The following is a 131,973-nucleotide window of genomic DNA, read 5'->3' as shown; positions in this document are numbered from 1 at the left end:
TAATCTACTGGCACACAGCTCCGACACCCATGCATACCACAAGAGGCCTCTTAATAGTCCCCAAGTCCAGAACAGACTATGGGAGGCACACAGTACTACATAGAGCCATGACTACATGGAACTCTATTCCACATCAATTTTTTATTTACTTTTTATTTAACTAGGCAAGTCAGTTTAGAACAAATTCTTATTTTCAATGACGGCCGAGGAACAGTGGGTTAACTGCCTTGTTCAGGGGCAGAACGACAGATTTCTACCTTGTCAGCTCGGGATTCGATCTTGCAACCTTTCGGTTACAAGCCCAACTACTAGGCTACCTGCCACCCCAAGTAACTGACACCCCAAGTAACTGACACAAGCAGTACAATTAGATTTTAAAAACATATAAAAATACACCTTATGGAACAGCGTGAACTGTGAAGCAATACAAACATTGGCACAGACACATGCACATACACATACACACACACGATAACATACGCACTATACATACACGTGGATTTATTACTGTAGATATGTGGTAGTGGTGGAGTAGGGGCCTGAGGGCACACAGTGTGTTGTGAAATCTGTGAATGTATTGTAATGTTTTTAAAATTGTATAAACTGCCTTAATTTTTCTGGACCCCAGCAAGAGTAGTTGTTGCTTTGGCAGACATTGGCAGACATGGAAGATATAGATGCATGAGGGTTGTTTTTTCCGTAGGGAATCACTTTTTCTCACATCTTCAGTAATAATATCTCCCCAATTTCCATGTTATTTGTATTAGGTGGGTTACGTCGACCTCAACCTGTCTGAGTATGCAGGCTCTGGGTATGTGACCCGATACTGCCTCCTAGAGGGATATATGAACAAGGACAACAAGCTGGACAACTCCCTTCTCAAGATCAGCCACAATTATTTAGGTCCAAACTGGGACCCTACTCCCTTTATAGTGCACTCCTTTTGACCAGATCCCTTAGGCCCTGACCAAAAGGAGTGCACTATAAAGGAGAAAAGGAAAAGTAGATAGTCCTCAGACAGCAGTACTTAAGTCATAGTGAAATAACAAAAAGTGGGTGCTCTTAGAGTAATGGAAGTTTGCAGTTGATAAGTACATTTTGTGAAAACAGTCTTGTAAAAAAAACAATCCTGTATAACATGTTTGATTTATTGGTTAGTGTCACGAGAATCTTCAATTCCAATGATAATAACAATCAATCAATAACTCTGACCAATCCCCTAGATCTGTAAGACCACGGGTTTTAATAATAATAAGTCAAAGACTCAGCTTATGCAAAAAGAGAGTACCGTTTATTCAGAGAACGTTCTGAAGTCCATTATACAAAGACATCCATTTTATAGCTGCGCACATACTTCCACACAAACAGTAGATATCCTAAGCACATACATACACACAAACAGTATGTGAGTTTTATCCTTCTTCATGGTTCTCATCACTGTGTATCCCTACCCAGCCGACAGTTCCATTCCCCCCGAGATTAGAGAAACCTTGAGAAGTTCTCCCTGTCCTCTCCCAAGTCTCGCAGAGGCCTAGCCAGGTTGGTCCAAACACAGTCTAACTGTTCTCGGTATCTTTCTTCGGCACCCCCCATACAAGTTCAAATCCTGAGCTACGCCTTGCACAGACAGTCTGTGTTTTTCCACTATACAGATACAGTGTTTAACCTAATTCTGACTAAAACTACACACATCATCAGATTATAATTTTATGATTCTAATCAATTTCATACAGTTATAAGGTTTCAGAGTGGAATTATTTAATCATTATCTTTCAACCATATAAATTATTTTATCAGTTAGACTTAGACTTGTGTGGTTAACCTAACGGCCGCTGTTTAATATGCTTGTACTTATCAGGCAAACACACCAACTCACAGAGATGCACCAATTAACCATCCTCATCAAACTGCAACCACCAAAGATCATTTGGCATTTGAAGTGAACCCCACAATGTATTTCAGATTCATCAGATGACACCCTGAGAAGGCAGCTGGCGATGAAGCGGGGGCTGCTGCTGGATGCAATGCCAGTCAGAACCCGAAGGCAAAGGAGAGAGCCAGAGTTACCGGTCAGTTGACTCGGGTCGGGAACACACGGCTGGATGGCCAGGATGTGGTTGAAAATCTCTGTGTGGAGAGCTTGGGCTCAGTATTTGAGCTCCCTCCTCCCATGGAAGGTGCTTTGAACTTGATGCTGGTTTCAAGAACACAGATTAATCCTAGCCTACGTAGGATGTAAAGCATGACACATTACTCAATAGAGAATGCTAATGCTTAGTATCTATATCTATTACAGAAGCTGGACTTACACTCTTTGTTGGTCAGGATGGCAGCACAACCCTTGGTGTCACTCACATACAGAACAGGTAGCCTATTGGAGATGGATCTCAACTGATCCTTTAATTGTCATATTGATTCTAATGTAATGAGATTCCGATTCTAAATTGGATTTCTAGTGATGCTCAACAGGGACTCCTATGCTGAAAGTTAAGAGAATGTCATCATAATGAAATAAATATATTGAAATAAAGATGTTTCGCACCCAAAGCACAAGAAAATCTTATTTTCTTTGCTCCTACCCTATATCAGAGACCTACTGTAAATTACTATTGTTTTAATGCTAATGTACTCATGAAGAACATTAATAACACTTTAGTCAAATTGGAAACTCTTCTTTGCTTATTAATTTTGAGTGCATTTGAACACGTTTCTTGCTTTGATAAACGAAGCGGACACGACGTAGATGTTATGATGATTATGTCAGCCAGTTAAAAAGTTGCATGAGAAAAAGAATCGACAACACGGAAGTGTCAAGATGGCTCCAAGCGGACTGAAGGCGGTAGTCGGAGAGAGTAAGTCAAGAAATGTGTTCATTTTTATAACTATCAAATCTCTATTGTTCGGCGGTAGAAATATTGAATGTTGTATACCATCAAGCTTTTAGCTTGTTGTCAATAAAATTAAGAACAGAAAACATCCAAACAAACTGCCTGGTTTAGTTAGCGATACATAGCCTTCGTCGCTCAAGCAAGTTGCTTCCTAGTAATACCTGGTTATGATAGTTAGCTGTCATTAGGCTATTTAAAATTGAAATATAAAATGTGACTGGGAAGGGTATGCGTTATCACTAGTAGTAGTATTTCAAGTAGGCTCTAAAATGTGAGTGTTTTGCTGACTTAAGAAAAGTTTGTGGCCATACGTACATCCTTAAAAACATAGGTGCTGGGCTAATGAAGAATACTAAAGAACAAGGAGTCCCGCACACTGTTAAAGCTCCCAATTCACTGCTTTATTGACAAAGTTTCGATTCGAAACGGATCCTCAACATGTCGAACAAACTGAGTGCTCACATCCCAAAATATACATATTTCACCTCGCATGACCATTGCGGACATGACGCATGGTGGATGCAAAACAATTTATCTCTAATAATTTAATAACAATGAGATGGGTACATGTAGTAGTTCCAGAAAATAATATATATTTACAAAATTACCAAGTAGATGACCTGGAAGGCAAGACAAATGAAAATGGCATTCATGTAAGAAATGGTCTGATATCAAACTCCTGGTTCAGACATGGTACACAAACGGTGACTCAATACAATTCTCTTCTCAATAATAGATTATCAGTATCTGCCCTCCATCCTAGGAGTCTCAACATGTTCGATGCCAATGTATCTCAAAGAGCTAATGTTGTGACGAGTCACCATGAAATGTGCAGCCAAAGGCTTTCTCTGGTCAAGGGTCCTGATATTACTGCTGTGTTCTGTTATCCTTGTTTTCAAAGCTCGTTTTGTTTTTCCTACATTACATAGACCACACATACACTTGATCAGGTATATCACATTTTTTCGAATGTGATGATGCCCTTAATCTTAATGGCCTTCACAGTAATTGGATAATTTTGCATTTGTTTGTAAAGTTACACTGGGTACATCCGCCACATCTATAGTTACTGTCCGGCACATTGTCTAGAAAGATACTACGTGGCACTGGTGGAAGATCAGACCCCACCACCATTTGACTGATGTTGGGGGCGCGTCTGAAGACCTACCCTTGGGTTCCTTTAAATGTATTTTCCAGTTGTGGATCAGTGCTCAAGATGTGCCAGTGTTTAAAAAATATATATATATATTTTATTTTTAATGATGTGGTCAAACTGTTTACTCAGTGGGGGGTATTGAAGGAAGCATTGAATGCGTTGGTCAGGAGGGTGGGAAGTTTTGGGCGTGAGGCTGTCATCCTGGGTCATATTTTTACAACGTTCCCTTGCATTTTGCTGACTTTATTAAGGAAGCAGTGATTGGAACAGTAGGTCAAGTTGGGTGTAGCGAGTTGATTGTGGGTTGCCTTGTGATCAACTATGCATGTGAAGGAAGACAATGTGTACCTACTACCTGTGTAAGGTCCTTTGCCTTTTAATACCCAATTAGTTACTGTTTGACACTGGCTAACAAATGCCATCTGAAAAAACATAGATCAATTGGGTCAACTTTAAGAGATCTCTGTATGGAACCAGGAAAAAAACTGATTCCAGACCCTAGACTACTGTTGTCTATGACGGTCTATGACCGCCCCCAGGTAAAATAAACACCACTACGCATTCTAACTCTAAAATGCAACTGAGTTGTTGGACACATTTCAGTTTTGGTACTGTAATATTTCATACTTCCTCTGTCTGTCTTTCCTCATCTCTTAAGAAATCCTGAATGGAGTTATCAAAAGTGTGAAGAAGGATGGAGAATGGAAGGTATTGTAAAAAGTATTTAGCGTTGCTCTGAAAAGATCCAGGTCAAAATACATCATGTCTGACTCTGTCAAATTGTCTATCATGATAGCCTAATGATCAATTTAATATTAATTGATAACGGCCATCTCTGTTTGTCCAGGTGCTCATTGTGGACCACATCAGCATGCGAATCCTGTCCTCCTGCTGCAAGATGTCAGATATCATGGCAGAGGGGGTGACTAGTAAGTGTTGGGATTGGATGGCCAGTGGGCTAGACTTGTATTTGTCAACAACTATTTATTATATCAAGGGACACCCCAGGCATCATTCTAAACTAGGGCCAGAGTAGACCTGGGTTCAAACAGTGTTGTTTTTTTTTCAAATACTTAAGCTGTGCTTGACTGAGCTTGTCTGGTGCAATGGAATAAATAACCCCAAAAGTATAAACCCAACCCCTCCCATCTGGCACTCGAGACAGGCTCAATTAAACAGTATTTGAAAGAAAAACTATTTGAACGCCCGGTATGGGTCATAGTGTGAGGAAGTGAGTGTCTGTGGAGGTGTTCTTCAGTTAGGATGTACAGTGACTAACTTATCATCTTTTTCCTCCCACAGTTGTGGAGGACATCAACAAGCGCAGGGAACCCATCTCCAGCCTGGAGGCCATTTATCTGATCTCTCCTTCAAAGAAGGTGAGAAGTGTTTCCCCTGTCATTCCCACTTTACTGTCATCAACTGCCATATCCTGTATTGCTGTAAAGCCATCTCACGCTCTTCATCTTCCTCTTTTTCTCACCTGTGTGTGTGTGCGGATGTTCTCAGTCGGTTCATGCTCTTATCAATGACTTCAAAGAGATTGCTTTCACCTACAAAGCGGCGCACATCTTCTTTACAGACAGTAAGACCGTTTGTTTTAAAGTGTTATACAACTTCATCAAAACTACTCTTCCCTCGTCTGATACAAAACATTTAGTGTTTTGTCATGTCTCGAAAGGAGATTCGAAATCTTAATGAGATGAACCTTGTAAATTGACTAAAAGCATGAATGTTTTAAAATAATTCTAAGTAACTGTTGGTTTTGTGCCAATCACGTATCCTGCAGATTGCCCAGATGCTCTGTTTGCTGACATTGGGAGGTCCAGAGTTGCCAGAGTCATCAAGACTCTGAAGGAGATCAACGTGGCTTTCCTGCCGTACGAATCCCAGGTGGGTACCTACCTACAGCACCTTCTTCTTTGAACTTCACTCAATTCTGGTCGCATGGCCAAATTGGCAAAAGTCTCATATTGCCACCTCCCATTGAAAACGACACATTTTATGGTAGTTTGATCGCTCTAAGGAGTATCCTGTGAAAATGACCAGTAATTGTAAGCTCTCGGTCTCACTCCCTCATGCCTTTCCCCTCCCTTCACTATTCTAGGTATTTTCCCTGGACGATCCCAGCTCCCTGCACTTGTTCTACAGTCCAGTTGGAGATGGGAATAAAGACAGAATGATGGAGACTCTGGCAGAGCAGATCGCCACCCTCTGTGACACCCTGAAGGAGTACCCTGCCATCCGCTACCGCAGGTACCTATACACACCATACCTTAACTTAGACATGTCGGATAAATACAGGCATGCAAGTGCTACCAGAGGTTTCAGTGGCAATTGGGTGCTCATCTGAGATACTTTTGGTCCTCCAATAGTGGAAAAAGATAGCAATACCCCAAATGGATTGCGAATTGTCACTTTTTCAAAGCTCATCACACAGGTCTTACATAAAGAGCCTGTCTTCAATGGTCTTTTTGCACGTCTTTTTCTCTTGGGCACAGTGCCTTGCAAAAGTATTCATCCCTCTTGGCGTTTTTCCTATTTTGTTGCATTACAACCTGTAATTTAAATGGATTGTTCTTTGGATTTCATGTAATGGACATACACAAAATAGTCCAAATTGGTGAAATCAAAAAAATAATCAAATTCAAACAAATAAAAAACAGAAAAGTGGTGCATGCATATGTATTCACCCCCTTTGTTATGAAGCCCCTAAATAAGATATGGTACAACCAATTACCTTCAGTAGTCACACAATTAGTTAGATTGCACGCAGGTGGACTTTAAGTGTCACATGATCTTTTACATGATCTCAGTGTATATATACACCTGTTCTGAAAGGCCCCAGAATTCGCAAGGGGCACCACCAAGCAAGCGGCACCATGAAGACCAAGGAGCTCTCCAAACAGGTCAGGGACAAAGTTGTGGAGAAGTACAGATCAGGGTTGGGTTATAAAAAAAGATCTGAAACCTTGAACATCCCACGGAGCATTATTAAAAATGGATAGAATATGGCACCACAGCAAACCTGCCAAGAGGGGGCCGCCCACCAAAACTCACGGACCAGGCAAGGAGGGCATTAATCAGAGGCAACAAAGAGACCAAAGCTAACCCTGAAGGAGCTGCAAAGCTCCACAGCAGAGATTGGAGTATCTGTCCATAGGAACACTTTAAGCCGTACACTCCACAGAGCTGGGCTTTATGGAAGAGTGTCAGGAAAAAGCCATTGCTTAATGAAAAATAAGCAAACACGTTTGGTGTTCGCCAAAAGGCAGGTGGGAGACTCCCTAAACATATGGAAGAAGGTACTCTGGTCAGATGAGACTAAAATTTAGGAAAACACAATGTCTGGCGCAAACCCAACACCTCAAATCACCCTGAGAATACCACCCCCATAGTGAAACATGGTGGTGGCAGCATCATGCTGTGGGGATGTTTTTCATCGGCAGGGACTGGGAAACGGGTAGGAATTGAAGGAATGATGGATGGCGCAAAATACAGGGACATTCTTGAGGGAAACCTGTTTCAGTCTTCCAGAGATTTGAGACTGGGATGGAGGTTCACCTTCCAGCAGGAAAATTACCCTAAGCATACTGTTAATAAACACTCAAGTGGTTTAAGGGGAAACATTTAAATGTCTTGGAATGGCCTAGTCAAAGCCCAGACCTCAATCCAATTGAGAATCTGTGGTATGACTTAAAGATTGCTGTACACCAGCGGAACTCATCCAACTTGAAGGAGCTGGAGCAGTTTTGCCTTGAAGAATGGGCAAAAATCCCAGTGGCTAGATGTGCCAAGCTTATAGAGACATACCCCAAGATACTTGTAGCTGTAATTGCTGCAAAAGGTGGCTCTACCAAGTATTGACTTTGGGGGGTGAATAGTTTTGCACGCTCAATTTTTCTTAATTTTTTTGTCTTGTCTTTGTCTTGTTTTATTTCTTGTTTGTTTAACAATGAGTATTTTGCATCTTCAAAGTCGTAGGCGTGTTGTGTAAATCAAATGATACAAACCCCCCCAAAAATCTATTTTAATTCCAGGTTGTAAGGCAACAAAATAGGAAAAATGCCAAGGGGGATGAATACTTTCGCAAGACACTGTACTTGAGTGTCTCTGCTAGTTCAGTTGCAAGTTACCCTCTCTTTCTCTCCCTCCCTCTACCATAGTGGTCCTGAGGAGAATGCTAGACTGGCTGAGGAGGTGTATCAGCGTCTGAACGCCCATAAAGCAGACAACCCCAGCATGGGAGAGGTGAGGAGACACCAACGCCTCACCACCTCTCGCAATACACAACACTTCTTTACAGTACTAATAGTACCATGTCTGCTTGGCTCAAAATGACCATTCACTCCCTGAAAATACACTGCATTGAATGACTTCTATCAGAAACCATCAAATGATTTGTCTTTATGATACTAGGCTTATGATATGATTATTGAAACATTTTGAAAGTCTTACATCTATGGGAGTTTCTCATAGCTACTTCTACTTTCTCACTTGATTTCCTGTTAATTATCTTTTACACTCTGCTCGGCTGCATTTTCTCTCCTTTTCTGTCTTTCCTAGCTGGCATTTCCTTAAGCCTGTGTTGGACTTCTGAAGGCATGTATTCATTTGATATCATTTCTGCTCTTATCTTCTCCATGGTCTCTCTGCCTCAGTACCCAGCACAGTAATACCAATTTCACACTATTGTGCAGAACCGTACTGTGCTGGTTTGGATATGTTTTTTTCACAACAAAATATCCACTGTGGTTGGTGCATAATCGGCGCAGTACAGTGTGAAAAGGGTATTAGAATACACAAGGAATAGATATTTTCTTGTTATTGTGGTTGTACTTTAGGGGGCGAACTATTCTGAATGTGGTAAAGTCTGATAGTGGCACTAACTGGGTGACTTGTTGGTTAAACCTGTTACCCAAAAGCATTCCTGACATTCTATTGTGGAGCTAGAGGCAATAGATTTGATCTAAAACAATATGTCCTTTCTGCCAAAGCATTGAAGTGGTTAACTGGTAATTAATAAGTTACATTTCTAGATATAATTTCTTGCCCTGACATGACATGTCTGATGTGTTTTCAGGGTCCTGACAAGGCCAGGTCACAGCTATTAATTGTGGATCGTGGCTTTGACCCCATCTCTCCCATTCTGCACGAGCTGACTTTTCAGGCCATGGTCTATGACCTTCTGGACATCAAACAGGACATCTATAAGTAGGCTTAGTTTGGCAACCTATTCCCAATATAGTGCACTACTTTTGACCAGGGCCTATGATGAACATATGGAAAATGCTATACAGACACTCCTGACCTGCAAAACGATTCTTAATTTCAGAATTGGTTAAGGGTTAGTTTTACATTTCGGTTAGTTATTTTACAGGTTATTTTACAGGTTAGGAGTATAACCTTTCTCCGACATTATTATTGTTAATGTAGCTATACATAGTACGAATGTATACCCTGTATAATACGATCCCTGTGTGTTGTAGATATCAGACGACTGGGATCGGGGACTCCAAGGAGAAGGAGGTTCTCTTGGACGAAGACGATGAGCTGTGGATCCAGCTGAGACACATGCACATAGCTGACGTCACCAAGTAAGACACACTATCATTAAGATTGCATACAACTAGTGTTTTTAACTAATCTAACCTCAACCAATAAGAGATGATATGATCCAGAGTTGGTTGAGGTAAGTTTAGTGTTCTATTCAGGAAGTGAATTATAAAAATGTATATTGTGAACTCTTTCTTAATTGAACACTGAATTGAACCCAACCCTGGTATAGTCTTTGTCAGATGTTGATGCTCATTGTTCGTGTTCCAGGAAAGTGACGGAGCTGCTGCGTGTTTTCTGTGAGAGCAAGAGGATGTCCACTGATAAGGCCAATATCAAAGACCTGTCTCAGATGCTGAAGAAGATGCCACAGTACCAGAAGGAACTCAGCTTGGTGGGTATTCCTCATCTTTCCATCTATAATCAGTTGATTGGTTGAGACTGGCTTTCATGTCTCTTCAGTGATCACATACTGTCAGTCTAAATGTCAACACGTGTTCTATTCCCATTAATAGCATATAGAAAAGCACCTGGGTGTTTTGGCAAAGACATGGGCCATGTTCCAATGTCCATACTAGCAAACAGTATGTTCTTTACCTGCTACGCTGAAAGCTTAGTGCAAGCTACTGTCGTGTCTCGACTATCATTAATGTGTTTGGCTGTTATTTTATAAAATGATTACGTACCACGTTCAATTATTACGCAATTAAATTAATCATATAACAATTAAGTAGTAGTCTGGGGCACCACGGAAAGTTATTTAACGCGTTACTATCTCCTGACTAAACTCTAAAGATATAAATATCTCTTACATCAGTTAGTCAAACCATTCATTCTTATTTACCGTCAGTCTCTTTCTGAATGTCGCCTATGATCCTCACCCAAAAGGGGAAGTCATTGTTCTCGGGCGTGAGCTGCACGTAAAAAAAGCTGCGAATTTTACACTCAAGGGGTGCGAGCCTGATTTTTTAAATATAAATTAATAGGAGCGTATTACCCTCTGCAAACGTTGCGCATCTGGTGTAGCAGGCCACTTTTTTTTTTATAATGCATGCCCAGTAGCATTTCTTCATTCTACAGTGCCTTCAGAAAGTATTCACACTCCTTGACTTTTTCCACGTTTTGTTACAGCCTGAATTTGAAATTGATTAAATTAAAATGTTGTCACTGGCCTACACACAATACTCCATAATGTCAAATTGTGTTGAATCAATAAGTATTCAACCTCTTGGTTATGGCAAGCCTAAATATGTTCAGGAGTAAACATTTGCTAAAGTTACACAAGTTGCATGGATTCACTCTGTGTGCAATAATAGTGTTTATGATTTTTGAATGATTACCTCATCTCTGTACCCCACACATACAATTATCTGTAAGGTCCCTCAGTTCAGCAGTGAATTTCAAACACAGATTCAACCACAAAGACCAGGGATGTTTTCTAATGCCTCGCAAAGAAGGGCCACCTATTGGTAGATGGGTATCCCTTTAAACATGGTGGTTATTAACTACACTTTGTATGGTGTATCAATACACCCAGTCACTACACACATACAGGAGTCCTTCCTAACTCAGTTGCCGGAGAGGAAGGAAACCGCTCAGGGATTTCACCATGTTACAGAAATTATTGGCTGTTTATAGAAGAAAATTAGGGATGGATCAACAACATTGTAGTTACTCCACAATACTAACCTAATTGGCAGAGTGAAATGAAGGAAGCCTGTTCAGTTATCTTTAAGGACTGGGTAATTTTTCAGGATTCAACAATAAATGGAATGGAGCTAAGCACAGGCAAAATCCTAGAGGAAAAGCTAGTTCAGTCTGCTTTCCACTAGACACTGGGAGGTTAATTCACTTTTCAGCTGAACAAGAACCTAAAACACAAGGCCAAATCTACACTGGAGTTGCTTACCAAGAAGACAGTGAATGTTCCTGAGTTGCCGAGTTAGTTTTGACTTAAATCTACTTAAATCTGTCAAGACCTGAAAAATGGTTGTCTAGCAATGATCAACAACCAATTTGACAGATCTTGAAGAATTTTGAAAATAATAATTGGGAAATGTTGCACAATCCAGATTTGGAAAGCTCTTAGAGACTTACCCAGAAAGACTCACAGCTGTATAATCAAAGGTGCTTCTACAAAGTATTGACTCAGGGGTGTGAAAACTTGTGTAAATGCAACTCCAGTGTAGATTTGGCCTTGTGTTGCATGGATTCACTCTGTGTGCAATAATAGTGTTTATGATTTTTGAATGACTACTTCATTGCTGTACCCCATATCAAAGGGATATTCCTCCTACTGTATTTCACCCCCCACACACAATTAAATATTTCTTAAAACATGTTTTGATTGTGTCATTATGGGGTAGTGTGTGTGTAGATGGGTGAGAAACTAGAATTTAATCCATTTGGATTTCAGGCTGTAACAACAAAGTGGAGTATTATTATAGTGTGGAGTGATGACATCAACTTTTTATTAGTTAATAATTAATGTTTGATTGCAGTACTCCACTCACCTGCACCTGGCTGAGGCCTGCATGAAGAAATTCAAAGCCTCGGTGGACAAGCTGTGTGAGGTGGAACAGGTCAGTGTTACTACAAAAGTCCCAAATGGCACCCTATTCTCTATATAGTGCACTACTTTTGACCAAGACCCACAAGGATCTGATCAAAAGTAGTACACTATATAGGGTGCTGTCAAGTTCCCTCCCTCTCTCTCTTATGAAACCATATGCAAATGACCTGGCAGGTACTCCCAGGAGCATGTTTTTGATTCTCGGAAGTGTAAAACACAGCCTGTTTTTATTCAACCTTTTAACCAGCAAGATCCTTGAGATGAATCATCTCTTTTTCAAGAGCGACCTATAGCATTTGAATTATGTATGTTCTGTGATTTTTCCATCTTTCCTTACATCCGTTCTACACTGAAATGTTTATTTTCCCAAACCGATATCCTCCTCTTCCTTGTTTTCTATATAATATTTAAAAATATATATTTCTTGAATAATCACATCCCTGGTTGTTAGCCTTAGGTGGTTAAACCATGAATGACCAGGTCACCATGATGTTGTGTAATATATTTTAATATTTAGAACTATCGTATCATATAATAATGCTCGCCCACTCACCCCATCTAGCCTCCACTGGGGTGCTGACCTCCCCACGTTCCTATCTCTATTTTTACCTCTGAGTCTCATAAAAGCTTCATAGGCTGCTTCTTCCCAAATGGCACGCTATTCACTAGTGCACTACTTTTGACCAGCGCTTACTTTTGACCAGAGCCCTATGTGTCCTGGTCAAAAGTAGTGCACTATATAGGGAATAGGGTGCCATTTGAGACTCGGACATTGTCTGCCGCTTTCTGGCGGCCTAGTGGGCATCCACTTCACTAATGTTGTGTAACGGGCTTGAGACAAGACGTGTCGCACACCTGGATCAACTGTCCCTCTCTGAACCTACAGTAATGCACAGGAAGCTGTTATGTCATGCCTAGTCTTTTAAAGATCATTCATGTTGCCAGGCTGTTATTACTACATCCATCCGTCCACGTCTTCCAGAAATCTTACACCATAAGGCATCAAACATCTGACTGTAACCCCGTTCCCTTCCTAGTTCCTAGAACAGCTCCTACTTTCTCCCTCAACACAATTACTACATCCCAAATGGCACCCTAGTCTTTATTTAGTGCATTATTAATAGCGTGCCATTTGGGATGCAAGCATTGTTTTGGTCTTAATGGTTCTAATAGCTCTGCACAGGTTTGTTTTTGATAGTTTGTAATATAGTAGGTTTAGTGGTCGATCATTTGAGACATTCCTAGCATGTCCAGGAGTGATCTAATCTGGGTCTGGTTGTGGGATTATGATCTGAAGTGTTAATGCACTGATGTAGATGGAGAGGACCTAAAAGCATCATTCTCTGTTGTTTTTCCCCCATATGTTTCCCAGGACCTGGCCATGGGGACTGATGTAGATGGGGAACCCCTGAAGGATGCCATGAAGAGCATCGTCCCTGTACTCCTCAACACCGACATCGACCCCTACGACAAGATCCGCATCATACTGCTCTATATCTTCCACAAGAAGAAGGGTAGGTCAACAGAATGGCACTGGCTGCATGATCCCAATGTGTCTGCTTTCTGTCAGTGCATTGTCAAGATACACACACACACACACACACACACACACACACACACACAGCAGGTACAGCAATATGAGTGTTTCTAATATGATACGACGCAGCTACTACTCTCCACATGACTGCTATTGAAATTAAAGAGGAGCAGATGGTGATCTTTAGGTTGAGCACTTGGCTCTACTCTGTATATAATGTTGGTCTCTGTAAGGATGTATGTGGTTACTGTTGATCCTCGTGGAATGACAACAGGCTAGCTAATGAAGCAGTTTTGATTAGGCTAATTTGGTGATGAGTCGTCATTACATTCTCCAGCTCTACTCTGTATAATGGTGGCCTCCTCACACACAGGCATTGGAGAGGAGAACCTGACCAAGTTAATCCAGCATGCCAACGTGCAGGCAAACAGCAACATCATCACCAACTTACAGCACCTGGGCTGCCCCATCATCGCTGGGGTCAGTAGGGCTCTGTCTGTACATCGCTCTCTCCAACTGTCTCTCTGTTGCTCTCTCTCACACATTGAACAATTGCATCTCTTTACAGTGAAGCCTTTTTCCCCCTTGTTTATATTTGAATGATGTGAAATGTTGTTTCAGGCTCCCAATGCTGGGATAACACTGCCTGAGAAGAAAGAGCGCAAGGAGAGCACGTACCAGCTCTCCCGATGGACACCCACCATCAAAGATGTGATGGAGGTATGGACGAGGAGGATAAAGATAGACAGACAGTGTGGTAGAGGACTTCACGTGTCCAAAATGTTGGACCTGTTCCGAAATGGGCCTGTGGCTTTCCCACCCGGACCCGATATGTTTGCATACATTGCTTTTTAAATATAGAGACACTTTCCGAACGGACCCGGGACAAGTAGACCCGTTCCATATAGACCTGGTCGGTTTCAGACCCGATCCGAATGAGGGAAGCAGCAGAAAAGTACATTTAAGATACTTTATTAACCAGAGCTGATAAAATGTGAGGAAGAGGTGGCTCTCTAGCAGGTGCCGTGCTGTGTGTCTGAACTGTGAGAGTGAGGGAAGGAGAGACTCCAAGAAAGACTTGTGCTATAGTAGACTAATAGCTGCCATAGTTAAGTTATTTATTATTCAATATGATTACATAGTACCTGTCTTGACTGCATCAAACATGAAGCTAGTCTAATTGAGGCTGCATGCACTTTCTCGTCCTACACAGTTACAAATAACTCCATTCAGATTATTACGTAGCAGCCTACCTCTTGGTTGTTGTAGCCTTTCGTTCTCCTTTAACAATTAATTCCATTGATTAGATATCTCCTCTAACTTTTGCCAGACACGGAGGCTCTGACTGTAGCCTATTGCCGCTTTGATTACTTATGCTTGGCCAACAACAAGCACCAGGCGCCGCTTTCGTGAAAAGCAACATAAATTATACAATTTCTCTCCCTCCCTCCTGCAGCAGTCGCATTCGGACCTGTATGCGTCCTTCTGGACAAGTCTGTTAAAAGTACATATACTGTGACAATAATATAAGACCGTGACATTATTTAGAATTCTGGATCCAGATCGGGTATTTTGGTACAGGTGGATCCGTGAACAGCTGACTGAAGACGGGATGGCCGGGCAGTCGTGCAGTTGAGTCCGTTTTGGTGGTAACATAGACTCTAAACAAAGTGATTCATCTTTGTTGCTCCTTGCTGAAACATGCAACAAAAACACCCCCCACAATGCAGCAGCACACAGAATTAGAATGAATAGAAGTGGCTTGGAACCTATAACTCTGGCAATTTGACTGGTAAACTCATGGGTACACTCGCAATAGCTTCCTGATATACAGTGGGGCAAAAAAGTATGTAGTCAGCCACCAATTGTGCAAGTTCTCCCACTTAAAAAGATGAGGCCTGTAATTTTCATCATATGTACACTTCAACTATGACAGACAAAATGAGAAAAAAATCCAGGAAATCACATTGTAGGATTTTTAATGAATTTATTTGCAAATTATGGTGGAAAATAAGTATTTGGTCACCTACAAACAAGCAAGATTTCTGGCTCTCACAGACCTGTAACAACTTCTTTAAGAGGCTCCTCTGTCCTCCACTCGTTACCTGTATTAATGGCACCCGTTTGAACTTGTTATCAGTATAAAAGACACCTGTCCACAACCTCAAACAGTCACACTCCAAACTCCACTATGGCCAAGACCAAAGAGCTGTCAAAGGACACCAGAAACAAAATTGTAGACCTGCACCAGGCTGGGAAGACTGAATCTGCAATAGGTAAGCAGCTTGGTTTGAAGAAATCAACTGTGGGAGCAATTATTAGGAAATGGAAGACATACAAGACCACTGATAATCTCCCTCGATCTGGGGCTCCACGCAAGATCTCACCCCGTGGGGTCAAAATGATCACAAGAACCACACCTTGTCACCTTGTGAATGACCTGCAGAGAGCTGGGACCAAAGTAACAAAGCCTACCATCAGTAACACACTACGCCGCCAGGGACTCAAATCCTGCAGTGCCAGACGTGTCCCCCTGCTTAAGCCAGTACATGTCCAGGCCCGTCTGAAGTTTGCTAGAGAGTATTTGGATGATCCAGAAGAAGATTGGGAGAATGTCATATGGTCAGATGAAACCAAAATATAACTTTTTGGTAAAAACTCAACTCGTCGTGTTTGGAGGACAAAGAATGCTGAGTTGCATCCAAAGAACACCATACCTACTGTGCATGGGGGTGGGGGTGGAAAGCATGGGGGTGGAAACATCATGCTTTGGGGCTGTTTTTCTGCAAAGAGACCAGGACGAATGATCCGTGTAAAGGAAAGAATGAATGGGGCCATGTATTGTGAGATTTTGAGTAAAAACCTCCTTCCATCAGCAAGGGCATTGAAGATGAAACGTGGCTGGGTCTTTCAGCATGACAATGATCCCAAACACACCGCCCGGGCAACGAAGGAGTGGCTTCGTAAGAAGCATTTCAAGGTCCTGGAGTGGCCTAGCCAGTCTCCAGATCTCAACCACATAGAAAATCTTTGGAGGGAGTTGAAAGTCCGTGTTGCCCAGCAACAGCCCCAAAACATCACTGCTCTAGAGGAGATCTGCATGGAGGAATGGGCCAAAATACCAGCAACAGTGTGTGAAAACCTTGTGAAGACTTACAGAAAACGTTTGACCTCTGTCATTGCCAACAAAGGGTATATAACAAAGTATTGAGATAAACTTTTGTTATTGACCAAATACTTATTTTCCACCATAATTTGCAAATAAATTCATTAAAAATCCTACAATGTGATTTTCTGTTTTTTTTTTTTCTCATTTTGTCTGTCATAGTTGAAGTGTACCTATGATGAAAATTACAGGCCTCTCTCATCTTTTTAAGTGGGAGAACTTGCACAATTGGTGGCTGACTAAATACTTTTTTGCCCCACTGTAGACCCAGTCGGTATTAGATAGAACGTCGCGACCCTGCCCGTCTGTGGGGAAGACAACCTGTGGTTACCCCAGTGGCTCACAGCAAAAACATTTTTCAACCACAATTTCCTTGTTTTAGTCCATTACAAAAATACATTGAAGAAAAGTACATGTCTAAAGATTACGTTTCAACATTGCCTACTCTCTTGCATTCTCACTACTTAGAAAAAACCGCAAGGCTTCCCACATCCCCCTTTTCTGTCTTGACGATGCTAGCAAGCCAACAGCGACTTGAGTGAGAGTGCTAGCTACCGACTGGAACATCAAGCTAACCAAGATCAACAACACAAACAGACTATACAAGTAGTGAGTGTAGTTACAAACGGACTGTACTAAAAAAGTTAAATGTCTTGTGATGAAATGTTTTCCACACACACAGCTACGTGTAGCCTACTTTTTGACCTGGCTACATGTACATTGAACAACACAGCAGCTTTTCTGCATGTTTTGTTGTTTCTGTATAACAAAAACAAATCTATGACAGTTTACTCTACAATGGGGAATAATAGGAAAGAAGGTTGGTTTTCCCCAATTTGTGGGCATGGTCGAATTCCTTATTACATGAAAACTGTTGTGACTATTGTGAGGCAATATTTCCATGATGATAAAGAATGTTCATTCAAAAAAACATAATTGATGTGGCTCATGCAATGGAATGTGTTTTTTGTAAGGTCAGTTGAGTTGAATCAACAAATCACAGCACATATTGATGGGTACACTTCCTGCTTTGCTTCTATGGGTACATTCGCAATGGCCGCCAGTCCACCCATTATGCCATCATTGACTTGAATAGGGACGCCTGTTCTATTCATTCTATTTGGCAGCACATGCAGTCAGAAGGAGACTATTGAAAGTATTTTATTATATGTTTTGCTATTTGAAAGGTTATTACGAAGACTGCGGTCATTTGATTGGCAATTACTGTCATCCAAATTCCATGACTGTCACAGCCCAAGTCTGACCAACCCTGTCTATCTATTTTCCCAGAATGCCATAACAGACAAGCTGGACAGGAAGCAGTGGCCGTTCATCTCTGACCCTGCCCCCGTTAACACCTCGCAGACGACTGTCAGGTGTGTATACTGTATACACCACGGGGGGGAGCAACAACATGGAAGGGGTGGGGCTGGGGCCACAACATGGAAGGGGTGGGGCTGAACCAGGGACATAGACAGAAGGGTCACACATTAACACTTTAACCTCACTTGTTATCTTAAAAATAGAGCTTTCATTGATCATCCTTGATGTTTCAACAACAAATGCTGATGCTCCAGATACTCAACTAGTCTAAAGAACGGCAGTTTTATTGCTTCTTTAATCAGAACAACAGTTTTCAGCTGTGCTAACATACAGTTGAAGTCGGAAGTTTACATACACTTAGGTTGGAGTCATTAAAACTCGGTTTTCAACCACTCCACAAATTTCTTGTTAACGAACTATAATTTTGGCAAGTCGGTTAGGACATCTACTTTGTGCATGACACAAGTAATTTTTCCAACAATTGTTTACAGACAGATTATTTCACTTATAATTCACTGCATCACAATTCCAGTGGGTCAGACGTTTACATACACTAAGTTGACTGCCTTTTCAACAGCTTGGAAAATTTCAGAAAATTATGTCATGGTTTAGAAGCTTCTGATAGGCTAATTGACATCAGTTGAGTCAATTGGAGGTGTACCTGTGGATGTATTTCAAGGCCTACCTTCCTACTTTCGAACTCAGTGCCTCTTTGCTTGACATCATGGGAAAATCAAAAGAAATCAGCCAAGACCTCAGGAAAATTAATTGTAGACCTCCACAAGTCTGGTTCATCCTTGGGAGCATTTTCCAAACACCTGAAGGTACCACGTTCAGCTGTACTAACAATAGTACGCAAGTATAAACACCATGGGACCACGCAGCGGTCATACCGCTGAGGAAGGAGACACGTTCTGTCTTCTAGAGATGAACGTACTTTGGTGCGAAAAGTGCAAATCAATCCCAGAACAACAGCAAAGGACCTTGTGAAGATGCTGGAGGAAACAGGTACAAAAGTATAACCTGAAAGGCCGCTCAGCAAGGAAGAAGCCACTGCTCAAAAACCGCCATTTAAAAAAAGCCAGACTGCGGTTTGCAACTGCACACGGGGAAAAAATAGTACTTTTTAGAGAAATGTCCTCTGGTCTGATGAAACAGAAGTAGTGTTTGGCCATAGTGACCATTGTTATGGTTGGAGGATAAAGAGGGATGCTTGCAAGCCGAAGAACACCATCCCAATAGTGAAGCACGGGGGTGGCAGCATCATGTTGTGGGGGTGCTTTGCTGCAGGAGGGACTGGTGCACATCACAAAATAGATGGCTTCATGAGGAAGGAAAATTATGTGGATATATTGAAGCAACATCTCAAGACATCAGTCAGGAAGTTAAAGCTTGGTCGCAAATGGGTCTTCCAAATGGACAATGACCCCAAGCATTCTTCAAAAGTTGTGGCAAAATGGCTTAAGGACGACAAAGTCAAGGTATTGGAGTGGCCATCACAAAGCCCTGACCTCAATCCTATAGAAAATGTAATGGCAGAACTGAAAAAGCGTGTGCGAGCAAGGAGGACTACAAACCTGACTCGGTTACACAAGCTCTGTCAGGAGGAATGGGCCAAAATTCACCCAACTTATTGTGGGAAGCTTGTGGAAGGCTACCCGAAACGTTTGACCCAAGTTAAACAATTTAAAGGCAACGCTAACAAATACTAATTGAGTGCATTCTTCTGACCCACTGGGAATGTGATGAAAGGAATAAAAGCTGAAAGAAATAATTCTCTCTACTATTATTATGACATTTCACATTCTTAAAATAAAGTGGTGATCCTAACTGACCTAAGACAGGGAATTTTTACTCTAATTAAATGTCATGAAAAACTGAGTTTATTTGGCTAAGGTATATGTAAACTTCTGACTACAACTGTAATTGCAATTGCAAAAGGGTTTTCTAATGATCAATTAGCCTTTTAAAATGATACACTTGGATTAGCTAACACAACGTGCCATTGGAACACAGGAGTGATGGTTGCTGATAATGGGCCTCTGTATGCCTTTGTAGATATTCCATTAAAAATCTGCCGTTTCCAGCTACAATAGTCATTTGAAACATTAACAATATCTACTCTGTATTTCTGATAAGTTTTGTTATTTTAATGGACAAAAATGCTTAAGTGACCCCAAACTTTTGAACGGTAGTGTACATGTTTTTATTTTGCTGCAGGAGATAATTTGTACATAATTAGGAATCTATATGTTTTTTTATGTTTACATTTATATCATACTGCAGCAGTGCTCGGTTTGGACAATGGCACAAGAACAAGTCTCCAACGGAGTATCGTTCCGGCCCTCGGCTCATCATCTTCGTGATCGGAGGCGTGTCCCACTCCGAGATGCGCTCCGCCTACGAGGTCACTCGAGCCACCGACGGAAAATGGGAGGTCCTGATTGGTAAGGAACACAATAGTTGGACTGAACCTTAATAGTGTACACTTTATATTTTATTTAACATTTTCTTTAACCAGGCAAGGCAGTATAATTTTATTATTTATTTACAATGATGACACACCACACCTGTGCTGCCATCCTGTTAGAAGGTAACAATGGTTAAGATGGATTTTCATTGTGTTCCATGGTGTTATTTGCCCCCTAGTGGAGCTTTCTGGTACTTAGACTGTACGCAAACAGGAAGTAGAGAATTCGTTCTGCACGCATAGAAGCAGCTAAAAACAACGCTACGGTGCAGGTCTTTCAGCGTAGTTATTTCTTGTCACGCTTCAGCCTTGGAAAATATTTGTTTGTAAGTTCGATTCAAGCATTTAGCTAATGATGATAATCTTGTTATTGATAGAGTTTCTTACATATCAATGTTGGTTGGTTGCATTTACTCACACAAATTGCAATGCCTTTCATGTATGATGTTAGCTGTATTACTTTGCTCGTGCGTCATGCAAACGAATTGTAAAATATACAATACTGTAGTTTTGTTACCGATTCTAGTGTAATATGCTTTGTTATTCTACATAGATGGTTGTACATTATTAGAGTAATGAAAGGAGTTAGGCAATTAGCTATATGGTTTGGCATCATGCCAGATGCATGGTACCTTAGCACGTGCTTTCTATTCATGCAACTTCAAATGTATAATGTATAGCTACAGTATGTCGGTCTGAATTGAATACTAAAGTATATTCTTTTCTGTATTTTGCAGTTTTACAACATAAACGTTTTCAATATATTCATTCAAGAAAAGTCACGCCTTGGGAGTTTTATTGAAGACTTAGTTGTTAGCTATCTGTCTAGTTTTGCATGGGAATGCAACTCAAGGGCAGAATAGTAAAAAAACATCATCACGGCGGGCTCAAGCTCAAGAATAACCACACACGGTGGTTTGTTTCTACATTCATCAGCCAACAAAGCCTCTGTTCCTATGGAAGACCAGCAGTCTACGGTACAACAACCAGAGCCAAGAGTTCGACAGAGAGAGATGGAGGAGCCTCTTCAGCACACTGGGACCAAGTCTCAATCTACAAGATCAAGGTCATCAAAACAGTCATGCAGATCTTCAACGGCGAGTTCTGCAGCCATCAAAGCACGAGCCAAGGCAGACGCAGCGCGTGCACAAGTCTCCTATGCTGAGAAGGAAGCTTCTGTGATGAAGCAAAAAGCTGACCTCGAGGCAAGTTTATATGTTCTCCAATTTGAGAGAACAGCTGCTGCTGCATTGGCTGAAGCTGCAGCCTTTGAAGAAGCTGTAGAATCAGAACACAGAGAACTTCGCAAAGAACTAGACACAGGGACACAGCCCTTAAGTCCAGTCCAGCGTACTTGTGAGTATGTGCAACAACATGCTAGGCCCTACTTTGCTGAACTTCCATTTGAAGTGGAGAAACAAGAGCTTAGTGTTGACCCAGCTACATGCCATAATCCAGAAAGTAGCAAACAGAGCATGAGCAGAGACTCTCCGTTCAAAAGAAATGAACAGCAGCATGGTGTAAATGGGAAACAAGCCCACTTCCAGTCACACACACAAAGCGTCCCTGAGTCACAAGTGGCACCAGACCTCATCAAGTACCTCCTACGCCGTGAGATGGTGAGTTCCGGACTCCTGAAGTTTGATGATCGCCCTGAAAATTATTGGGCATGGAAAGCATCCTTTCTCAATGCGATCAGAGACTTGAATTTATCAGCCAGGGAAGAGTTAGATCTAATTACCAAGTGGCTAGGGGCAGAGTCGTCTGAGCAAGCAAACAGAATTAGATCTGTCCATATTTTCAACGCAATAGCAGGACTTAACATGGTCTGGCAACGACTAGAAGAGTGCTATGGTACTCCCGAAGTGATCGAGAATGCACTGTTGAAGAAAATTGATGATTTTCCAAAACTGGCTAACAAAGACAATCACAAACTAAGAGAACTAGGTGACATTCTTCTCGAACTGGAGTGTGCTAAAGTAGAAGGGTACCTTCCAGGCCTCGCTTATCTGGACACATCTCGGGGGGTAAACCCTATAGTAGAGAAACTTCCATTCAGTTTACAAGAAAAATGGATTGCACAGGGATCCAAATACAAGGAGGACTATCGGGTAGCATTCCCACCATTCTCGTTCTTCTCGAGATTCATCAGGAACCAGGCGAAAACTAGAAACGACCCCAGTTTCACCCTCTACACCTCAACTAACCAGGTGTCTATGAAAAGTGAGAAACCTGCCAGGTACAGCAGCAAGACACCTGTGACTGTATACAAAACCGATGTGTCATCTGAGCCCTCAGACCACCAAACCAAACCCAGTAAGACAAAGATTGAAAACCCTGACCATCACTGCCCGATACATAACAAACCTCATCCTCTTAAAGTGTCGTGGGTTTAGATACAAAACTCTAGATGAGCGCAAATCATATCTCAAAGAGAATGGAATTTGTTTCCGATGTTGTGGGTCAACTCAGCACAGAGCTAAAGACTGTAAGGTGTCAATCAAGTGCTCTGAGTGCGACAGCGACAGACATCTTGCTGCTCTGCATCCAGGCCCAGCCCCTTCAAATACAAACACTGCTACAGCAGAGAAAGAGCATGGCGGGGAGCAAGGTGACGATGCTCTTCTATCTGTCACCTCAAAGTGTACGGAGATCTGTGGTGAGGCAGTTAATCCAAGATCATGTTCAAAAATATGCCTAGTTAAAGCTTATCCGGCTGGGAAAAGAGAGAAAGCTGTCAAAATGTATGTAGTGCTTGATGAACAGAGTAACAAATCTCTGGCCAAGACAGAGTTTTTCAATCTCTTCAACATCAATGACAACTCTGCTCCATACACCATGAAGACCTGTTCTGGGGTAACAGAGACTTCAGGCAGGAGAGCCGTCAACTTCATGGTGGAGTCTATAGACGGACACATGCAGCTATCTCTCCCTACTCTGATAGAGTGTGATATGATGCCAGACGATAGGACGGAGATTCCCTCCCCCGACATTGCGTATCATCATCCCCATCTGCAACCAGTTATGGACAAAATTCCAGCTGTGGACCCAGACGCTCCCATCCTCCTGCTCTTAGGACGAGGCATCTTAAGGGTACACAAGGTACGAGAGCAAATCAATGGGCCCCACGACACTCCTTATGCACAGCGACTCGACCTCGGGTGGGTCATCGTGGGTGAGGTCTGTCTGGGAACAGCTCACCGACCAGCCAATGTTAACGTGTTCAGGACAAACATACTTCAAAATGGTCGCACATCCTATCTGAGCCCTTGCCCTGACATCATCCAGGTAAAAGAACTACAACAGCGTAGCTCAGAAACACATCTCTCCCTCTACAGTGCACTCGAGAGATCCGAGCACAACTGTGAACACAGACAGCCTGGGATGTTCCGTGTTCGACAAAACACAAGACGATGATAAACCAGCACCATCAGTGGAGGACAAAGCCTTTTTGGACATTATGGACAAACAGGTTTTCCAGGATGATGGAAACAACTGGGTGGCTCCACTACCCTTTCGCCCTACTCGACGTCGCCTTCCTAATAACAGGGAGCAGGCCATAAACCGTCTCACATCACTTCGCAGGACTTTAGACAAAAAGCCTGACATGAAGCGTCATTTTATTGACTTCATGCAAAAGATGCTGGATAACGACCAAGCCGAACCTTCACCGCCACTAGAGGGAGACAAAGAATGTTGGTATCTACCCATATTTGGTGTTTACCATCCACAAAAGCCTGATCAAATAAGAGTAGTATTTGACTCCAGTGCTAAGTGTCAAGGTGTGTCACTTAACGATGTTCTGCTCAGTGGTCCAGACTTAAACAACACACTCTTGGGTGTCCTAATGCGCTTCCGCAAGGATTGCATTGCACTAACAGCAGATGTGCAACAAATGTTTTACTGTTTTGGTGTACGTGAGGATCACAGAGATTACTTAAGGTTTCTCTGGTATGAAGACAACAATCCAGATAGAAACATAACTGAGTACAGGATGAAAGTCCATGTATTTGGGAACAGCCCTTCACCAGCCGTAGCCATCTACTGCATGAGACGAGCAGCGCTACAGGGTGAGAAGGAACACGGATCAGAACCCAAGCAATATGTAGTGAGGAACTTCTACGTTGATGATGGGCTGACATCAGTAGCTACTACAGAAGAAGCTATCAACATTCTAAGAAAAACACAAGCAATGTTGGCGGAGTCCAACATGAAACTACACAAGATTGCATCCAATAGCAAAACAGTTATGGAAGCCTTCCCTATGGAGGACCGTGCAAAAGACTTAAAAGATCTGGACCTAGGAGTGGATCCTCTCCCCTTTCAACGGAGTCTGGGACTTTCCTGGAACCTGGAAACAGACAGCTTCTCATTCCAGGTGTCCCACAATGAGAAGCCTTTTACGCGGAGAGGCATCCTGTCCACAGTGAATAGTCTTTATGACCCCCTTGGGTTCGTGGCTCCAATAACAATGCAAGGTAAAGCCTTAATCAGAGAACTCTCTTCTGATCAGAGTGAGTGGGATGCCCCTCTTCCCCCAGAAAAAGAAGAGAAATGGAACATGTGGAAGGAATCTTTGATGGAGTTGGAACATGTATATTCAGCGGACCTACATCCCAGTCTCCTTGTCTACCACTCAAAGAAGAGAGCTACACATCTTCTCGGATGCCTCTACAGTAGCCATAGGAGCGGTAGCCTACCTGAGAGTTATTGACTCGGAAGGTCAATGCCATGTTGGATTTGTCATGGGGAAATCAAAATTGGCCCCTCGTCCGGCCCACACTATCCCACGCCTAGAACTGTGTGCGGCTTTGCTAGCTGTTGAGATGTATGAACTGATCAGAGACGAAATGGACATTGATGTAAATGCGGCCAAGTTCTACACAGACAGTAAGATAGTTCTCGGTTACATCCACAATGTCACCAAAAGATTCTATGTGTATGTTGCCAATAGGGTAACTCGCATCAGGAAGTCTACCCATCCAGATCAGTGGTGTTATGTAAACACTGACAGCAATCCAGCAGACCATGCAACCAGGCCTATACTTGCTGCGCTCTTAAAGTACACCAGTTGGTTCTCAGGTCCACCTTTCCTGACCCAAACAAACTCAAGTGAGCCTGAGAACATAAATTTTGACCTTGTAGAGCCTCACGCAGACGCAGAGATTCGACCAGACGTCACTGTCTTCGCCTCTAAGGTTTCTGGAGCTCAACTCGGCTCTCATCGCTTTGAGAGGTTCTCAAGCTGGAAAGCTCTCAATCGAGCCACAGCACGACTCATTCATGTTGCCAGATCCTTCCATGAAGGTGCGGACAACACCAGCTGCAGAGGCTGGCATGACTGTAATAAACCATGCGGTACAAGTGAGTTGTCACAAGCCAAAACAGCAATCATTCACTGTGTGCAACATGAAGCCTTCAGAGAGGAATTCAAATGCCTTAAAAAAGGAAAAGAGTTCCTTTAACAAAGTACACTCAAAAAGCTGAACCCAGTGATTGATGAGGATGGGTTGCTGAGGGTGGGAGGCCGCTTATCCTCCGCCGACATGTCACAAGACGAAAAACATCCTCTCATCATCCCACGGACACATCATGTCGCCACCCTGCTGGTAAGACATTATCACGAGCAAGTGGCTCACCAGGGCCGTCATTTTTCAGATGGAGCTATTCGAGCAGCAGGCTTCTGGATTATTGGGAGCAAACGTCTGGTCTCTGGTATCATTCACAAGTGTGTCACCTGCCGCAAGGTTAGAGGAAGGTTAGTTGACCAAAAGATGGCTGACTTGCCTGCAGACAGACTCATCTGAACCACCATTCACCAGCGTTGGACTTGATGTGTTTGGACCATGGAATGTCATAACTCGTCGCACTAGAGGTGGTAGTGCAGACTCCAAGCGCTGGGCGGTGCTCTTTACATGTATGTCTACTAGAGCAGTCCATATCGAGCTCATCGAATCCATGTCCACATCCAGCTTCATCAACGCGCTGAGGCGTTTTTTCTCTATCCGTGGTCCAGCAAAAGTGCTACGCTCTGATCGAGGTACTAACTTTATAGGTGCCTGCAGGGAACTGGGTATCGACACAAATGACTCAGAACTGACTAAATACCTCTCAGATAAGGGATGTACTTGGATATTTAATCCTCCACACTCGTCTCATATGGGTGGTTCTTGGGAGAGACTCATTGGGGTTGCCAGACGTATCCTTGATGCTATGCTGTTTCAGACGGGCTCCACTCGTCTCACACATGAGGTCTTGAGCACTCTTATGTCTGAAGTTATGGCAATAATCAATGCGAGACCCCTAGTGTCAGTGTCAACCGACCCTGACATGCCTGCCATTCTCACACCCTCAATGTTACTGACACAAAAGACCAGTGCTACCTCAGCCCCTTCTGGATACTTCAGCATGAACGACCTTCATGGAAAACAGTGGAAGCAAGTCCAGTGTCTCGCTGACACCCTTTGGAAAAGGTGGAGACAGGAGTACCTGACAACGCTGCAGAGACGCAGAAAATGGACAGCAGAAAAGCCAAATGTAAAAGTGGGAGACGTTGTCTTATTGAAAGACAGTCAGGCACACAGAAATGTCTGGCCAGTCGGGCTTGTGGTCAAAACCTTTCCCAGTACTGACAAAAAGGTTAGGAAAGTAGAACTAAAAATTGTCAAGCAAGGAGCTGCTAAGGTGTTTCTGAGACCAATCTCAGAGATTGTTGTTCTTCTTTCTGAAGCATCCTAGAGACAAAAGATAAAAATAGAAAGGACATAATTTGTTTCTTGATATGTTTTATTTCATAGTGGCACAATTTCATTATACCAGGCGGGGAGTGTGCTGCCATCCTGTTAGAAGGTAACAATGGTTAAGATGGATTTTCATTGTGTTCCATGGTGTTATTTGCCCCCTAGTGGAGCTTTCTGGTACTTAGACTGTACGCAAACAGGAAGTAGAGAATTCGTTCCGCAGCTAAAGAAGCAGCTATAAACAACGCTACGGTGCAGGTCTTTCAGCGTAATTATTTCTTGTCACGCTTCAGCCTTGGAAAATATTTGTTTGTAAGTTCGATTCAAGCATTTAGCTAATGATGATAATCTTGTTATTGATAGAGTTTCTTACATATCAATGTTGGTTGGTTGCATTTACTCACACAAATTGCAATGCCTTTCATGTATGATGTTAGCTGTATTACTTTGCTCGTGCGTCATGCAAACGAATTGTAAAATATACAATACTGTAGTTTTGTTACCGATTCTAGTGTAATATGCTTTGTTATTCTACATAGATGGTTGTACATTATTAGAGTAATGAAAGGAGTTAAGCAATTAGCTATATGGTTTGGCATCATGCCAGATGCATGGTACCTTAGCACGTGCTTTCTATTCATGCAACTTCAAATGTATAATGTACAGCTACAGTATGTCGGTCTGAATTGAATACTAAAGTATATTCTTTTCTGTATTTTGCAGTTTTACAACATAAACGTTTTCAATATATTCATTCAAGAAAAGTCACGCCTTGGGAGTTTTATTGAAGACTTAGTTGTTAGCTATCTGTCTAGTTTTGCATGGGAACGCAACTCAAGGGCAGAATAACACCACTGGTGGCGCTAAAAGATCCTACAGTGCCTTCAGAAAGTATTCATACCCCTTGACTTATTCCACATTTTGTTGTGTTACATGTAATCCATTTTGAATTCAGGCTGGTTTTTTTTCTTCTTCTCTAGACACAATACCCCATAATGACAAGGTGAAAACATGTTTTCAGACATTTTTGCAAATGTATTGAAAATGAAATGTGTGTGTGTATATATATATATATATATTCACACCCCTGAGTCAATACTAAGAGCTTTCCACACCTGGATTGTGCATTTTGTATGTTTTATTATTTTCAAAATTCTTCAAGCTCTGTCAAATTCGTTGTTGATCATGGCTAGACAACCATTTTTCAGGTCTTGCTGTAGATTTAAGTCAAAACTGTAACTCGGCCACTAAGGAACATTCACTGTCTTCTTGGTAAGCAACTCCAGTGTAGATTTGGCCTTGTGTTTTAGGTTATTTTCCTGCTGTCAAGTTGAAGCAGACTGAACCAGGTCGGGCACAAAAAGCTTATTTCGCTTAAATTTTGTTTACATCCCTGTTAGTGAGCATTTCTCCTTTGCCAAGATAATCAATCCATCTGACAGGTGTGGCGTATCAAGAAGCTGATTAAACATGATCATTACACAGGTGCACCTTGTGCTTGGGACAGTAAAATGCCACTAAAATGTGCAGTTTTGTCACGTAACACAATGCCACAGATGTCTAACGTTTTGAAGGCGCGTGCAGTTGGCATGCTGACTGCAGGAATGTCCACCAGAGCTGTTGCCAGCTCTGTTAATTTCTCTTCCATAAGCCACCTACAACGTCGTTTTAGAGGATTTGTCAGTACGTCCAATCGGCCTCACAACTGTAGACCATGTGTAACCACGCTAGGACTTCCACATCTGGCTTCTTTACCTGCGGGGTAGTCTCTGACCAGCCACCCGGACAGCTTGAAAATGAGGAGTATTTCTGTCTCTAATAAAGCCATTTTGTGGGGAAAAACTAATTCTGATTGGCTGGTCCTGGCTCCCAAGTGGGTGGGTCTATGCCCACCCATGGCTGTGCCCAAACCCATTCATGTGAAATCCATAGATTAGAGCCTAATTTATTTATTTCAATTGACTGATTTCCTTATATGAACTGTATCTCAGTAAAATCTTTGAAATTGTTGCATGTTGCGTTTATTTTTAATCAGCACACAATGTTGTTGATCCATCCTCAATTTTATCCTATCACAGCCATTAAACTCTTAACTGTTTTAATGTCACCATTGGCCTCATGGTGAAATCCCTGAGCGGTTTTCTTCCTCTTCGGCAACTGAGTTAGGAATGACGCCTGTATCTTTGTAGTGACCAGGTGTATTGATACGCCATCCAAAGTGTAATAACTTCACCACGCTCAAAGGGATGTCTGCTTTAAACATTTTTTGACCCATCTCCCAATAGGTGCCTTTCTTTGCGAGGCATTGGAGAACCTCTGGTCATTGTGGTTGAATCTGTGTTTGAAATTCACTGCTCAACTGCGGTACCTTACAGATAATTGTATGTGTGGGGTACAGAGATGAGGTAGTCCTGCAAAAATCATGAACACTATTATTGCACACACAGTGAGTCCATGCATATTATTGTGACTTGTTAAGCACATTTTTACTCCTGAACCTATTTAGGCTTGCCATAACAAAGGGGTTGAATACTTATTTACTCAAGACATTTCAGCTGAAATATTTTTAATTTGTAAACATAAAAAAATCCACTTTGACATGGGGTATTGTGTGTAGGCTAGTAACAAAACATCTCTAAATTCAGGCTAACACAACAAAATGTGGGAAAAGTCAATACTTGCTGGGGGATATACAGTGCCTTCAGAAAGTATGTTTTTTTTATTTTTATGTCTGGTAAATGCACTGCTAAGTCTCTCTCTCCATACATTTTCGTTGTGAATCTTTGGGTTTCAGAAAAGCACTACTATAGTGTTAATAATGTTTCTGTGTTGTCTGTTTCTCTTCTCTCTATAGGTTCGTCTCACATTGTCACACCCACCAGCTTCCTAAATGACCTGAAGACTCTGGACCTGGATCCAACTCCTGAAAGCTAGATATAACCCTCCTTTCTCTCCTCGGCCTGGAAGGGGAGCTGGTCTGAGCCTGCAGGGAGAATGGCTCTGAACACAAACCTGGATTCAAATTGTGCTTGTTTTCTTTCAAATATGTTGAGTGTTTTGATTAAGCCTGCTGGGAGTGCCAGATCAGTGGGGTTTGCACTTTTAGGACTGTTCCAGTGGTTCTTTTGGGTTAGACAAGTTCAATTAAGTACAGTTAAAGTATTTGAAAGAGAACAAATACTATTTGAACCCAGGTCTGCTCATTATGAGACGCTTGTGTAGCTCGTCTAACTGTAAAACAAAGTGCCGTTTTAAGATGTAGTCATCATTAAAGGATAGTATCTTTTGATTCTCAATATTTTATTTAATTTCTCTTTAATTACGGTTGAAGTAAAATAAATTATGTACATCCGTATTAATGTAATGCTGTGATGGACATTTTTTGCTCTGAATATTAAATTTAAAAAGTCCTTATATTATGAGGATCATTTTAATCTGTCTCTGTCTTTAACTGTAATTGAGTTACAAATATGGGCTGCATCTCAAGTCTAAAGTGGCTTCCTCTCCTTTTGTCCTGTTAGTGCAGATGAACTAAAGGACATAAGGAGCAGTGGCCTCTTTAGACTGTTGAGATGCAACTTTTGTGTTGGGACCATTAAATACTTGTGCCTTTCCCAAGTTACATTTGTTTTCATATGTCTGAATGTCTTTACTACTGTAGTGTGCCTCTGAAATCATGCACTTTCATGTTTGGGTCTTTGTATTTTAGTCAATTATGAATAAACTATATGCATACATTTTACTCTTTGTACATTGTGTCTTATATTGAAATGTCATATGTTCTAGCTGCCATGAGAATGCCTAGAATCCCTGGTGTTGAAGCAAGGAGAAAACATAGTACTAGTCTGGGTACTGGGTGCAGATTAAGCCTGGAAAAACACTTTCGGTTGATTTATTTTTAGTCCAGGACTAGGCATAATGTGTCCAGGAAACTGTCCCTATATTTATTGCATACATGAATTCTAATGTCCATTTCTATGGCAATCAAGCATGCTTTATTTATTGTAGCATGAATTCTAATTTCCATTTCTATTGCTTTCACAATCGATGCTGAAGGTCTTTGTTTAATGTAATTGACATTGACCATAAGCCTGTTTTAGAATTAGAGACCTTATGGCACTGAGCTTAATGACTTATGCATGCTTAACCTCACCTCTTAATACTTACTGCATTATGTCTCAGTCTGAATAGCAAATATTTGTCCCACTTGTTTTAATGTGTAAAGGCTTTGAGCATTCATGAGGTCTTCATAAACACCACATGCTTCTCAAGTCATTTATAGCATTTCTAATTAGATAAAGGGGATATAACAGGCCTTTACATCTGGTGTTACATCTGGCATTTGCTATGATCGACTGTAGCGCAGCTGGTAGAGCATGGAGCTTGCAATGCCAGGATTGGGGGTTCGGGTCCCGGGACCAACTCTTTGTTACTATCCAACAGGGAGCACCAGCTGAGCAGGACAAGTTCCTGCTCAGCTGGTGCTCCCTGTTGGACAGTAACAAAGAGTTGGTGAGTCAAGATGAGTCACGCCCAATGTGGTCGTATGGAAGAGCAGCACTGTCTTGAACCCTACCAGGACCACTCCCTCTACCCCCAAACACACCATTACTATACCCTCAGGTCAGTACTGTACTAACCTAACGTAGCAGGCGTTAAAGAAATACGCTTGCAGGATCCTCACATCAGATTTCCAAGGGGAAATGAAGATAGGTTGAAGATAATGTATCCCTGACAAATGTATTTTTTTTTTTTAAATTTTATGACGCCGCTAAGGATGGTACTGTACTGAAAATGCAGATATACAGACAAACAGCTGCCAGTCTCTCTATTCATCTTGGAAAAGTTGGTACTGTCTTCTTTCTCTCTCCTTCCCCTCTTTCTTTCTTTCTCTCTCTCTCCTCCCCCTTTTCACTCCCTCAGTCTTCCCCCTCCAACCCCCCCCTCTCTCACTTCTCCATCTCTCTCTTTCTGATAGCACAAGATGCTGACCGGTTCTTTAACCTGTTGGCCAACACCCAGGGGCATCGGCTTGACGACCAGCAAGGGACCCATCCCTTGTTGCCAGGGTTACTGCTGGTCATCAGGATGGGGTGAAGGCAAAGGCTGGACCCGGTCCAGCTGTCACACCCCAGGTAGGCCCTATTCTGACTTCCAAATCAACCCCTAGCCCAATGTTTTTCTTCCCAAAGGGGTGCACATTTTAGCCCCTACTTCCAAGGGACAAGGGGAGCAGGTAGCTGACTATTGGTGGCTACTTAGCAGCCTGATGGTCTGGGGGTAGAAGGTATTGGCCAGTCTGGAGGGGATATAACAGGCCCCTTGCTGGTTCGTTTTAACCATGATAATCCTGTACTGCCCGCGTCTGAGTGATGGAAGGGGGGAGAACAGGCCGTGGCTCGGCTGAGGAACCTAATGATTTTCTTGGCCTTCCTGCGACACCTGGTGTTGTAGGTGTCATGGAGGCCAGGCAGTGTGCACCCAATGGTGCATTCGGCTGAGCATACCACCCTCTGTAGTGCCTTACGGTCAGCTGCAGTGGAATTGCCGTACCAGGCTGTGATGCAGGGCGACAGTGCTGCTGCCCTCGATGGTGCTCCTGTAGAACACTATGAGGGCCCTCAGGGACAGGCTACATTTCTTCAGCCTTCTGAGGTTAAAGAATTGCTGTTGTGCCTTCTTCAACACAGTATGGTTTGACCATTTCAGCTCCTTGGAGATGTGTACGCTGAGGAACTTGAAGTTTTTGACCGTCTCCATGGCGGTCCCGTTGATGAGGATGGGGGCGTTCCTGAATTCCACAATCAGCTCCTTTGTTTTGCTGACGTTGAGGGAGAGGTTTTTTGCCTGGGTGAACAGGCAGTGGCTCGGGTGGTTGTTGTCCTTGATGATCTTTATGGCCTTCCTGTGACATCGGGTGGTGTAGGTGTCCTGGAGGGCAGATAGTTTGCCCCCAGTGATGCGTTGTGGAGACCTCACTACCCTCTGGAGAGCCTTACGGTTGTGGGCGGAGCAGTTGTCGTACCAGGCGGTGATACAGCCCGACAGGATGCTCTCGATTGTGCATCTGTAAAAGTTTGTGAGTGCTTTTGGTGACAAGCCGAATTTCTTCAGCCTCCTGAGGTTGAAGAGGTGCTGCTGCACCTTCTTCACCACGCTGTCTGTGTGGGTGGACCAATTCAGTTTGTCCGTGATGTGTACGCCGAAGAACTTAAAACTTACTACCCTCTCCACTACTGTCCCATCGTATACAGGCAGTACAGGAGGGGACTGAGGATGCACCCTTGTGGGGCCCCCGTGTTGAGGATCAGTGTGGAGGAGGTAATCTTGTCTAACTTCACCACCTGGGGTCGGCCCGTCAAGAAGTCCAGGACCCAGTTGCTTCGGGAGTTCAGTACCGGAGCTGTGAGCATTGTGACGAGCTTAGACACGATGGTATGTATTCCTCTTGTCCAGGTGGGTGAGGGCAGTGTGCACTGCAATGGTGATTGCGTCGTCCATGGATCTGTCGGGTGGTAGGCGAATTGGAGAGGGTCGAGTGTGTCGGGGAGAGAGGAGGTGATGCAGTCATTCAGTTCAGTTACTTTCCCTTTCTTGGGCACTGGGAGGATAGTGGAGTCTTGAAGCAATTGGGGATAACGGCCTGGGCTAGAGAGAGATTGAAAATGTCTGAAAACACAACAGCTGCACATGCTCTGAGGGCGCGCCCTTCCTGAACCAGCAGACTCCCAGAGAGACACATCAAGATCAGCCTCCTTTTGCCCTGGCTCTGAATAGACCATACAGGATCCCCCAGCTCAAGTAAATATATTCACTTGAAATGTTTATTGCTTTTGTGGAATAACATCACATGCACATTTAAAACAAAAAGGGAAACAAATTCAGAGGTATTCATATGTGTGGTAGACAGGCAAGTCACTACGCAACAGGGAAGATCAAGTAAATATATTAATGTTTTCATGTTTTCTTATATTTCATTTTCATTATATATTTTCATTCTCATTTTGATAAACAGATGTCTATTGATTATGGATGCATGTTGATTTATTCACTTGGCTTCTTATACATCCCAACATCAGACGCTTGTATTTCGAAAGCATGATTAAATCAGTTTATTCTATGCTTGCTTTACTCAACATCTGAACTCTGAAATGATAGTTTTATTGTTGTCTGTATTGTTTTTTAATTACAATAACTGTGATATTTTCTCCCTGATGGTAACATTGAGGTTGCGCATGTGCTTCACTCCACAACAAGTAAGCTTATGCATGATGTTGGTGACAGTCTGCTTGTTTGAAGAGTGTGGTCATACAGTATGTCAGTATTGTGGTCAACAAGTAAAACGTCAACCTACAACACTGTGTTGATTACTCATTTGGGAACTCATAAAGGCAGTTACAGAATGCAGTTATATAAGACTAAGAATGCAATAGAATTCACATTACAATTAGTCTTCCGTTTCTTTCACTCAGGGACGCAATGTCGACAACAAATGCCATGCTCCTTACCAGAAATGTTCCTCGATTTGGGACCCCCAGGAGAGGCTCTGGTGGTCACTCTGAGCTTAACCCCAGGAGACCCCTATCCCTCAACATGGATCCAGAGAGTGGGCATTGCACAGCTCCAGAAGGGTCTGGGACTAGCAGGGGAGAGGAGATCTGGAGAAGGGAAAGGTCAAAGAGGATCAAGGAAGGGGGATGGGAGAAAAGACAGGAAGGAGGGAGGCAGGAAAAGATAGTTGGCGATCAAATGTGGAATATCTGGAGATGCGATAGGTTGAGCTGCAGTACAGAGATGACAAATTGCAAGTTGTTTTTGCAGGGGTTGATATAAATACAATCTTTGTTTATTGTTTTTTTATTTATCATTGTCTGTTATTGTTGTTTCTGTTTGTCTTTGCTTGAAAGTGAAATGAGCCAAGCAATTCCTGACTTTGTCATGCTCAGGGAGGTAAAGTTAGGGTGGAAAATGGGTCTGTTCCAGGTCGTGTTTTTTGCAATAATGTTGCAGATGATCAGATCTCACAAAGCCTGGTGAAGTGTTCCTATGTGTTTTAATCTTCCAAGATGTGTATCCCCATTGAAAAAAAATGATTGTCTGGAACACCACCACCATATCAGAATCTCAAATGTCTTGCAAATGTTTTATATATAGTCATATTTTTCAGCCATGTTATGCATTTTATGATGAGCTGCAGGCGAGAATGCAGCATTACGTGAAACTTCTTGTTTTGAACAGCAAGTTGTCAGTCAGTGTAATTCTTGTTAATAGCTATCCAATAAAAAAAATACATGATTGGTTGAAATTATATTGCTTCTCATTGAATTTTGAATCCATGTCGAGTCCTTTTTGAAGAATGTCCTACTGTGTATTCAGTCGTGAAATGTTCAGAACATTGCAGATAATAGCTTTGGTTCAGTCTGCAGCATCACAGTCAAAGACCAAACGTGCCATGGAAGTCTCTCACTCACCAATGGGAATGGAGAAAAGCACACAATTGAATCACTAGTTGAAATTGAGACCAAAAATACAAACTTTATTCAGAATGTTGAGAAGATAATTTTCATTCCCATCATAACAGGTCAACATTAGATCACTTCTGTGGTTGGGTTTACGTAGGCCTGGATTTGGGTTAGGCCGGATCCAGCATCCCAGCCAATTAAATGCGTCCCACTGTGGATTTATAAAAAATAAATGCGCTTGGCTGTCAACAAGATACAGAATGCGACCCTTTATAGAAACACATGCACATAAACAACCTCTGTCTGCTATTTGCGGTTGGTAAACTAAGTAATGGGTAATGGATACTACTGTGCTGATTCCATAATGCAATGCATTTGTCTTGTAGGGCTGTTCTCCTGTCCAATGTTGGTTAGAATGCGCCTCAATCTTCTATCTGATACCATAACCCATACAAGGCATTGTCATGTTGTATTCTCCTTCATGTGCCTTCTTTGGGATTCAAGTGTGTACTGCAATCAGTGCACACATACGGTCGTTCCTCATTGTGCATTGTCTGGTGCTTATTCAGCGAAGCTAACGTGGCAAAACATTTATAGCATTCAGAACACATATACGGTCTCTCCCCTGTGTGAACTCTCATATGCACTTTCAGGTTATCTCGTCTGTTAAAACCACGATGGCAAACCGGGCAAGGAAACGGTTTGTCCTCTGTGTGAATCCTCCTATGCTTTGTCAGACAATCACTCGACCTGAAGCCTTTGCCACAGTCACTGCAACAATGGGGTCTTTCCCCTGTGTGAATCATCATATGTCTTTTCAGATTACTAGTCCAGTTGAAACATTGACCACATAAGTGACAAAAAAATATTTTTCATGTGAGTTTGGAGATGGTCTAGAAGAATTTCTTTGGACTCAAAGTGTTTTCCACAGACACCACAAAGGCAATCTAGGTCTATACCATGTGTGTTCTCGTGTATGTTACAGAGTAACATTTATTTCCACACACACCACACCAACAGGGAGTAAGGCTTTGACTGTGTGGGCTCAAATGGGATATGACTGTGGATTTCCTTCCTTTTTTCCAGATACCGTAGCTTTGGCTTGTTATTTTCTGTGCTTTCTTTGATTTGAGTGGCTTAAACCTAATCCAATGTTCTGTTTCCTCTTCTTTGACACCTTCCCTGTATTCACTTGGGATTGGAGAACAGTCTGGATTTACTGCAGAGAGGGGCTGAGAGTCACTCGTTAGTTCTAATACTCTGTAGCCCTCTCCATCAGGTTCAGCTTTGATCTGTTCCGATGAGGTGGTAGGTAGAGAGGCTCCCTGTCCATATTCCTCACTTTGGGTTTGGTAAAGATGTGAGGGCTGACATAAGTCCACTTCCTGATCATAGTCACTTTTCACACAGTCAGAGCTAATTATGAAACTTTTCCTCCTGACTGGTCCTGTGTTGCGCCTGTTGTTCCTCTTTAATCTGTGTGGGCTCTGGGTCTTCTTGCCCCAGACTGGGGCTCCACTCCTGCTCACAGTGTTGCTGCTCAGGGCGAACCTCCTCTTCGAAGACAGTGAGAGAGAGCTGCTGAAGGTCTGGAGAGGAGAAAGGATTGAACAAAAAAGTAAAAGCTGACATGAGACCATAATTACAGTTCCATGTATGCAACATAATACAAAATGTGTCTTTCAGCAAGACATGATGTGTATCGTGCTCAAATGTAATAAAAAAAAGATGGCCAATGTCGCATAATATTGATGTCAACAGGAAAAAATGTAATAGCTAATGACAAACCTGTCCCATGTAATTGTATCTCTGGTGGTTTGAGAACGATATCAAGCTGCCTCTGTAGACGGCCGTTCTCCTCTTTTGAACGATACACTTACATTTAAGTCATTTAGCAGACGCTCTTATCCAGCGCGACTTACAAGTACATACATTCCAATTTTTTTTTTTTGTACACTTCTTCCAGGTACTCTGCTATCGTTTTCTCAACAGCCCCAAATATCTCATCAGCAGCTGCTGTTAAACGCTGGTTGAGAAACATTCTCAACAACTGTACTTTAGCCATTTTAAATAATCCAAGTAGCCTACGCGCCTGGCTAGGGGGTTTATGTTTGTCGACATTTTGATAACCTTTCACCTTTAGTTTTGGCCATGCACGAGCATATCAGATTTTCCACTGTCGCCACCTGCTGGGCTGGAGTGCTAATAATATGCTGTTTTCTTCGTGACTAATGATTGGATAGTCTGTTGAGTGACCGTTGTACTACCCAATAATATTTCCACATGGGGCGGGATATATTCTACGTTCTGAACACGTTGGAGAAGTCAGGAAGTTTAGTAACAATACATAGATTTTTGGGAACTTTAGACACTACGGGCGTTTATTTTGGTCTTAAAATAAAAAATGCCGTCTCTAAATGGGAAACCGGACGTCATATTTGTAAGTTATTTCATGAATATTGATATTTTCTTGTGGAATTCTCTCAGCATGCTGTAATATTTATGCGGCCTCCTCGACCTCGACTGTGTCGATTTGAATGCCCCGGCAAACTGTTCAGTCTACTGTGTGTGAATTTACAGCATATTTTAGCCCTTTCTATTCTTCGAGCAACGTTGCACTAGTTTTGAGAATAGTGCAGCGTTTTTCGAAGGAGAAAAAAGTGTCCAACGTTCGAAGGAGAGAAGGCTTCCTGATGACCGTTTTGCTGGGTTGGTGATGGTATTTTTCAGGAGGAAGATGACTTGCCTTATGAGGAGGAGATCATCAGGAATCCGTACTCGGTCAAGTGCTGGATGCGTTACATCGAGTTCAAACAAAATGGCACAATGTCCATCCTCAACATGATATATGAACGAGCTCTGAAAGAGCTACCTGGCAGGTAGAGGCAACCTTTCTGCATCTAAAATAAGAATTTGTTCTTAACTGACTTGCCTAGTTAAATAAAGGTAAAAATAAAAAAAATCTAGATGGATGCAGTGTTTCCCAATCCTGGTCCTTGGACCCAAAGGGGTGCCATGCATAGTTTTGTTTTTGCCCCAAAATACACCCCCCTTGGCCCCCAGGGCCAGAATAGGAATACACTGCTAAAGGTTCATGGAAAATACTGTATGTAGTGTCCCAGACTAATGTTTGTAGTAACATTTTCACAGACAGTTACTGTTGCACATATACACTTGGAAGTCAGAAGTTTACATACACCTTAGCCAAATACATTTAAACTAAGTTTTTCACAATTCCTGACACTTAATTATAGTAAAAATTCCCTGTCTTAGGTCAGTTAGATCACTTTATTTTAAGAATGTGAAATGTCATAACAAATAGTAGAGAGAATGATTTATTTAAGCTTTTATTTCTTTCATCACATTCCCAGTGGGTCAGAAGTTTACATGCACTCAATTAGTATTTGGTAGCATTGCTTTTTAAATGATTTAACTTGGGTCAAATGTTTCGGGTAGCCTTCCACAAGCTTCCCACAATAAGTTAGGTGAATTTTGGTCCATTCCTCCTGACAGAGCTGGTGTAACTGAGTCAGGTTTGTAGGCCTCCTTGCTCGCACACGCTGTTTCAGTTCTGCCATTACATTTTCTATAGGATTGAGGTCAGGGCTTTGTGATGGCCACTCCAATACCTTGACTTTGTTGTCCTTGAGCCATTTTGCCACAACTTTGGAAGTATGCTTGGGGTCAAAGTCCATTTGGAAGACCCATTTGCGACCAAACTTTAACTTCCTGACTGATGTCTTGAGATGTTGCTTCAATATATCCACAATTTTCCATCCTCATGAAGCCATCTATTTTATGAAGTGCACCAGTCCCGTCTGCAGCAAAGCACCCCCACATTATGATGCTGCCACCCCCGTGCTTCATTATTGGGATGGTGTTCTTCGGCTTGCAAGCCTTCCGCTTTTTCCTTCCGCCTTCCGCTTGCACCAAGTACGTTCATCTCTAGGAGACACAACACGTCTCCATCCTGTGCGGTATGACGGCTGCGTGGTTCTATGGTGTTTATACTTGCGTACTATTGTTTGTACAGATGAACGTGGTACCTTCAGGCATTTGGAAATTGCTCCCAAGGATGAACCAGGCTTGTGGAGGTCTACAATTTTTCCCTGAGGTCTTGGCTGATTTCTTTTGATTTTCCCATGATGTCAAGCAAAGAGGCACTGAGTTCGAAAGTAGGCCTTGAAATACATCCACAGGTACACCTCCAATTGACTCAACTGATGTCAATTAGCCTATCAGAAGCTTCTAAAGCCATGACATTTTTTTCAGAACTTTCCTAGCTGTTTAAAGGCACAGTCAACTTAGTGTATGTAACTTCTGACCCACAGAAATTGTGATACAGTGAATTATAAGTGAAATAATCTGTCTGTAAACAATTGTTGGAAAAATGACTTGTGTCATGCACAAAGTAGATGTCCGACTTGCCAAAACTTTAGTTTGTTAACAAGAAATTTGTGGAGTGGTTGAAAAACGAGTTTTAATGACTCCAACCTAAGTGTATGTAAACTTCCGACTTCAACTGTAGGGCCGATTTCCAGGACACATCTTAAACTAGCCTTTCAACGAATCCGAGAGTGGAAGACTCCTCTTTCTCGTCACTAACATGTAGGCTCACTTTTTGTGACCAGTCCCATCACAAGTCAGACTGTTGAATAAACTTAATTTGAACCTGCTTGACCTGTTGTCTGATAATTTTGTCTTAAAGTAGGAGTTACTCTGAGACAAAATATTCACAGAGTAGTGTTATTAACCCGACTTTCAGTACGCTGGTCTGTATGTCGGTTTGTAATTCTGTTTTGTATTTTCAATGCTGACACAATTTGCACGCAACTTACACAATATGTCAACAATGGCCGAGTTTAACCGAAGCACAGACCAAATGTTGTTCCACGCAAAGAGCTGGCAAATTTCACAAGCACTTCCAGCTGACTGCGAGGGAACGCGCTTTGGTCGACAACATTCGGTTACATTCGGCTATTGTTTATATATTGTGCATCGCGTGAAATGCGTCAGGAGATGGCAAATGCAAGCGACAGAACCTTCTGGCCCTGCAAAAAGTGAGGTAAACATCACTTTCCTGTGGTTACCCTATCTCCACTTCCTACCACCAAAATAACCAACAGCATGGACAACCGGTAAAGTATGTTAAAATATCATTGTATTCAACATTCTGGTTTGTGTCTTTACAGCAACTTCTTTCAGACTGACTGTGTCTTTACAGCAACTTCTTTCAGACTGACATCCATGGAGTAACCATGGTAACAGTCTGATGTTTAGACAAATCTTAGACCTAGTCCTGGACTAAAAACATTTGTCAATCAGTCTCTGGAAAATCGGCCCAAAATCTAGGCTTATTTGAAAATCATAGAATGGTTGTTATTGAATACCATACCGGTGTCTGGGCTAGGGTTTTAGGCATTGCTAAATGTCATGACTGTGTGTTCATGGATTGTTCATACGTGACCTTGCAGTTACAAGTTATGGTACAACTACCTGAGAGAGAGACGGAAACAGGTCAAAGGGAAGTGCATCATGGAGCCAGCCTACGAGGAGATCAACAACTGCCATGAAAGAGCACTGGTTTTCATGCACAAGGTAGGCATATGCTTATGTCCCGTTGTCCGTCCATCCCCTGTTAAGAGAAAATACTCACACAAACTCTAAGGAATATCATTGTCCATTCATTGGTACAGACTATCACAGAGTACATTTATGTGTGAGAGTATTTTTTTTACTTGGAAGTAGATTTTGTCGTCTGAGATTGTAGGAATAGTATCCCACATAACTTGTTCTTCCCGTGGCTGTCCTAGATGCCGAGGATATGGCTGGACTACTGCCAGTTCCTGGTGTCTCAGTGTAAGATCACCAGGAGCAGACGTACATTTGACCGAGCGCTCCGAGCCCTTCCCGTCACTCAGCACCCTCGCATCTGGCCCCTGTACCTCCGCTTTGCCCGGAACCTGCCACTGCCTGAGACCGCCATCCGTGTCTACCGCAGGTACCTCAAGGTAAGAGGACATTTCTAGAAGATTTGCTCCTCTGTGATTGAACTACAACCAAAGCTGAAGCCTCACCTTATGGAAGATAGTCACAGGATTAAAAAATAAATAAAAACAAATCAGAATTCACATTAATACACTATTTATTTTCAACAATGGTGATAAGATTTTGTCTTGGTTATGAGATTATAACAACACTAACCACACGTCACACCAGAAACCTACAAGATATCACTTAACATAGAAGGTAGGCCTGGAATAGATGACAGTGCTACCAATAAATGTGTGAGCAGAAAACGATTAAAGGAAGTGTGAGAAGCCCACACGTGTGCATTGGCCCTTAGGCGTATGTAGACCTGATCTCCCACCTCCAGCTGTAGAGTGACTGCATTACCCCCGTTATCTGCTGTATCAGTACTAGACTTGTGATCAGATGTAATAGGCATACACCCTTCATTCTTGAACAGGGATGTGTGGGAGTCTTCAGATCCGCCAGCATGAAAGAAAGAAGCTGAAGTAGTAAACCCCGCTTACAGGGGCTGTTAACTCTCCTGTGTCAGGGTGGTAGGCATTGTCAATGTTAGGGATGACCTTGCTGTAGGTCAGGTTAGTTCCTGGCTGAAGGGCCCTATTTCTCCAGTCTCTCTCAGGACAGCGGAGAAGAGCACCTTTGGCTCCTAGATTTTCCATCGTGGTTTGCAGTTTTTCCACTGTGGTTTGCGGTTTCTCCTCCATGACTCCGAATTCTGTAATCAGGGTCAACATGTAGTATGAGTTCTATAGTTCTGCAGCGCATTCCACCTCATGTTCAGTCATTGGGGTGTCGCCCTGTGCCACAGACAGACCGCAGCTCAGAGACACCATCAGACATGCAGTAGTTTTCATCCTTCACCTGGGTTCTGATACCTCTCTGAGTAACCTGTATTGGTCGGCCTAACCTTTTTTTGATTCCAGAGTTCTCAGCTTCTTTTCATACAGCCAGGTTTGATGCAATCCAGTTCACTAGAAGTTAGTCCTTGTTGGTTTTATAGTTAACTATTCAACCTTATAGTCCATAAGTCAGACCCCCAAATTTGATCTGTCGGTACCATCTGGGGCTGTGATTTTTTGTTGTTGTTGATTTTTCTGTGATTTTGTACCTAGAGTGTGCTGTTCTGGCTTGGACAAAGCTTACTTACTGGCCCTGTCCCTAGAGTTGCCTAACGTGTGATAACATTGCAGCAATGGTAGCTTTGTGTGTGTTATCTCCAAATCATATATCAATTAGAAATCTGAAACATTTTCTGAATATTTGGGTCAAGACACCTCTGATTTCCTAGGGTTCATATTGGAATTACCTGTATGCATTACCCTGATAACCCTAGATATTTATTTAGCTCTTGTAATTATTTGAAGGAATGGACAGGACAATGTACATGCGTTCAAAAGATTTTCTCTGCTTAATATGTTTTCTAGTCTTCCACACAAGCAGCAGTGTGGTATTCCAGAATTATATATTTTTTTATATATATTCTTTTTACCCCTTTTTTCTACCAAATTTCATGGTATTCAATTGGTAGTAGTTAGTCTTGTCTCATCACTGCAACTCCCGTACGGACTCGGGAGAGGCGAAGGTCGAGAGCCATGCGTCCTCCGAAACACAACCCAACCAAGCCGCACTGCTTCTTGACACAATGCCCATCCAACCCAGAAGCCAGCCGCACCATTGTGTCGGAGGAAACACCGTACACCTGGCGACCTGGTCAGCGTGCACTGTGCCCGGCCCGACACATGAGTCGCTAGTGCGCGATGAAACAAGGATATCCCTGCCGGCCAAACCCTCCCTAACCCGGACGACGCTGGGCCAATTGTGCGCCGCTCCATGGGCCTCCCGGTTGCGGACGGCTGCGACAGAGCCTGGACTTGAACCCAGAATCTCTGGTGGCACAGCTAGCACTGCGTTGCAGTGCCTTAGACCACTGCGCCACCCGGGAGGCCCGTATTCCAGAATTATTAGATACATGGTTGATAAAGAAAGCTACATTTATATATTGGTTGTCAAGTGCCAAAAGTCTATATTTCTCAAAATGACAAAGTTATTTCTGCAACAGCCCCCTGGATTTGACTCTCTCCCCCTCTTTCTCTGCAGCTGTCCCCAGAGAATGCAGAGGAGTACATAGATTACCTGCGTTCCTGCGGCAAGCTGGATGAAGCAGCGGTGCGTCTGGCAGCCGTTGTCAACGATGAGAGCTTTGTGTCCAAGGAGGGAAAGTCTAACTACCAGGTAAGACCACGTCTGGCTCATCCTCCTTATCCCCATGTTGTTGTGTGGTTGATATCTAACGTTATCCCCATGTTGTTTGGTTAATATCTAACAGCTATGGCATGAGCTGTGTGACCTGATCTCTCAGAACCCAGACAAGGTGAACTCTCTGAATGTTGGGGCCATCATCCGTGGAGGCCTCACTCGCTTCACAGACCAGCTAGGCAAACTCTGGTGCTCCCTGGCTGACTACTACATCCGCAGTGGACATTTTGAAAAGGTCTGGGTAGATGCATCCCAAATGGCACCCTATTCCCTTTGTAGTGCACTACTTTTGACCAGAGCCCTATAGACAATGTCATCTTTATAGTCCACTTTTGACTTTGTCGTCATGCATCAGGGTCATTAGATATGATGTAGGATTATAGGGTAACTCACCACCATAACATTGTCATAATATATATTTGACACGTTTTGATTAGCTATCATGCATGTTATGAAGCTTTACAACATTGTTATGTAGTGCAAGTAAAGTGTTAATAAATATTATCACAGACTAATTTGAATTCTTGTGTGTTGTGGCCCACCAGGCTCGTGATGTGTATGAGGAGGCCATCTTGACGGTGGTGACGGTGAGAGATTTCACCCAGGTGTTCGACAGCTATGCCCAGTTTGAGGAGAGCATGATCGCTGCCAAGATGGAGACTACCTCCGAGTTGGGGAAAGATGAAGAAGGTGGGTGCATCTCAATAGTCTAAAGTGTCTTACTCTCCTTGTCTCCTGCTCAGATCTCAAATAGCTCTATTAAGGGAAATCGATTCCTGACCTAGGTATCAATGTTACTGTTTTCCCAATCCTGGTTGCAACTTTGAGTAAAAAAAATCCAATTAAATCAAATGTTATTTGTCACGTACAAAGTTTACAGAAATGCTTGTGCGCTAGTTCCTTCAACATAAATGTAACTGAAGAGAGTAGTCTTGGGAAGCCAGCCATTTTAGAGTATTGAGATGCACCCAGTGTGTCTGGATTGTAGAGTATCACGATCTCGCACAAATATAGATTTGATCTCAACGAGAATAACCTGTGTAAATAAATATTATAAGGGGGGGGAAATCACAGCCGCAAGTGAATGGTTTGCCGTTGTCGTTATGCTCAACTCGTGTTCCCTTTCCCTCTCAGAGGACATAGACCTGGAGCTGCGTCTGGCTCGCTTTGAGCAGCTGATCGCTCGCAGGCCCCTACTGCTGAACAGTGTGCTGCTGAGACAGAATCCCCACAACGTCCACGAGTGGCATAAGAGGGTCAAACTGTACGAGGGGAAACCACGACAGGTAGCAGAAACCAGAAGTGGGCACGTAGTAGAAGTGCTGATCCAGGATCAGTTTAGCCTGAATATGATTATATGAACAGATGGGACCAGATCCTAGATCAGCACTCCTACTCTGAGACCCTTTGTGGATACAGGCCCTGAGTTCTTAGCCCTAGTCTTACTGTGCCATCTCTTTGGCACTGTCTCTAATACCCATTTTATTCTACTGAACTGAGGTGTACTGCCCTGGCCTGGTTCCGCATCCACTGTTGTAGCGGGAACTGTGATGTGAAATGAAAATATCCGAGCCAGCGCAGTACTGTTCAGGTTGGAATTATAATGTGAAAAGGGTTTGAGAAAAATCCGAGCTAGTTTACATCTGTGTTATTGGTAGAGAGTAGCAATTAATACATGTTTAGAGATTTAACATGGTTTCTTAGTCTTTCTAGCTGGCAATAGGTACCTTGCATGCTCTTCCTCACATACATGTACAGTGTATAGAATGTGTGTCTTAACCCATTTTTCAGATCATCAACACCTACACAGAGGCAGTTCAGACTGTGGACCCTATGAAGGCTACAGGGAAACCCAGCTCTCTCTGGGTCTCCTTCGCCAAGTTCTACGAGGAGAACGAGCAGCTAGACGACGTGAGTCTCAAACTAAGGTTTCCCCATCACACGTGGGTTGAAATCGTATTTTAAATCTTTCAAATCCTTCAAGTGTTCATTTGAGCCTGCCTGGAGTGCCATATGGGTAGAATTGGCACATTTGGGACTATTCCATTGGTTCCACTGCAAGCTCAATCAAGTCTTCTCCCTACTTAGGGTAAAAACAACATAGATTTACTCCTTCAACCCAAGAGGAAGTTAAGTTTTAATTATTATTTTAAATGTTATTTTTCCACTTTTCCCCACCATCAGGCGCGGACCATCTTTGAGAAAGCCACCAAGGTGAACTACAAGCAGGTTGATGACCTGGCTGGCGTGTGGTGTGAATACGGAGAGATGGAGCTACGCCATGAGAACTACGAACAGGCGCTACGTATACTGAGGGTGAGACGGAGACACAGGCACAACAAATACTGACCCACTATCTGTCACACACTCCAAAGACACGTACATTTTGTTTTTACTTTTCTGTCATCCTGAATTATTTCTTATGCGTTTAACCTTTCTAGGCCACACGTTCCGCTAGCGGAACCCCTGACAACATTCCGCTGAAAAGGCAGCGCGGGAAATTCAAAAATATTTTTTTGAAATATGTAACTTTCACACATTAACAAGTCCAATACAGCAAATGAAAGATAAACATCTTGTTAATCTACCCACCGTGTCCGATTTTAAAAAATGTTTTACAGCGAAAACACAACATTTGAGGCAAAAAACACACAGCCATTTTCCCAGCCAAAGATAGGAGTCACAAAAAGCAGAAATGGAGATAAAATTAATCACTATCCTTTGATGATCTTCATGAGATGACACTCATAGGACATGTTACACAATACATGTATGTTTTGTTCGATAATGTGCATATTTATATCCAAAAATCTCAGTTTACATGTTCGGAAATGCCTCCAAAATATCCGGAGAAATTGCAGAGAGCCACATCAAATAACGGGAAATACTCATCATAAACTTTGATGAAAGATACATGTTTTACATAGAATTAAAGATACACTTGTTCTTAATGCAACCGCTGTGTCAGATTTCAAAAAAACTTTACGGAAAAAGCACACCATGCAATAATCTGAGACGGCGCTCAGATATAAACAACATTTCTCCGCCATGTTGGAGTCAACAGAAATACGAAATTACATCATAAATATTCCCTTACCTTTTGATGATCTTCATCAGAATGCACTCCCAGGAATCCTAGTTCCACAATAAATTGTTATGTTCGATAATGTCCGGTATTTATGTCCAAGTAGCTACTTTTGCTAGCACGTTTAGTAAACATATCCAAACGCTCGCGCAGGTCCAGGCGAACTCGGACAAAAACTTCAAAAAGTTATATAACAGGTCGAATAAACTGGTCAAACTAAGTAGAGAATCAATCTTCAGGATGTTATCATATATATCCAATAACGTTCCAACCGGAGAATTTCTTTGTGTCTAGAAGTAATGGAAAGCAAGACGATATCATTTGGAATGCGCGTGACCAGGAACTGGCAATCTGCCAGACCACTGACTCATTCCCCTCTCATCCGGCCCCACAACACAGTATAAGCTTCATTCAACATTCTACAGACTGTTGACATCTAGTGGAAGGCGTAGGAAGTGCAAACAGATCCATATCTTACTGGGATTTCAATAGGCGATGAGTTGAATATCGACCAGCCTCAGAATTTCCACTTCCTGTTTGGAAGTTTGCCTGCCATATGAGTTCTGTTACAGACATAATTCAAACAGTTTTAGAAACTTCAGAGTGTTTTCTATCCAATAGTAATAATAATATCCATATATTAGCATCTGGGACAGAGTAGGAGGCAGTTCAATTTGGGCACGCTATTCATCCAAAGTGAAAATGCTGCCCCCTATCCCTAAAAAGTTAAACTGCTACACATTGCTGTGTGGGCGGCTGACCTGTACTTGTTTTTTTAATGTATCTATTTAATAACTTCAATAAATGAATACCCTCATCTAATCTCAAATTCTATGATGCAGACTGCTCTTCTCATAGTTTCAAATATTCTTTCTATAGATGTAATTTTTTTATTTTACCAGGTAAGTTGACTGAGAACACATTCTCATTTACAGCAACGACCTGGGGAATAGTTACAGGGGGGATGAATAAATACTGGATGCATGTCTGTGCAAATATCCCTTGTCTTTCTCTCTTTCCAAATGTGTAGAAAGCAACTGCCATCCCGTCCAAGAAGGCGGAGTACTTTGACGTGTCAGAGCCCGTGCAGAACAGAGTGTATAAGTCTCTGAAGGTCTGGTCCATGCTGGCTGACCTGGAGGAGAGTATGGGAACCTTCCAGGTACTTTCTTCATGTTTCCCTCTACGGTGTCTGTCTTCGTTGTATTTCAATTGCACTGATTTAGAAAGGAAAAGAAGGTAGCTTTGATGCAACACATCTAAGGCTGCGTTTACACAGGCAGCCAAATCGGATCTTTTGCCCCATTATTGGCAAAATATCTGATCTTATGGGTCAAAAGATCAGAATTGAGCTGCCTGTGTATACGCAGCCTAACAATAGTCAACTAACGTTTTGGCTGCAAGAAGCTTTCATTTAAAAACAAAATATGTAACATTTATTTAACTTGGCAGGTCAGTTAAGAACAAATTCTTATTTACAATGACGGCCTACCCTGGCCAAACCCGGACGACGTTGGGCCAATTGTGCGCCGCCCAATCATGGCCAGATGTGATACAGCCTGGATCCGAACCAGGGACTATAGGGACGCCTCTTGCACTGAGATGCAGTGCCTTAGAACGCTGCGCCACTCGGGAGCCCAAAAATCCTTCATTAGGGTTTCTGGATTGGATTGATTAACATTGTTTAGGTTTATACGGTTTATGTATTCCGTGAGCTCTTCTTCTCTCAGATGAAATCTTGTTAGAATAGGAGAAACTGAAAATTGCATCTTGTGCATAGTGATGACCCAGTTTTAGGGACCAAACATGTAACAACAATGCATGTAACGACCATACGATGTAACTAACAACCCTACCTTTTGTCTTGGTCGTTTCTCCCCGTCAGTCCACCAAAGCGGTGTACGACCGCATCATTGACCTGCGCATAGCCACGCCCCAGATAATCATCAACTACGCCATGTTCCTGGAGGAGCACAACTACTTTGAGGAGAGCTTCAAGGTGACACCAACCACCTGCCCTAGGCACACATCTCACTAGCCTGGTCCCAGTTCTGTTGTGCTGTCTTGACAACTCTTATGGTCATTGTCACGATGCCTGAACTGGGACCAGTCTAACATTTCACAGCCTAGCATATAAACTCTAACTCATACTGCATTCAAACTGTTACTTTACAACTGGGTCATGTTCAGGGCCGAGTTCCCTACTGAACACGACCCTAACCATGCCTTCACCCTTAAAACTACAGCATTTTGATCAGTTGTAAATCCCTGTTGCTGATGGTCTCCATGCGCTCTCTGCAGGCGTATGAGCGCGGCATCGCCCTCTTCAGGTGGCCCAACGTCTATGACATCTGGAACACCTACCTCACCAAGTTCATCGACCGCTACGGGGGCAAGAAGCTGGAGAGGGCCCGGGACCTGTTTGAGCAGGCGCTGGATGGCTGTCCAGCCAAGTTCGCCAAGAGTAAGGGACATTGTTGTCTACGTGACTTCTGTATGTCTTTATGTCTAATGCATGTTTGTGACGTATGGCATGTCTGTCTAAGCTGACATGCTGTACGATGATTTTTTTTTTTCCTGACTGATTCAATGAAGTCATCATCATCACAGTTGCTTTTTAGGTACTGAGAAGCACCAAGGAAAATACAATCCGTTTCACACTACGAAGCCAAGCTGTACTGTGCTGGCTGGCCTGGTTACGCATCCACTACAGTTGCAGGAACCGTGCTGGGAATGACAGATGTTAAAAGACCATGACCGAGCCAGCTCAGTACGGTTCCGGTTGGCATGAAAAGGGTGTTCAAGTATCTTTCAGCCTCAGTCAGTTTTTATAATCAGTTTGCTGCTGGGTTCTATTTGTAATAATGGCCTTATATATGTGGTACTATCCCCCCAGCTACAGGAATGACGAGTGAAACGTTAACTATTTTCTGTTGTGATTGACAGCCATCTACCTGCTGTACGCCAAACTGGAGGAGGAGTTTGGGTTGGCGCGTCACGCCATGGCAGTGTATGAGAGAGCCACGCAGGCGGTGGACAACACGGAGAGGCATCACATGTTCAACATCTACATCAAGAGGGCTGCAGAGATCTACGGCGTCACCTACACCAGAGCGATCTACCAGAAAGCCATCGAGGTAAAAGTGTAGTGGCTCATTTTGTTATGCACACAGACACAGGTGCATCTCAATAAGCTAAATCAGTGGCCCGCAAGGGGCGTCCAATCCGGCCCGTGGGTGGTTTGAGTAAAAAAAATATATATATAAATATGTATGTGTGTATATATATATATATATATATATATATATATATATATATACTGTGTATGCATACACACACATGCATACACAGTTGAAGTCGGAAGATTACATACACTTAGGTTGGAGTCATTAAAACTCGTTTTTCAACCACTCCACAAAATTCTTGTTAAAACAAACTATAGTTTTGGCAAGTCGGACATCTACTTTGTGCATGACACAAGTAATTTTTCCAACAATTGTTTACAGACAGATTATTTCACTTATAATTCACTGTATCACAATTCCAGTGGGTCAGAACTTTACATACATTAAGTTGACTGTGCCTTTAAACAGCTAGGAAAATTCCAGAAAATTATGTCACGGCTTTAGAAGCTTCTGATAGGCTAATTGACATCATTTGAGTCAATTGGAGGTGTACCTGTGGATGTATTTCAAGGCTTACCTTCAAACTCAGTGCCTCTTTGCTTGACATAATGGAAAAATCAAAAGAAATCAGCCAAGACCTCAGAAAAAAAATTGTAGACCTCCACAAGTCTGGTTCATCCTTGGGAGCAATTTCCAAACGCCTGACGGTACCATGTTCATCTGTACAAACAATAGTACGCAAGTATAAACACCATGGGACCACGCAGCCATCATACCGCTGAGGAAGGAGACACGTTCTGTCTCCTACTTTGGTGCGAAAAGTGAAAATCAATCCCAGAACAACAGCAAAGGACCTTGTGAAAATGCTGGAGGAAACGGGTACAAAAGTATCTACAGTGGGGAGAACAAGTATTTGATACACTGCCGATTTTGCAGGTTTTCCTACTTACAAAGCATGTAGAGGTCTGTAACTTTTATCATAAGCACACTTCAACTGTGAGAGACTGAATCTAAAACAAAAATCCAGAAAATCACATTGTATGATTTTTAAGTAATTAATTTGCATTTTATTGCATGACATAAGTATTTGATCACCTACCAACCAGTAAGAATTCCGGCTCTCACAGACCTGTTAGTTTTTCTTTAAGAAGCCCTCCTGTTCTCCACTCATTACCTGTATTAACTGCACCTGTTTGAACTCGTTATCTGTATAAAAGACACCTGTCCACACACTCAATCAAACAGACTCCAACCTCTCCACAATGGCCAAGACCAGAGAGCTGTGTAAGGACATCAGGGATAAAATTGTAGACCTGCACAAGGCTGGGATGGGCTACAGGACAATAGGCAAGCAGCTTGGTGAGAAGGCAATAACTGTTGGCGCAATTATTAGTAAATGGAAGAAGTTCAAGATGACGGTCAATCACCCTCGGTCTGGGGCTCCATGCAAGATCTCACCTTGTGGGGCATCAATGATCATGAGGAAGGTGAGGGATCAGCCCAGAACTACACGGCAGGACCTGGTCAATGACCTGAAGAGAGCTGGGACCACAGTCTCAAAGAAAACCATTAGTAACACACTACGCCGTCATGGATTAAAATCCTGCAGCGCACGCAAGGTCCCCCTGCTCAAGCCAGCGCATGTCCAGGCCCGTCTGAAGTTTGCCAATGACCATCTGCATGATCCCTTGGAGGAATGGGAGAAGGTCATGTGGTCTGATGAGACAAAAATAGAGCTTTTTGGTCTAAACTCCACTCGCCGTGTTTGGAGGAAGAAGAAGGATGAGTACAACCCCAAGAACACCATCCCAACCGTGAAGCATGGAGGTGGAAACATCATTCTTTGGGGATGCTTTTCTGCAAAGGGGACAGGACGACTGCACCGTATTGAGGGGAGGATGGATGGGGCCATGTATCGCGAGATCTTGGCCAACAACCTCCTTCCCTCAGTAAGAGCATTGAAGATGGGTCGTGGCTGGGTCTTCCAGCATGACAACGACCCGAAACACACAGCCAGGGCAACTAAGGAGTGGCTCCGTAAGAAGCATCTCAAGGTCCTGGAGTGGCCTAGCCAGTCTCCAGACCTGAACCCAATAGAAAATCTTTGGAGGGAGCTGAAAGTCCATATTGCCCGGCGACAGCCCCGAAACCTGAAGGATCTGGAGAAGGTCTGTATGGAGGAGTGGGCCAAAATCCCTGCTGCAGTGTGTGCAAACCTGGTCAAGAACTACAGGAAACGTATGATCTCTGTAATTGCAAACCAAAGGTTTCTGTACCAAATATTAAGTTCTGCTTTTCTGATGTATCAAATACTTATGTCATGCAATAAAATGCAAATGAATTACTTAAAAATCATACAATGTGATTTTCTGGATTTTTGTTTTAGATTCCGTCTCTCGCAGTTGAAGTGTACCTATGATACAAATTACAGACCTCTACATGCTTTGTAAGTAGGAAACACTGCCGATTTTGCAGGTTATCCAATACTTGTTCTCCCCACTGTATATCCACAGTAAAACGAGTCCTATATCGACATAACCTGAAAGGCCGCTCAGCAAGGAGGAAGCCACTGCTCCAAACCGCCATAAATAAGCCAGACTACGGTTTGCAACTGCAGATGGGGACAAAGATTGTACTTTTTAGAGAAATGTCCTCTGGTCTGATGAAACAAAAATAGAACTGTTTGGCCATAATGACCATCGTTATGTTTGGAGGAAAAAGGGGATGCTTGCAAGCCGAAGAACACCATCCCAACCGTGAAGGACGGGGTGGCAGCATCATGTTGTGGGGGTGCTTTGCTGCAGAAGGGACTGGTGCACTTCACAAAATAGATGGCATCATGAGGGAGGACAATTATGTGGATATATTGAAGCAACATCTCACGACATCAGTCAGGAAGTTAAAGCTTGATCGCAAATGGGTCTTCCAAATGATGAACAATGACCCCAAGCATACTTCCAAAGTTGTGACTTAATGGCTTAAGGACAAATAAGTCAAGGTATTGGAGTGGCTAGCACAAAGCCCTGACCTCAATCCTATAGAAGATTTGTGGGCAGAACTGAAAAAGCGTGTGCGAGCAAGGAGGCCTACAAACCTGACTCAGTTACACCAGCTCTGTCAGGAGGAATGGGCCGAAATTCACCTAACTTATTGTGGAAGGCTACCTTAAACGCTTGACCCAAGTTAAATCATTTAAAGGCAATGCTACCAAATACGTAAACTTCTGGCCCACTGGGAATGTGATGAAAGAAATAAAAGCTGAAATAAATCATTCTCTCTACTATTATTCTGACATTTCACATTATTAAAATAAAGTGGTGATCCTAACTGACCTAAGACAGGGAATTTTTACTAGGATTAAATGTCAGGAATTGTGAAAAACTGAGTTTAAATGTATTTGGCTAAGGTGTATGTAAACTTCCGACTGTATACATACATACATACATACATTACATACATACATACATACATACATACATACATACATACATACATATAGTACAAGTCCAAAGTTTGGACACGCCTGCTCATTCCAGGATCTTTATTTGTACTATTTTCTACATTGTAGAATAATAGTGAAGACATCAAAACTATGAAATAACACATGGAATCATGTAGTAACCAAAAGTGTTAAATAAATCAACATAAATCAACATATATATAAAAGATGGATATTGGAAAATGTTTTGCTAATTCTGACGGCGAAGAAAGATAACACATTTTCTGTTTCGGCCCTCCGGACCTCGTTGAAGAACGAATGCAGCCCCCATGGCAAAATGAGTTAGACACCCCTAAATTAATCATGTGATTTTTATTTATTGTGATGGTGTATATGGTTATGCAACTAATATATTCCAATATATAATATCATATGTTGTTTTCTTCCAGGTGCTTCCAGACGAACACTCCAGGGACATGTGCCTGCGCTTCGCTGACATGGAGAGCAAACTGGGCGAGATCGACCGGGGCAGAGCCATATACTCCTACTGCTCTCAGATCTGTGACCCAAGGGTGAGCTCTCACACTCTGACCCAGGGTCCTCTTCATTAGTGCACACTAGAGCTGAGCAATATGAACGAAAATCTGTATTGCGATAAATTCCCTCAATTGATGTGATAACAATAAATAGAGTGATACGTTTATAACATTAATGTGCCACCACTACTACTAGTTTGATGGTTGTAGCCACAAATTGTGACATTAACAATCACTCGGCAAGCGTATTTAATTTCAGTCCTTTCCTCAATTTGTGGAAACACAGGTTTGTGCACAGTAGCGATAAAAAGTTTTACTTCCTGTGTTTGCTTCAGATGACGGCCACGTTCTGGCAGACGTGGAAGGAGTTTGAGATCCGCCACGGGAACGAAGACACTATCCGGGAGATGCTGAGGATCAAGCGCAGCGTCCAGGCCACGTACAACACACAGGTCAACTTCATGTCCTCACAGATGATGAAGGCCACCACCAACGCCACCAGTAAGAATGCACACACACACGCATACAAACATATACGCACCCACACCTTCGGTCTCTAATGATGACACAATCTTGTAATCAAGCATGACATGTTTTTCCTATAAGAGGTTGATTAATTGATTCATCTTCCATGTTGATTTTTTAACATGATTTTGAAGTGTCATGCTTACAGCTGTAAATGTTTTTCATGAAAAACATAGGCCAGATGGGGCTTGGTTAGTGTTGGGGCTAAATCAGGGTTAGGGTGTACCTCTGTATCTAACTTTGTTATTCTATGTCTGTGCAGTCTCAGACCTTGCCCCGGGCCAGCTGGGGCTGGATGATATGAAGCTGTTGGAGCAGCAGGCCCAACAGCTGGCCGCCGAGGCTGAACAGGACAAACCCAAACTCAAAGAGAAGATCCTCTTCGTCAGGTCTGTCATCCACCCACCCATTTAGCATCCTTTCCATTGACCTCTGAAAACCCAACTGCAGACCAGGGCCCGTATCCACAAAGCGTCTCAGAATATTAGTGCTGATCTAAGATTTTAAATTATAATGAATAAGATAATATGGACAGATTCTAGATCAGCACTCCTATTTTGAGATGCTGTGTGGATACGGGCCCAGTAAGTGGCCAGTCATTTAATATAAATACAACAATGCAGAAATGGTTCAATACTGGTCTTAACCACTCTGTGTCATTGTGAATCTGTTTGTTTAGGAGTGACACATCTCGCAGTGAGCTGGCTGAACTGGCTAAACAAGCCAACCCTGATGAGATTGATATTGATGATGAGGATGGTGATGATGAAGACCAGGGCCCAGAGGGTGAGTTACAACATCACCAGGGGGCGCTGTTCAAGAGGGAGCAATGCTACAGTGGACTGTGTAGATTACAGAAAATTATTGTCATATAATATAGAAGCATGACAACTCTATACATTACATTTCTATCTACAATGTTTTGAGAGTTTCACTTGATTGAATATGTTCCAGCTGTTTTTCTTGACACCCCTAATAATAAAAAATATTAATAAATATATAAACACCCCTTCAAATTAGTGTATTCGGCTATTTCAGCCACACCTGTTGCTGATAGGTGTAAAAAATGGAGGATACAGCCATGCAATCTCAAATATTGGCAGTAGAATGGCCTTGCTGAAAAGCTCAGTGACTTTCAACGTGGCACCGTCATAGGATGCCACCTTTCCAACAAGTCAGTTTGTAAAATTTCTGGCCTGCTAGAGCTGCCCCGGTCAACTAAGTGCTGTTATTGTGAAGTGAAATCATCTAGGAGCAAAACGCCTCAGCCGTGAAGAGGTAGGCCACACATCTGTCCTCGGTTGCAACACTCACTACTGAGTTCTAAACTGCCTCTGGATCAAAGTCAGCACAAGAACTGTTGTTGGGAGCGTCATGAAATGGGTTTCCATGGCCAAGCAGGCGCACACAAGCCTAAGATCCCCATGCGCAATGCCAAACATCGGCTGGAGTGGTATAAAGCTCGCCGACATTGAACTCCGGAGCAGTGTTCTTTGGAGTGATGAATCACGCTTCACAATCTGGGTTTGGCGGATGCCAGGAGAACGCTACCTGCTCGAATGCATAGTGCTAACTGTAAAGTTTTGTGGTGGAGGAGGATTAATGGTCTGGGGCTGTTTTTTATGGTTTGGGCAAGGCCTCTTAGTTCCAATGAAGGGAAATCTTAACGCTCCAGCATGCAATGACATTCTAAACGATTCTGTGCTTCCAACTTTGTGGCAACAGTTTGGGGAAGGCTCTTTCCTGTTTCAGCATGACAATGCCCCCGTGCACAAAGCGAGGTCCATACAGAAATGGTTTGTCGAGATCAGGATGGAGCCCTGACCTCAACCCCATCAAACACCTTTGGGTGAATTGGAACCTAATCGCCCAACATCAGTGCCCGCAGCAATGTTCCAACATCTAGTGGGGCGCCTTCCCAGAAGAGTGGAGGCTGTAATAGCGACGAAGCCCCCCTTTGTCGCTATTACAGCCTCCACTCTTCTGGGAAGGCGCCCCACTAGATGTTGGAACATTGCTGCGGGTATGGATGTTGGCTGATTAGGTTCCAATTCATCCCAAATGTTTTTGATTTTGGAATGACATTTTGGAATGAGATGTTTGATGAGCAGGTGTCCACATACTTTGAGAGAGCAAGAGCGAGAGATGCCTTGCAGCACAGCGTGATGGCTGCAACAAGCATGTGACCTGTTTACTTTGAGAGTGGTGTCAATGTTCCAAATGGCACCCTATCCCCTATATAGTCCACTACTTTTGAACTGGTCAAAGGTAGTGCACTATATAGAGGATAGGGTGCCATTTGAGACACTGCCATGGTATTTATGTAAATGTGTGCTTTGATTATGTTTGTCTCCAGAGGTGCAGCTGGAACAGAAGAGTGTCCCCACTGCTGTCTTTGGAGGGCTGAAAGAAGGAGACGATTGAATACAGAATGTTGGGATGGTATCTGTCCCACAGACATGGCATCACAGACGAGCTCCATGGTCTACGAATGGAGCCTTTTCAACCCCTGTAAAATGTATGATGAAATTAGATTGTATGGAATGTGAACTTTGTCGTTGATCTTTTCTACAGTAGCAAGAAAAAGTATGTGAACCCTTTGGAAATACCTGGGTTTCTGCATAAATTGGTCATCTAGGTCAGAACAACAGACAAACACAGTCTGCTTAAACTAATAACACACAAACAATTATACGTTTTCATGTCTATTGAACACACCACATAAACATTCACAGTGCAGGGTGGAAAAAGTATGTGAACCCTTGGATTTAATAACTGGTTGACCCTCCTTTGGCAGCAATAACCTCAACCAAATGTTTTGTAGTTGCGGATCAGACCTGCACAACGGTCAGGAGGAATTTTGGACCATTCCTCTTTACAAAACTGTTTCAGTTAAGCAATATACTTCCGGGTGTGAACTGCTCTCTTGAGGTCATGCCACAGCATCTCAATCGGGTTGAGGTCAGGACTCTGACTGGGCCACTCCAGAAGGCATATTTTCTTCTGTTGAAGTCATTTACTTCTGTGTTTTGGGTCGTTGTCCTGTTTCATCACCCAACTTCTGTTGAGCTTCAATTGGCGGACAGATAGCCCAACATTCTTCTGCAAAATGTCTTGATAAACTTGGGAATTCATTTTTCTGTCTGATAGCAAGCTGTGCATTCCCTGAGGCAGCAAAGCAGCCCAAACCATGATACTCCCTCCACCATATTTTACAGTTAGGATGAGGTTTTGATGTTGGAGTGCTGTGCCTTTTTTCTCCGCACATAGTGTTTTGTGTTCCTTCCAAACAACTCAACTGTAGTTTCATCTGTCCACAAAATATTTTGCCAGTAGCGCTGTGGACCGTCCTGGTGCACTTTTGTAAACTTCAGACGTGCATGAATGTTTTTTTTTGGACAGCTGTGGCTGCTTCCGTGATTCCTTCCATGAACACCATTCTTGTTTAGTGTTTTATGTATCGTTGACTCGTCAGATGTTAGCATGTTCCAGAGATTTTTGTTAGTCTTTAGCTGACATTAGGATTCTTCTTAACCTCATTGAGCATTCTGCGCTGTGCTATTGCAGTCATCTTTGCAGGACGGCCACCCCTAAGGAGAGTAGCAACAGTGCTGAACTTTCACCATTTATAGACAATTTGTCTTGCCGTGGACTGATGAACGTCAAGGCTTTTAGAGATACTTTTGTAACCCTTTCCAGCTTTATACAAGTCAACAATTCTTAATCTTAGGTCTTCTGAGATCTCTTTTGTTCGAGGCATGGTTCACATCAGGCAATGCTTCTTGTGAATAGTAAACTTTGAGTTTTTTATAGGGCAAGGCAGCTCTAACCAACATCTCCAATCTCGTCTCATTGATTGGGCTCCAGGTTAGCTGACCCTTGACTGCAATAGCTTTTTGAGAAGTCATTAGCCTAGGGGTTCATACTTTTTCCAACCTACACTGTGAATGTTTTAAATGATGTATTCAATATAGACAACAAAAATACAATAATTTGTGTGTTATTAGTTTAAGCACACTGTTTGTCTATTATTGTGACTTAGATGAAGATCAGATCAAATTTGATGACCAATTTATGCCGAAATCCAAGTAATTCCAAAGGGTTCACATACTTTTTGTTGCCACTTTATGTTGTCGACTGTAAGTGTTTTGCTCTACATTCATAAATTGTCAAGTCTGCACTAGATCAGTGAATAAAAATGAGATTTGTGAATAAAATTTAAATGCTCCTTATTCTAAAAACAATGTAAATGCTCCATTTCCTTCTAAACATGAGGACCAAGGCACGCTTCATAAAGTTAAAATGTTTAAATTACGATGGCATGTTCAATAGAACAAAATCGTAAAAACTTTGTGTTTTGCACAAGGCACGCTTCATAAAGTTAAAATGTTTAAATTACGATGGCATGTTCAATAGAACAAAATTGTAAAAAAATGTGTTTTGGCACTAGTTTTGTCAGGTAGTTTTTAAGATTTTCTATTGAACATGCTCTGTATGAGGGCCTTGGTCCTCCTTGTTCTTTATGTCAAATTAACCTCTTAACCAAAGAGCGCCTTCGACGTACAAAGATCTACTAGTAGTGTATCCTAGCAGTGCTGCCTATTCTTTTTTTTCAACAAATGCTCCTTCTTGATGTAGTGATGCATTAAAGCAAAACTAGCATTGGCAACACGGTGGCACTCTTTCTACTGTTGAAATCACTGTTTGCTACAGTATTGTATTTTTATGGATCCCCATTAGCGCAGCTACTCTTCCTGGGCTCCAGCAAAATTAAGGCAGTTCATACAATTTTAAAAGCAAAACAATACATTCACAGATTTCACAACACACTGTGTGCCCTTATGCCCCTACTCCACCACTACCACCCCACACTTGTGCATATTTTTGAGTATGTCTTGGCATTGCGATTATTTCAACCCGCATGACATTTGAGTCTGTTCACAATGGTTCTATGAAATTGATGTGTAAACTGCTGACATAACTCTTACTGTAAGTCCAACACCATGACTGACAGGGTCTGTGCAGTAGTGCTTTTCTGCAGAAAGAGAGAGGAGTTTACTGCCCTAGAAAAACAGAGGGAGTAATTACGCTGGGTGAATAGGGAATATTTAATTGATGCTGGGAGTTGTAAGCAACAAGAGCCATATTTTACAGCCTTGTCATGCTCCCTGGCTTATTGTTTTTGATTAAAAACTGTTTAGCACTTACGCTAGCTGGCATTCAAAAATTCTTAGGAATTAGGAAAACACGTTGCATCCAAGACTGGATCTGAGCAGTATGTTGTGTATTGTAGCCCAAAGTTATATAATTTAAACTTCCACCTAAACTAACCCTTAAACCAGTTTTTTACTGATTAGTTTGTATTGTTATGGAGGGAAATGAATAACCCTAGAACGGAAAAAGAAATAGACCTAGCATTCTCTTCCATCTTCTGTTTTTAGTGATCGATTAGTTATTCAGAGAAGGGAATAACCCTGGAATGGAAAATAAATAGGCCTTAGCATTCTTCTCTTCCATAATTAGATTAAAATAGTTGAGGTGATCCTCTCACAAGCTACGTCCCAAATGACACCCTTTTCCATACATAGTGTTTTACTTTTGATCAGAGCCTTATGGGCCCTGGTTGGAAGTAGTGCACTATATAAGGAATAGAGTACAATTTGGGACGCAGACAATGTTACTGCTGAGGGATGCTGAAAGAGCTCTTGGAACTTTCAAGGCCTTGATGTGATTGGGAGATCTGTGTGCCTGCTGAGAATTCAGTGTTTTCTGTGTGGGAAAAAAAATCAAGGCTTAGTCTCCTATTTCAAATGTTTATTTCTGTACAATTTGGGGGTTTGTGGCAGTCCATGTGTTTTATTTTGATAAAAGTTGCTTATAATTTGATGGGCTACTTTTTGTTCAACACCCCACAGAGTAGGCCTACTTGCATTATAATTTATCGCACCTAGGCCATTTATGCACCTGTTTAATTAAAACGTAAAAGCCTTACATGGCATATAATTCTCAAAATACATCGTTGTTGGCGTTTTCTTTTACCTGTATGGTATGTTTCATGGTCATAGAACAATATTTGGAGACAAGTGTATGAAAACCTCCTGTAGGCTACTTGCTCAACTCAACACGGCAAGTTTCACCAACCTAATGCACCTGTCTCGAGAGCTGTCATCATTCTTCTACCTGCTGGTCGCGTTCACACGACTAAGATCCCGCCCCTTCACTCTTCCTCAAACACGATTGGCCAGTCGGCTGAGTGAGTGATGCCGTTGTGGAGCACCTGGAAATCAGTCATCGGCCGGGCTCTGTAGCCTGCTGTAGAGCGCTAACCAAACGTTAGCAATGCGGACGGGGAAACGGGAAATAATACGCTTTAAAAAAAAATAATACATTTTATAACCCGATGTGTTGGGGGCTTCTGTAGGGCTTTAAGACCGCGCGCGCCTTCATTTTATGACTTTTTTTTGGGTCTGGAATCAGGAGAGAAACGGGATATATCCTGAGCTGGGGCCCATAGTGTCAGGATAGTTCCTGAGAAAACGCTTACCCACATCCGTGTGCCTCAGCCCCAGTGTTATGAAATAGGAGAAATAAAATAATGAATGCTTGATTTGAAGCTTATTTCGCCACCAACTATTTTTCTAGGTCTCTATCCCCCTCCCATTATCGCGGACTTGCTATGGTGGACTCCAACGCGACGAGGAAGACTTTTGTAGTCCCGGACATAAAACCTTTGGATCTGTATGATTGTACCAGGGCAAAAATATGCGCAAGTGTGGGATGGCTCTTGGCTAAATCTTACGGCAATGCAGGTATGTGGCCTAGGCTATTGTAGCCAAACGTTTATAATGTGTTGTTCTATGTTTTTCCTACATCCCCTTCCTCCTATGTAATCCAGCATTGTTCCCTGACTGTCAGTGTAATGAAAAGCGTGTGCGTGAAGGTGAACTGACTGCGCGCTGTGTAAACTCAGCGATTTTGGGGACACAAAGAGTAATAACCTACAGTACATGAGGTGGGACAGAGAGCGTGTGTGGTATGTAAGTCCTACTGAGCACCCCATTTAACCCGAATAGCGGTCCTTCCTCAGATTCCCAGGTGTTATACCTGAATATTGTATAACTTCGAAAATATATCCTTACAACATCCTAAAAACAGACGCACTGTTTTGTTTGGATCACAGCAGCCAATTTGATCTACAGTAGTTGACTTAAGCCGATTTAAGATCCAGCTCGCTGCTTGCCAAATTCGACTGGTGCATTGAGGCGAATGGTGATGAGGCATCGGTTTTGACAGCTTGCCTAATTTCAATCACAAATAATGTATCGAACCAATTTAATTTTGGCTGGCGAGCAACTCCGGGACTATAAAATATCCTGACCTGAACCGAGTGTTCACCACTGACAAACGCATAGGTTATTGTCAGGTCAACCGCTGAACAAATAACGTGAGATTTTAATAATGTATCCAAATATAATATAACAGGAGGGTCTATTTCTCTATAATAATGGTAGTAGACTGGGCGCGTGGAGGCTACTGAAACCACCCGTGCGCTTTCGATGACGCGCATACACACCCACTTAAAGACAATCCTTTTTTTGGATATACGCCTACTACACAATTTAAACGAAACCCGTTTTAGTTTCATTATGTTTTATATAGGCCACCTACCCTCCCGGAACAAAAATATAAACGCAACAATTTCAACGATTACAGTTACAGTTCATATAAGGAAATCAGTCAATTGAAATAAATTCAATTGGGCCCTAATATATGGATTTCACATGACTGGGCAGGGGCGTGGGCCTGGGAGGGCATATGGAGTACTCTTACCAAGTGCTCTCTTACTATACATAAGCTCTCTTATTGGTCAACCCTAGCCACAGCCCAGGACACTTGATTAATGCATAAGGCATAGTCCTACTACACAAGACATTTTACTACACATAGTAAACAGTGAAGAACCAGGCCCATCTTGGTCAAAAGGGGCTTCATTTGGAAACCATGTAACGATGACCTTCCTTCACATTCCTTAAATGTAAACGAAGGTCCCCGATTCCCCGGCTAGCCAGGGATAATGAAATGAGCTTGGGAGTACACACACAGGGCTTACATTTGGTTATGGAATGACACACACAAGCTTGATTGTACTTTAGCAACATGGCTTATGTGTCATGTGTTCTGCAATCTGTGGCCATGGGTACAGGTTGAGGCTCCTGCTGTACTGTTCTGTTTGTCTTTGTGCCTCCTCTTCATGCATCAATAGCCAGCCTGCTCAACCAACCAGCCACACCCTCTGGTCAAAGTCACACACACTCCCAAGCCAGGCTGAAGGAATATGAGCAGTAAAAACTGACAGCAGATGTGTATGTGTGTCTGCTCGCATGCATTTTTGTGTGTGTGTGTGTGGGGGGGTTGTTCCCCAATGCTGGAAGGGGAGTCTGAGTGAAACAGTTTGGGAACCCCTGATTTAACCTGCTGATTGGTAGAAGGGCTCCTCTGACTCACTATTCATGCAATGGCTGCTCAAGTTTGTGTTCATAATCCCCAACGTACCCTGCCTGAATTAATGCCAATAAGCACACACACACACACACACACACACACACACACACACACACACACACACACACACACACACACACACACACACACACACACACACACACACACACACACATACACACACACACACACACACACTGATGTCTCTAGTATTGTCAGACATCAAGCAAACTATTGATATCTGTTCTCTCTGTAAAAATCGAATAATAACTAAATTAGTTTTGTGTACAGAGGGGTCATATCATACAAGAGAGAGAGAGCAACTCACTGGAATGGCTAAACAGATAGAGCATGGGGTTTTGTCTTTCAAATCTATGTCAAACTCAATGTGACTTCCCTAGTTAAATATGGAATGAATGAAAAATATTGATTAGCCTACTTCTGCTTTCCTCTCTCTCTCTCTCTCTCTCAGAATTCCTGAGATAAAACAGAGTTCCCAGTGAACAAACATTATAAAAACATCTCTTGTTTGTTCAGTGCGCCTGAAACCTGTCGCTGCTTTGTAGCTCTGTAATTCTGCCTTACTAGAGCTGGGCCTGTTCATAATTATGACTCATGTTCTTCTCCTCAGTGTGTCTTGGGTTGGGTGTGAGACTGAGTCAATTGGTGTGGAGGATCTAGCGCTGCATCCCGACTCTCTACCCATCTGCCCTAAGTGTGCACTTGCCTCTAGCTAGCACATGCTTACACCATGTAAATGCAGGGTTGAGTTCAGTAAGGTTGAAAATGTTTTCAAACACAATAAAACAAAGTGCTACTACCTGAACTTGGCCAAACAGACTGATTTTAATTTTCCGTTGCAAAACATTTTGCTACGGTGTGCCCTACTGAACCTAACCTTGGTCTATGATGGGAAGGGTATTCATGTTGAAGCTTAGGATGTCATTATGCTGTGGCTTTGTGGGCATTTATAGGTCAGTAGGGGATCCCTGCTGTGCTCTGTTCTGGGATGGCCCCTGGTCCACCATAGTCCCTCTCTCTTTCTGTCTCTGTCTGCGGTAACTGTTGCACACAGATGGTAGAATCAGGACCACCTACCTCCCGTTTTATAGATCCTTCATGAGCTATACAAAATCAGGTCATAGCTTTTATCCAAAGCGACTTACTGAACTGCTGACATTCACACTATACAGTGCATTTGGAAAGTATTCAGACCCTTTGACTTTTTCCACACTTTGTTAGCCTTATTCAAAATGGCCATTTTTTTTTATTTTTCTCATCAATCTACACACAATACGCAATATGGACAAAGCAAAGAACGTTTTAAAAAAATGTGCAAATTTATAAAATTAAAAAAACGTAATATCACATTTCCATAAGTATTCAGACCCTTTACTCAGTACTTTGTTGAAGCACCCTTGGCAGCGATTACAGCCTCGAGTTTTCTTTGGTATGACCCTACAGGCTTGGCACACCTGTATTTGGGGAGTTTCTCCATTCTTCTCTGCAGATCCTCCCAAGCTCTGTCAGGTTGGAAGGGGAGAATCACTGCACAGCTATTTTCAAGTCTCTCCAGAGATGTTCGATTGGGTTCAAGTCCGGGCTCTGGCTGGGCTACTCAAGGACATTGAGACTTGTCCAGAAGCCATTCCTGCATTGTCTTGGCTGAGTGTTTAGGGTCGTTGTCCTGTTGGAAGGTGAACCTTTGCCCCAGTCTGAGGTCCGGAGCACTCTGGAGCAGGTTTTCATCAAAGATCTCTCTGTACTTTGCTCCGTTCATCTTTGCCTCCGTCCTCACTAGTCTCTCAGTCCCTGCCGTTGAAAAACATCCCCACAGCATGATGCTGCCACCACCATGCTCCACCGTAGGGTGAAAAAGCAGACTGTCATGTGCCTTTTACTGAGGAGTGGCTTCCGTCTGGCCACTCTACCATAAAGGCCTGATTGGTGGAGTGCTGCAGACATGGTTGTCCTTCTGGAAGGATCTCCAATCTCCACAGAGGAACTCTGGCGCTCTGTTAGAGTGACCATCGGGTTCTTGGTCAACTCCCTGATCAATGCCCTTCTCCCCCGCTTGCTCAGTTTGGCCGGGCGGCCAGCTCTAGGAAGAGTCTTGGTGGTTCCAAACTTCTTCCATTTTAAGAGTGATGGAAGCCACTGTGTTCTTGGGGACCTTCAATCCTGAATATTTTTTTGGGGTACCTTTCCCCAGATCTGTGCCTCGACACAATCCTGTCTCGGACCTCATGGCTTGGTTATTGCTCTGACATGCACTGTCAACTGTGGAACCTTATAGACAGGTGTGTGCCTTTCCAAATCATGTCCAATCAATTGAAAAAACACAGGTGGACGCCAGTTGTAGAAACATCCCAAGGATGATCAATGGAAACAGGATGCACCTGAGCTCAATTTTGAGTCTCATAGCAAAAGGTCTGAATACTTATGTAAGTAAGGTATTTCTGAATGCACTGTATGTGTGTCTCATAACTGATGCTTTCAAAGCTTGGTGGATGTATATCACAATTATGTTATACTCAAACCCCAAATGTAAAATTTCCTTCCCAGTGATAGTTTTTGAATGTAACATTTTTATTTAAATGTATTCCTTATTTAACCAAGGATGTCACATTGAGTTTGACGTAGAGCATAGCGCCTGCAATGCCAGGATAGTGGGTTTGATTCCCGGGACCACTTGTGCGTAAAATAGCTAAACTCATGACTGTAAGTCCCTTTGGATAAAAGCATCTGTTAAATGGCATATGATTATCTTTTTCAGTACGCCGTAGTTTTAACAATAGACAAGAATGCTGTTAACCCATGATGTCTGAAGTGTGTTTAGTTAACCACAACCTGTAGTTATTTCGAAGGGTGTTTCAGGCGATCAGCATATCAACCTGAACCAGAGAGGGGTCATGTGGAACATTAGCCTAGGCCACAGGATAACAACATGTTCACTATTAGTCTTAAAACAAGGCTTGTCTTTGTCCTAAAAACAGAGCATTTAATCAGCCTGCTAGGTCTCTCCCACTGTATGATGAAGGTTTTGATACCCCTACATAGCATGTTCACAGGAATATCACCACAACAATGGATCAACAAATGATATGTTCAAGGATAATCGTTGTAAGTACATCTTACGAATTTGGAAGTTGTCACTTAAAGCAGACGTTTTACCCTGTGCTTCCTCCCTCCCTCCTTCCATCCCTCTCAGTGCTTACCTTGCACAGTTGAGCATATGTCACTAGAATTATGTTCTCAATGTTCATAACCCAATTCAATTAACTACTCAGTCTGCAACCCAGTTTTTGTAAGATACTGGTTGAAATGAAACAGACGGAGGCCCCAGCTATGATAGTCAAAATGTTTATTCACGGGCGCGCTAGTTAGTTGTACAAAACCATTCATTTTATACTGGCTTCTTACGCACATACTTTCACACACAACAATTAGGTATCCTATGCACACGCTGTCCCACTACCCAGCCGACAAAGATTAGGGACCGTGATAAGCACTCCCTGTCCTTTCCCAAATCTCTGTGGCCCCTAGCCAAGGTCGGCACTGAATCTTGCTCAGACAGTCTGTGTTTAAGACACTTTAGAGACATATTGTGTTACCCTAATTCTGACTAAAACTACACACATCATTAATAATAATTTGATAAAATGTTTTTCATTGATGATTCTAATCAATTACATACAATTACATAGTTTCAGGGTGGAATATTCTAATCATTCATTTAAACATATAAATTACATCCACAGCATATAAGAGTTCTTTCTGAAACACGTGTTCCTGAGGGGTCTTCGCAGGCCAGCCTGAGTACACCGGGCCCCGACCCTAATCAGGAAATGTATTGGCCTGTCTGTTTCTTGCAGCTGCTTCCCTCGCCCTTTAATTAATATAAAGTGGTCTTAATGTGTAACGCTGGTCAGTCAGTCAGCTTGTCAGCTAGCCAGCCAGTACTCTACCTGGTGTACAGTAAACTGGAATGGAGAGGGACGGAATTTATCCTTACAGAATCTTACCCACAATGATGGTTCGATTGATACATTGCCCAGCCTCTGTGTGTCTTTGTGTAGTCCTATTTCAGCTTTTCGTTTGTGTCTGTCCATTTGTGACGGCCACATATCTGATGTTTATGACAAGACTGACCGAGGCGGTGCTAACTCAACCGATCAACTATTACATGGCCTTGGCTCTGGTGCATCCCCATGCCACTTCCAGTCAGTAGGGGGGATGGTGGCAGAGCTGGAGTGGACTTTGACCCCTCACCTAGACCAATAGATATGCCCTGTCCTGTTAATTTTTTATTTAACTAGGAAAGTCAGTTAAGAACAAATTCTTATTTACAATGACGGCCTAGGAACAGTGGGTTAACTGCCTTGTTCAGGGGCAGAACTACATAGTTTTACCTTGTCAGCTCGGGGATTCGATCTAGCAACCTTTCGGTTACTGGCCCAACGCTCAAACCACTAGGCTACCCGCCGTCCCAAATACACTCACTCAGTTTACACAAAGTCGGACAGGTTAGTGTTTGCTATCAAAATACTATCCTCTTGAGGGGGTGTGGATATCAATGTCCTGGTGACATTGATATCCTCCATTTACTACTGACTCACTACCCTATTCCTGCTTTCCACTCTCGCTCTTTTTTTCTCTCTCATATTCAATTTCCTTTCTGTGTCCTAAGCATTTTTTTTCTAACAAAGTGTGAATGGTTGTGTTGTGTTACTTGAAAGAGAGCAGGTGTGCTGCAGGCCTTTTTTAAAACTGCGGTTCCCAATACCTGAAATCTCATTTGCAAAATGTCTTTCTAGCCATTGCTGCTCCCCTGTCTGTCTGTTTCAACCTGGTGATGTGTGTGACACAGACTGGTCATTCATCTTTCTGGAGCGTCCCACAGGGAAATTATGCTTGTATCGACGGCATCCATCTTGCTTTGCATCCTACTTTGCATTATGCTTTTTCTTTTCTTCTCCATGTCCTATAGTGACATCCTGGTGGTGCGTGGTGGAACTGCACGGAAAAGCCTCAACATTATCATTCCTTGTGCGGTGTCTGAAAATGCCTCGTGTGTTCCGTGCGGTATCTTATGTTGCATTTCAATAGTCTAGCAACTTGGCGGGTCAATGTGCTTCCTTCCATCAGTCCAGTTCTTTTGAATCAGTGTGGATGAGAGAAAGGAGATGAGAAGGTCAACTGCTTTAGACTATTGAGATGCACCCGTAGTTTAACCTCTCTCACTTGGTCAGTCAGTTTGCCTGAAACGTTTATATGGCTAACAATGCCCTGTGGTTTAAACACAATGGAACATTCACACACCCCAATGTAATCTTTCTCTGTTTGACACACTAGTATTCTACACCAGGGTTGTGTTCAGTTGGGAGAAAACCTTTTGAGAAACTGAGTGGTACTTCATGACTTGTCCCATAAGACCACAGATGGTTTTGTTTTCTGTTTCAAAACATTGTAGTTGTGAAGTCAGTGAAAGTACAGAAAGCCGGAGAGGTATATGGAATGTTGTTTTTGGGAAAAGTATCCCATGCTATTGTGTGCCCTAAATATAACCATTGACTTAATTCAAGGACGACAACATGGTCGGGTGACTCCCTTTATCCTTCAATCTTCTCTGATCTTCTCATGAGTTGGAGTTCACCACTGAGAGAGCCATGTGATGTCCCTTTAAGTCTCCTTTCAGATACTAACCTAACTGTTCCTTTTTAATTGGTTTCAGCCGTCCAACTGTTTACCGTGGTGTTTGAAAACGGGTCTGTGTGTAGGCTACGTTTACTGTCCACGAATAGGCCTAATGGGCCATGTGGGTCTCATCTAGGGCTGTGGCAGTCATGAAATTTTGTCAGCCGATGATTGTCAAGGAAATAACTGCCGGTCTCACGGTAATTGACCGTTAATTAACATAAACACATTTTTGAATTTCCTGGCTTCCACGCATAGCCTACAAGCCACTAATGCACACATTCGGAACATCTACATTTAAACAGTTTAATAAATCCATATAATATAGCCTACACCATCACAATAAATCCATTAATTTTAGACCGGTCTAAAGAAACATGATATGAAGAAAATGTAGTTTATTTCAGAAGAACAGAATAGCATACGCTCAGTTGTCCTTATGTTAGGCCTTGATCTTGCTATGCCATATGGCTGTGGGCTACACTAGTTCATTTAGCAGTCAAGATTTTCTTTGAATTCCGTGACATTCTTTTATATAATGTATTTTATATAAGAATATATGAAGAATACAATTGAACATAGCTGAATAAAATAGAAAGGATATTTTCTCAATGATTTGAGGGACTGCGCACATGCGACTATTCTGTTTTGAGCAGTTAACAAAGAAACAGGTCCTCCTATATGCTTAATTTAGAGTTATTTATGTTACTTTAGTTGTGATACAAAGGTTGAGCTATATGTTTTGATTTTTAATACATTCTAAGGCTGCATGATGCGACTCTAATGATGATTTGCATGAAAAAGTTGCATGAAAGTCATGAGCTCTATTTTATTTGCGCAGGCTGTACACACTTCATCAGTCTCTCATTCACAATTTCAGAAGCACTTGATTAAGCCTCCAATTTCCCAGCTGCATCCCCTTTGTGTGGCTGTAATACCCCCTAAAAAAATCCTGCATATGTCCTTATCCAATTCCGAGGCGTACATTTAAGATGTTGGAAGAACTGTCCACATGTACTTTTCGTCAGCCAACAAGATGAGTAGGCCTGACAAACAGCAAAATCACTAGCCTATCAACTTTTGTACTATGGGGGATAGTAGATTGGCATACGCTGCCTATATCAATCTACTATCCACCATAGTACAAAAGTTGACCTATTCTGTGCGAGAAAGTAATATTCCAAACATATTCAGGGACAATGGTGGGATGCGATAGATCCCAAATTAATACTACCACTAGCATCCCTAAAACTTTTTTTAAGCAATGAGGCTGATGCAACAGATTAGAATGTTTAGCTTAAAATGTTGATAAACTATTAGGCTATTTCTTCACATAAGCGCAGCAATGCGCACACAGCAGTAGGCTATAAGGGCGAATGTTCCATAATGCAATCAATTAGCAGGAAAACACAATTTTCAAAAGGGACCGCAAATGTGATTATGCATGTTATGCTTTTATTATAATGGTGCATTTTTATGGTGACAATTATTTTCCCCAAACTTGAAATCATGCCAGTTAAGCTGTGTGAATGATGTAAAGCAGATGAATGTGCTAAATTTTAAGAAGTTATTTGGCCACTTTTTAGTTGTGATACAAACCTTAATAAAACATATAGGCCAATGGGCTAGGCTACATGAGGTGTGCGACCATGATTTGAAAAATGTGCAAAATAATAGGCGTGCTGTTTCTTGCCTTACTGCACACAAGCTGGGCATCATTCATAAGTGATAATATATCATTCACAAGTGATAGGCTAATGTTGTCACCCATCAGACTGTTCTTGATTTCATCTTGTCTTTACATATACTAAATAATATATGTGAAATTTGTTTTGATTTAGAATGGACCATTATCACACACCTGTCTGGAAGCAAGGGGGAAAAAATTCATTACATCTATGCACTTAAATAGCGAATGGAGGACGCTTTTCCCGTGATTCATTTTCATGCCTGCCAGGCTATACTCCTGTTGTAAAGAGAAGTAATGTGCTTAATATTAGGAAAGATGAGAAATAAATATAGTAGACCTAGCCTATAGAAACCTGATGGGATCCTCCTGTTTTTAATAGAGGCCATCACTCTATTTTCTCTCGCAATTGCATAGCCTATAGAAATGTTGCGCAACATGAGCTCATGGGCTCTCATGAAGTGTTTGATTAGCTTTTCAATTACATTTGCATTAATGTCAGAGTGATTAGAGGGACAAGAGTGCTGAGTACCAGGCAGTTAGCAAGTTTAGTAGGCTACCTATGACCATCAGCAGCATCAGACCTTGGAGAAGCCTTATTATCTTGATTAAACGGTCTCGTGGAATTTGACTACAGTCAAGACACCCTGGACCCAAACTGTTACAGACCTATATCCATCCTGCCCTGCCTATCTAAGGTCTTCGAAAGCCAAGTCAACAAACAGATCACTGACCATCTCGAATCCCACCGTACCTTCTCCGCTGTGCAATCCGGTTTCCAAGCCGGTCACGGGTGTACCTCAGCCACGCTCAAGGTACTAAACGATATCATAACCGCCATCGATAAAAGACAGTACTGTGCAGCCGTCTTCATCGACCTGGCCAAGGCTTTCGACTCTGTCAATCACCATATTCTTATCGGCAGACTCAGTAGCCTCGGTTTTTCTAATGACTGCCTTGCCTGGTTCACCAACTACTTTTTAGACAGAGTTCAGTGTGTCAAATCGGAGGGCATGTTGTCCGGTCCTCTGGCAGTCTCTATGGGGGTACCACAGGGTTCAATTCTCGGGCCGACTCTTTTCTCTGTATATATCAATGATGTTGCTCTTGCTGCGGGCGATTCCCTGATCCACCTCTACGCAGACGACACCATTCTGTATACTTCTGGCCCTTCCTTGGACACTGTGCTATCTAACCTCCAAACGAGCTTCAATGCCATACAACACTCCTTCCGTGGCCTCCAACTGCTCTTAAACGCTAGTAAAACCAAATGCATGCTTTTCAACCGGTCGCTGCCTGCACCCGCACGCCCGACTAGCATCACCACCCTGGATGGTTCCGACCTAGAATATGTGGACATCTATAAGTACCTAGGTGTCTGGCTAGACTGTAAACTCTCCTTCCAGTCTCATATCAAACATCTCCAATCCAAAATCAAATCGAGAGTCGGCTTTCTATTTCGCAACAAAGCCTCCTTCACTCACGCCGCCAAACTTACCCTAGTAAAATTGACTATCCTACCGATCCTCGACTTCGGCGATGTCATCTACAAAATAGCTTCCAATACTCTACTCAGCAAACTGGATGCAGTTTATCACAGTGCCATCCGTTTTGTTACTAAAGCACCTTATACCACCCACCACTGCGACCTGTATGCTCTAGTCGGCTGGCCCTCGCTGCATGTTCGTCGTCAGACCCACTGGCTCCAGGTCATCTACAAGGCTATGCTAGGTAAAGCGCCGCCTTATCTCAGTTCACTGGTCACGATGGCAACACCCACTCGTAGTACGCGCTCCAGCAGGTGTATCTCACTGATCATCCCTAAAGCCAAAACCTCATTTGGCCGCCTTTCCTTCCAGTTCTCTGCTGCCTGCGACTGGAACGAATTGCAAAAATCTCTGAAGTTGGAGACTTTTATCTCCCTCAACAACTTTAAACATCTGCTATCTGAGCAGCTAACCGATCGCTGCAGCTGTACATAGTCCATCGGTATATAGCCCACCCAATTTACCTACCCCATCCCCATACTGTTTTCATTTATTTACTTTTCTGCTCTTTTGCACACCAGTATCTCTATTTGCACATGATCATCTGATGATTTATCACCCCAGTGTTAATCTGCTAAATTGTAATTATTCGCTCCTATGGCCTATTTATTGCCTACCTCCCCATGCCTTTTGCACACATTGTATATAGATTCTCTTTTTTTTCTTTTTTTTCCCTACTATGTTATTGACTTGTTTATTGTTTACTCCATGTGTAACTCTGTGTTGTTGTCTGTTCACACTGCTATGCTTTATCTTGGCCAGGTCGCAGTTGCAAATGAGAACTTGTTCTCAACTAGCCTACCTGTTTAAATAAAGATAAAAAAATAAATTAAAAAAATGACTCGCGACCGCCGGTGTGGCGGTAAGGGGGTCACCGTAACAGCCCTAGTCTTTAAAAAAAAAAGTTTTTTTTTTTTTTTTTTTTTTTACATTTCGTGGTATCCAATTGGTAGTTACAGTCTTGTCCTATGGCTGCAAATCCCATATGGACTCAGGAGAGGCAAAGGTCGAGAGCCGTGCGTCCTCTGAAACACAACCCAACCAAGCCGCTCTGCTTCTTGACACAATGCCCACTTAACTCGGAAGCCAGCCGAGTGTGTCGGAGGAAACACCGTACACCTGCCGCTCATGTCAGCGTGCATTGCGCCCGGCCCCTAACCCGGACGACGCTGGGCCAATTGTACGCCGCCCCATGGGTCTCCCGGTCGCGGCCGGCTGCGACAGAGCCTGGACTCGAACCAGGATCTCTAGTGGCACAGCTAGCACTGCGGTGCAGTGCCTTAGACCACTGCGCCCCTCGGGAGGCAGCCCTAGTCTCATCCACTCTGAATACCACTAAACCAGTTTGTTAAGAGGGTGTGTCGGACGTGGGTTTTCAGATTCATGTTTGTATGGGTTTGTGTGTGTGGTGCGTGTCCGGTCGTGTTTACTGAAAACCAGTCCAAGGACTTTCTCTCCAAGTAGTGTTTACTTTGTGCTCTTCAACATCTTCCTGGACTGTGCTTCACATTGTGTGCTCTGCTAAAAGGACTTGTTTCCTACATGGTGCTGTGTGCTCCATTGAGGTGGAAACCGTGTGTCTGCCCCAAATGGCACCCTATTCCCCTTATAATGCACTACTTTTGACCAGAGCTAGTCAAAAGTAGTGCACTATATAGGGAATATGGTGCCATTTGGGATGCAGACAGTGTTTTTTTTTTTGCCCTTTCACAAGGTTCAGGTTACTTTCTTGTCCTAGCTGCTCTGGAAGAAATGTGCCACAAAGCATAGGTTTCTGTCAACTCTGTCCAGAAGTCGCCTTAAAGATAATTTCCTACAGAGACTGCCTTCAGCTAAAAATAAAACACCGGGGTCGTGTTCATCGGTGCACACAATGGAAAATGAAATTGAGCTTTTCTTAATTGATAGGTCAAGGTAGTCTGTTTTCTGCCGTTGATGCCTAATGAACAGAACCCTATTTATCTATCAATACCACAGGGCTCTGTCTGGTAATTCTCATATGCTAACCGTTAACTCTAACCTCTAGGCCTGGATGTTGTGTAATTTCACTCCTCTTGACACAGACTGATAATGTGGTTCCATACTGTCCGCATCCAAAATGGCCCAGGTAGTGCATTTTATATAGAGAATAGTATGCCATTTGGGACGGAACCACGGACTGACTGACATGTGTGGCGTGGGGTTGGAAATGGAATGCACCACAGTATCGTTCCCGTGGCGGGAGAATGACACTGTCACCATGAGACCTGAACTGCTGAATGAACATTTAGACAGGGAAATGGAGGGAGGAGTTGATACTAGCCTCCAGAAAATATCAAATTGTAACCTGTGTATCGTGCCTATATCTGTAACCTTATGACTCCTGCAGGCCCTATGATTGGCTGGCTGGATTTGCTGTGAAAAACACAACACCGAGACGCACGCCACACGCGCACACAAATGCACGACAAGCGCACATACATGTACCCTGCTCAGCTCATTCACTCAGATGATTGTAGTTGCTTAGGCAGATGCCTAGCATTGCCTATCCATATCGAACTATGCCCATAGTACTGTCAAGGTAATCAAACGCTATACCTTCACTATACACTGCGTGTACAAAACATTAGGAACACCTTCCTAAAATAGAGTTGCACCTCCTTTTGCCCTCAGAACAGCCTCAATTTGTCAGGGCGTGGACTCAACAAGGTGTCGAAAGCATTCCACAGGGATGATGGCCCATGTTGACCTCAGTGCTTTCCAAAGTTGTGTCAAGTTGGCTGGATGTCCTTTGGGTGTGGACCATTCTTGATACGCACAGGAAACTGTTGGGCATGAAAATCCCAGCAGCGTCGGAGTTCTAGACACACTCAAACTGGTGCGCTTGGCACCTACTAACATACCTCGTTCAAAGGCACTTAATGGCACACACACAATCCATGTCTCAATTGTCTCAAGGCTTTAAAAATGCTTCTTTAACCGGTCTTTTCCTCTTCATCTGCACTGATTTTTGAAGTGGATTTAACAAGTGACATCAACAAAGGATCATAGACTGACCAGGATGGAATCCAGGTGACAGCTATGTCATAGAAAGAGCTAGTGTTCCTAATGTTTTTTTATACTCGGTGTATAATTGATGAGGAAACACGCTGTTCACTTTCTGCATTTACAAAAACATTAACAATTATACGTTCTATTAGATACTAAGAGATAAACAGAATGTGTGTGTATCTGACAATAGGACTTTAAACTGTGTTTTGTCAATGATATTGTGCGGACTTTGAACGGCGTGTTTTGTTGATGTTCTGTGTAACCTATATCCACAACACACTGCTGAGAGATTGTGGCTGCCTCTGAAATAGCACACTATTCCTTTTAAAGTCCTCTGGTATTAAGGGTGTGACATTTTTTATGTTAAAACGAAATTGGGATCCTTAATGTTAAGAAAAATCTAACCTAATTATAATTGTTAATGTTTTTGTAAATGCAGAAAGTGAACAGCGTTGGTGCCCTTGCTACCGCCCTGTGAACAGCTTGAAAGCGAACCTGTGCACATGCGCAGATACTTTTGTATTGCATCTTGCTCATCTCAATATCCTAGCCTATTCATTGATGATAGGCCCTGATTTACTGAAGTTACGAGACATGGCAAGCCAAGAAATCTGCGAGATACAGTATGCCATTGTGAGATACAGCTTTTGATTGCAGATAGTCCACGGTTCTGACTCTGTCTGGCTGGTAGCCGACATGCCCATTAGGGCCGGGATGATACCAATATTTTTTTCCATATCAAAAATGTCAACATGAAGCAGATTAAACTGAGTGGAGGCTGTTATAGCAGCAAAGGAGGGACCAACTCCATATTAATGCCCATGATTTTGGAATGAGATATTCGACAAGCAGGTGTCCACATACTTTTGGTTATGTAGTGTATCACGATAATAGTATCGTTCTCGGCCCTACTGCCTATACTGTGCCCCTCCCTTCATTCTCCATCCCTCGCTAGCATGATATGAAAGATGCTAGTGTTTGATTAGTTGCCGTACTTCGAAGAACTTCGTTCCAAAAATACTGAATACCACCGGAATCGAATCTTGACACTCAGAAATGGGAGTCAACGTATAAGGAGCCGTGCAAGGAGTCGCCACGACTAAGTCATTGTCGTTAAAATGGCAGCTGTGGAGTCCTGTATGGCAATACTTTGAGAAGTTAAATGAGAATGAAATACAAACTTTCCGAGGTGGAATTGAGGTACAGTAATGGTGGTACAGGTGCGATGCTTAACCACTTGAAAGCGACGCACCGTGAAACCCAAAACGTTGCATGCAGCAGCACAGCTGCATTGTGAATTCACATGTCTTTTGGATGCAGTCTGGGTATCTTTTTAGTATTTTCTCCCTCAGTGGAAACACGCTCCATTGATGCGCTTGTTTTACCTATTAATAGTGTACTCGTCTCCCACAACATGATTATTTCACTCACTGTTTTTGTCCCTCTTCTCCGTCCGTAGAGCATGTTCCAGTGGAGTTGCGGGAGCTCTTCTACTGTGACCAGTATGAGCAGGAGCACCTGAAGCCCCCCGTCACACGCCTCCTGCTCTCCTCTGAACTCTACTGCCGCACCTACGGTCTGCTGCAGGGGGACCAGGGGGGACCAGGGGCCCCAAAAGACAACGCCACCCTGCTGCAGCTCCTCGCCAACAGGGGCGTGGCCCCCAAAGATCAAGACGTCCCCGTGTCTGACGTGGACCTCCGGCATAAACCAATCAAAATGGTAAGAGGTGGGAGTGGGTGTGGCATATGGTGCATATGGTGTGTTGACATGGTTTAGTCCATTGTGATTTTGGGTAATCTTGGCACCCAGAACCAAGTCTCGTGTTATGTTTCGTCTGACATGTGAGACTATGGTTCGAGTTATGGAAATATGTAAACGGAGGAGGATTTCTGTTTTACTGTTGGCCACCAGTCTCCCAGTATTAGTAATGCCCCTGGGATGGTATTGGGGTGACTGGGGACGACTGCCACAACACACAGGTTCAATTGAGGGAAGATCGAAGCTGCACTGGAAACTGCCACTGGACCAGTCCTGCTGTCACAATAATCCCTCCAGCAGTGATCGATCTGGTCGTCTGGGCATACGGTCTGCCTCATAGGGACACACACAGGCATTGTCTGGTCACCCTCAGCCATGACTGCTGGCCATGGGGGAGTGGGGATGTTAAAGCTGTGGAGAGGATTGGGGTGTGGGACTACCCCCTTTGTGGACCCATTCCCTGGTACAGATGCCATACAGAGCCTTCAGAAAGTGTTCACACCCCATGATTTTTTCCCCCACATTTTGTTCTGTTACAGCCTGAATTTAAAATGGATTAATATGAGATTTTGTGTCGCTGGCCTACACACAGTACTCCATAATGTCAAATTGGAATTATGTTTTTAGATATTAAATGTTTTTTACAAGTTAATTACTAAAGCTGAAATGTCTTGAGTCAATAACGGGGCGGCAAGTAGCCTAGTGGTTAGAGCGTTGGACTAGTAACTGGAAGGTTGTAAGATCGAGTCCCCCGAGCTGACAAGGTAAAAATCTGTTGTTCTGCCCCTGATCAAGGCAGTTAACCCACTGTTCTTAGGCTGTCATCGAAAATAAGAATTTGTTCTTAAAACTGACTTGCCTAGTTAAAGATAATTTTTTTTATAAGTATTCTGCCCCTTTTGTTATGGCAAGCCTAAATAAGTTTAGTAAAAATTTGCTTCACAAGTTGCATGGACTCACTCTGTGTACAGTCGTGGCCAAAAGTTTAGAGAATGACATAAATATAAATTTTCACAGTCTGCTGCCTCAGTTTGTATGATGACAATTTGCATATACTCCAGAATGTTATGAAGAGTAATCAGATTAATTGCTAAGTCCCTCTTTGCCATGCAAATGAACTGGACTGGGGTAAAGTCATTTTCTCTGAATCCCCTTTCCGATTGTTTGGGGCATCCGGAAAAAAGCTTGTCCGGAGAAGACAAGGTGAGCGCTACCATCTGTCCTGTGTCATGCCAACAGTAAAGCATCCTGAGACCATTCATGTGTGGGGTTGCTACTCAGCCAAGGGAGTGGGCTCACTCACAATTTTGCCTAAGAACACAGCCATGAATAAAGAATGGTACCAACACATTCTCCGAGAGCAACTTCTCCCAACCATCCAGGAACAGTTTGGTGACGAACAATGCCTTTTCCAGCATGATGGAGCACCTTGCCATAAGGCAAAAGTGATAACTAAGTGGCTTGGGGAACAAAACATCAATATTTTGGGTCCATGGCCAGGAAATAATCCCATTGAGAACTTGTGGTCAATCCTCAAGAGGCGGGTGGACAAACAAAAACCCACATTCTGACAAACTCCAAGCATTGATTATGCAAGAATGGGCTGCCATCAGCCAGGATGTGGCCCAGAAGTTAATTGACAGCATGCCAGGGCGGATTGCAGAGGTCTTGAAAAAGAAGGGTCAACACTGCAAATATTGACTCTTTGCATCAACTTCATGTAATTGTCAATAAAAGCCTTTGACACTTATGAAATGCTTGTAATTATAACTTCAGTATTCCATAGTAACATCTGACAAAAATATCTAAAGACACTGAAGCAGCAAACTTTGTGAAAATTAATATTTGTCATTCTCAAAACTTTTGGCCACGACTGTACATTAATAGTGTTTAACATTATTTTTGAATGAGTACTACCTCTCTGTACCCCACACATACAATTATCTGTAAGGTCCAACTGAGCAGTGAATTTCAAACACAGATTCAACCACAAAGACCGGGGAGGTTTTTCAATGCCTTGCAAAGAAGGGCACCTATTGGTAGAAGGGTATAAAAAAATAGCAGCCATTGAATATCCCTTTTGAGCATGGTGAAGTTATTAATTACACTTTGGATGGTGAATCAATACACCCAGTCACTACAAAGATACAGGCGTCCTTCCTAACTCAGTTGCCGGAGAGGAACAAAACCGCTCAGGGATTTCACCATGAAGCCAATGGTGACATTAAAACATTTTTTAATGGCTGTGATAGGATAACATTGAGGATGGATCAACATTGTAGTTACTCCACAATACTAACCTAAATGACAAAGTGAAAAGATCGAAGCCTGTACATGCATCCTGTTTGCAAAAAGGCACATAAATTGCCAAAGAAATGTACTTCATGTCCTGAATACAAAGCCTTATGTTTGGGGAAAATCCAACACAACACTGAGTACCACTCTTAATATTTTCAAGCATGGTCGTGGCTTCATCGTGTTATGGGTATGCTTGTCATCGGCAAGGACTACAGAGTTATTAGGATAAAAATAAACCGAATAGAGCTACACACAGGCAAAATCCTAAAGGGAAACTTGTTCAGTCTGCTTTCCAACAGACACTGGGAGACAAATTCACCTTTCAGCAGGACAATAACCTAAAACACAAGGCCAAATATTTGGGTTACTTACCAAGATGACATTGAGTGTTCCTGAGTGGCCTAGTTACAGTTTTGACTTAAATCGTCTTGAAAATCTATGACGAGGCTTGAAAATGTCGATCTACAACCAACTTAACAGTGCTTGAAGAATTTTTAAAAGAAGAATGTGCAAATATTGTACAATCCAGGTGTGCAAAGCTCGTAGACTTACCCAGAAATACTCACAGCTGTAATCGATGCCAAAGGGGATTCTAACAGGTATTTACTCAGGGGTGTGAATATTTATGTAAATTAGCTACTTGTGTGTAGATGGGGGGGAAATGTCATCCATTTTTAATTAAGGCTGTAACTTTCTGAAGGCACTGTAAGTTATGATGAACTTCACAGGGTGGTGAAAGTGCAAGGTGATGAGCTTGATGATTGATGCTTGACTGCTGTTTGACATACAAATATTCTGACTCTTATCCATAATAATCTCATCATATAGACTAGCCTACCCTCACTTGAACTACGAGCTGTTGGCTGGAGTGCACGTGCCAAGACCCGATTGGGCACATTTGCTATTTAACGCAACAGTTTTTGTTAAAAAATATAATATATAAAAACTTAAGTGAAAAATAAAAATGTTGTGTGCACTACGTCATCATGCACTGATTTTTATGCGCAACAAGTCTTTATGCAGGTTTTAGAATATTTGCAAGAAAATCTGTCGCCAATTGGATGGAAATCTAGCTATTGCCTGTTTCTGTTTCTCTTTCTCGCTCTTGCATTGTTATGTGGTCATTGAAGCTTGATCATGTCTGCTCCGTCTGAGAACCATATTCCCATTCAATTGGCCAAATGATCTCTCTCAGCAGCCAATTAGAAGAAAGGGAACCCGCATGGTTCCGGAGGCCTGAGCCTGTTCAAATAGGAACAGATGTATTACAGCTTAATTTCTCTGAATTCACTGTGACCCAATTTGACGAGTATGTAATCTTACAGTCTTTAACTAATTAAATATTATACCTTCTCGATTAAAAAAAATATATCTTAATGAGATGTAGAAGATTTTGTAAACAATTAATGGAATTCCAACTTGCTTTGAACCTCAGCTCTTGAGCACTAGACATCATTGACGTATTATTATACATCATGGAAGTGCTGTTGTCAAAGGCTACATTTTGGCTGCATGAGCATACTTCGACACTCTGCAAATGTTTACAGTGTGGCTTTAACAATATTACCCCCCCCCCCCCCTATACTGTATATAATCTTCACTACAACATCTATGTTCTCACCCCCAGCCAGCCCAGCTCCTCTTGCAGACACCAGCCCAACAGACACTGGCGCTGTGATTTGAATGCCCTGAAGTCTGTTTCAGGAGAACCTGTGTAGCTGTAGTCAGGCGTGTTTCCCTCGTAGTCAGTCAGGTGAAAAGTAGAACGCTCCGTTACCCCTGCCTCCGCCTCTCTCTAACTCCACCTCTAACTCTTTCTCTGCTTCTCTGCCTGGTGCCTTTGCCTCTCTGCTTCTACCTCTGCCTGTGCCCCTGTTTCTGCTACTAACTCTGCCTGGTGCCTCTACACTGGGCTGTCGAGTCACTTTATCAAGTGTTCTCGTCTGTGAGCAATTCTTGAAAATAGAACCAGAGTGTAATGTTATGCTGAGCAGCACACGCCTCTCGCGAAACTGCCTGGAGCTCTCTACCTGTTGGCCAGGGCACCTGGTGGTGTCGCTGTCTGCAGGTCCTTGTACTAATTGGACCAGTGGTGTGTGAGGGGAGAAGTGTGCTGTCTCATCCAGACCTAGGTTCAAATAGTATTGACTTTCTTTCAAACACTTAAGTTGCGATCAATTGAGCTTGCCTGGCTGGCACAATGGAACCGATGGAATAGTGGAGGTGAGAGTTGTGCTCCAGTGTGCTGTGCGTGCTGTCTTTGCTCAGCTAGTACAGTCTGTGCTATGTTCTGTGCTCAGCTCATACTGTTCTGTGCTTAGCTAGTACTGTCTGTGCTGTGTTCTGTGGTCAGCTAGTACAGTGTGTGCTGTGTTCTGTGCTCAGCTGGTGCTGTCTCAGCTCCATGATGGTGTTGCTGCCAGACCTGGGAGGGTGCCTCAGCCTCAGCTGGCCAAGAGCTGATAGTGACACTCACTGCTTGGCTGCCACTGTTAGGCTGCTGCTACTGCTGCTACTCAACTTGCACTTGTAGTGCTCTCTGAGCTTGAGCTTTGGGACAGTGCTGCTGTCTGAGCTGGGCCGCCGCTGCCTGGCTCTGTCAGGGGGGAAAGTGGGTCATGCAACACGCACGCACAACATTAAGAGGATGGAGCAGTGCAGCAATGTGGGCCTTGGCCAGTAAACAGCTTTGAAGCAACAGCAATCTGCTGCTGTAGTGTGCGGCTTTATATTAAAGCTCATCTGTGTCATGAATGCATGCAGTCACGCACACACAAAGCATGTTCACAAACCAACCAAAGCACACACACATAATCAGTATTGCTTCCGTCTCTCTCCTTGCCCCTAACCCGGGCTCGAACCAGGGACCCTGTGAACACATCTACAACTGCCTCCCAAGACACATCGTTACCTATCGCTCCACAAAAGCCGCAGCCCTTTTGTGTACAGTCGTGGCCAAAAGAGACCTTGAGACCTTGAAGGTAACACTTCAAGGTCTCAGAGCAAGTAACGTCACCAATTTGAAACGCTACTAGCGCGCACTGCTAACTAGCTAGCCATTTCACACCAGACACGCGCACACACACAGCAAGGGTAAACCGAATATATTATTGTTTACTTACAGATAAGTTTGTTACATTTACGTTTTGGTAATTTAGCAGACACTTTATCCAGAGTGACTTAGAGTCAGTGAAGTTCATTCAAATGTTATGTAGCCTACATATGACAACGGCATGAATGTACTTTGGGGGAGCAGTGGGGGTGGTCACAGGATAGCCCTGTTCCAGAAATCCCTGCCTGTGTCTATGGTTGGTTTTGGTTAGTGAGTCGCTGACATGTTGACTTAAGTCATACTGCTGGGCACGCAAGTTTTCGCTCGAGTTAGCATCCGTCTAGAGCGCAGTAGGAATTAGAAGTGGCACAGGCTGTGTACCAAATGGCACCCTATTCCCTATTTAGTGTACTACTTTTGACCAGGCCCCAGTAGTTCACCCATAGGGCTCTGGTCAAAAGATGTGCACTATATAGGAGATAGGGTGCCATTTGGGACACAGACGGAATGCTGCTGAACATCGTCTCGCAACATTTGGCCCATCACGGTACCACCCAGGCCTGCCAAGGGGAGAAATAACATTTTAGTGTTTCTTTTTCTTTTGTTTGTTACAGAGAAGAGTCAACAAAGGAAAGCTGCCAGGGATCGCAACATTGATCTTGTAATGTGGTTTTTTGGGGGGGGACGGGACAACAATGTTATCCAGATGGGAGGGTTGTAAAAAGCTGGCACAGCACACTCGGGGAGCCATGTGTTGTCAGAGGGGCGGAGGGGTGCCGGGTAGCGCATTAGCTCCACCCAACCCTGCCGCGCTGCACCCCCCCCCCCCCCCTCCCCACTGATCCCCACAGCGACCCCAAGAGCACTCCGCACCCACCAACCCCACTTATCCCCCAGACCTGGCCGGCTGGCCGGCTGGCCGGCTGGCCGGCTGGCCGGCTGGCTGGCTGGCTGATCCTTCTGTTTGTCCCTCTGTCTAACCCTGGATTTCATGGGGGCTGTGGCTGGGGAGGAGGGGTTGAGAGGGTTAAGTCATATTTCAGATATAATCAGATTTCACCTCCTTTGGTGTTTGTTTTCCTCTTGTTGTTATTATTGACATGGATGATTGTCGAAGTATTCCCAATGCAGCAATTAATGACTTCCTTATAGACAGGTTAATATATAGCTTAATATTATATTATTTAATTTTTGGAGGATATGTTATGTCCGGTCAGCTCAAGAGGATTCTGAGCAGAGCGACCCGGTGTTAAGCCGGTGGGGGAGTAGATCACCACCGCCACGCCCAGGATTGTGGGTGCTGAGGAGCATTGTGGGTCAGATTGTTGGTTCTTATGGCGATTTGGCTGGCAGAGTGTGTGCCCTATGTTCCAGGTTTGCACCTCTCTCTCCCTTCTCATTAAGGTGAACTTGTGATTTGGCTTAGCGAGCTCCGCAGGGTCAGGACGGGAAATATGTGACCCCAACCCCTCCTCTCTTCCTCTTTACTATGCTCTCATTCCACACTTTTGTTGCGAATGGCCCTGTAGTCTACTCCCTCCTGAATGATCACTGTATTACACCATAGTGAAATAGAGCTTATTCTCACTGAATAGAGTTATCTGGACAAAATGTTGATTTACGCAATATGCACATACACTTTTCAATTCACATTAGCTACGGGTATGTCACGAGCCGAGAGGGTTTGGTTGACTTTCTTGCTTACGCAACAATTCGCAAGCATGTGCAGACAATTTAAAGGGTTTATTTTGTCTTCTGTACACTCATTACATTTTTGTTTCACGACAAAATTACAGAGTCACCACCATCTAAAGCTAACATGTCTTCATCAAGTAACATTAGACTATCAAAATGAACGAGTAGGCCTACCTTACAAAATTACAACAAACCATGCTTCATTTTTATCAATATCATGCAAATCATTAGGCTACATGTGGTAAAAGAAAATTGCGATTGAAAACTTTGGAATAATTCACCAGGGAGTTGTTGAGCTGTTTTATATGGAACCCCATTCCTGCCACCCAAAAATAAAATGCATATAGATCTTACATATAGGTTATGTTTCTTCATTGGTAGCATTGTGTGGCGATTTCAATCTATCCATGTTGCAGAGATCCGCCGGCAAACGTGTGGCAACCTGGTATTTGCCCTAGCACTTTTAATTAGGTTTAATACAAAATATTGACACAGTGTTGAAAAAAAGAGGGACAAAATAATGTATTTTATTTATTCGCCTCATGATTTGTTTGACAGGATTTTAATGTTTTCATTCTCCAGAAGTTTTTTTTAAACCATATGATCTGATAAGAAAAAATCTGGTCCTATCATAGTTAGTAATAAATCGGCTGTAATCTTTTTAATGTCATACCCAGAGTTTTACCTGGTTAGGTTAGCCTACCAGACCAAGAACAACTCTGGGCCCCAGGAAAACAATTCCCCCCACTCTGGGACCTGTGGTGCCACCTCCGAAATCACCACACAATGTTACAAATGAAACAACATTTATTCTATTTGTATGATCTATCTCAAAAATGTTGACTTAAGTAGTTTGACTTGCACATCTCAACATTTTGTAGACATAGACTTTTTTTATGGTGGTGGGAATGGGCGCCCATAGTTTTACGTGGCTCAGCAGGCAGCAGCTACTGCGATAATTTCACAATGTAACAACGAAATATATTTAATGTAAACTCAAATATAAGGAACATTTCAGCCATTTCAAAAACATTGCTCTGCTTTTACCATTTTATGCTGGAGGAGTGTTGAGCTCAACGAGACAGTTGTTTACACTGCCCTGCTAAGAGGGGGGAATCTGTAAAGCGTGACATTCGGAGGTAGCGCTCGAGACGTTAAGTATTGTCGCTTGAATCGATACCTCTCGAATGTCCCTTTGCTATCTTCAATGTGAAACCGACCTCAGTCTCCTCCTCCTCCCGTTCTGTCACTCTCACATTCCTCTCTACTGTCAGTCCTTCTCTCTTTCTCTCTCTGTCCAAAATACCACACTCTGACTCTCTCATTCTAACATGAACATTATGTTAATGGTCCTTTTGTTTGTGAACTGTGTCTGAGTCTCTTTGGATGCTTTACTGCATTTCCCTCCACTTTTTGTGTTTTATAAATTGAACACTTAAAAAGGCAGCCTTTGCAGCTACATGATGGCAAATGGCTCAGCTCCACATCCATTCCAGTCGCTCTGTTGTGTGTAATCAATGTCAAGGAGTGGTGTTCTGACTGAATAAGTGTGACTGAATCTCTCTCCCCATTAGAGAGAGTTGCTGGCTGGAAATGGCATCCCCATCCCCCCCCTCAGACAGCCCAGCTCAACCCAGACCATGCAGACATCATGACAGCTTTATCCCCATGCTACCCTGAATGCTCTCAACCCTTGTCTTTCCTCTCTCTCCCTGGCCCTGCACTGACTGTGCTACCAGATTGCCCCTCAGCCCCTGTCTCTCCCCTCAGCCCCTGTCTCTCCCCTCAGCCCCTGTCTCTCCTCTCAGCAGTGTGTCCGTGTGTGTGCGCTATGATGACTACCAGTCAGGGAGAATTTGAGTAAAATAAAGAAATTGGAGTAAACAACGAGTTAAAGGGGCCCAGCACTGGTTAGTTACAGATCAGGCTCAGACTAGAGAGGGGTTGAGATGGAAGAAAGGGCCCCCCTGACAAGGGAATCTGTTATGACCTGTCTGTCCTCTCCACTGCCCTACTTTTGACCAGGCCCCATTGGTCTCTGGTCAAAAGTAGTGCACTATGTAGCGAATAGTGTGCCATTTGGGACTCAGACAGGGTTAATGATTATAACAGAGAGAGGGGGATGTGGTTAGCCAATAGAGAGAAGGGAGGAGGCCCGCTGCTGGTATGCTGCTGCTGTGTGAATTCATGTCAGGCACAGGCTGCGTCCCAAATGGAACCCTATTTAATGCACTACTTTACTATACCTAATATAGTGCACTACTTGTGACCAGGGCCCATAGAGTTCTGGTCAAAACAGGGCTGGGCTGTATACCGTATTTTACTATATAACGGTAATGATGCACGGACCGGTTTGGGTTTGTACTTTACCTTCTATAACGGTATTTCAATGTTATTATTATTATTTTTAACGTTATACGCAACTCTGGCACGTAATGCAAATTTTTATAGTTTACTCCGTTTGATACTTGAGTCGTCTTGCTCCCTCTCCTCCTGCTGCATGCCGCTTCCCCTACACCGTTCCCTGTCATACAAGGAGAGAGCAGTTGCTCGACCATGGAGTCACGAGCACGTTCTTGCCGTTCACTCTGCAGTCTAGTGTTCTATAACGCTATTAGTTTGTATTTTACTGTATGCAAACTACTGTCTGCTAGTTTGTCTTTTCTTAGCAAGCTGTGGCTAAAATAAATTGTGATCCTCTAATGCTAATCTCTAGTTAGCTGGCTAAAGTTAGCTAACTTGCTAAATGAACTAAGATTCAGAGCAAGCACAGATAACTAATACAGCCTGGGACCAGTACTGGTGCAGGCCTAGCATGTTGTTTATGCAACGGTATCTTCTAAATCGGAGAGGAATAGGCGAAGCATGAGTTTGTAATAACAAAAGTGTATAAATTGTACAAAATGCGGAAACAGTATAAAACTATAAAATATTTGAATGGAGAAAGCCCCATTGAAATCACTTAGAATGTTGCCACCCTAGGGTCATGAACTACTCATAAAGCAGATTTAGAACTTTTACTATTCAAAAACATCATACTGTCAAATGTGAAAATATTGTGATAAAAGATTTTGGCCATGTCGCCCAGCCTAGGTCAAAAGCAATACACTTTTTAGGGAATAGGGTACCATTTTTGGACGATTTTGTTGTACGTTATGTGAAACTGACACTAATAGAGGGGGAGACAAAGATATAATCATCATTGCTCAGAGTGGTAGATTAATGTACAAGGGGCAGACGAGAAGCAACTGTTACAATGTTGAACAAGCAGTCACGTAAACGACCGCAGTACAATTATTGCCATGGGTACATTTCTATATTTTCTGTGTCCTCTGTATCTATTGTAATGTTTGAATGAAACATTTATCCTCTTCAGCCAGTGTTGCACCAAATTACTCTCCCCTGTCTTAGCTATACATCAGACCTCAGCCCGTCTCTGTCCTCAGCCCATCTCTGCCCCTGTCTCTGTCCTCAGCCTGTCTCCATTTCTCCCCCATTCCCTGTTTCTGCCCTCAACCCCTGTCTGTGCCTTGTCTCTATCCTCAACCCATCTCCATTTCTCCCCTCAGCCTGTCTCTGTCCTCTGCTGCTCTCACTGTCCTCACCCCCAGTCTCTGTCTGCAGGGATGTGGATCCTTAGAATGAGTAATACCAGGCAAAAAAGGCAAAACTGATCCTAGATCAGCACTCCTGCTCTGAAACACTTTATAAATACAGGCCTTCAAGAGAGCCCAAGGGCCTCCCGAGTAGTGCAGCGGTCTAACGGACCGCATCACAGTGCTAGCTGTGCCATTTAGAGATCCTGGTTTGAGTCCATGCTCTGTCGCAGCCGGCCGCGACATAGGCAAGGTGCAGTAGATGGTATAAAATACAGTATATACATGTGATATGAGTAAGGTAAGATATGTAAACATTATTAAAGTGGCATTATTGAAAGTGGCATTGTTTAAAGTGACTAGTGATCCATTTATTAAAGTGTCCAGTGATTGGGTCTCAATGTGGGCAGCAGCTTCTCTGAGTTAGCGATTGCTGTTTAGCAGTCTGATGGCCTTGAGATAGAAGCTGTTTCTCAATCTCTCGGTTCCAGCTTTGATGCACCTGTATTTACCTCAATGATAGCGGTGTGAACAGGCAAAAAAGGCTAAACTGATCCTAGATCAGCACTCCTGCTCTGAAACACTTTATGAATACAAATCAAAATCAAATCAAATTTTATTTGTCACATACACATGGTTAGCAGATGTTAATGCGAGTGTAGTGAAATGCTTGTGCTTCTAGTTCCGACAATGCAGTAATAACCAACGAGTAATCTAACCTAACAATTCCACAACTACTACCTTATACACAAGTGTAAAGGGATAAAGAATATGTACATAAAGATATATGAATGAGTGATGGAACAGAACGGCATAGGCAAGATGCAGTAGATGGTATCGAGTACAGTATATACATATGAGATGAGTAATGTAGGGTATGTAAACATAAAAGTGCATCGTTTAAAGTGGCTAGTGATACATGTATTACATAAAGATGGCAAGATGCAGTAGATGATATAGAGTACAGTATATACATTTATATTAAGTGGCATTGTTTAGAGTGGCTAGTGATAGATTTTTGATAAATTTCCATAAATTTCCATTATTAAAGTGAGCTGGAGTTGAGTCAGTATGTTGGCAGCAGCCACTCGATGTTAGTGATGGCTGTTTAACAGTCTGGTGGCCTTGAGATAGAAGCTGTTTTTCAGTCTCTCGGTCCCTGCTTTGATGCACCTGTACTGACCTTGACTTCTGGATGGTAGCGGGGTGAACAGGCAGTGGCTCGGGTTGTTGTTGTCCTTGATGATCTTTATGGCCTTCCTGTGACATCGGTGGTGTAGGTGTCCTGGAGGGCAGATAGTTTCCCCCCAGTGATGCGTTGTGCAGACCTCACTACCCTCTGGAGAGCCTTACGGTTGTCGTACCAGGCGGTGATACAGCCCGACAGGATGCTCTCGATTGTGCATCTGTAAAAGTTTTTGAGTGCTTTTGGTGACAAGCCGAATTTCTTCAGCCTCCTGAGGTTGAAGAGGTGCTGCTGCGCCTTCTTCACAACCCTGTCTGTGTGGGTGGACCAATTCAGTTTGTCCGTGATGTGTATGCCGAGGAACTTAACTTACTAACCTCTCCACTGCTGTCCCGTCAATGTGGATAGGGGGGTGCTCCCTCTGCTGTTTCCTGAAGTCCACAATCATCTCCTTTGTTTTGTTGACGATGAGTGTGAGGTTATTTTCCTGACACCACACTCCGAGGGCCCTCACCTCCTCCCTGTAGGCCGTCTTGTCGTTGATTACCAACAAGTATACCACTGTAGTGTCGGCAGCAAACTTGATGATTGAGTTGGAGGCGTGCATGGCCACGCAGTCGTGGGTGAAAAGGGAGTACAGGAGAGGGCTCAGAACGCACCCTTGTGGGGCCCCAGTGTTGAGGATCAGCGGGGTGGAGATGTTGTTACCTACCCTCACCACCTGGGGTCGGCCCGTCAGGAAGTCCAGTACCCAGTTGCACAGGATGTGGTCGAGACCCAGGGTCTCGAGCTTGATGACGAGTTTGGAGGGTACTATGGTGTTAAATGCTGAGCTGTAGTCGATGAACAACATTCTCACATAGGTATTCCTCTTGTCCAGATGTATTAGGGCAGTGTGCAGTGTGGTTGCGATTGCGTCGTCTGTGGACCTATTGGGGCGGTAAGCAAATTGGAATGGGTCTAGGGTGTCAGGTAGGGTGGAGGTGATATGGTCCTTGACTAGTCTCTCAAAGCACTTCATGATGACGGAAGTGAGTGCTACGGGGCGTTAGTCATTTAGCTCAGTTACCTTAGCTTTCTTGGGAACAGGAACAATGGTGGCCCTCTTGAAGCATGTGGGAACAGCAGACTGGGATAAGGATTGATTGAATATGTCCGTAAACACACCAGCCAGCTGGCTGGGGATGCCGTTTGGGCCTGTAGCCTTGCGAGGGTTAACACGTTTAAATGTTTTACTCACTTCGGCTGCAGTGAAGGAGAGTCCGCAGGTTTTGGTAGCGGGCCGTGTCAGTGGCGCTGTATTGTCCTCAAAGCGAGCAAAGAAGTTATTTAGTCTCTCTGGGAGCAAGACATCCTGGTCCGCGACTGGGCTGGTTTTGTTTTTGTAATCAGTGATTGACTCTAGACCCTGCCACATACCTCTTGTGTCTGAGCCGTTGAATTGCAACTCTACTTTGTCTCTATACTGAAGCTTAGCTTGTTTGAATGCCTTGCGGAGGGAATAGCTACACTGTTTGTATTCAGCCATATCACCAGACCTCTTTCCATGGTTAAATGCAGTGAATCGCGCTTTCAGTTTTTCGTGAATGCCGCCGCCATCCATCCACTGTTTCTGGTTAGGGTAGGTTTTAACAGTCACAGTGGGAACGACATCTCCAATGCACTTATTTATAAACGCACTCATTGAGGAAGCATATCGATCAATGTCGTTCTCTGAGGCTGACTGGAACATATTCCAGTCCGTGTGATCAAAACAATCTTGGAGCATGGCTTCCGATTGGTCAGACCAGCGTTGAATGGTTCTCGTCACTGGTACGTCCTATTTGAGTTTCTGCCTATAAGCCAGGACTAGCAAGATGGCGTCGTGGTCGGATTTGCCGAAGTGAGGGTGGAGGAGGGCTTTGTATGCATTGCGGAAGTTAGAGTAGCAGTGGTCGAGAGTATTAGCCTTTCGTGTCATGCAATCAATATGCTGATAAAATTTAGGTAACATTGATCTCAAATTTGCTTTGTTAATCCCCAGCTACAATAAATGCAGCAGGTATATCCAGTTTACATAGTCGAGTGAAGTTCCTTGAGGGCCGTCTTGGTGTTCGCTTGAGGGGGGATGTACACAGCTGTGACTATAACTGACGAGAATTCTCTTGGTAGATAGAATGGCCGGCATTTGATTGTAAGATATTCTAGGTCGGGTGGGCAGAAGGACTTGAGTTCCTGTGTGTTGTTATGATCACACCATGAGTTGTTCATCATAAAGGATGCACCCCCGCCCTTCCTGTTCCCGGTGGCTGGACTAATTCCGACAACATATCCCAAGAGAGCCATGTTTCTGTGAAACAGTGAATGCTACAATCTCTGATGTCTGTCTGGAAGGCAACCCTTGCTCGAATTTCGTCTACCTTGTTGTCAAGAGAATGGACATTGGTGAGTCGTATACACTAAAATGTTTATTAAAGAACACTTGTGGGGGCAGGAATTGGTGTCGGTCAGTTGTAGAGCCAGTCCATAGGAAACCAAAGCTGGTAAAACAGACTAAATGCTGTGCTTTCCAGGCTAGACTAACACTGCCTGGCTGTCTGCACACTGAGTTGTCTGTTTCTGACTCTGCCCTGCTGTCTGACTCTGCCCTGCTGTCTGACTCTGCCCTGCTGTCTGACTCTGCCCTGCTGTCTGACTCTGCCCTGCTGTCTGACTCTGCCCTGCTGTCTGACTCTGCCCTGCTGTCTGACTCTGCCCTGCTGTCTGACTCTGCCCTGCTGTCTGACTCTGCCCTGCTGTCTGACTCTGCCCTGCTGTCTGACTCTGCCCTGACTCTGCCCTGCTGTCTGACTCTGCCCTGCTGTCTGACTCTGCCCTGCTGTCTGACTCTGCCCTGCTGTCTGACTCTGCCCTGCTGTCTGACTCTGCCCTGCTGTCTGACTCTGCCCTGCTGTCTGACTCGGCCCTGCTGTCTGACTCGGCCCTGCTGTCTGACTCGGCCCTGCTGTCTGACTCGGCCCTGCTGTCTGACTCGGCCCTGCTGTCTGACTCGGCCCTGCTGTCTGACTCGGCCCTGCTGTCTGTTTGTCGGTCTTTCTCTATCTGTCCTTGAGACTTACTGAAAACCCTAAGAGCACTTATTTAAATCCAACCCTCCAGACTCACTAACTTACTCTCCTTCACCTGCCCTAATTTGATTAGGTCAGAGCATTGCGTTTCTATGAACAGTTCTAGACTTTACCACAGATAGAACGATGAGACAGATATTTCACCAGATGTATAAATGTGAAGCATCCCCTTAGCGTTTCCACTCACTACCAAATATGGTAGTGAGAGGAAGCTCACTGGCCAACTGAGAGAGAAGATGGAACGAGATGGTTTTTGGGGGGACATTCTGCACGTTTTCTTATCGATGAAACATTTGATTTCAATAAATTTTTCTGTTCCCAAAACTAGAATTTTTAATGAACAGAGTGGACTAAGTTTTGTAGACTTTACCATTTGCAAAAGTAAAAAAAAATATTGTTGTTTAGAAGGAGTGCAAAGGCGAAAAGAGTTATTGCACACGCACACTTCAGAGTAGGTGTTCCCTTACGGAAATATGCAGATGTCTGCTAGAACGCACCAATAGGATATCGCTAACTCATGCTTGGCTCTGCCCACCTCCTTGCTTGTTCTGGTCAATATGACTCATTTGTTCCCATTGGAAACGACAGGTTGTCATCTATCTTGGATTAGTTATATAAATCTTTGACTTTACTAACTGGGTCAAAGGTTGTTCTAGTAACCGGTGGCGAGCAGTGGAGGTTACATGTACCTCTATAGGCCCACTTCTCAGAACCTGTGGTCTGTGTCCCTGAAATATTTATTAAGAACACTTATGGGAGCAGCAAACAGTAAGCAAGCATTACCTTATTGCTTCAGTTTGTTTTTGTCCAATTTTGAATGTTCATAAATATTCTTACCTCAATCCTCCTCAGCCCCACTGGTAAATGCCTAAAGGCAGAGATCAGTCTTTCCCTAGTTTTTATAATGTTAAGGGAAACACTGTATGAGAGGAAGTATTTACATTATACTGTGTGTTTACGGACGTATTCAATCAATCCTTAGCCCAGTCTGCTGCTCCCACATGCTTCAAGAGGGCCACCGTTGTTCCTGTTCCCAAGAAAGCTAAGGTAACTGAGCTAAATGACTAACGCCCCGTAGCACTCACTTCCATCATCATGAAGTGCTTTGAGAGACTAGTCAAGGACCATATCACCTCCACCCTACCTGACACCCTAGACCCACTCCAATTTGCTTACCGCCCCAATAGGTCCACAGACCATGCAATCGCAATCACACTGCACACTGCCCTAACCCATCTGGACATGAGGAATACCTATGTAAGAATGCTGTTCGTCGACTACAGCTCGGCATTTAACACCATAGGTACCCTCCAAACTCGTCATTACGCTAGAGACCCTGGGTCTCGACCCCGCCCTGTGCAACTGGGTCCTGGACTTCTTGACGGGCCGCCCCCAGGTGGTGAGGGTAGGAAACATCTCCACCCCACTGATCTTCAACACTGGGGCCCCACAAGGGTGTGTTCTCAGCCCTCTCCTGTACTCCCTGTTCACCCATGACTGAGTGGCCATGCACGCCTCCAACTCGATCATCAAGTTTGCAGAAGACACTACAGTGGTAGGCTTGATTACCAACAACGACGAGACGGCCTACAGGAAGGAGATGAGGGCCCTCGGAGTGTGGTGTCAGGAAAATAAACTCACTCAACGTCAACAAAACAAAGGAGATGATCGTGGACTTCAGGAAACAGCAGAGGGAGCAGCCCCCTATCCACATTGACGGGACAGCAGTGGAGGTGGAAAGTTTTAAGTTCCTCGGCGTACACATCACGGACAAACTGAAATGGTCCACCCACACAGACAGCGTGGTGAAGAAGGCGCAGCAGCGCCTCTTCAACCTCAGGAGGCTGAAGAAATTCGGCTTGTCACCAAAAACACCCACAAACTTTACAGATGCACAATCGAGAGCATCCTGTCGGGCTGTATCACCACCTGGTACGGCAACTGCTCCGCCCACAACCGTAAGGCTCTCCAGAGGGTAGTGAGGTCTGCACAACGCATCACCGGGGGCAATCTACCTGCCCTCCAGGACACCTACACCACCCAATGTCACAGGAAGGCCAAAAAGATCATCAAGGACAACAACCACCCGAGCCACTGCCTGTTCACCCCGCTATCATCCAGAAGGCGAGGTCAGTACAGGTGCATCAAAGCTGGGACCGAGAGAAGCTGTTATTCAGTCTATCTCAAGGCCATCAGACTGTTAAACAGCCATCACTAACATTGAGTGGCTGCTGCCAACATACTGACTCAAATCTCTAGCCACTTTAATAATTAAAAATTGGATGTAATAAATGTATCACTAGCCACTTTAAACAATGCCACTTTATATAATGTTTACATTACTCATCTCATATGTATATACTGTACTCTATACCATCTACTGCATCTTGCCTATGCCGTTTGGCCATCGCTCATCCATATATTTGTATGTACATATTCTTATTCATTCCTTTACACTTGTGTGTATAAGGTAGTTGTTGGGAAATTGTTAGATTACTTGTTAGATATTGCTGCATGGTCAGAGCTAGAAGCACAAGCATTTCGCTACACTCACATTAACATCTGATAACCATGTGTATGTGACAAATACAATTTGATTTGTATGTTCAAGTCACAGTGTGCAGTTGTAGACTTAGAGCATTGCCCCAACTGGCAGCCTTTTGAAGGCCCTCTGGTCAATTTCCCCCCAAAATCTGCAGTTTTTCCTATTGTCAGTCACTTCTAGTCAGTCAATTAGCCTATGTCAGTTAAACATTTTTTGATTGCTAAATTAGTTTAGCGGCCAGCTACGTAAACTTGTTATCATGGTTGAAACCCCGGTGGGGGGGGGGTCCCCACAATTGATTTTGTTAGTCTCATTCAAATATCATAAACTCAGCAAAAAAAGAAACGTCCTCTCACTTTCAACTGCGTTTATTTTCAGCAAACTTGTGTAAATATTTGTATGAACATAACAAGATTCAACAACTGAGACATAAACTGAACAAGTTCCACAGACATGTGACTAGCAGAAATGGAATAATGTGTCCCTGAACAAAGGGGGGGGGGGGGGGTCAAAATCAAAAGTAACAGTCAGTATCTGGTGTGGCCACCAGCTGCATTAAGTACTGCAGTGCATCTCCTTCTCATGGACTGCACCAGATTTGCCAATTCTTGCTGTGAGATGTTACCCCACTTTTCCACCAAGGAACCTGCAAATTCCCGTACATTTCTGGGGGGAATGGCCCTAGCCCTCACCCTCCGATCCAACAGGTCCCAGACGTGCTCAATGGGATCCGGGCTGTTCGCTGGCCATGGCAGAACACTGACATTACTGTCTTGCAGGAAATCACGCACAGAACGAGCCGTATGTCATGCTGGAGGGTCATGTCAGGATGAGCCTTCAGGAAGGGTACCACGTTAGGGAGCAGGATGTCTTCCCTGTAACGCACCGCGTTGAGATTGCCTGCAATGACAACAAGCTCAGTCCGATGATGCTGTGACACACCGCCTGAGACATGAGGGACCCTCCACCTCCAAATCGATCCCGCTCCAGAGTACAGGCCTCGGTGTAACGCTCCTTCCTTCGACGATAAACGCGAATCCGACCATCACCCCTGGTGAGACAAAACCATGACTCATCAGTGAAGAGCACTTTTTGCCAGTCCCGTCTGGTCCAGCGACAGTGGGTTTGTGCCCACCATTGTTGCCGGTGATGTCTGGTGAGGACCTGCCTTATACAACAGGCCTTCAAGCCCTCAGTCCAGCCTCTCTCAGCCTATTGCGGACAGTCTGAGCACTGATGGAGGGATTGTGCGTTCCTGGTGTAACTCGGGCAGTTGTTGTTGCCATCCTGTACCTGTCTCGCAGATGTGATATTCAAATGTACCGATCCTGTGCAGGTGGTACACGTGGTCTGCCACTGCGAGGAAGATCAGCTGTCCGTCCTGTCTCCCTGTGGACTGCAGATGTGGCCAGGGCAATAAATTGCCATGTCCGTACTGTGAGACGCCTAAGACAGCGCTACAGCACAGTACGGACATGGCAATTTATTGCCCTGGCCACATCTGCAGTCCTCATGCCTCCTTGCAGCATGCCTAAGGCATGTTCACACAGATGAGCAGGGACCCTGGGCATCTTTCTTTTGGTGTTTTTCAGAGTCAGTAGAAAGGCCTCTTTAGTGTCCTAAGTTTTCATAATTGGGACCTTAATTGCCTACCATCTGTAAGCTGTTAGTGTCTTAATGACCGTTCCACAGGTTTATGCTCATTTAACTGTTTATGGTTCATTGAACAAGCATGGGAGTCAGTGTTTTAATAAACCCTTTACAATGAAGATCTGTGAAGTTATTTGGATTTTTACGAATTATCTTTGAAAGACAAGGTCTTGAAAAAGGGCAGTTTCTTTTTTTGCTGAGTTTATTAAAAAACTGCAAACATTTCTCTCCACCCTGTTTCAAAATGAGTAGAATTGCATTGAGTGAGTTATAAAATTGTAAAATCTTCTCTCCGCCCCATGGCAAAATGTGTAGAATTTTAGCAAAGTTGCTTTAAAACTGCAACATTTTCTCTATACCTCATGGCAAAATGTGTAGAATTGCACCCCTTATTATGAGTTCGGACTTTTTTGGACCCCGACCCCATCAAAGTTGCCCATCCCTGACCTAGCCCCATGGTAAGCATGGAGGGAGGCAGCAGTAGACCGATAATGAGCTAACCCTCTTATGGGTGCTAAGGAGCTCTCGCCTGAATGAGCTGATCATGTTGTTGGTGTGTTTTAATGGGCTCTGGCCATGAGAGCGCAATGTAATGGGTTTGACCATGAGAACTAAAGGCACTAATAAGTTTGGCTATGAGAAAAGGTAGTGGGGCTCTAGCTAGCTTTGAGAAACGGAACTGTCATGATTTTGGGCTATGAGAGAAGGAGAGGAAGAGAAGCAATGCACCCTGCACTTGGGGGTTGGCTGGAAATACCCCAGTTTCAGTTAGGGATGTGTCAAGGGAAGCTATTGTTGTGCCCTTTTTTATGTTGTGTAATTTGATCCACTATATTGTATGGTTGTGTTGGTGTGAAAGGGGTTTTGAGTGTATAGTTTTGCTCACACACACACACACACACACACACACACACACACACACACACACACACACACACACACACACACACACACACACACACACACACTTCGCCACAGGATTCCTGGGGTTTGTGCTGCTCTCTCACTGAGCCATCCCTAGTGAGTTGATTACAGAACAACACTGTACAGAACCAAACTGTATCCTGCAACCTGTCATCCATGAGTCATGCTGCCATATCTCATAGCAGAGAGGAGGGAGAAAACACACACACACAATGATGAGGAGGAAGAAAGAGAAAGTATACAGTGAAGGGGCAGAGAGGAGAAAGTACACAGAGTAAAAAGGGCTGTTATCGTGATAGCACAGATGTTCAAAGTTCACTCAGACAAGCTCTCACTTCTTTACTCCTCTCCTCTTGTCACTACCACACATTCTGCTGACTCAGAGCTGTGGTTCTTGGAGTCCCCTAGTGGCTGGATGTAGTATTGACCGGAGCACCTTCCATACTGCAGCCTGGTGTGATCTCATCTCACTAGCTCTGCCACATTAACATGGACCATGCTTTGTCAGAGCAGTCTGAGTTTGTGTTCCAAATGGCACTCTATTCCCTACATAGTGCACCGTTATTGCATTAGCCATAATTCATGGATGCGGTAATACATGTCATCTGGGTTTGGTGGCCAGCCAGCCAATCCCACAGCTACCTCCCCTGACTGTTCCAATGCTGACACTTTCCTGTTCACTTTGCTGTGATTGGTGCAGAGTGCCCACCTGGCGGTGATGGATGCCCTGATGTCGTTGGGCGCCATGGAGATGGTGAGCGCAGTGAGGATGTCTGGTGCGGCGGCAGGGGAGGAGCTTCTGGGTGGAGTGGGAGGAGCCAGCTGGGAGAACACCCTTCTCCACTGGGTGAACGGGGTAAGGACAAGGAGGACTCACTCTCTGTCTGTATCTGTCTGTGTCTCTCTCGTTCTCTCTGTCTCGCTCTCTGTCGCTGAGTCATGATTTCATAACCCAATTTATATGTGAGTACAAAATATACATACTTATAACGTGTGGCTTTCCACCATCCCATTCCCCCCCCCCCCCCCCCCCCCAGTTGAATCAGAGGCTGAGAGAGAAAACAGAGGGTGCGCAGGGTGACCCATCTCAGGACAGCACAGAGCCACAGCCTGTTCAGCCTTCGGTAAGTATTACACTACACATGTACTACACATCGTCTGTGTCAAAAATGGCACCCGGGGATCACGTGACCCTTGAACGAGATGGCCGCATGAACTAAGAGCTCCGCACAAGTCGTTTCCAATTCTTAATCTTACCTCCACTTCAAGTTAAAACTCCTTTAGCTTCAGTCACAAAGTAATGGTGGCTACAAAAGGTGACACTACAGGTGACATTTTTACCCGTACTCGAGCATTAGCGGTGGAAAAAGCCTCCAAGAAGCAGCTAGCTTCAGAAAAAGCCCACCGCCATTAGCCAGGAGCAAGAGGACCCCCCCGAGGCCCAACAAATGCCAACCTCGCACTCTTTTGAAGACATCCTTTCTGGGCTGAGATCCCAATGTACAGAACTCAACAGGCCCCCACCAGCAGCCAGACAACCACCGCGCCCAATCACCATACGTTTCATGAGATTCACCGACAAGGAACGAGTCCTACAGGGGGAGAAAATCAACACTATTACAGTGGGAAACGCCAAACTCACTTTACACCAGGACCTGTCAGCTGGAATACGCCGAAAGCGGCGAGAGTTTGACAAGTTGAAGAAATACTCCATTGACCGAGGCATCTTAGGGGATTCAAATACCCAAACGAGCTCAGGATTCTTAACCAAAGAGCCCTGCGACACTTCAAAACTCCTGAAGAGGCAAAACGTTTTTTGAAGGACAATCCTGGTCACTGAGAAATGGACCAATGACTAAAAGTGATTACTGTTATTACTAAAGAATGTAAGACAACTTATAGCCGCCATCCAAAGAACCACCCGCCCTGCTAAATGTCATTATAGCCATCTAATTTATATTCATTTTATTTTAGTTGAGAGGGATAGGCTCTATAGCATAACCTAGGCCTACTAACGTTTCAGCCTACTTTTAATTCCCTTTTATTATTATTTTATTATTATTTGTAGGCTATCGATTACGACACATTTACAGACCTAACGAGAAGCTCAATGTGTTAATTTTATGCCTATGGCCTTATCCTGTTGATATTACGTTTTCATTAAAACGAACAACTTATCCTATAGATCCCTCTTAAGGATCTGCCCCAACATTTCTGTTTTTTTTGGTCCAAACGATTAGCCCTATGTCCCTTGGGGGAGGTATATGTAGGCTGGGCTATAGATTCTATTTTCTCCCTCTTTTTTAATGTGGTCTGGACGGGGGCTACGTTGTCACTTACTCAATGTGGGGCGGAGAGGATGAGGCATTTCTTTGGTGGGGAGGGGGAGACGTTGCTAACTATTCACGGTTTTTCTTTTTCTTTTTTTCGGAACACAGAATTGAGACTGAGCGTGGGGGTAATAGATCCAACGGGATATGTCGAGTTGTTTGGGAACTCGGCTGGGGTGTTCAGAGATTGGTCTTTTATGTACACCATTTATTTTTCTTTTATGTGATCGCAACTGTAACTATTATCCACCTTTACCCAGAGATGACTTGCACTAGAGTTCCATTACTGTTCGATGACGTTGACTAAAAACCTTAAATCTATTGACATGGAACAGCCATGGTCTAGGTCATGCAATAATACGGAAAAAGATACTATGTGCTCTAAAAAAAGGAAAAAGCAGACATTGCACTATTACAAGAGACATACCTCTGTGATGCCGAACATGCTCAACTCAGAAGAGCTTGGGTGGGACAGGTGTATTTCTCATCTTTCAAATCAAACAGTAGAGGTACAGCCATACTTATCCATAAGAATGTTCCATTCATAATTGACAAAAACAGATCTGATCCAGAGGGGAGATTTATTCTGATAGCTGGGTCACTGTATGGGCAACCAATTACCATCTTAAACATATACGCCCCTAACACAGATAGTCCTGTTTTCATGTTGAAAATGATAACCCTGTTCAATGAGCATTGTGTTTCCTTTGGCTGGAAATTTTAATTGTACCCTCAACCCAACCCTGGACAAATCATCTTAAGTCCCCACCACAAATCCTAGATCTGCAAAGATGTTGAACTCTCTTACTAAAGAGATGGGACTGATAGATATCTGGAGAGAGACTAATAGCTCATCTATGGACTATACATACTACTCTAATGTCCATAACACCTACTCCCTTATAGATTACATTTCTATCCCAAAGATTTTCATAAATTCAGCCACTTGTACAATCCGACCCATAGCACTTTCAAATCACGCCTTTGTTCACCTCCGCTTTGACCTCTGCAAAAACATTCTGAGGACAAAGAGCTGGAAATTCAACACCTCCATGTTATCAAACGAAGCCTTCCATACATTAGTAACTACATGGATAGACAACTACACACAAGACAACAAAGACTCTCCTGTTTCTCCGGCCACAATGTGGGACACTGCCAAAGCCACACTAAGAGGTCATGTAATTGCATATGCTTCCTCAAAGAAAAAAGCAATGGAAGCACACAGGCTAGATCTTGAGAGGGAGCTGGAACGCTGTGAAAAAGTACATAAACAATCCCCAGACAGCACCTCCTGGAGTCAACTTAAAGCAGCCAAAGCCAAACTGAATTTGGACTATACTCGGAAGATTAAAAAAAGTTTTCTTTACTAAACAGAAATACCATGAGTATAGCAATAGGCCTAGTAGATTGCTTGCTTACCAATTTAAAAAAGAGCAGTCAGAGCGTACAATCATGGCTATCCGAACAGCAGAGGACGAGGTCACATATGACCCAAAAAAGATCAATTTAACTTTTCATGATTTTTACTACAAACTATATACTTCTGAGAGAACATACGGAGGCAGAACTCCATTCCTTCCTAGAGGGAATCTCGCTACCTAAACTATCAGAGATCGACCAAGAAGATCTCAACTCCCCCTTCAATCCTGATGAGGTCCTGGAGGCAATTACCTCCATGCCACCTAATAGCCCTATTTTCATGCCAATGCTGGATGATTTTTGCAAAAACTGAGCTCTCCCAGACTCTATGCACACAGCTCACATTACAGTGTTGCTCAAAAAAGACAAAGACCCTCTATCCTGCTCGTCATTCCGGCCCATAAGCTTGTTGGATTTCCACTACAAAATAATTACCAAATTGCTCGCCAAAAGACTAAACACTCTTCTTCCCAAAATAATAAAAGCGTACCAAACTGGATTTATTAGAGACAGGTACTCTTCTGATATCATTTGCCGTCTTTTTGATATTATTGATCAAGTAAACGCACAGAAGACCCCTGTCCTGCTGGCTTCACTGGATGCTGAGAAGGTGTTCTACAGGACGCTTTCTGTTCTCAGTCTTAGAAAAGTTCTATATGGGCCCAAACTTTTTATTAAATGGATTAAGTCCCTATACTCTCATCCAAATGCCATGGTGACGACTAACGGACTGAACTCTGACAGATTCCCTTTGGGACGGGGCACAAACAAGGGTGCTCGCTGTCCCCCCTGCTCTACTTGTTGGGGGCGGAGCCTCTGGGAGAGTTGATAAGGAGCCATCCAAGTATTATGGGTGTTTCTGCAGGCGTCCTGCAGCACAAGAATCCCTCCCTCCCATTTTAGAATCAATTTCTCAGTATGGCAAGTTTTCAGGATATAAATTTTAACAAATCTACTGTTTGCCCTCTCAATTTAACACTCACCAGCTCTATGAAGACACTATGTCCGTTTCAATGGAAGACGAGGGTTACAATACCTTGGGATCTTCGTAACACCAGATCTGAATAGCCTTTTCAAGGAAAATTATCTTCCACTCCTGGATCGAATCAAGAACGATCTCCAAACCTGGATCTACTCCCAATTAGCTTAGTTGTAAGAGTTAATGTCATCCGTATGAACATCCTCCCTAGATTGAACTATTTATTTCAGATGCTCCCATGCTATCTCCCAGTTTCCTTTTGCAAAACAACTAACCAAAGCATCACCAAATGTATATGGGGCAATAAAAAAACCTAGGATCAAGTGCTCCACTCTATTGAAACCTGAATCTAAGGGTGGTCTTGCCCTTCCTTCCCTTCAATTGTACTACTGGTCTGCCCAAATCTGCAACATGCTAATAACATGGATCACAAACAGACAAGTCTCAACGTGGATTCAGATAGAAGCCCAATGCTGTGGTTCATTGCCCCTAAGCTCAATTATATTCATTAATAACTTTAGTGAAGTGAGCAACATAGCCAAAACCTTTGAAGCGTGGAGGGACTGTAAGAAATACCTGTGCATTTCCTCACAAATATGTTCTCACTCGCCTATAGTATGCAACACAGACTTGCCAAAAGCCCTGAGTGATGCCAACTTTAATCTTTGGCATACTCTAGGAATCAGGACCTTTTCAGACCTATTTCATCAGAAAACCACTACACTGAAATCCTTTCAAGATCTCTGCAGTGAATTCAATGTGCCAAGATCCCATTACATTTTTTTAAAGGAAATTAGACATGTCATTTCGTCATTTACTTCCAAGAGGAGGTTTAGAGCTCAGCTGAATGAAGTTGAAACCCTTCTTGCTACAGCACAATCTATTAAAGGCAAAATCTATATCTATAGACTCCTTTCTGAGAAAGGGGGCTCCTCCTTTACTCTTTTGAAAATAATCTGGAAAAAGGACCTTGGTCTGACTATCAGTGAGTTATGGGCGGAGGTTTGCGACAGGGTATACTGCTCCTCGACTAATGTAAAAATGAAAGAATCTAATTACACATTTTTTACACTTTTTTATTACTCTCCAATGAGACTCCATAGAATGAAAACCTACATTTCTCCTAACTGTAAAATATGTACCTCTGAAAGTGGAACCTATATGCATGTATTTTGGAGCTGTAGAGAGATTGCCAGATTTTGGCAATCTATACATACTGCTGCGCAGAAAATACTAGATGTACAGTTTGATATGACCCCGTGTATCTAGCTATCTTAATGCCCAGCAGGACTTTGTTCTTGATCCTGACAGAGGAAATTTGTTTATGACTATCACATACTTTGCTAAGAAATGTATTCTTCTATTGTGGGCTTCTAATTCTTCTCCTACATTTAAAATGTGGATTGACCAAATTGTTGACTTTCTCCCTCTTGAAAAGCTCACTTATGACCTCCGCAAGAGACAGCCCAAGTTTGATAGACTCTGGTCTCCGCTACTCAACTATATTTCAAATTGGACAGAGTGAATGGGGTGATTTAGGGAAATGAGCAGATGCATGTTGTGTAAGGTGCTGAAGAAACAAATGATTTGCTTGTCGTCTCAGCTAAGGCTGGAAATAGCTAATAAGAACCTTAATAGTGCTGTGGCAAGTTTTTTTAAATATATTTTTTTATTTATAATATTTTTATTATTGTTATTTTATTTATTTTTTAAGTCTGTCACATCTGTGAATGTGGAATGTGTTTTGTTGGTTGATGGAAAAACAAGAAAACTTAATAAAACCTTTTAAATTGGAAAAAAAATGGCACCCTATTCCCTATATAGTGGATCTATATAGGGCCCTGGTCAAAAGTAGTGCACTATGTATGGAATAGGGTGCCATTTAGGATGCATACAGTATTTATGTCAACAGCACTCACATTACACAATGCATTGTGTAATACATGCACATTAATCTCATGGATTACATGCTATTAAAACACTGACGTAAACATGTCCTATGAACAAGCATGTTTTACACAGTGTGCTTGTAAGATATGTATCTTAACTATAAATTAAGTTTATAGTCTCCTACGCACACACTATACATGCAATCTCCCTAGTACCCTGGTGCTTGTACAGGTAACTACCAAAATAAAGGAAACACTGTGTTGGGCACCACAAACCGCCAAAACAGCTTCAATGCGCCTTGGCATAGATCCTAGAAGTTTGGAGGGATGCGACAACATTCTTCCATGAGAAATTCCATAATTTGGTGTTTTGTTGATGGTGGTGGAAAACGCTGTCTCAGGCACCGCTCCAGAATCTCCAATAAGTGTTCAATTGGGTTGAGATCTGGTGACTGAGACACACACACACACCCTTTAAACCCCCTATTCTCCTTTGAGACCCCTTTTTCAAAGTAACTGAGATATCTTCTTGCCATGATAGCCAGAATAACAGGCAGCTGGGCATTTTTATACATGACCCTAATTTTGATGGAATGTTTTAATTGCTTAATTAACTCAGGAACCACACCTGTGTGGAAGCACCTGCTTTCGTATCCCTCATTTACTCAAGTGTTTCCTTTATTTTGGCAGTTACCAGTATCTCAACATAAAGTTTACTGGTTGTATGATTTTTAGGCTATATATATACAGTGGGGCAAAAACGTATTTAGTCAGCCACCAATTGTGCAAGTTCTCCCACTTAAAAAGATGAGAGAGGCCTGTAATTTTCATCATAGGTACACTTCAACTATGACAGACAAAATGAGAAAAAAAAATCCAGAAAATCACATTGTAGGATTTTTAATGAATTTATTTGCAAATTATGGTGGAAAATAAGTATTTGGTCAATAACAAAAGTTTATCTCAATACTTTGTTATATACCCTTTGTTGGCAATGACAGAGGTCAAACGTTTTCTGTAAGTCTTCACAAGGTTTTCACACACTGTTGCTGGTATTTTGGCCCATTCCTCCATGCAGATCTCCTCTAGAGCAGTGATGTTTTTGGGCTGTTGCTGGGCAACATGGACTTTCAACTCCCTCCAAAGATTTTCTATGGGGTTGAGATCTGGAGACTGGCTAGGCCACTCCAGGACCTTGAAATGCTTCTTACGAAGCCACTCCTTCGTTGCCCGGGCGGTGTGTTTGGGATCATTGTCATGCTGAAAGACCCAGCCACGTTTCATCTTCAATGCCCTTGCTGATGGAAGGAGGTTTTCACTCAAAATCTCACGATACATGGCCCCATTCATTCTGTCCTTTACACGGATCAGTCGTCCTGGTCCCTTTGCAGAAAAACAGCCCCAAAGCATGATGTTTCCACCCCCATGCTTCACAGTAGGTATGGTGTTCTTTGGATGCAACTCAGCATTCTTTGTCCTCCAAACACGACGAGTTGAGTTTTTACCAAAAAGTTCTATTTTGGTTTCATCTGACCATATGACATTCTCCCAATCTTCTTCTGGATCATCCAAATGCTCTCTAGCAAACTTCAGACGGGCCTGGACATGTACTGGCTTAAGCAGGGGGACACGTCTGGCACTGCAGGATTTGAGTCCCTGGCGGCGTAGTGTATTACTGATGGTAGGCTTTGTTACTTTGGTCCCAGCTCTTTGCAGGTCATTCACAAGGTCCCCCCGTGTGGTTCTTGTGATCATTTTGACCCCACGGGGTGAGATCTTGCGTGGAGCCCCAGATCGAGGGAGATTATCAGTGGTCTTGTATGTCTTCCATTTCCTAATAATTGCTCCCACAGTTGATTTCTTCAAACCAAGCTGCTTACCTATTGCAGATTCAGTCTTCCCAGCCTGGTGCAGGTCTACAATTTTGTTTCTGGTGTCCTTTGACAGCTCTTTGGTCTTGGCCATAGTGGAGTTTGGAGTGTGACTGTTTGAGGTTGTGGACAGGTGTCTTTTATACTGATAACAAGTTCAAACAGGTGCCATTAATACAGGTAACGAGTGGAGGACAGAGGAGCCTCTTAAAGAATAAGTTACAGGTCTGTGAGAGCCAGCAATCTTGCTTGTTTGTAGGTGACCAAATACTTATTTTCCACCATAATTTGCAAATAAATTCATAAAAAATCCTACAATGTGATTTTCTGGATTTTTTTCTTCTAATTTTGTCAGTCATAGTTGAAGTGTACCTATGATGAAAATTACAGGCCTCTCATCTTTAAGTGGGAGAACTTGCACAATTGGTGGCTGACTAAATACTTTTTTGCCCCACTGTATATATATATATATACCCTCTTCAAAACTGTCTTTCTCCTCTTAACTATCCTCTTAACTATCCTACTTAACTATCCTACTAAAGTACCGACAGTCTCCTCTCCTCCTGTCTTCTCCTTCCCCACTTTCCTCTCTTTCTCTTTCTTTCCTTCACTCTTTCCTCCTCTCTGACAGTGTCCCACTTGCTGGTACTGGAAACTTGTCCCTGTAAGTCCCTCCTCTTTCTTCTCCTCCTCTGTTGTCATTTCTTATCTTTCTCTCCATCTTCATATTTTCTCTATTATTAGATTTTCAAATTAAAGGTCTGTTCTGTTTTTCTCTCTCTGTCTCTCCCCCTGTTGGAACAATATAATAATGCAGACATACTGCTTCTCTTTACATTTCCTTGGGCTGATATCACAGGGGGTGGCAGAGAAGGGTAGGGTGTTGTTGTTGGACATAAATCACTTGTAATCCTAGTCAAGAGTAGTGCACTATAAGGGCTCTGGAAATGTGAAAAAACGTTCATGCTAGAAACCATTCCCTCTGGTCGGCTCTGTCTTAAAAAGGACCTTGTGTGAGGGAGGTTTTAGTTTCTAGCCACCAGCCAGTCATTGTTTTGAGTCCCAAATGGCACCGTGTTCCCTATTTGTTGGATTACTTTTAGCCAGGGCCCATAGAGTAAGAAGTAATGAGCTTGTGGTGTAGGCCATTTATGTGAGGTGAAACATTATGAACAGTGCAGATACAACAAGTAGATGTGACAGATTCCCAATTCTAACATGGCTGATAGTCATAGCTGTTTTACATTATACGTTTCTATTTGATTGGGACTATTGTGTAACATTACACTCTCCTGAACAGACCCCAGTTATTAGTCTGCTGATAGCGTTGACACTGTGCTGGCTGTGTTCAGTTCAGTCGTTGTCTAATACCTGAATAGTCTCAACCTGAATAGTCTCACCTGTGTCAGGTTGGGTTAAATATCTTCCTCCGATGAGACTCTCTCTCCTGGCCTACATTCCACTGACAAAGCCCTCGCTGTCTCTGGACTCATTCTAGGGTTGCATCCAAAATGGCACCCTATTCCCTTTTGAACAGGACCCTAGTCAAGAGTAGTGCACTATATAGTCAAGAGTAGTGCACTATATAGGGAGTAGGGTGCCATTTTGAACGCAGACATTCTCTTTCTCCCCATGCCTTCTGCTGACTGGTTGGCTGCACCTTTCTCTTCTCCACTTCCATGGCATGTTATCTGTTCTCTCCACCTCCACCCCTTTTATTCTCTCTTTTCTCTAGGAGCACGTTGTTGGTCACGTTATCCTCGAGCCTGATGGGTGGTGTTTGTATGTGTGTGTGTACTGTTTGCGCTGTTGTCGACCTGTGTTTTTTAAGAACATTGGCCTTGAACGAGCTCTCCAAATGCAAACATCAAAGGTATTGCATTGAACTTGCATTGAACTGTACAGCCTGGACATCTCCCTAACTCTCCCATACTCACTCAATGATGTCCCTCTATTTTCTCTCTCTCTCACTCTCACTCACACTCACACTCACACTCACACTCACACCCCCCATCTAAGATCCGCTACAGAACGGATAAGACGCTGTCTAAACAGAAGCCTACGTTTCCGGTGGTGACTGAAGTCAAAGACCTCTCCAACGGTTGTGCCATCGCTGCTATTATACACTACTACTGCCCCAGCCTGTTGCGACTAGAGGGTACGTATATACATAAAACCACATGATAAAAATGAACTTGACAGTATTTGATATACAAATTAAAAACACTGGACTAGTGTACAGTTGTCCAATATAATATAGTACATGTCTGGGGGTTTGTCTAAAAAGCCTAGATTACTATGTCACAAGGTTCCAATTAGGTTTAAACCACACTACCTTTAATACAGTAACATACTGTGTGCAGTGTATCATAACACTTACTGTACTACCCTCTCATTGTCCTGTGTTAGATGTTTAGGCTCCATGACCTGACTACCTGCTCATTGTACCGTTCCTGTGTTAAATGGGTGTCGCAATACGGCTTCCCTGTGCCCTAGCCTCTCCAACCTGTATGTGTGACTTTCGGAGGGGTCGGGATAAAGCGGAAGTCGAATTTCCATCGGTCTTCCGTGTATAATTAGATAATAAAGTAATCCTTGTTTTCTTCTTCAGATGTGTGTATGAAGGAGTCCATGGCGGTGGCAGACAGCCTGTACAACCTGCAGCTGATCCGAGAGTTCTGTGACAGCTGTCTGAAGAGCTGCTGCCCCCTGGTGTTGGAGGACCTGCTCTACACCCCACAGGAGCTCCAGGTACTACACCCCCACCTCATTGTGGGCCCATATAGCCACATCTACACCAACCCTTTTCCTGGAGCGTTACCTTCCTGTAGGTTTTTGCTTCAACCCCAGTTGTAACTAACCTGATTAATTTGGCTTATTATTAGGTGTGCTAGACTAGGGTTGTAGTACAAACCTACAAGATGGTAGCGCTCCAGAAACAGGGTTGGAGAGCTCTGATCTACACATTGTCTTGCCCTCAGAGCCATGTATTTAGAAATATATGGCTAAATATATGTCACTGCCTAGATTGTCTTATACAGAGAGTGTTTAGCCAACTGGGGCTAGATGCCATTTTTGTAATAAAACTATTAGAGCATATAACTTTATTGATACCCAGGAATGATTTGTAATGGAGATCAAAACGGCATTACAGGGGCCCTTTAACTGTTTCTCTGGTATGTTCAGGTCAACATGATGAGTTTCCTAGCAGAGCTGCTGGGTTGGTTTGAGGTACGGAGGCCAGAGTTTGTTCAGCCTCTGAACACCACTGGTAAGTGTTTTGCTGGGCCCTGTTCAGGAGGATGCAATGTTACAAAACATTAAAATCAAATCAAAGTTTATTTGTCACGTGTGCCGAATACAACAGGTGTAGACCTTACAGTGAAATGCTTACTTACAGGCTCTAACCAATAGTGCAAAAAAAGGTGTTAGGTGAACAATAGGTGAGTAAAGAAATAAAACAACATTAAAAAGACAGGCTATATACAGTAGCGAGGCTATATACAGTAGCGAGGCTACATACAGACACCGGTTAGTCGGGCTGATTGAGGTAGTATGTACATGCAGATATGGTTAAAGTGACTATGCCTATATGATAAACAGAGAGGTGCAGTAGCGTAAAAGAGGGGTTGGTGGGTGGGACACAATGCAGATAGCCCGGTTAGCCAATGTGCGGGAGCACTGGTTGGTTGGCCCAATTGAGGTAGTATGTACATGAATGTATTGTTAAAGTGACTATGCATATGATAAACAGAGAGTAGCAGCAGCGTAAAAAGAGGGTTTGGGAACGGGGCATACAATGCAAATAGTCCGGGTAGCCATTTGATTACCTGTTCATGAGTCTTATGGCTTAGGGGTTAAAACTGTTGAGAAGCCTTTTTGTCCTAGACTTGGCACTGGTACCGCTTGCAATGCGGTAGTAGAGAGAACAGTCTATGGCTGGGGTCTTTGACACGTAGAAATGTGTCCTATAGAACAGATGGTCTGTCAAGTAGAATAGGTAATTATGTCAGCTCTAGTTATTACATTTCTATCTGCAATATTCAAAGCGTTTTGCCTCACTGAATACACCCCTAGGCCTATATTCATAAAGCGACTCTGATTAGAAGTGCTGGTCTAGGATCAGGTCCTCTCTGTCCATATCTTATTCATTGTGATAAAAAAGGCTAAACTGATCCTATATCAAGCACTTCTACTTTTGAGATGCTTGATACATTCAAGCCAAAGTCTTATGTGATTCCTGTGTAGGCCTAAATGGCTGTGTCGATATTTGACTAATGAGACCGTTTGTTTTATTCCAGATGCTTCTGCACTGCTCAAGCCAACCAGTTTGAGCAATAATAGGTACAGCAGCTCGCACAGTCATAATCACTAACATTACCACTAATATAGAAAATATAAAGTGATCTATTTCAGGAATGGTATCTTTAGAGTGAAAGTTTATTGTGAGTGCTGGTGAGTGAGTAGATTTCCATTGTATTTATTACATATGGCAAATCAACTTAAACTTGAAACTTGAATCAAATTTTTGTCTGTATTTCAGCGGCTCGCCTTCCATCTTCAAGAAGCCATTCCTGCCCATCTCCTCACCAGTGTCGCCAGGGCCTGCGCCATCCCATCATTTAGGTCTGTCACACTTCTGTTCTCTGCAGAACATCCGGGTTCAAATAGTATTTGTTTTATTTACAATAAAACAACATAATTATACATAGTACATATAATACAAAACTGATTGATTGATGAGCTTTCCTGGCACAATGAAAGCAATGGAATAGTCCCGAAAGCGCAAACCCCTTTCATCTGCGACCACAGGCAGGCATGCTCAATCAATTGCTCCTCAAAGTATTTGAGGGAGAACAGATAGTTAAGTTTGCACCCAGGTCTGGTGAGGATGCCATTGCATCTTTTGTAACTGTGTGGTCTGCATGTGTTTATCAGTGGGTCCATGTAAAGCTTTTTCTGTCTCTGTTTTTTGTGCTATTTGTGTTGGTGTTTGTGCATCTTTGCATGCTCTGACTTGTGTGTGTGTGTGTGTGTGTGTGTGTGTGTGTGTGTGTGTGTACAGGATATCTGACTCAGTCTGCCTCCATGTCTCATGTAGAGGGAGCTGGGAGAACATGGACCAAGAAGCCTTTCAGGTAGGCCCCATCTCATTGTCTCTCTCTCTGTCTCTCTCTCTGTCTCTCTCTCTCTGTTAGCTCCATATTTCAGTTGTATCTCAATACAAAGGTTGGGGTTAATTCTATTTCAATTAAGTCAATTCAGGAAGTAAACTCTCTCTCTCTCTTCCTGTCTCCCTCCGTCTCTGTCCAGTCGTACCCTGTCCTCAGCCGTGTCATTTAGCATTCCCTTCGGCCTGGACAGCGACGTGGACGTCGTGATGGGCGGAGCCATCACCCGCTCGGTCAGCTCTGACAACGTGGCCCCCAGCCAGACTGTGACCTGCGTGCCCTACACCCCCCCAGAGGACCTTAGCCACCTGCTCAGCAAGCCCCCTGGCTCCCACAGAGGCTCCTGGGCCACCCAGAGCTCCTCTGTGGTGCCCATGCTGCTGAAGGAGAACGGCCTGGGAGAGGGGGACGGGGACGGGGAGCTGCCCACCATCGAGGAGGCCCTGCAGATCATCCACAACGAGGGCAAGATGGAGCCCCGGCTCCACCCCGATGGGGCAGCCGACGGATTCTTCCTGCACTCGCCCGATGACCCGGCCAGCGCCAGACACAACGGCCGCGCCACTCACCCCTCCCACCCGCCTAACCCCATACCCCTCAGCTGTTCCGCCCCATCCCGCTCTGGGATGATGTACCACCCCCACCTCCCCATGGGGGGCAAGACGCAGCCACCCAGGGAGCAGCCCTCCTTCTCCCGTACCCGACACACCTCGGAGGGCTCGCGGGACGACGACTCGGTGCTGAGGGACGGGAGCATGGACTCTGACGCCTCTGAGGACCTCCTTCTCCTTCCTAATGGCCAGTCCACGCCTGCTGTCCACACCAGAGGCCGTGGAGGGGACGACGACGCGCTGGACAGTGGCGTGGGGATGACCAGCTTTGCTGAGCTCAAGAAGAAACCGTCGACAGTGGGCGAATCACCTAAAAGTGGCGGCGCCAGCAGCAGCGAACCCGTCGCCTCGGCAGCAACGGCTCCGATGACCAGCTGGGTGGACCAGCCCCAGAAGTCGAAAGAGGAGAGCCCCAATAAGCGCCCTGGACTGACAACCGAGATGTCCGAGCTGGGAGCCCGGCTGGAGGAGAAGAGGAAGGCCATCGAGGCCCAGAAGAAACGTATTGAGGCCATCTTTGCCAAGCACCGTCAGAGACTGGGCAAGAGCGCCTTCCTGCAGTTGAAGAAGGAGCAGGGAGAGGGGGAGAGAGAGGAGGAGGGCGGCCAAATCAGCACCTCCGCCACAGAGGAGGACCTCAGGGGGCTGACGCTAGAGGAAAGGTTGTCTCGCGTGGAGGACGAGGAGCAGCAGGAGGCGCAGCAGCAAGAGAACCGGCGCCCCTCAGTGGAGCAGGAGGGGAACGTCAAACCTTCATCACACCTGGACAACAAGCAAGCCTCCTTACCCAGAAGGGAGAAGGGTGCAGGGGCGGCAGGGCCAGGAGGAGAACAGGTTGGGGTGGTAGGGCATCAGCCAGCGCCCTTGGGGGATTACAACAACGCCGTATCAAAGCTGAACGCGGCACTAAGCTCCCTGCAGAGCGACATGCAGCGCCTCTCCGAACAACAGAACCAACTCATCAGGAAGAAGCCCGTCGCTCCCTCCAGCAACAAGTCCTGGGCGATTTTGCCCAGTCTCAAATCCTCGGCCCCTCCCTCGACCCGCATGTCCCGCGCGTCCACCCTCCGTGACCTTTCCTCTGTCTCCTCTTCCCCCTCGTCACCCCGCCGCAACGCCACCAGTCCCACCAGAACATCCAAGTCGCCCCAGGTCCAGCGCCGGGCCCAGTCGGTGCCTCCCAAGAGCCCCAAGCACCAGGCCACCCACTACCACCACGCCCGCCCCCAGGACCTCAAAGTGCCGGGCCTGTCGCGCGTGCTCACCCCCCCTCAGAATGTTGACACTATCCCCCACCTGCGCCGCGCCTCCCCCTGGCAGTGCCGGGACCAGAACTCTTCCACCTTCAACATCAGCTCTGCCCCCAGCCCTTCCTCCGCCCCAACCCCCACCCCCCGGGCCCTGTCGCTGGCCCTGGATGACAACATGTCGGACGCCGGCTCAAACGAGGACCAGAGCATCTTCAGCATCAACCTGGATACCACCACATCTCAGGCCTCGGGGAGAAAGGAGCGTGTGGGTTGTGGGAGCTCTGGGGCGCCCTCAGAGTGCTCGTTTGAGAGTGATGTTCCGGCGGCGGGGGTGTTTAATGGCAAGCGCAGCAGCCTGATCGAGATTTCTCTATCGGCCTTGCGCGGGGACGAGGATGACCTGAGTGTCATGGACGACTCCATGAGCGATGTGACCGAACCCGAGATGAAGGGAGGGGTCGGCTTCTTCTTTAAGGTTAGTCGGACTATGTGTGTGTGTTTGTTTGTCTGTGTAAGTGTTTAAGCCTGACTAATCCTGTATCTGTATGTGTGGGTTTGTGTTCGCCATCAGGATGGCAAGGTGCGGCCGGAGGACGAAATGGCCCAGAGGAAAGCAGCCCTGATGGAGAAACAGCAGAAAAGGGCGGAGGAGATGAAGAGACGCAGACTGGATCAGGAGGAGAAGAGCCAGAAAGAGCATGCGATGTGCGTTGTGTTTTCAAGCCACTTACAGTACTGCATTGTCCAATAGTCGACTCTCTGAATCAACTAGATGGAGCTGCTTATGTTTCTTGATTTGATTGATTAATTGGTTACCCCCCCTCCTCTCTCTATACCTGTAGCCGACCTGAGTGGTTTAACATCGAGGGCTGGGGAGACAAGAGTGGAGGTGAGGACCAGCCCCGGACCCCCGGTACCCCCTCTTCGGATAGCACGACCCAGCGGAGAGACACCTTCACCAGGCAGGAGTACGAGCGGAGGCAGCAGCTGAAGATCATGGAGGATCTGGACAAGGTGTTGCGGCAGAAGCCCACCACGGTGCGTGGCGTGAAGAAGCAGAGACCCAGGACCATGTTCCGGGATGACTCTGTACTTTCCCGCAGCCCCACCAAGGGATTAATGGGTAGATATAAACTCCACCGCCAGCTCTCCCATTGCTGAGTCAGTCCTGGGCCATTCCTTGTCGTTTTTTTGTTGTTGCTGTGTATCTCAGGAGATTGCGATGTCATATGAATGTTTTTTTCTGTGTGTTTGTGTTTCACTCACTCACTCACTCACTCACTCTCACTCACTCACTCACTCACTCACTCACTCACTCACTCACTCACTCACTCACTCACTCACTCACTCACTCACTCACTCACTCACTCACTCACTCACTCACTCACTCACTCACTCACTCACTCACTCACTCACTCACTCACTCACTCACTCACTCACTAGGCTCCAAACTCAACAAGGTCTATTCCCACTCTACCATGAACCTGTCCTCAATGGCTAACGACACTGGCAACAGCGGGACACTGGCCGTCAGGAAATCTCCCAGGTAACTAACTGTCAACCATAACAAGTTGTATTTTACTGCACAGGTAGCTATGGTAACTGTACCGCACAGGTAGCTATGGTTAACCATAACGAGTTGTATTTCTCCCCCACAGGGACCTGTAGCTGTCCGACTATGCTCCCGTCCTCAGTATTGGCCTGTTTTTTAAACAAATGTGTGATTCAGTGTCTGTCTGTTTTATGTACCAGTATATAGATTGTTTTGTTATGCTTCACAACAAATTTCCTCTCCTCCTTACAGCCGATCTCACTCCCCCTCAAGGCTGATGTCACCAGGACGAATGGCCATTCAGAACGGAGAGAAGGACTGGGAGAACGCCTCCACGGCCTCGTCTCCCCCCTCCATTCCAGAATACACCGGTACGTTTACCTTACGTTACAGCTTACTGTTAACCATCACTCGGGGTCCATGACTGTGACATACCCTCTTCCAATATTCCTGTTCCAATAATATCCACACTAGCATTCATCTATAATCTTACTTAACCCAGAACTAAAGTATTGTGTAATTGGCCAGATGCTCGATTAAGAAAGAGAACTGGAACGAAGAGCTCTCTCTTTGAATGTTCCCTCCCCGTCCGAATATTGAAAGTACCAGAACTAATGCTGCTCGTTATCTCACGCATCCCTTTGTATCATGACAGATCTACGCTACCATTTATATTTACGATAGATTACTTTATCATAAGTGGAATGCTAGTGTGGATATGGGAACAGAGCCTATACTGAGAATACGATGTCATCATAAGTATCTGTTTGAACCAATCCACCACATATTAACAGAAAGCCCATATGGGAACGTACTTGGTCTTTGATATATGGCATGTTATTTGTATTGATTGTGTTTTGGTGTTGATTTGTGTTGGCTTCCAGGGCCCAAGCTGTACAAGGAGCCCAGCTTCAAGTCCAACAAGTTCATCATCCACAACGCCATCTCCCGCTGCTGCCTTGCCGGCAAGGTTAACGAACAGCAGAAAAACAAGATTGTAGAGGTCAGAAATCTTTAAATCAACAACTCCCCTTAGATCCTTTTAAATCAATGTGTGCATCCCAAATGGCACCACCATAATCCATTATAGTGCACTTAGGGAATAGGGGTGCCAATAAGTATAGCCAGTTACAATTGTAATGGCCTAGCAGATAATAAGAAAAGACGATCACTATTTACCTGGCTAAAAGAGAAGGAATATAATATCTATTGTTTACAGGAAACCCATTCAACAGTTTTAGATGAAGTTTTGTGGAAAAATAACTGGGGGGGGGGGGTGAAATATATTTCTCCCATGGGCAAAGAAATTCAAAAGGGGTGATGGTTTTAATTAACAATAATTTTGATCCAAATGTGCAAATTGTCCAAACAGATCCTCAAGGTAGATGGATTATTTTAAATATGTTATTGGACAATAAACAGATATGGCTTATTAACCTATACGGTCCGAATAATGATGATCCAAGCTTCTTTGAAAATATATATAAGAATTTATCAACTCTACAAGCAACACTAGACTCTATTATTATGGTGGGAGATTTTAATACGGTCTTAAATACCTCTATGGACCGGTAAGGAAATCACACTACAAACTATCACCCTCAGGCACTTAAGGAAATCATGAATGTCATGGATATATTGGAATTAGTGGATATATGGAGACTTAAATACCCTGACCTAGTGAGATATACATGGCGGAGGCTTAATCAAGCTAGTCGTCTTGACTACTTTCTTATACCATTCTCTCTGGCACCAAAAGTTTAAAAAGTGTTGATAGGGGACAGAATGCGGTCGGATCATCACATAATTGGCATATATATTACTCTTACAGAATTTCCACGTGGGCGAGGATATTGGAAATTTAATCAAAGCCTACTAGATGATAAATTGTTTAGAACTAGGACAGAAGAATTTATAACTGACTTTTTCAGACATAACAGCAGATCACCGTATTGTATGGGACACTTAAGTGTGCCTTTAGAGGCAATGCAATTCAGTACTCATCTATAAAACAAAAGCAATTTAGATCAAAAGAGTCCATATTAACAAAGGAAATTGAAGGACTAACAGTACAGTTAGATAGCAATAAAAACGGTACCATAGAGGCACAGAATAAGTTAGAGGAAAAACAAAAAGAAATGGAGGAACTTATTCAAGAAAGATTCAGTGTAATATATTATAAAAATAAAGTGAACTGGATGGAATATGGGGAAAAATGCACCAAATTCTTTTTCAATCTTCAATATAGAAATGCTACCAAAAATAATGTATTAACTTGTTACAAATGATGGAGTCACGCATGATTCACCAAATTATATTTTGAAAGAGGAAGTAAAGTACTTTAAGAATATGTTTTCTTTCAGGCGCCTCCATCTCCACTAACTGAAACTAATTGTAAGGATTTTTTCCCTAATAATAATGTAAAATTAACATCTGTACAGAAAGACTCATGTGAAGGCCAAATTACAGAGGAGGAACTGCTTGATGCAATTGGGGCCTTTAATAATGGGAAAACTCCAGGGCTGGATGGCATACCAGTGGAAGTATACAAAACTTTTTTTGTTATACTCAAAGGACCATTATTAGCTTGTTTTAACCACTCCTATATAAATGGTAGATTATCAGACACGTAACAAGAAGGTCTGATATCATTATTACTGAAACAGGACCCAAGTGGTGTATATACAGTGGGGAGAAGACGTATTTGATACACTGCCGATTTTGCAGGTTTTCCTACTTACAAAGCATGTAGAGGTCTGTCATTTTTATCATAGGTACACTTCAACTGTGAGAGACAGAATCTAAAACAAAAATCCAGAAAATCACATTGTATGATTTTTAAGAAATTAATTTGCATTTTATTGCATGACATACGTATTTGATACATCACAGCCAGGAGGTTAGGAAGTGCAGGTCAGTTTCCACCTAATTTTGTGGGCAGTATGCACATAGCCTGTCTTCTCTTGAGAGCCAGGTCAGCCTACGGCAACCTTTCTCAATAGCAAGGCTGAGTCTGTACATAGTCAAAGCTTTCCTTAATTTTGGTCAGACATAGTGGTCAGGTATTCTGCCACTGTGTTCTATGTTCAGGGCCAAATGGCATTGTAGTGTGCTCAGTTTTTTTGTTCATTCTTTCCAATGTGTCAAGTAATAGTTTTTTTTCGTTTTCTCATGATTTGGTTGGGTCTAATTGTGTTGCTGACCAGCTTGCTTAGGGGACTCTTTCTCTCTGCCTCTCTCTCTCTCTCTCTCTCTCTCTCTCTCTCTCAATTCAATTCAATGCTTTATTGGCATGCGAAACATATGTTTACATTGGCAAAGTGCTCTCACTCTTTCTAATGTGAATTTGTTGAATTGTCATTGTTAAAGCGTTTTTAACATTGTTTTATCTTCCCCTCTCCTTCTATGGTTCAGGAGATGGAGAAGTGCCAGGCCAACCACTTCCTCATCCTCTTCCGTGACTCCAGCTGTCAGTTCCGGGCCATCTACACCATGAACCCAGAGATCGAGGAGATGGTGCGCCTAACGGGCATCGGGCCTCGTGTCATCAGCCCTGCCATGGTGGAGTCCATATACAAGTATAGTTCGGACCGCAAACAGTTCACCACCATCCCATCCAAGACCATGTCCATGAGCGTCGATGCCTTCACCATCCCCGGGCACCTGTGGCAGAGCAAGCGCCCGGGGACCCCCAAGAAGCTGGGGACCCCCAACTAATAATGAGAACATCTCAATGATGGAGGTGGTGATGGGCGTGAGAGGAATGAGGTGGACGTATCTAAATCAGGGGCCCCTCTTCCCCCAGTCAACCCCCTCCTTTCTCTTATATTGGTTTGGTCTGTTGATTTGGAGACTGATTTGGAGACTGCTTTAGCTCAGTAGGCTGGTCAGTTAGACCGCCGGAGGGATCTGAAAGGAATAAATGACACTGGTGCCTATACAAACCGCCTGTCCAACCGGATGGTCTCTGCTCCTTTAAGACCAACCTGGGTCGTATTCACTGGGAAGCAAACGGACCAAAACAGGGAGGGACTACCTGAATGTGTCCAATAAGAAACACTTGTTTTTCGTTGCGAAATGTTTTGCTACGGTGTGCACTAATGAATATGACCCTTATCAGCTCTGTGTATGGGAGATATTGGTACATGTCATGTGACAAGGGGGCAAGCTAATCACTAATACTAAAGCCATTCATAGGGCTCTATCTGTCACACACTACACCCAGTAGGGGCCTCTGATTGCCCCCCAGCCTGATCTACCTAGATTGTAAAATAATAATAATAATGTTGTGATAGGACTGGAATGAACAAGGCTTCTTCCCACCGTACTGGGCCTATCTCCCCCAGGGCCTGGCTCCCCCAGCCTCTTACTGCATTCCCTTCTCCCCCCTGACCCTGCCTGCCTTCCCACTTCCTCCCCTTGACTAACCCCGTCCACAGTCATCCATTGTAACCTTAAACACTCAGTGGTGAGCGTGAGAGGGAACATCTCACACACTGCCGCAGCTCTGAACAGAACATGGGGGGGGGGACCTGCAGTCTCCCACTATTTCTCTCTCTCTTCTCTTTCTTTCATCTGACCTTTCTTCTTTAATTCCAGGACTCTTTCTCCTCCCGTCTGCTGCTTCTCCGTGCAGATGGGACAGAAGAACCCAAGCTGAAAGAAATCCGACTTAGCAAACTGCTCTCTCATTAAAGTAGGGTGCACCCGAACCACTCTGCTCCCCCAGTTTTCATTCGCCAGTCAAGGACTGGGAGGTACTGTATTGGGCGGGTCCACCGAGGGCTCTAGCACTTTTGACTGGCTGCCATGCCTGTCAGTCAGAGCGGTATTAAGGGCTCCGCCCATCTCCAACTCCAGCTGTAGACATCTGGATGTTTTTTTACACCACTACTTTTGACATGTGCTGAGTGAATCGCTTCAGCCTTCGTGAGCAGAAATGAGAACTCTTTTTTTTTTTTTTTACTTGCTTTATTTCCTATTTCAGTACGAGAGGAGGAATGAAAATAGCGTTATACCGTTGTACATGATTATCTTGATTAATAATATTGGAAAAAATGAAGGACTTTATACTCTGTTTAGCATTACCCCGGATTCACATTTTGTGGAGAGAAAAAAAGAAACGAAAATGAATGACAATTGAATATATATGAATGCTGTTTATTGCTTATTACTTTCATTTTTGACAAAGATTTGTACAAACAAGTTGCTGCTGCTGCTTTACCATTAGCGAGGTGTGTGTGTGTGTTTGAGAGAAGAGCGTGCAAGTGAGTGAAAGAATGAGCGAACAAGTAGAAAAACTGTTTAACGGAGACTTAGAGGACTATCCACAATCTGAGAAATAAACCGAGAAGGACAAAAATGAACAAGACGTGTCATTTGAGATCACACAGTATATGTTACCTGTGAATGAAGGATAATCAGGACTGTATCAGCCCTAATTTTGTCCCTCTGCATATATACTATATGCAGTTTTGGGTAAGCCTAGACCCCATAGGGGACACAAACGGTGTTTCTGGTGTAACCTGTAGGCTCTAGTGGGTTCTGATCTCCTCTTGGCTTCATTTAGCACTACATCAGCTGATGTAGGTCAGCTGTCATCTCTCCTGTCTTGTTATACATCACAAACTGCCTCCAACAACAAAATGTTCCTGTTGTTTTGACTGAATTTCAAATGGAGATCTGAGATTTTCTTTTGTCTCTCTAAATCAGCATGTATGAAACGAAAGCGTGACAATGGGTTTGTATGTTCGGTGTATGTTGCAAGGATTGTGTGACTGTTGGTGTAATGTGTATATCTCCTTGTAAAGGAGAGTACGTATGTGATAGTCGAACTATAACTGGATTCTGTGCAATTCTCCTGTAGACAGACAGTCATGTAACCCCAAGCTGTGTTTATTGGGTAAGGATTGTTTTAGTTTCAAGGTTATATTATTTTTTTCCATTAAAGTCGTGATTCACGTTCATTTCATAGAAGTCTACAGGACATGTTGTCTTTATTATTTTGCTCTGTTACCACCGTGTCAATGTGTGCAGAGTATTTGTGTTCCTCTCAAATTGTTCTTGATTACAGATCTATCCCAGGTAACTGGACCAGGCTAATAAAATCCTTTAAAAAATCACCATTACCCCTTTACGTTTCTGTCATGCTCATCCTTAGTGTTTCTGGACCCACCTTAAATTAACAACTTTAAAGGCTTAACAAAGCCTTCATGAACCCATTATAGGGCGACATACAGTAGGTGCTTCACAAATCATTTAGAAGCCGAATTGTACTATAGAAAAATAATTCTAACATCTAGCGCTTATCCAAATGTGACAGATCTTATTTCACCCTTTATATATACAGAATGGTATTTTCTAATACATTATCTCTAAAGCATCTACCGTATGGAAGCCTTAGTGTTTATGAAAGCTTCATAAAACCTTTTAAAGTTACATTGCCTATCAGTTCCACGTTTTTGAAGTTTGAGAGAATTTCTTGCCTTTTCAATGTCTCTTTTTCCCCTCACTTCATTTAGATTTTTAGTTCAAGTCCGTACTATCACTGTCAGCATTAGCAGAATTGCACTGTGACTAAGAAGACTGTTTTGCTAAATGCCATGTATGTAACAAACTCGTACCCTCTATGGCCCATGTCAACGAAAAAGTGTGTGTGGAAATGAGACTTTAGGTTGAGCGCATTCTTGCTTGCACACACACACACGAGGCTTCCACTTTTCACAATTCTTGTTTATAGGGCACCCCAAAAATCTGAGGGGGAACAAAGTGAGGATGGCTGCCGGGTGGTTCGGGGGTGGACGAGGTCCCCCGTCTGGAAGTTGGCGACTTTAGCATTTTTCAAACACCTGAAACAGCTTTTTCCTGCAATCTAGAACCATAATCATTATGCTTAATTAATGCATATACCTCTTGAGCAGTCTGTATCCTCCTGAGTTTCTTAACGAAACTAAATATGCCCAAATCTGGGTACAAGATTGAAGGACTGTGAATCTTATTCAGTACATTTAGTAATTGCTTGCTTTTCTAAAGTCTACCAACCTTGCCAGCAGGCATGCCAGCTATCATAGACAAGCTAGCTACTAACTTGATTGATAGCCTGAAATGGCTTCTTGGTAGCTAGTTGGGAGATGGCTAGCCCAGATTGGGAACCTAAAACCAACTTCATAAAATTGCGAGTAGTAAGTGGCGAGTAGTATTACAGAGAAGGAACAACCAAAATTCATAAAATGGACAGGACATCTCTGCTTGTATATTTCAAACAGGTCTTGTGGTAAAGGGATGACATACCTTACTCCAGATTTTATCTGACATAAAAATAATACATAACATTAATTGTCTTGTCAAATTATATATGTCGTCTGCGTAATGGGTGTACAGGAGAAGAGGGAGCGAGGATATGGCAGTGTTTTGGTTCCTACTCCCATCTGAATGTATACTGACTAACTCGGGGTTTCAAACAAATGATCAATTGGAGATGTGTTTGAATAATGTAATACTTATCTGAATAACCAGTAATGATTACTTGGGAGGAAGCACACAAAGTAGATGGATGTTGTTACTAACCACAGGTCCTGGATCAGATGTTAATGTCTTAATGGTTATGGTTAGGATTGGTGGTGGGGTCATCTGGGCCCAGCTTTTCAAAAATGGATTTCAGCTATCGGATAGGAGTAAATGCATAGAAAGAATATATAGGACAGGATTCCCTTTTCAAGTCAATGATTTATTAATTCTATTTCTATGCATTTAATCCTAACCGATAGGTGAAATCCAGATAACTTTAAAAAAAACTGGGCCCTGATCTTAGATCTGTGCTTAGGGACAATGTTTCCCTTGAGCAAAGATTACAGTCTTGGTGGACATATAACAGGCTGGCAGTTAATCAAGTCCTGGGCATCAGAGTGATGTTCAGTATGCAGCAAATTTTTTACAATGGAATACAAAAACACGTTTTTTTATTGGACAAGTCCAGATAGTCTCACCCAGGTGAAGAGAGGGAGCCCATCATCCTAGTCCAGCAGGCAGCCTTCCAGCAGGTAGTTGTTCAGCTGTGCATAGCAATCAGCATCTCTGTGATTGGAGCAGGGTTGTGCGTCCCAAATGGCACCCTATTCACTATATAGTGCACTACTTTTGATCAGAGCTCTATGGGGCCTGGTTAAAAGTTGTACACCATGTATGGAATAGGTTGCCATTTGGGACAGGCCCAGGGTGTTGTTCAACTGTGTTTCGCGTTCAGCATCTGTTTGCAGTGCAAGGCGGTATTCAGCTGTGTTTAGCATGCAGCATCTGTGAGCAATGAGTTGCATGGCAGATCGCCCAGTAGGTGGCGCTGGTACAGATACTCCTCCACCTGCAGACTGATGCTGCGAACCTTAGGAAACCGTAGCAGCAGTTGGCCAAACTTGTCGGAGTGACCCGGGTGGGTGTGGTCTAGAGGTCGACCGATTAATCGGAATGGCCGATTAATTAGGGCCGATTTCAAGTTTTCATAACAATCGGAAATCGGTATTTTTGGGCGCCGATTTGCCGTTTTTTTTTTTATACCTTTATTTAACTAGGCAAGTCAGTTAAGAACATATTCTTATTTTCAATGACGGCCTAGGAACGGTGGGTTAACTGCCTTGTTCAGTGGCAGAACGACAGATTTTCACCTTGTCAGCTCGGGGGATCCAATCTTGCAACCTTACAGTTAACTAGTCCAACGCAATAATGACCTGCCTCTCTCTCGTTGCACTCCACAAGGAGACTGCCTGTTACGCGAATGCAGTAAGCCAAGGTAAGTTGCTAGCTAGCATTAAACGTATCTTATAAAAAACAATCAATCATAACCACTAGTTACTACTTTTTTACTACTTTTTTTCTCTATCAACCACTATCAATCATAACCACACACATGGTTGATGATATTACTAGATATTATCTAGTATGTCCTGCGTTGCATATAATCTGACTGGGCATACAAGCATACAAGTATCTAAGTATCTGACTGAGCGGTGGTAGGCAGAAGCAGGCGCGTAAACGTTCATTCAAACAGCACTTTCGTGCGTTTTGCCAGCAGCTCTTCGTTGTGCGTCAAGCATTGCGCTGTTTATGACTTCAAGCCTATCAACTCATGAGATGAGGCTGGTGTAACCGAAGTGAAATGGCTAGCTAGTTAGCGTGCGCTAATAGCGTTTCAAACATCACTCGCTCTGAGCCTTCTAGTAGTTGTTCCCCTTGCTCTGCATGGGTAACGCTGCTTCGATGGTGGCTGTTGTCGTTGTGTTGCTGGTTCCAGCCCAGGGAGGAGCGAGGAGAGGGACAGAAGCTATACTGTTACACTTGCAATACTAAAGTGCCTATAAGAACATCCAATAGTCAAAGGTTAATGAAATACAAATGGTATAGAGGGAAATAGTCCTATAATTCCTATAATAACTACAACCTAAAACTTCTTACCTGGGAATATTGAAGACTCGTGTTAAAAGGAACCACCAGCTTTCATATGTTCTCATGTTCTGAGCAAGGAACTGAAACGTTAGCTTTCTTACATAGCACATATTGCACTTTTACTTTCTTCTCCAACACTTTGTTTTTGCATTATTTAAACCAAATTGAACATGTTTCATTATTTACTTGAGGCTAAATTGATTTTATTCATGTATTATATTAAGTTAAAATAAGTGTTCATTCAGTATTGTTGTAATTGTCATTATTACAAATAAATAAATAAAAATCGGCCGATTAATCGGTAGCGGATTTTTGTCCCTCCAATAATCGGTATCGGTATCAGCGTTGAAAAATCATAATCGGTGACCTCTAGTGTGGTCCATCAGGGTAGGGTTCACCTTTTCCTGGGTCTGCTCCACCTGCCGGCGGTCCTGCACCGACTTCACGTCTGCAGGGTCGAAAAGTACAGGTAGAGACAGTTAGTGCATAGCTAATGGATAGTTAGTTGAACACCTATAGACCATCTGTAGGGGACTATCCATACTGACTTCACGTCGCAGTGTGGAAAAGACAGTCAAATATTCAAACTGTCTCTGCCTATCTTACAAAGTATCTATGAGATTCAAGTTGTCAGTTTCCAGTGGATATTCCTTGGCTGAGAATCAGTCAACCAGGGACCAAAACCAGAACCAGTGACCTACAGCAGAGGTACTTCAGAGCAAAGTAACATTCAGCAGGACCAGAGGACTCACTCACCAGGGTTGAGGAGGACCAGGTATTTGAGGCACACAAACTCCTATGTGTCCAGGTGGAGGGCCTTGAGTATGACCACCAGGTCCTGAGTCCTTGACACCAGACTGGTCAGAGTGACCCTTGCCTGGGTCAGGATGTTCGACACTTCAATCTGCATCAGAGAGACAGGACTATTTAGGACCTTATTGGACTTCCAGACTTGACAGCTTCCAGACTCTTCAAAACTTTCAAACATTTTACGACTTTCAGACTAACTTTTAGACTATCCAGAGTTTTGTGTGTTTGTATGACCTTTTTTTCTCTCTACATTTAAACTGAACAAAAATATAAACGCAACCTGCAACAATTTCAAAAGATTTTACTGGTGGTGTTGGTGTTCATATAAGGAAATCTGCCAATTGAAATAAATTAATTAGGCCCTAATCTATGGATTTCACATGACTGAAAATACAGGTATGCACCTGTTGGTCACAGATACCTTTAAAAAAGGTAGGGCGTGGATCAGAAAACCAGTCATTATCTGGTATGACCACCTCATGCAGCACGACACATCTCCTTCGCATAGAGTTAGCCACTTTTATATGTTTACATACCCTACATTACTCATCTCATATGTCTATACTGTACTCGATACCATCTACTGCATCTTGCCTATGCCGCTCTGTACCATCACTCATTCATATATCTTTATGTACATATTCTTTATCCCTTTACACTTGTGTGTATAAGGTTGTAGTTGTGGAATTGTTAGGTTAGATTACTTGTTGGTTATTACTGCATTGTCGGAACTAGAAGCACAAGCATTTCGCTACACTCGCATTAACATCTGCTAACCATGTGTATGTGACAAATCAAATTTGATTTGATTTGATTTGATCCGGCTGATGATTGTGGCTTGTGGAATGTTGTCTCACTCCTCTTCAATGGCTGTGTGAAGTTTCTGGGTATTGGCGGGAACACTCTGTCATATACATTGATGCAGAGCATCCCAAACATGCTCAATGGGTGACATGTCTGGTGAGTACGCAGGACATGGAAGAACTAGGACATTTTCAGCTTCCAGGAACTGTGTACAGATCCTTACGACATGGGACCTCGCATTATCATGCCGAAACATGAGCTGATGGCGGCAGATGAATGGCACAACAATGTGCCTCAGGATCTCATCACGGTATCTCTATGCATTCAAATTGCCATCTATAAAATGCAAATGTGCTTGTTGTCCGTAGCTTATGCTTGCCCATACCATAACCCCACCGCCACCATGGGGCACTCTGTTCACAGGCCAGTTTGACGTACTGACAAATTCTCTAAAATGACGTTGGAGGTGGCTTATGGTAGAGAAATTAACATTCAATTATCGGTCAACAGCTCTGGCGGAATTTTCTGTAGTCAGCATTCCAATTGCACGCTCCTTCAAAACTTGAGACATCTGTGGCATTGTGTTGTGTGACAAAACTGCACATTTTAGATTGGCCGTTCATTGCCCCCAGCACAAGGTGCACCTGTGTAATGATTATGCTGTTTAATCAGCTTCTTCTTCTAATCAGCTTCTTCAGGATTATCTTGGCAAAGGAGAAATGCTAACTAACAGGGATGTAAACAAATGTGTGCGCCACATTTTTGAGAAATAAGCTTTTTGCGCGTATGGAACATTTTGGGGATCTTTTATGTCAGTTCATGAAACATGAGATCTTAACGTTTTTTTTTTCAGTGTACATTTGAGTTATTTAGCAGACGCTCTTATCCAGAGCAACTTACAGTTAGTGCATTCATCTTAAGATACCTAGGTAGGACAATCACATATCACAGTCATAGTAAGTACATTTTCCTCAATAAAGTAACTGTCAGCAAAGTCAGAGCTAGTAAGAAATAAATGTAAGTAAAGTGTGAGTGTTAGTTAATGAAAGGCATTTTTTGGGGGGAGGGGGGGAAAAGTACCAAGGTCTTGTAGTTGATGTGAACTTCCAGTGCGGAGAGAGTGTGTGGAGAGAGCGGGGTGACATGGGTGACCTGGTTGAACACCAGGCTGACTGCAGAATTCTGGATAAGTTGCAGGAGTTTGATAGCACAAGCGGGGAGATCAGCCAACAGCGACTTGCAGTAGTCTAGACGGGAGATGACAAGTCCCTGGATTAGGACCTGCGTCGCTTCCTGTTTGAGGTAGGGTAATACTCTACGGATGTTGTAGAGCAGGTATTCCCAAACTGGGGTAAGCGCAATGCTGTCGGGGGTACGCCAAATAAAAATGTAATGCATATTAAAAAAACTAAAATAATGAAGCCCACTCCTGGAAATTCAACACCTCCATGCTATCAAACAAAACGTTCCATACATTGGTAACTACATGGATAGACAACTACACACAAGACAACAAAGATTATCCTGTTTCTCCGGACACAATGTGGGACGCTGCTAAAGCCACACATGTAAGCAAGTCATGTAATTGCATATGCTTCCTCAAAGAAAAAAGCAATGGAAGCACACAGGCTAGATCTTGAGAGGGAGCTGGAATGCTGTGAAAAAGTACATAAACAATCCCCAGACAGCACCTCCTGGAGTTAACATAAAGCAGCCAAAGCCAAACTGAATTTGGACTATACTCGGAAGATTAAAAAAAGTTTTCTTTACTAAACAGAAATACCATGAGTATAGCAATAGGCCTAGTAGATTGCTTGCATACCAATTAAAAAAAGAGCAGTCAGAGCGTACAATCATGGCTATCCGAACAGCAGAGGACGAGGTCACATATGACCCAAAAAAGATCAATTTAACTTTTCATGATTTTTACTGCAAACTATATACCTCTGAGAGAAAACACAAGGAGGCAGAACTCCACTCCTTCCTAGAGGGAATCTCGCTACCTAAACTATCAGAGACCGACCAAGAAGATCTCAACTCCCCCTTCACTCCTGAGGAGGTCCTGGAGGCAATTACCTCCATGCCACCTAATAAGTCCCCAGGCCCAGATGGATTACCCAGAGAGTTCTACAAAGCTTTTTGGCCCTCATGCCAATGCAGGAGGATTTTTGAGTTCTCCCAGACTCAATGCACACAGCTCGCATTACAGTGTTGCTCAAAAAAGACAAGGACCCTCTATCCTGCTCCTCCTTCCGGTCCATAAGCTTGTTGGATTTCGACTACAAAATAATTACCAAATTGCTCGCCAAAAGACTAAACAATCTTCTTCCCAAAATAATAAAAGCGGACCAAACTGGATTTATTAGAGACAGATACTCTTCTGATAACATTCGCCGAATCTGCTAACTTCTGACATGTTTTACCGAAGCCAGAAAAACAGGCGATGGGTTACGAAAATAGCTCTAGTTACAGATTGGTAGCCCCGATTTGAAATCCGACTTCGTGCTTGAAAAGCAGACGAGTAGGGAAAGAGTTTATATAATATACTTTTTTTTTCTGTAAAATGTTGGGAAAGGGGTCAAAACGGCAGTTGTTTGGGAAAGTTTAAAAAACACATGGTAGTGCATTTAGTAAAACTGCTGTAAACGTAAGTTCCATACTGAATAAACCTTCTCCGCATTTGACAAGCAGAGAAGTAGATGAAGTTTTAATCCAATATACTTTTGTCAAACTCTTTGGTTTAGTGGTCAAAATGATAGTTGTTTTGAATTGAATGAATCTGCTAACTTCTGACATGTTTTATCGAAGCCAGAAAAGCAGGCAATGGGAAACAAAAATAGCTCTAGTTACAGATTGGTAGCCCCGATTTGAAATCCGACTTCGTGCTTGAAAAGCAGACGAGTAGGGGAAGATTTTATATAATAGACATTTTTTTCTGTAAAATGTTGGGAAAGGGCAGTTGTTTGGGAAAGTTTAAAAAATACATGGTAGTGCATTTAGTAAAACTGTTGTAAACGTAAGTTCCATACTGAATAAACCATCTCCGCATTTGACAAGCAGAGAAGTAGAGGAAGTTCTAATCCAATATACTTTTGTCAAACTCTTTGGTTTAGTGGTCAAAATGATAGTTGTTTTGAATTGAATGAATCTTCTAACTTCTGACATGTTTTACCGAAGCCAGAAAAACAGGCGATGGGAAACAAAAATAGCTCTGGTTACAGATTGGTAGCCCCGATTTGAAATCCGACTTCGTGCTTGAAAAGCAGACGAGTAGGGGAAGATTTTATATAATAGACATTTTTTTCTGTAAAATGTTGGGAAAGGGCAGTTGTTTGGGAAAGTTAAAAAAACACATGGTAGTGCATTTAGTAAAACTGCTGTAAACGTAAGTTCCATACTGAATAAACCATCTCCGCATTTGACAAGCAGAGAAGTAGAGGAAGTTTTAATCCAATATACTTTTGTCAAACTCTTTGGTTTAGTGGTCAAAATGATAGTTGTTTTGAATTGAATGAATCTGCTAACTTCTGACATGTTTTCCCGAAGCCAGAAATACAGGCGATGGGTTACGAAAATAGCTCTAGTTACAGATTGGTAGCCCCGATTTGAAATCCGACTTCGTGCTTGAAAAGCAGACGAGTAGGGAAAGAGTTTATATATAGCAACATTTTTTCTGTAAAATGTTGGGAAAGGGGTCAAAACGGCAGTTGTTTGGGAAAGTTTAAAAAATACATGGAAGTGCATTTAGTAAAACTGTTGTAACGTAAGTTCCATACTGAATAAACCTCCGCATTTGACAAGCAGAGAAGTAGAGAAAGTTCTAATCCAATATACTTTTGTCAAACTCTTTGGTTTAGTGGTCAAAATGATAGTTGTTTTGAATTGAATGAATCTGCTAACTTCTGACATGTTTTATCGAAGCCAGAAAAACAGGCGATGGGAAACAAAAATAGCTCTAGTTACAGATTGGTAGCCCCGATTTGAAATCCGACTTCATGCTTGAAAAGCAGACGAGTAGGGGAAGATTATATATAGCAAACATTTTTTTCTGTAAAATGTTGGGAAAGGGGTCAAAACGGCAGTTGTTTGGGAAAGTTTAAAAAATACATGGTAGTGCATTTAGTAAAACTGTTGTAACTTAAGTTCCATACTGAATAAACCATCTCCGCATTTGACAAGCAGAGAAGTAGAGGAAGTTCTAATCCAATATACTTTTGTCAAACTCTTTGGTTTAGTGGTCAAAATGATAGTTGTTTTGAATTGAATGAATCTTCTAACTTCTGACATGTTTTACCGAAGCCAGAAAAACAGGCGATGGGAAACAAAAATAGCTCTGGTTACAGATTGGTAGCCCCGATTTGAAATCCGACTTCGTGCTTGAAAAGCAGACGAGTAGGGGAAGATTTTATATAATAGACATTTTTTTCTGTAAAATGTTGGGAAAGGGTCAAAACGGCAGTTGTTTGGGAAAGTTAAAAAAACACATGGTAGTGCATTTAGTAAAACTGCTGTAAACGTAAGTTCCATACTGAATAAACCATCTCCGCATTTGACAAGCAGAGAAGTAGAGGAAGTTTTAATCCAATATACTTTTGTCAAACTCTTTGGTTTAGTGGTCAAAATGATAGTTGTTTTGAATTGAATGAATCTGCTAACTTCTGACATGTTTTCCCGAAGCCAGAAAAACAGGCGATGGGTTACGAAAATAGCTCTAGTTACAGATTGGTAGCCCCGATTTGAAATCCGACTTCGTGCTTGAAAAGCAGACGAGTAGGGAAAGAGTTTATATATAGCAACATTTTTTCTGTAAAATGTTGGGAAAGGGGTCAAAACGGCAGTTGTTTGGGAAAGTTTAAAAAACAGATGGTAGTGCATTTAGTAAAACTGCTGTAACGTAAGTTCCATACTGAATAAACCATCTCCGCATTTGACAAGCAGAGAAGTAGAGGAAGTTTTAATGCAATATATTTTTGTCAAACTTTGGTTTAGTGGTCAAAATGATAGTTGTTTTGAATTAAATTAATCTGCTAACTTCTGACATGTTTTACCGAAGCCAGAAAAACAGGCGATGGGTTACGAAAATAGCTCTAGTTACAGATTGGTAGCCCCGATTTGAAATCCGACTTCGTGCTTGAAAAGCAGACGAGTAGGGAAAGAGTTTATATATAGCAACATTTTTTCTGTAAAATGTTGGGAAAGGGGTCAAAACGGCAGTTGTTTGGGAAAGTTTAAAAAATACATGGAAGTGCATTTAGTAAAACTGTTGTAACGTAAGTTCCATACTGAATAAACCTCCGCATTTGACAAGCAGAGAAGTAGAGAAAGTTCTAATCCAATATACTTTTGTCAAACTCTTTGGTTTAGTGGTCAAAATGATAGTTGTTTTGAATTGAATGAATCTGCTAACTTCTGACATGTTTTATCGAAGCCAGAAAAACAGGCGATGGGAAACAAAAATAGCTCTAGTTACAGATTGGTAGCCCCGATTTGAAATCCGACTTCAGTGCTTGAAAAGCAGACGAGTAGGGGAAGATTATATATAGCAAACATTTTTTTCTGTAAAATGTTGGGAAAGGGGTCAAAACGGCAGTTGTTTGGGAAAGTTTAAAAAATACATGGTAGTGCATTTAGTAAAACTGTTGTAACGTAAGTTCCATACTGAATAAACCATCTCCGCATTTGACAAGCAGAGAAGTAGAGGAAGTTCTAATCCAATATACTTTTGTCAAACTCTTTGGTTTAGTGGTCAAAATGATAGTTGTTTTGAATTGAATGAATCTGCTAACTTCTGACATGTTTTACCGAAGCCAGAAAAACAGGCGATGGGAAACAAAAATAGCTCTAGTTACAGATTGGTAGCCCCGATTTGAAATCCGACTTCGTGCTTGAAAAGCAGACGAGTAGGGGAAGATTTTATATAATAGACATTTTTTTCTGTAAAATGTTGGGAAAGGGGTCAAAACGGCAGTTGTTTGGGAAAGTTTAAAAAAACACATGGTAGTGCATTTAGTAAAACTGCTGTAAACGTAAGTTCCATACTGAATAAACCATCTCCGCATTTGACAAGCAGAGAAGTAGAGGAAGTTTTAATCCAATATACTTTTGTCAAACTCTTTGGTTTAGTGGTCAAAATGATAGTTGTTTTGAATTGAATGAATCTGCTAACTTCTGACATGTTTTACCGAAGCCAGAAAAACAGGCGATGGGTTAACAAAATAGCTCTAGTTACAGATTGGTAGCCCCGATTTGAAATCCGACTTCGTGCTTGAAAAGCAGACGAGTAGGGGAAGATTTTATATATAGCAACATTTTTTTCTGTAAAATGTTGGGAAAGGGGTCAAAACGGCAGTTGTTTGGGAAAGTTTAAAAAACACATGGTAGTGCATTTAGTAAAACTGCTGTAACGTAAGTTCCATACTGAATAAACCATTCTCCGCATTTGACAAGCAGAGAAGTAGAGGAAGTTTTAATCCAATATACTTTTGTCAAACTCTTTGGTTTAGTGGTCAAAATGATAGTTGTTTTGAATTGAATGAATCTGCTAACTTCTGACATGTTTTACCGAAGCCAGAAAAACAGGCGATGGGTTACAAAAATAGCTCTAGTTACAGATTGGTAGCCCCGATTTGAAATCCGACTTCGTGCTTGAAAAGCAGACGAGTAGGGGAAGATTTTATATATAGCAACATTTTTTTCTGTAAAA

The 131,973-nt window shown here is 43.2% G+C and overlaps 3 protein-coding genes, 1 long non-coding RNA gene and 1 pseudogene across 9 annotated transcripts; 3 read left to right on the top strand and 2 right to left on the bottom strand.

The window, feature by feature from the left end:
* The first annotated feature begins 2,786 nt into the window (after positions 1-2,786).
* On the top strand, positions 2,787-31,150 carry LOC120034168 (syntaxin-binding protein 2-like). 2 transcript variants are annotated; one of them, XM_038980621.1, is made up of 18 exons: positions 2,787-2,852; positions 4,703-4,752; positions 4,892-4,973; positions 5,347-5,423; positions 5,554-5,629; positions 5,834-5,937; positions 6,152-6,300; positions 8,211-8,295; positions 9,128-9,258; positions 9,534-9,641; positions 9,871-9,994; positions 12,102-12,182; positions 13,545-13,686; positions 14,083-14,189; positions 14,331-14,429; positions 18,166-18,251; positions 20,488-20,645; positions 30,263-31,150. In XM_038980621.1, exons 1-18 carry the CDS (start codon positions 2,816-2,818, stop codon positions 30,340-30,342), a joined length of 1,776 nt encoding a protein of 591 aa, XP_038836549.1. In that variant the 5' UTR covers positions 2,787-2,815; the 3' UTR covers positions 30,343-31,150. The 2 variants fall into 2 exon arrangements, with proteins under 2 accessions (XP_038836549.1, XP_038836548.1); XM_038980620.1 differs by having other exon boundaries at positions 20,485-20,645.
* A 4,767-nt stretch (positions 31,151-35,917) lies between these two features.
* Positions 35,918-37,984, bottom strand: LOC120034300. The gene is made up of 2 exons (XR_005474024.1): positions 37,659-37,984; positions 35,918-37,459 (listed from the first exon to the last, which is right to left on the bottom strand). It is a non-coding gene; the product is annotated as an uncharacterized LOC120034300 (long non-coding RNA).
* A 202-nt stretch (positions 37,985-38,186) lies between these two features.
* Positions 38,187-57,507, top strand: LOC120034178 (pre-mRNA-splicing factor SYF1-like). Its single transcript, XM_038980642.1, has 19 exons — positions 38,187-38,310; positions 38,601-38,749; positions 41,345-41,468; positions 41,684-41,881; positions 44,001-44,135; positions 44,230-44,394; positions 44,705-44,849; positions 45,294-45,445; positions 45,951-46,070; positions 46,344-46,475; positions 48,275-48,406; positions 49,130-49,243; positions 49,546-49,708; positions 50,191-50,381; positions 54,258-54,380; positions 54,680-54,845; positions 55,132-55,258; positions 55,549-55,655; positions 57,226-57,507. Exons 1-19 carry the CDS (start codon positions 38,275-38,277, stop codon positions 57,291-57,293), a joined length of 2,547 nt encoding a protein of 848 aa, XP_038836570.1. The 5' UTR covers positions 38,187-38,274; the 3' UTR covers positions 57,294-57,507.
* A 3,660-nt stretch (positions 57,508-61,167) lies between these two features.
* On the top strand, positions 61,168-120,343 carry LOC120034428 (calmodulin-regulated spectrin-associated protein 3-like). Of its 5 annotated transcripts, XM_038980983.1 has the most exons (17): positions 61,168-61,678; positions 76,792-77,054; positions 97,847-98,002; positions 98,184-98,270; positions 107,657-107,795; positions 108,249-108,388; positions 108,824-108,908; positions 109,939-109,981; positions 110,181-110,263; positions 110,703-110,775; positions 110,951-113,144; positions 113,241-113,374; positions 113,512-113,792; positions 114,113-114,215; positions 114,474-114,592; positions 115,106-115,224; positions 117,636-120,343. In XM_038980983.1, the coding sequence occupies exons 1-17, from the start codon at positions 61,546-61,548 to the stop codon at positions 117,936-117,938; spliced, it is 4,455 nt and encodes a 1,484-aa protein (XP_038836911.1). In that variant the 5' UTR covers positions 61,168-61,545; the 3' UTR covers positions 117,939-120,343. The 5 variants fall into 5 exon arrangements, 3 of the variants coding, with proteins under 3 accessions (XP_038836911.1, XP_038836912.1, XP_038836913.1); XR_005474035.1 differs by lacking the exons at positions 115,106-115,224; positions 117,636-120,343 and having other exon boundaries at positions 113,512-113,707; positions 114,474-114,590; XR_005474036.1 differs by lacking the exons at positions 115,106-115,224; positions 117,636-120,343 and having other exon boundaries at positions 113,512-113,707; positions 114,328-114,586.
* Positions 120,344-122,499: 2,156 nt separating this feature from the next.
* On the bottom strand, positions 122,500-124,560 carry LOC120033931 (annotated as a pseudogene).
* Positions 124,561-131,973: the final 7,413 nt, after the last annotated feature.

Source organism: Salvelinus namaycush, chromosome 41 (genome assembly GCF_016432855.1).
Source record: "Salvelinus namaycush isolate Seneca chromosome 41, SaNama_1.0, whole genome shotgun sequence".
Taxonomy (NCBI): Eukaryota; Metazoa; Chordata; class Actinopteri; order Salmoniformes; family Salmonidae; genus Salvelinus; species Salvelinus namaycush.
Note: the sequence above shows the minus strand (reverse complement) of the source record. Positions and strands in the feature narration are given on the sequence as shown.

What these genes read in the sequence shown, in the direction of transcription:
- LOC120034428 (XM_038980983.1), top strand. Translation starts at nt 61,546, where the DNA reads ATGGTGGACTCCAACGCGACGAGGAAGACTTTTGTAGTCCCGGACATA. An exon ending in TAAATCTTACGGCAATGCAG is followed by an intron (nt 61,679 to 76,791) that starts GTATGTGGCCTA and finishes CTCCGTCCGTAG; the next exon opens with AGCATGTTCCAGTGGAGTTG. An exon ending in GCCGTCAGGAAATCTCCCAG is followed by an intron (nt 114,216 to 114,473) that starts GTAACTAACTGT and finishes TCCTCCTTACAG; the next exon opens with CCGATCTCACTCCCCCTCAA.
- LOC120034168 (XM_038980620.1), top strand. Translation starts at nt 2,816, where the DNA reads ATGGCTCCAAGCGGACTGAAGGCGGTAGTCGGAGAGA. An exon ending in CACATAGCTGACGTCACCAA is followed by an intron (nt 9,642 to 9,870) that starts GTAAGACACACT and finishes TTCGTGTTCCAG; the next exon opens with GAAAGTGACGGAGCTGCTGC. An exon ending in ACCAGAAGGAACTCAGCTTG is followed by an intron (nt 9,995 to 12,101) that starts GTGGGTATTCCT and finishes GTTTGATTGCAG; the next exon opens with TACTCCACTCACCTGCACCT.
- LOC120034178 (XM_038980642.1), top strand. Translation starts at nt 38,275, where the DNA reads ATGCCGTCTCTAAATGGGAAACCGGACGTCATATTT. An exon ending in ACGAGGGGAAACCACGACAG is followed by an intron (nt 45,446 to 45,950) that starts GTAGCAGAAACC and finishes CCCATTTTTCAG; the next exon opens with ATCATCAACACCTACACAGA. An exon ending in CTCAGATCTGTGACCCAAGG is followed by an intron (nt 54,381 to 54,679) that starts GTGAGCTCTCAC and finishes TGTTTGCTTCAG; the next exon opens with ATGACGGCCACGTTCTGGCA.